At 41.1% G+C, this 124,971-nt stretch overlaps 7 protein-coding genes across 7 annotated transcripts; 1 reads left to right on the top strand and 6 right to left on the bottom strand.

Moving 5' to 3' along the window:
• Window positions 1-256: 256 nt before the first annotated feature.
• LOC128711332 (uncharacterized) lies at window positions 257-1,092 on the bottom strand. Its single transcript, XM_053806201.1, has 2 exons — window positions 1,078-1,092; window positions 257-1,000 (listed from the first exon to the last, which is right to left on the bottom strand). Exons 1-2 carry the CDS (start codon window positions 1,090-1,092, stop codon window positions 257-259), a joined length of 759 nt encoding a protein of 252 aa, XP_053662176.1.
• A 2,503-nt stretch (window positions 1,093-3,595) lies between these two features.
• LOC128712711 (larval cuticle protein A2B-like) lies at window positions 3,596-4,024 on the bottom strand. The gene has a single exon (XM_053807596.1). The coding sequence runs from the start codon at window positions 4,022-4,024 to the stop codon at window positions 3,596-3,598; it is 429 nt and encodes a 142-aa protein (XP_053663571.1).
• Window positions 4,025-10,426: 6,402 nt separating this feature from the next.
• Window positions 10,427-16,627, bottom strand: LOC128711334 (larval cuticle protein A2B-like). The gene is made up of 4 exons (XM_053806203.1): window positions 16,535-16,627; window positions 15,617-15,713; window positions 13,282-13,500; window positions 10,427-10,533 (listed from the first exon to the last, which is right to left on the bottom strand). Exons 1-4 carry the CDS (start codon window positions 16,625-16,627, stop codon window positions 10,427-10,429), a joined length of 516 nt encoding a protein of 171 aa, XP_053662178.1.
• A 13,905-nt stretch (window positions 16,628-30,532) lies between these two features.
• On the bottom strand, window positions 30,533-32,468 carry LOC128712710 (larval cuticle protein A2B-like). Its single transcript, XM_053807595.1, has 3 exons — window positions 32,454-32,468; window positions 32,229-32,309; window positions 30,533-31,072 (listed from the first exon to the last, which is right to left on the bottom strand). Exons 1-3 carry the CDS (start codon window positions 32,466-32,468, stop codon window positions 30,533-30,535), a joined length of 636 nt encoding a protein of 211 aa, XP_053663570.1.
• Window positions 32,469-53,529: 21,061 nt separating this feature from the next.
• On the bottom strand, window positions 53,530-55,971 carry LOC128711336 (cuticle protein 19-like). Its single transcript, XM_053806205.1, has 3 exons — window positions 55,960-55,971; window positions 53,841-54,020; window positions 53,530-53,757 (listed from the first exon to the last, which is right to left on the bottom strand). Exons 1-3 carry the CDS (start codon window positions 55,969-55,971, stop codon window positions 53,530-53,532), a joined length of 420 nt encoding a protein of 139 aa, XP_053662180.1.
• Window positions 55,972-70,362: 14,391 nt separating this feature from the next.
• On the top strand, window positions 70,363-74,449 carry LOC128713318 (integrin alpha-PS3-like). The gene is made up of 6 exons (XM_053808178.1): window positions 70,363-70,520; window positions 70,925-71,307; window positions 71,376-72,074; window positions 72,145-73,264; window positions 73,353-74,295; window positions 74,387-74,449. The coding sequence occupies exons 1-6, from the start codon at window positions 70,363-70,365 to the stop codon at window positions 74,447-74,449; spliced, it is 3,366 nt and encodes a 1,121-aa protein (XP_053664153.1).
• A 2,414-nt stretch (window positions 74,450-76,863) lies between these two features.
• On the bottom strand, window positions 76,864-110,152 carry LOC128712132 (transient receptor potential cation channel trpm). Its single transcript, XM_053807027.1, has 23 exons — window positions 109,910-110,152; window positions 105,376-105,458; window positions 96,209-96,371; window positions 94,106-94,246; window positions 93,955-94,027; window positions 92,098-92,257; window positions 91,863-91,999; window positions 89,399-89,437; window positions 86,153-86,309; window positions 85,898-86,045; window positions 84,783-85,817; window positions 84,542-84,694; window positions 84,012-84,077; window positions 83,211-83,267; window positions 81,679-81,708; window positions 80,849-80,989; window positions 80,626-80,783; window positions 80,336-80,526; window positions 79,820-80,065; window positions 78,863-79,701; window positions 78,256-78,790; window positions 78,060-78,185; window positions 76,864-77,996 (listed from the first exon to the last, which is right to left on the bottom strand). The coding sequence occupies exons 1-23, from the start codon at window positions 110,150-110,152 to the stop codon at window positions 76,864-76,866; spliced, it is 6,054 nt and encodes a 2,017-aa protein (XP_053663002.1).
• Window positions 110,153-124,971: the final 14,819 nt, after the last annotated feature.

The raw sequence follows: 124,971 nt of genomic DNA, 5'->3' as shown, positions 1-124,971 counted from the left end.
ATTGAGCAAAAAAACCTGTAAGTATGATTCCTACCCCGATAAGAATAATACGTGTGATAATATTTGTGCACTGATTACTGAAAAACTATAAATTTACTTCATGCTTTCGTTTTCTAAATTTTTATTTCAAAAATTATTATTTTAATGGCATTTGGAACATAACGAATGATAAATATACGATGAACGATACACGATGAAACAGGAACTACTTATCTAAATATTCAAACACTGATGGGTTTTCTCGTGCTATTCTCTTCTAAATTTGACCCGTCTTGAGTTTCAGCTTGCCCGCCTCATCTTCACCCTCCTTCTGCTTGTCACCTTCGTCACTTTCGGCCTCCTGTTCCATCTCAGTAATCTCCCCACTCTGTCCACGTTTAACACCACCGTTCAACACATACTGTTGGCCTTCCTCGGTGTCTAAATCGATCAATCGCAAATTACCGCCCGCTTCCTCGATTAGTAACAGGTTACGGACCCGCTGCACCACTTCCGATCCTTCTTCACTACCTCCCACCCCTTCGATGGTGTCTTCAATTTCGTTCTCCTCCGGTGTGGTCTGTTCGGACAGCTGGTCCAGCCGAGCACGGTTGACACGCTCACGTTCACGCTGGGGCAGTCTTCCCACTCGTCGTGCCTCCATATCCTGGCGACGAGCCTCCTTGAGGGCTTCGGCATCTTGCACAGCTTCCTGACGTCGCAGCTCGAATTCGCGACGACGTTCGCTCAAGCTGTCCAGCGTTCGCAGGATCTGCTCCCGTCGCTCTTGAGTTCTTTGGAGAGTTCGCTCCCGCCGTTCGGTACGGCGACGTTCGATTTCTGATCGGATCGCGTTTAGAACACGGCTGGCGTTAAACCGCTCCGTAGTAAGCTCACTTTCCGTAACGGTGGGCATTTCGGTAACGTTGTCCTTCGCCGCCGAGCCATCTTTCGTAGAACTAGTCTGAGCTACCGACCCACTAAGCCCAAACAGCATCACAACACCGATCAGCAGAATAACCTATAGGAACACGTGTTAAATAGCACATCACGTCACTAACGATACCCAGGCATTTCATAGCCGTGCGTCATGCTCACCTTTGCGCTGGACATTTTTCTCAGGTCGGTGTTTTTTTGTGCAAATCTACCCCAAGAAACTCTTTAATATACGGCTGTAAGCAATTAGAACTAGCTCAGCGACTCACACGGTTTAGTAAAACAACACAGCTACGATTTAAGCGGTACGATCGACGGTAAGGAACTGATACAGCAACTGGGGGTTGCGCAAACTTTTATAGTGACTAGATCGAAATGTGCTAGCTACGATCAGCTACGATGCACCCGCACTCGTCTGCCAGACGAATGAACAATGTTCGACCGGTCAAATTTGACCAACGGTTTTCGGCCTAGATTCACTTCCGACATGCTCCGCATGTTTCATCGGCATCCCCATGCTGCATCGTTTCGCTTTCCTCTTGTTTGACCACCACTAGGCGAGAGTTTCATATTGCGTACCGACGCCACCATCAGTGCCGTCTCAACGTCCACCTTCCTCCCACCATTCTAAGGCACCTAGCGTTCTAAGACATATTAGTAGGAACATAGCGTATAAACACCCCCGCTTTGTGGAGGCTTGTTCTCGGCTATGGTTGATCGAGCGCCGGCTGAATCTGGGGCGACTTTGTGCGCCGAAGGATTAATCGAGTGTGATCAACACTTTCGATGTGTTTTGTGCGTTTTTGGTCAGTTTTAAACCCTGAGCCTTCGGAGCCGGTGCCGGGTCGAGCGATTCGTTTTCGTGGCAGATCGGGTGCTGTCGTACGGTTCGATGGTGCGATCGTTTAATAGTGGGTTGAGCATGAGTGGTTCACATGCTTTAAAAAGTGAAAACGAACACATTTAGGAAACTTGTTTGCTGGTGAAGTGTTTTTAAGATCAGATAATTAACAACTTTATTTTTAGATTGGTTTCCTGCTACTGTTGCTGCAGTCAATTAAAAATAGTAAAAATACGTTTGCTGCTATTTAAAACTGCAATAGAATTAATAATCGTTGCAAACTATGTGTGTATTAAATCAAGCACATAGATTTGTGTATGTTGTTACATTTAACATATTGAACAACTTTAAAAAACGCAATTTTACAAATTCCGATCCGGCCAGAAGGTTTAATTTGCATCGGCACTGGTCGTCACACATCAGGACTTGTCCAAAAACCCCATCCCTAAGCTACGGATAAATCAAATTAAAGAGAGTCAGAAATGTCAAGCCTAAACTTCTTGTAGTTGCTGTACCAATAAAAAAGAAGAAGAATAGTTGTTTTCTTATTAAACAAATAATGTTCGGTCTAGTACACCCGGAACAAGGTGCCCTTTTACTGTTCGTAGAAAGAAATGCCTCCAATCTAATGTGAATTGTACTTTAGATTAAGATTCCAACAGATTTAAGCAATACAATTCTTCTTGAATAAATCAAAAGTAAAATAAGTCTTTACAAAGTAGGTAAATTGATCTCATACCATACGCTACACATCCTTCGCTTACGTAACTGTGTCCCTGTAAGGTGTTTGAAATAGTTTTCATTTATTTAGTCATCACCACGAAGACTAGCGTTAATTATTCACCATGCACCATGCACTGCTATAGTTCCATTTCCAATAGAAAAAAAATCACCTACCCGATACGCAAACTCGAACGGGAGTCAGAAATATGTGGAATTTACCTTTTGCAGGGAAACCCCTTTTTAAGACGCTGATCCCTACACCTCGCCAAGCTACGGGCGACTACGGACCGCGAGACGGGAAAAGACACTTTCTTGCATGTCTGATAGTGCCGAGCAGCAGTCTTTGGATAATTAAGTAAACACGATGATTCGTGCCGGTTGAATCCAGTGGCACAAAGCTGAAGTGGCACGAAAGGCAACAGAATACACCCAGGAATGACGCTCACGGACGCGGTACAATTTCCAAACCTTTTCCAAGCTGAAGAACCTTTGCCATTTGGCGGTGCCTCGTTTGATTCGATATGTGACACCCTGCAACAGTTGAAGTGGGCTCTGATGAGGTTGCCTAGTTCTGCAAACCCCGAACCGTACAGCTTACCCTAATGAGGTGTAACCGTTGCGAAAAAAATAATGATTGCAGCTTCAGGTGGGCCTGGAAGCGGCACAAGAGTTTCATATTTATTTTGCAGTGAGGCTCCACTGCAACAAGCGGGTGCATTCATTGAAGAATGTCCGCGGTAATCAGGCACACGCACTGATGTGTACTGGAAAGACGCAAATTCGACGCAACTTCTTCTCCGCTAATGATTGGCTTGTGCTGTGGTTAGCCGATTTTAAGAAGCATTGAATTGGAGGCTTTATTATGCTCAACATATGCAGCTGTATTATTTCTCGATAGGACGTTCGGCAATGGTTCCATATAGGCAAACTAATCTCAAACGACGCATTACGCAGCAGGACGTTAATTGATTCATCGATCGGTTGGATCGATTCATCGGCATTTATTTGTCACTAATTGAGTTTATTCGTTCGATCCAATTTGAGTCTATGATGTGATCGGGAAGATGTATTACCCGATTGTAAAGGCCATTCCTGGAGCTTCTCTCAAGACCGTCCCTAACTTGAAGTGTGCAAAAGCATATTGTAGCTGTGTGCGATCGGTTCGTGCTGCGTCTGGGTGCCCTTGGGCAGCTCAACGATGGTGACGATCGCCCGGAAGCCTTGCACGTCGTCTGCCTCGTACTCCACGATGCGCTGTGTCCCGTCGGCTTCCTCCAGCATGTACACACCCCGCACCCGGTCCCCGTCTCGCTTTTCCCACTGATCTTTGTGATCGCCCGTAATTGGGTCCTTCACGCCGTAAGCGAACTCGTACCGGGGTGTGTGAGCTAGCGTTTTCCCTTCGTTCGATCGGTGTTGATTGATGTTGGTGATGGTGTTCGAATCGGGACGCATCGATATGGCGGGTAGGGCTGCAACGATCGACAGTAGTACAAGCATCGGAATCAAACGCTGCAGGACACTTGCTTGTACGTGGGCTGGCATGCTGTTAGTTCTATTTATCTTCTAGAATAGGAATTGCAACCGGACGGACTGCACTGCACAGTGCGAAACCAATCAACTGAACCGACATAGTAAGTTTCGTATGGTTTATAAGTATGTTTTACCCGGTACGAGCTTTCGGAAAACCTTCTAATCCGTTTCGTTTCATGCCCCATTCGCTCCGTTGATCGATTATAATTAACGAATCGGTCAGCTGTAAATCATATGCAAATGGTACACACGTCCATTAAGGTGGTTGGATGAGAAGGATGTACTTATAACGCAGTGTTTACAGTAAACGGAGGGTCTTGTGAACCTTTGCATGCTCAATGAAAAGTTAGTTATTAAAAGAAGCATGGCCCAGTTTATCACCCCAACAAGCCTCGTTAAAGGAAGAATTGAGCTGGCAAAATGTTTTAATGCTTAGATTACTAATAAGCTGCAATGTATTGCTGCACTGTTATAGTAGAATAAAAGAAAACTTAAACAACGTTGGTAAACATAATTCAGATGCCTGCATAAAATTAGAAACTTTCAAAAACTTGAAGAAAACTGTATTAAAATTGTTGAGATTTTAGTCGCATTCTATCACTTCAGATTAATGTGATTAGTCTATCAGACCGGTACATGATTGCTTCTATACCAATGTATTTCGAGCAGGTTTGGCTAGATCAAATTGCAAATTAATATTAATTTCTGTACTCTTTTCAAATTGAACTGGAATGCGTAAAGGTGGATGTAGAATATTTCCCACTGTTTCATCCCACTGTAGAAAGTGGGATGGATTTCGAATCTATTTTAACACATTCTAGTTTAACTTGAAAACGATCCAGTAACGTCTAAAATTGTGCCACCTAATTTTCATTTCTAATTTCTCATTTCTGATTTCTTCTCAACTCGATCTAGAATTCATAGAGGTATAAATGGAATCTTTCGATTTTTCATAATCTTGCCGAAATAGAAGCTTTTTCTGGATAAATTCTTCTCAAGTGGCTCATAGAAAGCTTTCAATCCAAATATAAAATATAAAAAATATTTTTTTTTTTATTATAAAATATTGTTTGGAGTCGACGAACTCCAATCTACTCTTAATTATAGTAATTATGAAAACGTGTCCTGAACACAATCCGATCTTTCCTTTTCTTCTCATTTCGAAACGTTTGCAAAAGTCTCGATGCTGTTTTATGTAGTTGTAGTTGTAGAAACTAGTGTAAATGTTTGGGTCCTGTTTTTCTCGCTTAGTTTTCACATTATTATTTTTATGTTCTGCTTAAAATGTGTGGAAAATGGAAACAATATTCTTGGTGTAAATATTCGCCCTATTCTTGGTTTTTCGATTTTGTGGTCTAATTCTCTTGAAAACTTCTAGCTTGTTGAGTTAAGTTTGATCGCATTGATAATTCGTATTGTTTCTTATCTTTACACGACAGCGCGTTAGCCTATGTATATACGTTTTGTCCGCGTGCGCCCAAGTTGGATATTTCCTGATATTTAGTTCAGTGCAATTACTTCCATTAGCTGATAAAGCATACCAAAGAAAAACATTTTTTGTATGACGTATTATGGGATCAATCAACTTATTTCCACGTTCCGAAGCACATTCGAAATCGATAGTTTTACGTTTATTTTGAGAGTTGAGTAACATTTTATTAAAGCTTAAATTCAAAATAATTAAATGTAAAAGTGGAGCAGATATGTTAGACCTTTTATATTTGAACAACCCTTTGGTCGTCAAATATTTTCTCCAGTTGAAATTACGCCAAGTATTGAATCAAATTAATGCGTCAATTTTGCGCACAGTTTAGAAACAATGATTTTCGCATTGAAACACTGCACTGTTAATTGAATGTGATTCATTTTCATTTTTTTCACTTATGCACCTTTCAAATGCAATCAAATCTACAAAATCCCAGGACGGATGCTATTTCGCACATCCATAAACTCCTCCCAACTCTCACTCCGAAAGGTTACTTCGAACATTTTTTCCCACGCCGAACGTAGCCACACTCAATTATTTTGCACTCCAAATTTGATTCATTTTCTCGCCCCGAAACAAAAACAAGCCTGGCATGACATCCGTGGCCATTAAGTTTAGTAACCACGTACCACACCGTACCTCTAAAACAATTTTCCTCACGTGCGTTCGGCCGTTTTGTTTCTGCTTGTGTTGTGTTTTGCCAGTGCATAATCACGCCCGTTGTCGAAAAGTGCAAGTGGTCTACACCCATCGCGATGGTCACCGAATCGAGACGAATTGTATGAGACTACTGATTAGAGTTTGCCTTTTGTCCGCCGCGGCGCACTCCAGCTAAGCAGGCCAATCGTTTGATGAACAATTTTTTATGTCTTTTTCGCACATAATTTCGCATCCAGTGCGATGCAACGCACAGTGTGACCTCTACGCACCATCAAATCCGCTGATCGTACGGTGCTGGAGATTCGATGTTAGCATCGGCGTCATGGGAAACAAAGAGAAAAAAAATAACACGAGCTAGCATGGTTTATTGCCAAAAATGTTGGTCTCCCCACCGAGCCGAGTAAAATTAGTTTCAAATAAACATTTCAACACGTCACTGGCATGCCACTTGCTGGCGCGAGATTTCTGAAGGGACCATTTTCCGAAACGATCCGTCAAGCTGTAGCGTGCGACGTGTGAGAATGTCATCCAAGCCAAGCAGTGATGGCTTTAGTTTGGGAGCCGGCTTCCATCTGTACGACGTTTCCGAGCCGAATGCCGACGTTCTTATGAAATTGATTCATTGCATCGTATCGAGCTGTTGGAAAGGAAGGGCAAAAGGGCTTCTCGCGCGGAGAAGAGAGCAAAATTGCACAGCCCCTTTAGCGGGGTGGAGTTTCCGAACGGGGGTTTGAAGTCAGCAGCTCAGCGTGAACGATCTGCGCGTCATATGATCGATCGACAGACAGTCCAATCAATCTTCCAGCACTGCACGATCGATTAGGATCGAGATCATCGATGGGAGTTCATTCCTTCTATTTGGATTCACCGCAAAGCAATTGGTTTTGGGCGTGTGTGCCTTTTCCCATCGAATGACCACGTTGCGGCATTTAGCGAGCATTTCAACGGATTGCATCAAATGTTTCTCAGTCGAAAGGTTGACTCCTAGGGTCGGGGACCTCAAACCAGCCGGTGACATGACCGACCACGTGCCCTCCTGTGCGTGTACGATCCGGATTGCTAAAACATATTTAAACCGAGCGCAGATAATAACAGTAATGATTCAACATCAACCATGAATCACGTCAAATCAACGTTAAGAGGTCATCGGCGGCACGGGACGACGGTCTGTTTAGCGATGATAGTTTCTAAATCTTTAAACGGAACTGCCCAAAGGGTCGGCAGCCCTTTTTGAAAGAACACAGCATATTTAGTGATTGTTTTTTATCCCACCATTTCTAATCGGCTCGGCGGAATGATTGTACGTATTTAGCAGAAATAAAACGGTATTTAGCTCGCCGTAGGGTGGCTCTCGTTACACGGATTGCTCGGTTTGTCGGTATGGCGCTGACCGGACATCGGTGACGTTCGCACGCAAGATCACGCTCCAATCCAATTGGTCGCGATTTGCAGCAAATTGGTTTGAGCCTTTTTAAGAGCCATCGCCCTGAGGCTGCTACTAGAGCGTATGGTAGGAAATTGAGCTGACATGTGTTTTTGTTGTTGTGGCTCCACTCCTCTACGGGGACGCAAGGTTTGATGAAATTCATCTCACGGCAGTTGCAAACCACCTTTATGGAAGGTAAACGCTGTTTTCTCACCCGAGCTTTGGCTTAGGATTTGGCTTGGACGACAAACGTTTCGCACAGTATTTTCACGCATCTTATTGACCAGTTTTGGAAGAGGTTTGGCTACCTTTCCGAGACATTTTAGTACTTTATGTCAAATGATGTACGTTTCGTACGGATCATTTACGAATTCAATTACTGTAGAATGCATCATATCTAAATGGTCATGAACTAAATAAAAATTGTCTTTCTCAGAGCTAATGTATTATGAAATGGTTTCATAGATTTGAAATAAGCATTAGATCCTCTAAACAAATCACCATTAAATGTGGACTATGAATTGACAATTATCAGACACGTTAGTACCATCGTGTACTAATGATTTTTCTGAACGAACGATCAACCCGGCAAGTCGGCCAGCACCATTTAAGTAATTCAAACTTTGAAAAGATATTTAAACATCACGAATTCAGCACCATTTTACAATCCAAATAATACGGTTGATTAAACGTTAATTTGAATATATTTCTTCGAAAGACAATATCGTCAATAAATATCGTTGAAAATACCCCACAAATCACACTAAAATAATCAACTTTAAGAAATGTCGTTCAATTGATGCGCTTGAGAGATATTCCCAATGAATTTATTGTGCTCTATACTTTTTAGTACAAATTGCATACAACGGAGGTAGTGCAATACTTAAATTGTCTACATTTAGGCGTTTTAACGAATGGATCATTATCCGCCAATATGCTGCACTTGTGTATCGTTAATCAATTGATTTTTATTAAGCACTAAATTTTGGTATTTACACAATAGATAGTTATGTCCTGTACGTCTTGCCGAACCCTGCGTTACACTGGTGTGCGTGCGATGGATGCTGACACGACGGCCTGATCTGTAATCGGGCTCGCAAACGAAATTAGATCGGTATCAGCACCCACCCGAGCATAACCTCGACAATAAAGCTGTGGTTCCAAAACCTGTGGTTAGATATTATTTCATTCATAGAAATTTCTTTTTTTTAATGTTGTATGACCCAATGTACTAATTGTACACAAGTTATGAATACTGTGTATAATTTGAAAACGATAATTCGCTACGACTAGCACACTTTTTGAGTACACCTTAAACTCAATGTTCGTGGGTTCTCTTCAAACTTAAAAAGCTTTACTACTATATTAGCTATGGCTTATTTCCGCGTGTTTACCCACGGATAGTGGGTCATACATCATCAACGTAATTTATCAAGATATTAAAATATCATCTTTTCGTGTGAGAATCAAATGCAGACCTTCTCGTCTTATAAGTCAATACTCAAATAATCCATCAATAATCCAAAAATAATTTATATTGCATCATCAGTTCAAAAGGAATGGAGACCACATGACGAAAATGTTTTTCTTCAAGTAGCTGTGTTTATTTTTGCAATAAATACATAGTACATTGCCTACTGAACTAAAACTGTATGAACTCCATAAAACAAAATGTAACGCTGTTGATCCAAAATAAATTGCAGAACATTTCTTTTCAATCAATTTTACGATGTGATGAAGATAGATATTTAATTTAATCGGCAAATCAATCAATTAATGAATCAAATTTTAGTACATAAAAACGCTGCTCTCCGTAGAATAAAAATTAGTCAAATGAATCAAATAATTCCACACGAAAAACAAATTATTCAAAAACAACAAAATGTTTTACAACTACATGGTTTATTTAGCGGATTTGGATTTTATTTGATATCTGCAATTCAAATGTAGCGAAATCGTAACCAAAACCATAACCCTGAACAGCGGCATCCAAAACCTATGGCATCGAGGTTTTCCCAGTTAAGCAGGTACAGTCGTTCAATTAACAGAAAAGCTGCATTGAACATTCACTGAACGGTAGGATTATGTACCGAAAGATGAATGGTGCCGAGCCGAGGGTAATCATTTGATTAACGAACACACTAATTATTCCTCATCGTTATCGTGATTATTAGCAGCTTACTCCAGCACGAAAAGGGTACATCATTGAGTAAATTAACATAGCGCAGACGAAAGAGGGCCAACACGAAATCCATATTAGTTGGTAATTGCTTCTTTCTTGACTTTATTTCTTCATTGTTTACCTCTTTCTGTGCACCTGTCTTTGAGTACTGTTTTCTCACCAGCACTAGGTGCTGATAAAACAAAAATTTCTGCTAACATAACATACCACAACATAATTTATTCGAATTCCATTCGTCCGTGGAGAAATAAAGCAAACATTTCCATAGCTAGGAAAAACACAACAACACAGAAGACTAGTTTCGGAATCAAACAATAAGAAATTGAAGAAATGATATGGACATGTTTAAGAGGCAGATATCAACAGCATCTTCATTGTTATTATTTACATGCGGCGGTTTCTTCTTACACTTCCCGTTCTCCTGCCGATTGACTTACGCAGCTAATGATACAAACTAATGCAATTATGCAATACTGGTTGTGAGGGTGTAAATGTGAAAGGTGTTAGATGAGTGTCGTAGCAAAAGCATCGTTTTTGTTGAGGCACAGCAGCACAATCGGGAAAAGCACCATATCGATTTACTGTTGCTGATATTCTTTCCCCCGATGCTGATGCTGTCCCGTAACAAAAACGCCGACGACTCATTCCTGTATGAGATTTTTAGTAGTAGTGGCTATCATCGTAGTGGCCATAGTATCCATCATGGTAGTCACCGTAGTGTACAGCCGGTGCGTGTTCGGTGTAGTGGGCGGTCTTCGCAACATGAACTGTAAAGAAAGGGTAGACAAATGATGATTGTATTAGCAGGGGAAGTAAGACATTATGGAAAATGATCTGGAAATAAGCAAAACAGGAAAAAAAATCACTAATTGGAATGATACATATTCCACCCAAGGACTCCCTACTCTGAATTGACATTTAAACAACAAACACTATTGAACCAGTTCAACACCGTCTAGATGGCCGATCGTGTTGCCTGACCGCTTGAAGAAGAGTCACGTTCGTGATCTAGATCGACAGCAGCCACGGGTAGTAGTAACCTGACTCCCGCCGTCAACAGGTAGCCGAAAGCAACAGAACATTATACCATCCGACAGCAAAATCGTGCTGTCACGGATCCACACGCTTCAAGCAAATCGATCTCGCTGGGCCGATCGAAACATGCCAAAGCAGATGTCCGAAGCCGTGCGTTCACTCACGCGTCCCATTCAAACTCCGGAGGTGCAAGAAGTTGTGGAAACGGCTAAACAAACTCGTTTGTCACAAAGGTAAACAAAATGTCAGTCAGTGCCATTCAATTCAAATTCAATTGTGCGGTCGATCGGTTCGACACGACCACCGCTGGAAGCGAAGCGATAATCCGCGCTTCTTGAATTCGCTCGTAATTATATCGTTATGCAAAGCAACATAATCACTTTCTTAAGCCATCTTGTATTTGTTTAGTATGGAAGGATGGAAGATGGCGAAGAAGAAATATATCACGAGAAACGGTCTGATGTAAAATTAATGGGTTCGTCGCTTAAAATTGACATTTGTGAAGTCTTTTGATTGTCTGTTGATATTTCCGTAACGTCTGTTTTCGATATTGTTTTTGTTACGGTAAGAATTATCACATATTTATTGCAAATCGAAATTTCTATGTGACCTCGTCTTCACTACCATTCCATCCACTAAAAGATACGGCCAGCAAGCGATCCTCACATTTACAGCATGGAGTGCATGTAGTGGCTCTTGAGGCGATCACGACAACCTCTCCCGCACTTGTCCGGTGTGGCCCCACAAACACTCCTCCACCAGACGTTTAAACAAATCTCATTATATGTTCGTCTACGCCGCTCGATACGAGTGGCGGTAGGTAGAGTGTGTAATTAACCTTTAGCAGCAAAATCATCCGGCCTGTTTACAAGCGGTTACATGCAAATTAAGAGAACTCTTCGCACCGGCCAATAGTGACAGTGAGCACTGGCCGCTAAAGAATATGGGGCTTCGGTGTAGGAGCGTTTTGAGCACAATGTTGCATTGTTTCCGCTGCCATTCGGATTCCGCCGAGCTTCGATTCGAATCTCAAGAACAGATGGTAGCGTTTGTTTTTCCGCCCGGTACGTCTGTGCGAAAACCTCACACGGTGCGTTTGTCGCATCCGTAGACCGGGGGTGTTGTTGGGCGCTTAACCTTGACCTGATTATTGCGAATCTATTACTTTCGGCAGGGGGAACGGCACCCTGCACTAATGACGTCCGTTGCGTGAGGTGCGTCCCGTACGACGCACCGAGGTATTCAAATTATAGTGCTCTGTTTCGTTTGCATCGGATGTGCAATCCGATGTTGCTGCTGGAACGATGGAGGCAATTCGGCAGAACAACAGATTTATGATAGGACGAATTGCTTGCCTAACCTTGCGATGGTTTATGCTGGGTAATCCAAATGGGAGGAACCATACAGTCTTTTAATGATGCATTGTTAACAGAAAGGTTGGTTAAAATGCTTCTGTGGATTAATCTTACTAGTTTTAAGCGAACTCCCATTAGTTTTTGAGATTAGATTTACTGGACAATCCCTAACTAGCTAGGTAAGAAAACTTTAATAGTAAGGCTTCATCATTAAAACACTATCATCCCTTTATGCTACTCGCCTAAGTTGAGCTACTCTTTAAAAGTTTTACTCACTCGCATTATTCAATGGTTTCATCTCCTATTTTATGTATTTTAACTTTCGCTTTCTTCGACCATCTATTTCCTCCAGCAGTAAAGGAAATCCGGAAATATCGTGATAGTGAAAGGACTTGCGACAATCGATTGGCCAACTTATATCACGCGACTTATCGAATTTGTTCGATATCCGCACGCCGCGAAATAAAGACACAACAACACTTCACCGTTTCGTTTGCTTGTCAGAAACTGCCAAAACCAGTCTAACTGGACGTACAACATATCGTAGTCCCAAAGAGCAGCGCAACTTACAACAAACACATCGCTCGCAGCAGTCCGGAACGAAGCGCACCGGGTCCGGAAGGCTTTTTTGCCGAATATCTCCTGCACAATTAACAAATGAGATCGAGTTGTAAAAGTTTCGATACAGGCATCCCGAACCGGTTCGGTACATACGGCAGGCGGGTTACATAAAGTTGTGAGGTTTTCAAATAAAGGACTTCTGCGTCATCGGCAAACACATCACACAGCTTCGGCCATTGCGCCAGTTATGAGTGGTGTGTGGAAAAGTAGCTTTTTACAATTGGCTACAACTCCATTGAACGCGGCGCTTCATTATGCGGTGTTTATTGTATGGCCTAGTTTCGAACACGTGGATGCGCCGTGGCATTCCAGCTGTGAAGCTTTTCTGTAGCAAACTATTGAATGTCACTTGAGGTAACCGTTTTTCGATGACCATGTTCGACTGGTGAAGAAGACTTCAATGCGAGTACATATGGGAATGGTTCCGTGCGTTCTCGCCGTTTAAAGTGCACGGAGCTTTGAAGATTTTTTTTTCTATTGCTAAGCAAGTGGAATTCTACTTACGGAGTGGCTCGTGAGCATAGACGACCTTCTGTAGAACGGGAGCGGCTGGTACGTGGTGGTGGACGGCCTTCACTGCCGGGACAACGTGCTTGACGACGGGAGCATGAGCGTGGACGAGTGGGGCCGTCTTTGACACTACCGCGTTGAATCCGTTGATCGGATCGGCGGTGTAGTCCACGGTACGCACGGAACCGTCCGGCTCGACGAGGGAGTATTGTCCTGGAAGGTAAAAAGAAAACAAAATCATTAGAAATAAAATAATAGTATTAATTTTAAAATTAGTCAAAATAATTTGTTAACTACTAGATTCAACAATTATATTTAGATTAAATTTATTTGTTCAAGCAATACGGCTTGGCCGTCCTTGTTGAATAAAAACAAAAATTATTTGTTCATGGATCCAACTATAATTTGAAGGATGAGTATACAAAAAATCAAGAATGCCACGCGAAATCTAATCTTTAAAGCACAAGACAGATGAGAAATAATTTGTGATTTGCTTAATTATTTGCTGATTATTTGCTTAAGTATTGTTATAAGTGCGTTCTACATCGATTAACACGTCTTTTATAACTCCTTTACAAAGATTGTGGCTCGTGATGCATCAATACCATATTTTAACCTTTTTTCATTTAATGCTCACTCTAAACGAATGAAATTCTTTTAATACCAATCTCGTACTATTTTAATAGTTTCATTAATCGAAAATAAATCGTAATTCAAAACATCCTGCTGATCGCATCAAATACAAAGCATGTTTTTTGTGACATAGCAATGCGATCTACCGTCTTTACATTTAATGTCAATTTATATTCTGTCCAAAAAATATGTTCCAATAGCAAATTGATTTTACTGGGGAATCCCTCAAATATCATGAAGCAAAATAATTGACAAATGAAATATTTCTATTAAGAACTTATCACATGAGATCGGAATTTCTTCACTGTAATGTAACTGTGGCGTCAAATTTATAAAATGCACAAATCTAATTTGTAGACCTAGTATCAACAAAAAGTAACACGAATATCGAAAGATGGCAAACAACAATATAACCGATCCAAGATGCGTAAGAAATGCGATAATATCAACCAATCTTCCTCAGCTCAATGGGCGGTGTATCTTAATCTTCCATCTTCGAAGAGATCGCACCTCTTCAGATAACTACCGAAGACGGGGCACCAATCGCTCACTTGGTGGCCATCATAACGAAGCGGCTAATTTTGCATACGCACGCCACATTATGCTGCATCTTTGTATCACACACAGGTGAGACCAATTTGCCCGCACGTGCCCCACCCGTGCAGCCTAGCGGGGTACGTTTCTATCCAAAGCGATTTGCAAATTAATTTCCAGTATTGTGTTCCACACCTGTTTCCTCCGCATGAGAAGAGGAGCAGTACCCGGTCGCGAACGATCTCCCCCGTTTCGCCTTGTTACGATCCAGAGTGAACAATTATTGTGTAATGGGCTCACCCGTTTTTCGTGCGTTTCATAGGGCAATTGAGCGGTTTTGCGCTTCATTTGCACAATTTCTCACTTTCGCGCTGCTTCTGTTTGCGTTACTAAAAGATGAAATTATGGTTCATTACCGTGCAAAAACGGTGTGAACGTTGGGAAAATTTACTCCTAATTTGTGATGCAGTTCTATTGCTGCCCCTTCTTCTGGACCAATCTAATCTGAATGATCGCCAAAAAGTCGAAACCACTTAACTAACCGAGGACACCGTGGTTTGAAAAATGCAACCGCGTTGCAATACGCAATGAATGAATGTATGAAACGTTTGCATGAATGAACAATCTCTACACCGACGAGAGAAGGTGCATCAATCGGCCGTCTGTGTGAGGCTGTTTGTTTGCTTTTACGGTTTATTTGCCCTCTGGTTGGTTTATCCGTACGTACACACAATCTCTCCTTTTCTCGCTCTCCTTGTAAAACAAAACTCTGTAAAATGGTGCAATCGTGCGAAAACTGCAACTATTATGCGAAGGAAACCTACGGTCACATAATGAACTCGCTTCATTGGTGACGGAATGTGTGAAATATGGAACTGGAACACAGCGTGAACCTGAATGCATGCTGAGATCTTTTGTTTAAGGTGGCTTTTCTAGCCATCGGTACAAGTTGTCACTGATACGGGGCCGGATGGTGTAACCCGTGTTTCAACGAGATACGTATCGAAAATGCATACACTCAATTGTTTTATGTGTGATTATGTCTGTTTTCGGTGCAGTCTGGGTAAAAAGAAGGGATCTGTTTGTTCATTCTGCTGCCATTCAACTGCTCTCGTTCTGTCGTAATGCGAACGGTTCTGGAGTGACTTATGGTGGCACTTACCCTTTACAACGTCTCCGTCACGAGTTTCGTGTTGCGACTTCACATCACCGGTACTGTGGTCGGCGACACCGTAGTTGAAAGCGTACTTGGGATGATCCTGCAACGAAAACAACGAATTGTGTGTTAACCGTTGTTCTAGCACTGTACTTAAGCATAAGCGATGCCTTTTATTCCATTTTTTTTTACTGCAGCGTGATCTTGAAAGCAATAAATGTGTTTTGTTTGACATTTTTTCAATAGCATATGTGACGTTGAATTAAAAATTGTTTACACAGTAGAAACAAATCCATGTGTCTGGATTTTATGTATTTTTAACATAGGAAGAAATAAAAGGAGTTTGAGGGCGAAAGCAACATATTAACGGAATCATTTTTATCATATAGAAGACGATTTGAACATTCAAATATTTCAGTGTTTTGGATGTGTTTTTAACATTTCTGAAGAGTTCGATAAAATTTAAGCATTTTTTGGGGCTTTCACTATTACATAGATAGTTAAAAGTCGTGCTTCAAGTACGATACAGTTGACAACCCCAGAAAATTTGAATTTTAGAAGCAAATGGATGATTTCCTCTGCGTATCTTTAATTTTTGGTGGAATTGTTCGCAACGTTTCACTTGAACAGTGAATCTAAATTTGAACGAAGTAACGATTATTATCACTTGTTCGGTATCAACAAAACAATCGAACTATTATGCATTATTCAAAAGGTTTTGTTTGTAAATTCAACTGTTGGCAAAAGTGGTCACATCACATTCAGAGAGTCACATTATTTTTCACACCAAACAGCAACATTTCTCCACCATTACGGAACGTTGTTTCCATCACTTTTGTGGATATTGTCTACCTCGCGTACATTCTACCACATTTGTTCTGAAGCTCATAATACTTGCACAGTTGCAAAGGGTAGAATTCTCACATAATAATCAACAGCGTATCCGGGACGAGCCAGAGCACAGCTTCCGAACATGGCCAGGGCCAGCAGCAGTGTAGCACAGACGCGAGCGACCATTTTGAAACTTTAAAACGTTTCGAACTTTTGAGAACTTTTCACTGAGTTGAACAAATTGCGTTGCAATATCACTTGTTTTGCTGGGAAGCGATGAGCACGATCGAGAGCGGAGCGATGCTAACTTTCTGACCTACACGGAGCGTAGCTTGACGAGACACTGTACGCTGGGTGGTTGGTAATTTTGGTTTTATATAGTCTAGTGGTAACTGCAATCGATTCACGCCGGCAACGGTGGCCGCGACCGAGGGAACCCCTTCCAAACGGCATCCAGCAGCATGCCCACCACTCCTTCCATCAACTGCAGCCAACTATCGGTACATGTGGAATAGAGACGTGCGCGAACAAGCTACCAGTGGCATTGTATTCGGCGATGGTTCCGTCACGAGATGAAACACTCTCGAGCCCAACTGGACAAGGGATAAGGACGGATTTTTTGTATGTATCTGATTTTCTTGGGAGATGAAATGGTTGGCGCCAACAGACAATACTGTATTTGGTAGTTGACACATGTGGTGTTGGATGTACGGTGTAGCTCTATATTTTGGCAAAAGTAATGCACTTTTTTCTATGACACTAATCTTTCTAATCTATTTCACTAATCTAACATAACAGAATCATATAAATTTACATATGTTTTCCACATCATTTCATCCTAATTCTGTCGCTTGTGATTTTGGTCGGACACCATTTTGTCAACAATAAAATGACAAATCATAAATTGCGAAGAAATCATTTCGCCGTGGCACACTTTTCGATCTCACCACCCCGGAGAGATGCACACCATTCGGCAACCTTTGCCAATCCGGTGGCCGAATTACCGAAATGACTTACAATTTTTCGGCTCATCATATTGTCAGCTGAAAAGGCATCTGTCTAATCAAGTGCCCGATTGGGTAGGCGGCGCGAAACGTTACTTCAGGTTCAGGTCGCACCAGTCCCAGGCAGTGAAATCAGTGCCAGAAGACATTAGGTCACTCGCGCTGTTTCGGCGGTTCGAGATCGCTGCTCGTGATTAATTGCTGGCCCAGGCCCGGTATGAAATCGTGATGGATTTCTTACTCCCGGCGTTACATCGACAAGGGTCAATCGAGCAGTATGAATCTCGATCTTTAAAGAACCTCACGGAGTTGGCCTGCACCGAATGGGGGAAGCATGGATGGATGATTTACATTTTAAGTTCAAGACCATAACTAGCCCTATTTCGGTGTTGTAACAGCGTGTCGATTCGATTCGACAAACTGGTGAGAATTTTTCGTGCACCGTGTCCCAGTACAATCAGTGTCACATTTGCCTGCGATCACGTCACTTGGCTGACGTTTTGGCGAGGGATACCTAATCGGATCTAGTTCCCGGGGGTGGTTTGCTGTGAACGTGTTGTTAATCGGTGTGATTTCGGTGTTTCAGCTTCTTGCCACACGCAACAGAATGTTACCCGTGCTGGGGAGGTAACACGCCTAGTAGCACGGTGGGCGTTGAATTATTTTGAAACAATCAACAATCGCTCCCAAATTAGCGGTTGATGAAAATTGAATCATAAGGCAAAAGAGGTGTGTACCGGCCAACACCTTCTCGGACGCGGGTGCTCCAATGGCCCGTACGGTGATCTATCATTACGCTTGTGACCCAGTGATTTGCCCCATAATGATATGTCCGACCGGAGGCCTTCGCTGAATGGCACAGGGTGGAGATAACGATGACAATTTCGTGCTACTGTTTGCGTTAGGAATTTCAGATTTAATATCAATTTGTGGAGAAAGATCACAAAGAGAATGATCTCTGCGCGTTGTATGGAAAGGATCGAGTTCCTACGAAAATCCTTGGTGTTGTGCGGTTGCGTGCTGGAGTTGCATTGAAGGTTAAACCTTTCTATTCGTCACGCTTCTTTCACGAATCATTCATAACTCCTTATTCAAAATCTGCGCGATACATTCGATCTTCAGGCGGCAACACTCAAGAAGGTACTTTGCATGCGATAGCAACCAAAAACATCATACCCACCAACTTCATCTGAATACCGTTTCCCAGCTTTTTTGCAGTTGCTTTGACGCGAAAAAGATCGCATGGAAGCACGATCGGAAAACACAATGGAAACCCTCTGCGTAAACAAAACGCTGTTCTTCCTGCGCTTTTTTTACACTTTGTTTCCCAAAGCCGCACACCGAAGAGCTCGGCCGAAGATTGTTTGCTCTTTTCTCTGTGGGCTTCACTCGCAATGGTTAGTGCATGCTAATTAAACATCCAAAGACGAAGCCTTTCAAGGCAGCACCTTAACTTCAACGCCCTCCCGGTGCAGCACCCAGGTGGGTTGGGCTTTTCGAGCGAGTTTTCACAGCCACATCAACGACTAGACACCACCGCTCTGTTGTTGACTCCTAGCGCACAGCCGCACGATTTCGTGGTTGAGGTGGAAAATTAAATGGCCCCCAAAACGATCTGCGATGGGAGAATTTCGAGTGATATAAACCACCAGCCAACCGTGTGCAATTATCGTAAGCGCAGCGAAAGAAAGGAACAAACCGAGAACAACACCATGCGGTGTTGAAGCGTGGTAGGAAAATCCTTGGATTTCCGTCAACGATCCAACGCTGTCCGTGCCCATCCCACAAGGTTCTGGGAGCTTTCGTGAACGAGGGCTTTCGGTGGGTTTTTGTTCCGTTTCTTTTTTTCGTTTTGCATCGGAGCGGAAATGGTAATCAGCATGGTTAGATACAGTGAACAGCTCACTCGAGCACAATACGTACCACATCCGGATCGCAAGTCAGGGACGCAAGCCGGTGCGCGTTGTCATCGTGCGGCTGTCAGCATCATCGGTTAAAGGTTATTTGTAAGGGTAAATTTGGGCAATTTGTTTTAGATCACAGGCGCATAAAAATGGTTCAGAATTGAGCGCCCATTTTGCTGATTGTTTGATCAGATATGATCGAGTCCAATGTTGATTATTTTATGAGATTCTTTTTGATTAATTTGAAGGTAAATTGTTTTGTGAGAGTATGACCAGGAAACAGTAATTTGTGCTCAAACAGTGTAATCACAAGCTTCTCCTTCTTGTTATTATGGTTGTGTTCTCATAATTAGTATTTCTAGTATTAAATTAAGCTAAATTTCATTATTGATATTCCAAAGGCATAAAGTAACACATCTGTCGTAGTACACGGAGTAAATTTGACTTGTTTGCTTTTTTGATGTTTGTTTAACTTATTATTCATGGATTGACAGAACAATGTTTGAGGAATGGTGAAAATCAGTACAAGTGAACATGAACAAAATGAAAAAATAAGTTCTATTCAAAATATCCCCCAGCTTCTATGTTGCCTCGGACCCTAGAACAATTGGATAAAAAAGTTTTCCTGAGAAAGACCGCAAAAGCTGATTTGATTTTTTTTACTAACTGGGCTTTGGTGTTGTTGGAAGATCTATTAGTATCCTTTGCAAATGCGCCTCACATAAACTAGTCCTGCTAGAGGGTTTCAGGTCCGGAGAGTATGATAGCAAAAAATGTGGACTACACGTCTTAAAAATTCCCTGATAATCATTTATGTGGTTTTCCAAAGACGAACAAATCGGCCCAATCTTGCAGCAACACGCGATACGTTATCCAAAGCGTAACTGTGGTGTTGGCCCGAAGTCACTCTTTGAAAAAATTCGGAGATGTCACATCACCTTGCGAGAATATACATCCGAAAACCACCATCTTATGAAGAAATCTGGTCCTTTGGCAATGCTTTGGCAGAATGTTTGCCACATTCTCGTAGTCATCAAGTTCCTTATGGTTTTTACCGTATTCAACGAGCTGGGTTGCGGTGATTGGGCAGCACTCGTTAACTCCTTATTTTGATGATCGGCGCGAATCATTACAATACTAGTGATCTTTTCCAATATTTCTTGGGGGTTTCGCTCGTCTAAACTCTTTTATATCTTCAATTCGATGTATGTACACACAATTTTTAAAATAGTGCACATTGATACCACTAACCGGTTGCCAAACGTAAGTAAAAATGCCAAATTGAGCCCGAACACTTTGTAATATGCCCCCATATAGATGTGTTGGACTGAACGCACAAAACATATAAACCTTTATTGGCATCTTTTTTAATTGCTGCTCATGCCCAAAAATAGTATAAAATCATGATAAATACTTATTCATAAGATGATTTATTTTTATCCTCGATTGATTTCAAATCCGGGTCACAATCACTCCCTTTACCTAGGTTCATCTCATCATTAAAACGGTCGTGTACGATGCCCCGTAACGGCAAATGCACCCGATAGACACATCACATCACTGACTGATCGATCGAACTCGGACGAATTGGGCACCAATCACCGAAACTGAGATTCCTGGGATTGAAAATGACTCAGATGGATTGTCATAACGAGCAATAAACGAGGTAAGGTCGGAGCAATTATGTTTATAGCACGCCCTGCTCACCAAACGATGCACATTTCGAAAATGCACTAGCCCGTTTCACAGTATCACAGTGTGCCACAAGACTGCCCAATAAGGAAAAGACGAAGGAAAGGGCGCTTGTGGAATGCTTCAAGCTGGTGATGTGCTCCGTGAACTGTTACCCGTCGCCGAACCCGTGTCACTCAAACAAAGACAACCCATTGTTATCAAATCGATTGCAACGAATGCAGTTTTCCGACATTACTCATAATTCCCGTGGCATTGACAAATGCCATTGCCCGCACATGTACGGCAGAGTGGTTGTGCTCTACTTTGCCGTCCTGGCCAAGTGTCTGGGGACCCCGGTTAATCATGCTCCCACACAGTGACCGATATTTAGACGGTGCATCAGTTGTAGGAGTCACTTGTCGGCCGGGGTCGGTCGCGTCAGTTGCTCAACCGCGCTGTCGACTACCGTACCGAAAAAGCAACAGACACCGCAACCCAGGTAAAGTGCAGAAAGCTTCACGTCATGGTACCAATTAAACAAAAAACGCCGTGGTGCCTCAATTCCTCCCACAACGGCCTGATGCTGGGGTAATGAGAGGGAAAATTTTTACGACACGACACTGCTTCGACGACACTCTAACGCTTGTCTGTTGACTAGCGTTGAAGAAAAAATTATGCAATGGCAGCTGCAACAGCAACACCGCATCGACACCGGTGGCAGTGTCCGGTCGAATTGGGTCGTAAAAAAGGACCACTTAATTTCAAGAGCAACTATCCGCCACCGACCTACGATTGGACGGTAAACGGTTTTTGAGCGAATTGGGTCGATCGGCAAAAATGGTTCAACCTTCCTACGGGCCTTCGCGTTAGTTTGCGGGCCGGATGTGGCGTTTAGTTGATCGTTTGTTTGACACGTGATTAAGCTGTTATCTTGAACCCACCATCCGTGTTAAAACCGCGTTCAAACGGTAAGTAATTAAATTTTGAATGATGAATTTTTAGTTTGTTTTTATTGCTTGCAATCTGTTTTTCTACATCTAATGCAATGCGATGGATGCTTCTTCGGCACCAGATGGTTGGCTTCATTTAAATTATGAACAGTCCAGAAACATTTGATATTATTTTGATCGCTACACATTAGACCATGTAAATGTGATGGTTTTTAGGCACAATGCAACAATATTCAGTAAATAAAAAAGAAATCTGCTGGATATCTTCATATCAATCATTTGTTTGTTGAGTACTTTTATGTCCAATTTTCTGTATCACTCAAAGAATGTTTGATGTTCAAACAAAAGCAACTATTTTAATGAGTTTAACTCAAAATTATTGCGACGTGCCAAAGGTCTGTCTTTAATCTCGCAATTAGCCATCAGTAGCACTGCCACACCATTACTATTATTACTGCTTCATTTAATGTGAGAACGGAACAAACGAGTGTCTGAGCAAAAGGATGAAGGTAAGTACCGTTGACACCCGACAACAGACAAAAAACAACACCACCACGAGCTCGCTCGAAAGGCTCGGCTAATTCCTTCCAATGCCATCGCTTCGCTTTCGAGTGATTATTGCTCCAGTAACATTTTGTTTCGTCCGATGCTACACCAGTTCTACCACGAGTCTCAGGCATAACCAACTCACGGTATGCCCGCGTGTACTTGCTCCCTTCGTCAAGGTTTTGGTCGGTTGTTTCGGAGTGCACTGGCGGTTGAGATTTGAAACATGCAGAGAATTCGTTTCGGCATGAATTTGGAGCAGCTGGTGGGAGTTCAAAGTTCATGACCACGTGCAGCTTCTCCATGTTCATGCGGATGGTTTCGCTTGAAAGGCGCATTTTTTGCGACACATCCTCTCGGGTTTTCGGAGCTCGGAATGTCACGCATCCATTTCATGATGTACCGAACGTCTGCCTTTTGCTAGTAATTGCTGCACTGAAAATTTGCTTTATGGTAGCCAGTGTTAGAGGCTCATCTGCATCTGACCCATTCTGGAAGGGAAAGTTTATTGTCCGAACTCGACGTCTCTCGGGTTATTCAAGTCCGTACAGGAGGATGACATGACATGGGGCGAAAACGTTAATGGTCCCAGATGATGCACCTTCTCGGCTAGTGGAACAATTACATGCTTTGCGCAATCGATCTCGGTTGGAAAGTGGGTAACACTTTCGGCAGAAGAAGTCATCTTCGCATGTGAGCTGAACGTACCAGAAATGGTGTCAACCGAAGAATGTCTTTCTTCAAGACACGCTCATGAATAAAACCAGTAAAACCAAAGTTATTACAAAAAAAATAATCATTCCGTTGACTTTTTTACTATTTTCATATCTAAACCATGTTAGCTGATTTCGGTTTAAATTGCATAATTCAAATTATCTAGCCCAGATTGATATATTATTTCGTGCTAATTGATATTATCCATCGTCAAGCACAAAACGTTTGAGCGAAGCTCTCTTCGGTTGTAGCATTACCAATTCAGCTAATTGTGACTATTTTTTTTTGCTTCAACCTCGTGATGCCTGGATTACGCAAGCATTGAACAGCCTCGCATAAAACTTCCCTGCGCACGCATGTTGTACCGGCAATTCAATTAATGCCCTCCAATTGTAGATACACCTATGCTTCAAGTTTACCATGACGAACCGGCGACACGAAAAACACTCTACGATTGTCTACGAATTCATGATCGAATGGGGGGAAAAACACGTATAACCGCACATGGGTTAGACTAGAAGCTTAGTCTCGTCTAGAGTCCGGAGCTTTCCTTGACTGCGGTCCCATTGGCTCGCGTTGACAAAACTTGCACCGAAGAGTTTTTCGGATTTGGATTTGCAACATGTTAATTATGAGGTTGCGCAGCGACCCGCTACCTTGCGTTACGTTTGACGATGGCTTATTCTTTCGATCGGTTTGAAGGTCTTTAGCAAAGATTGTTTGTTGAGGAATTAGATGTGTATTTTCTTGCAATGGAATCGATGTCCATTGCTAATGGACGCTTTGCATTTGCGTGGGACTTGATATGTTGTCGCCATCTTAAGATTTTTTACAAAGTTAATAAACTGCATTGAAATGTGTATATACGTCATGGGACATTAAAATTAGTTCATTAAAATGAGAAATATTATTGTGAAGCAATTTAAAGTTACTGCATAAAACATTTTTTAAAGAATAACAATGCTGTTTCCTCTTTTTTGTACTAAAATTTTAAGTAAAGATTGTACGAATTTTATTTAAATATAAAAAAATAAGAAATAATTGGGCCTAATAAATCATTTTCATCTGTTTCCGCTGTCACCGATTCATAGATGGCGACTGATGCTTTTGTTACATTTACTAATTTAATTTTAGCATTATTTGTTAGCAAAACCTTAAAAAACCCCACTTCTTCGCTCAAAATTCATTAAATTAAACTCACGAACTAAACTAAATACTCAACCTAACTTTTTTTTCTTCTCTTCTTACAGCTTTAATAGTGTTCACGCTTATTTTCGTATTATCTAATTATTTAAAAATAAATAAATTCCACAATCAAAATTATTATTAGTAATTGATCGACCCAATGCCGAAATGGAGAACATTATGACCAATTTACATCTCTAGCGCATTACGTATTGGTTCGCCTAACTAAAGCTCTATCGACCAACCAGTTGCAGCGCGATTTGTTCCTGTAACATAGTCACCCACTGCCCCAATGCAAAAGAAAAACGACCGCACCGGTGCAAACGAAGAAAGCAAATGAAGTGGAAGACGTATCATCAAGTGTGCCGTGTGCCAACGAGTGACATACAGGGTTTTACACTTTAGTTTTGACTGGCAGCACACATTTTTTGACGCGCCGCACTCAATTTCTTGTCGCCGGCGCATATTTTTGATTACAAGCACCGAATTTTTGAACGGGAGCATTTAATTTTATCAGCCCGATTCTTGAAAGCTTTTAGGCCGCATGTTTATAACCCCCTTGTGAAAGATTGGTTTGAGTTTGAAGCACTTGTTTATATGCAATATTGTTTGTTTTTTTTTGGTTACTTGATAATTTTTTGGGCAAAATATATTTAATAAATTATGAGAAAATTTATAAAACATATATTGGGTTACGTATTTGAAGTATTATGCCCAAATCCCTCAAATTGTATGTATGCAACAGATTTGTTTAAATGTGCAGTGGTGGATCCTTGGAGATAAACCTATGTCAATGGGATTGGTTCAACCTAGCTGCCAAATTGTGCTAACCGACAGAATCGCGGCAGATTTGAAATCTTCTCGAGAGTTATTCACGGACAACGGTGTAAAAACTTCGCAAAACTGAATATATTCGCACATAATACTGCTGCTGCTAACAATAGTGTTGTGTGTAATTAGACAGGTACGTAATTGTTCGTTCGAAACTTAGAGAATCTGTTCACCCACGATCTTGTTTACAGGTATCACACAGGTATCAAAACGTGTTACACTTTTGCAACACATGAAGCTACGCATTCAAAAGAGGTACTTTATATTTTATCCTTGCAATACAACAAGGAAATAATTCTGTTTACATGATAATCCTACAGCAAACATGGATACATCGGAGGCTGTACCTCGACGGCGTAACAAAACTACGTCTGACGTAGATAGAAACCGTGTTGTTACAGCGTACGAGAATGGTGCATCTGGCAAAGAAATAGCAGAAATGCTCAATATTAATCGAGGAATAGTGTACCATATTATAAAGAAGTACCAAAAGACTTGGGAGGTTGCGGCTGCAAAACGTGGAGGTAAACGTCCTAAGCTCTTGCCAGATGATGCAGTAAATAGCATTCGCTTGTGGATAGATAACGACTGCACATTAACATTGAAAGTGTTGGCGGACATGGTGTTTAACCAATACGGCGTGCGTGTCAGTACGACAACAATTGCACGACAAATTAAAGGATTATATTGTATCCATCCATGTATATTATATGTATATCCATGTTTGCTGTAGGATTATCATGTAAACAGAATTATTTCCTTGTTGTATTGCAAGGATAAAATATACAGTACCTCTTTTGAATGCGTAGCTTCATGTGTTGCAAAAGTGTAACACGTTTTGATACCTGTGTGATACCTGTAAACAAGATCGTGGGTGAACAGATTCTCTAAGTTTCGAACGAACAATTACGTACCTGTCTAATTACACACAACACTATTGTTAGCAGCAACAGTATTATGTGCGAATATATTCAGTTTTGCGAAGTTTTTACACCGTTGTCCGTGAATAACTCTCGAGAAGATTTCAAATCTGCCGCGATTCTGTCGGTTAGCACAATTTGGCAGCTAGGTTGAACCAATCCCATTGACATAGGTTTATCTCCAAGGATCCACCACTGCACATTTAAACAAATCTGTTGCATACATACAATTTGAGGGATTTGGGCATAATACTTCAAATACGTAACCCAATATATGTTTTATAAATTTTCTCATAATTTATTAAATATATTTTGCCCAAAAAATTATCAAGTAACCAAAAAAAAACAAACAATATTGCATATAAACAAGTGCTTCAAACTCAAACCAATCTTTCACAAGGGGGTTATAAACATGCGGCCTAAAAGCTTTCAAGAATCGGGCTGATAAAATTAAATGCTCCCGTTCAAAAATTCGGTGCTTGTAATCAAAAATATGTGCCGGCGACAAGAAATTGAGTGCGGCGCGTCAAAAAATGTGTGCTGCCAGTCAAAACTAAAGTGTAAAACCCTGTAAGGCAGGTTCCAGCTTAAACCAACGATGGTGCACGGCACGAGCGCATAATCCATTTATCGACGGCTAGGACTACTTCTTGCGCTTAACAATCTTCACCGATCGATTGCAGCTTCTTGTTTCTGGTATGTTTTTTGTTGTTGTTGTGTTCGATTTGTTCCCGTATCTGCCTTTCGACACCTTCGGCCGTACCAAGCTGCTTCACCTATTTTCCACCTGCTCCGGTGTGACTTTGAATGGTTTCTTAATCGTAATAGATCCATCAACCCAATTCCAAAGTCAGGAACCCGTACAAACCGCGCGATGAAAAGCCGGGCAATCCGATCTTGCCATTTTGATGGTGTGGTGCTTTACCAGTCCGGTCGAAAGATGAGCTGATGCTCGGTTCCAGTTATTATTTAATCACCTACCTTTCATACACACCAGTCCGGCTGTCCGGCTGTACAGTGAATATGGGGCCGATAGTCTTTGGGTGGGTTCTCTTTTTGGTTTTGCAAAGATAAACACAAACCTTTCCTTGGGGTGGGAAAATTTGCATTACCCTGCCACCTGCCGACATGCAACGAGTGGTTGACTGTCTTGCATGCTTAGGTTGGGCTCAGTTGTCGTCTCCCTGGCTGAGTGTGAAAAACAATCCCGCCCAAAAAAACTGTGTTCCATAATAGTCGTTACAAGCGTCATTCAACAGGGGAGCTACCTAGCATTCGGCCACCAAGTGCCCAGGGTGTGATAGTATAAGCTCACTTTACGGTCACTTTAGCAAATGAAGACGATCAATTAGAGAGACGCAACGTCACCACGACGGTACCGAGTAAAACATGTTTTCATTTGCACCTCGTTCAAAACGCATAAATCTAGTCCAGAGATGCGTCGCACCGCAGAAATGGTGCTTTCGAGAGTACCATTTGTTGCGTGAACTCCACGCTTGGAATCGATTGTGGTGCAGCTTTGATAATGATCGTCCCCGGTGCTACTTAAAAAGATAAAATCGTTTAGATGCTAAAACGACCAGCTCGAGCACCTACAACTACTACTGTCTTGTTTTGCCACGAGCAACAATAGTCAACCGATGAAGCAAGAAAACGATATTATTTAAGCCACTTAGGTTAAGCTAAGCCGTGTCGTTGTGAGTTGGCTTTTTTGCAGAACCCTCCCTTGCAAATCAACCTACGGTGGGATGAGAACCAACAAAAAAGCCACTTGTCAAGATAAGCTTCAGCAAACATGGCAAGCGGAGAAGCTTTACTTGCGCAAAATGTTCAATCTAGCAATCGCTTAACTGATGTGAATTATTCGCAGCACTGAGCGGCCATGCGACCGAAGCGGAAGACGACAACGTCCAATGATGAATCTTTTGTTTTGTTGACTAGGGAAAGACAACGCCAAAATCTTAAGCAAACCACCGAACGACCTTCCCTTTCTCAGAGAACGAAGAACGCGCAACGTAATTAAAACGTTGCAATAAAGTTTTATCAACTACCATTTGTATGGTCGGTTGACTTGCAATCAATATTTGCGGCAGTTAGTGACGGTCGCGGGACTTTTCCAACCAGAACCCAAGCCGAATGTAACTCAGTTACTGATTCAATCAAGCGAAACGAAAGTGATGGGAAATGGGCGTTTGCCAATGGTCAATGTTTCAGTAGCGTTACTTTTTGCGAAAGCACATTTTTGTTTTGTTCCGCAGGCAACGAATCGATATGCAGAATCGCCTGCATCATTGATTCGCCTACGAGACGTTTCCAAAAAAAAAAAAAATACTTCAGTCGTGTTAGAATGTAAACGACGAAAATCGCTTATCATATAAATGGAACGGAATTTCAAGGAACAAAGCTGCAATATTATTCTATTTATTTTTTGTGGTGAAGTCGAATTTCCTACAAATGAATGATTTGCTTCTTTGAATTTATGTTTGAATTTTATTAAATGTGCGTGAAATTTCACGCGACAGGTCATTTGATTTGTGCGCCCAAATGTATGCAAAACGTAGTTCATTTTAAAGCGTTTCTGCCACATTTGAAGCGTTTACTCCAAACAACGTGCAAAAAAAAAATCGAATTTCTCGATCGATCGATGCTCACAAATGGCAATGGAAATACAATAAATTGTGAAGGCCTAATTTACTTCCTAATCGCTTTTGTGTAAGAAAGGATAATAATACAGCATTGTTTTTTTGCATCATGTACAGCAAAGTCATAAAGTAACTAAAAATTTGGGTCAGTCTAAAGAAAAAGGGAAATTGAATTGTATACTAAAATAAACGTTGACACAGCCAAAGTTCAATGCAATGGATTGTAAAAACAAAGCCTTTTAGGCTAATCAAAAATCATTGGCGAGTTAATATCGTAATAAGTGTATACATCTCCGATTAGTCTTTTATTGCACAATACTACAGTAACATTTCAGGATTTCCGCGTTTTTAAGGTGACTCATCATTACTCTAAGTAGATATTACATCCCAGTCGCTGTTATTTCTATGCTATATTTAGTTAGCAGTCATTTGTTACAGATAGTTAGTTACACCTTGTTTACAAGCCATAAAGCAAGGTGCAAGGTGTATTTGCTACACATTGTTTATAAGCATTTCAGCAAGCAAGGTGTCTTTGCGTTTGAAATATTGAATTCGAAACGTTATGCATTACGAAATAAATAATTATCTGCATTAATAATTCTTAATGAGCAGGATATTATCTGTTTGGTTTATTTTTCATGCCTATTCAGTGCTATTAATAAAGTCATTATTCAAATATAAATAACTAAAAGATTTTATACTCTGACATTACAAGAACAGAAAAATTAGAAAAATTATACCAATAATCAAACGCCATTGGTTTATTAGTAATGGCTAGGATTCCATACTACAACATTGGACAGAATACGAAGGATTTCTAATATCAAGCTTCAAATAGATAAAACCAACGGATGAAACAAATTTTAGTCCAATACCATCCAGGTTTGAAAGGAAACTTTGAATATAATAAGAATAATGTTGTATTCTTTAAGAAATATGACACAAAAACAAGCCATTTCATCGTACATTTGAGTTTTATTCTTCATTTTAAATTAATATCATCATCGGTATTCATTCCATTCTGTACAAGTAGACTGTCCTCCTCAAGCCGACGGTACTACCATAAGCAGCAATCCGAGGACCGAGAAGGAAAGTCCTGATGAAGTAAAGCCGGAACATTCTACTCGTTCGTTGTGTTTCGAAGTACATATTGAGTATTACGATCGTGGACTCATGCGTACAGCACTGCGATGGTTTGATTCGAAGGCAGCGCAAAGAGCAAAGATGCAAAGCAAAGGTTACAATCGAAATGAATCCGATTCAATTCTAGAAATCTTTCATTCTGGTGTTCGAGAAAGGCGGAACTAGTTCATAGACCAAATCGCAACACTTCCCCAAATCCCAGTTGAAAAAACGATCAGCAGTTCACTCAAATCTACTCTCACTGTTCGCTCGCTCTACCAACACGTCAAACGGACGATGCTGTGGCACAAGGGTCATGATCACGAACTATATACAGGGCAAAGAACGACGGAGTGAAGTTTCGAGCGATGCTCCCATTAGCAGTGGCCATTGGTAAAGAGAAGGTGATGTTGGATCGATAAAGCTGCTTCCCGTAGGCGGGCACGAGGAGGGACGTTCCAGAGCGGGGATGATAGAGCTAGGGAGATGAAATAAATATCCACACTTTTGGCAGTGAAGTCAGGCAGGGGGAATCGGACCGCAGCAGTGTCCTCCGGGAGTGGGCAGCTTTAGAGCGTGGTGACTTGCATCGGAAGCGCTTAGTGGTAGTAAGCCAGCGGAGCGGCAGCCTTGCCATGGTACTCTACGGTTCCGTGAGCTGGAGCATAGGCGTGCGAGGCGTACACAGCCGGGGCAGCATGGGTGGCGTACACGGCCGGGGCAGCGTGCGAGACGACAGTCTTGGCAACGACGGCTGGGGCAGCATGGGCATAGACGGCCGGGGCATGGGAAGCGTAGACAGCCGGGGCATGGGAAGCGTAGACAGCCGGGGCCGAGTGCGAAGCATAGACCGGGGCGTGGTGCGAGGCATACACGGCCGGGGCGGCATGGGCAACGACGGCTGGGGCGGCGTGGGCAACAACGGTCTTGGCGTGGACGGACGGGGCCGACTTGCTGACGACGGCGTTGAATCCGTTCACATCATCGGCGGTGTAGTCGACGGTGCGCACGGAACCGTCTGGCTCGACGAGGGAGTACTGGCCCTTCACGACATCACCGTCGCGGCTCTCAACCTGCGACTTGACATCTCCGGTCAAACTATCGTGAACACCATAGTTGTAGGAGTATTTAGGGTGAGCCTGCAACGAACAAACGCAACCGGAAGCGAACGGTTAGCGATCATCAAACGTGACCTTGAGCAACCAAACTACAAAACTGTATTCGCTACCAATGGAACACAGTTTCCGCTGGAGCAGTTTAAATTATTCCACTTTATATGCAGCTACCGACGAGGAAGGTGTGGCTAACATATTCCTTCATTATCATATTATCTGTTTCGGTGAATTATAGATGAGATTGTTCTGTGATCGAATTTCAGTAGCATTTTCCATTAATTTTAATGACCCTACCTTTTAACAGCAATTTTAAGATACATTTCAACAAACTATTAAAAAGCGATCGTGTGTCGATCGATCGTAATAACGTGTTCGCTTTACGCATTTATCCGAAAAAAAAACAAACGTCTCAACACAGATGCATTACTCTGGTTGCACATCGTGTCAGTTTTCACTCACCTTCGCAAGTGCATCGATTAAATGGAATGATCAACTGTTTAGAAAACGCGATCAAGGGCAGGTTACGCATTGGTGCTTGAGTTGAAATAAATGCAGCTACAATTGGATGTTTCGCGACGCGTCACCAAAAGTGGTAGATGATCGCCCTCAAACCGTGTTGCCACTAATGAGGTTTCGTCTTTAAAAGGTTTTGTTTATTTCGCCACAGTACGGGCGGAGTTGTGATGTGGGAATATGTATATATCTTGCATTTTTGATTCGAGCACAACAATACTGTTAGGCAGTGGCGATATTCTCACGTTTTTGCATAAACAATTAGAATTATTTCAAGTACAAGGAAGTCTTTCAAGTTCTTAATCAGGCATCCAATGAAAACTGGATTACTGGATGCTTCTAGAGCAAATTAATCATGGAAATGCAACAAAAGATTTCAAGCGACGAACCTCACAATAATGATTTTTACATGGTTTCGACTTCATTGTGCTAATTTATCGGGCTATTGGCTATAATGCTGTACAATTTTCTAAATCCAATCATTGAATTACATCTTATTATTTAATAATAATTTTAACTTTTCGATCAAACATCAACTTTAATCGTAGATAATACACATTCAAAAACAAAACTTGAATCCTTGTTAATCTAATCATAATCACTTCAACAATTTCGCTACAATTTTGAGTAAGGAACGCTGATCCTTTTCTAAGGACTCTTTACTTACGTAGTAGTCTCCCTGGTATTCATGGGCGAGCGGGACCACAGCAGCGGCGGCAACTCCGATAACAGCCAGGCACACAAGCGACTGCGAAGAAAACGATCGGAAGATTGAGAAGAAATTAGAACACACTTGCACACACACACACTACAATAAATCAGCTTCTGGTAAGGTAGCTTCCGATAACCAGAACCTCCAACAAGGCGTAAACTAACACAAAACGGAACTCACTTTGATGAAAGCCATTTTAATTGGTTTTGGGGGGTTTTAGGTTGTGTTTAGCAAACTTTGCTTTGCACTAGGACGAGTTCTGAACTGCGAATGATATCTAACTGATTTGTGCTGACCGCTTTTATAGTCAACTCCACCCGTGCGTTTGCCACTGCCGGTGTCCGTGGGGCTTCGGCTAGTGGATTTTGTTGTTCCTCGGGTCTCCTTTGCCCATCGTCTACCTTCGCCCATACCCACCCGGCAGTTCGTTCCCTTTCACTCTCAACGGTTCGCTAGCGCCGTTTCATTCGCCTTCTAAATCTCAAGTCACCGTTCGAAACCGAGACCAAGCTCTCCAAGCTGTTCTTGTGGCCGTAAACGTACGACACAGTTGATCTTAGTAAGAGACTGAACGTGGAGATGGGGAGAGCGAGAGCGTCTTTTACACAAAACGTCACACGCCAAGGAAGACGGAGCAAGCAGAATGAGCAAGAGAGCCTCTTGCCTAGTAATCGTAATAGTGTCCAGCATGCCAAGATGCTGCAAAGTGTGACCCACGAAGGGGGAAGCAAAACCGAAACACTACCGCGTATGCATTTGGTGGAGTACATTACAGAAGGGAGGTCGCAACGGCCAGAGTGTCATGCGAGATACCGTTGATGAGTGACGTCAGGACTGGCTGGAGGCCGTAGCGCCGTACGGGCGGAGAGGGGGCCCATTATTTTACCACTCAATCGATCATTACACGACCGATCTCGTAGAAACGAGAACGATACGAACGATGTTGGAATATAGGGGGTTAACGGTTGGAGGCTGGACAATTTTACAACACCCTGCACGATGGCTTTGGACGTAGTGCCGGATGCGTTTTGTGGCGTGCGTTCGCAAGATCCAATATACAAACGAGAGTAAACTGAAAAAAAAAACCTTTATTAAACATCACGCACCAACAAAGCATTCTTGTGAACGAACCATGAAATGAGATGGAAACCTCACAGGTCCGGTTATTGGTCCTGTGTGGTCGTGAACCGAAAGCCCTAAAAACCGATCCATATCCTCATTTGTCCGATGGGAGTGATTTGGTTTTTATGAACCCCTCCCTATCGTGCTTTCCTCCCGGAGGCCACCGTCTTTCGGCAGAACCGAGCGGATTGGTCAAGAGTGAAGGTCAATCTGTGGTCCAGGTGCGAATAAGAATTTTCTTGCCGATTCCACAAGCGTCGGGTACAAGCTTACACGTTCGAGCATATCGGTGGGACAAACAAAGAATGCTTTCATGATTTGCCATTGAAGGGCTGTTGAAAAAGGGCAATAGCTAAACGTGCCATGCGTCACATCCGGCTGACGGGCTGGTTCGGTGCCGTGGGTTTGATTGAATTTTTGAATGAAAATTGCACACCATCAATTTTGATTCCGGGAGTGTACAGAGCTGTTAATCTTTAGTAACTTCCTCTTCGCCATATTGGGTATGATTTGATGGCAATGTTATTCCAAACTAAAAATAAATGGTATGATCATATGATTAACTAATTCTATTATAATTTATATGTCCTTGGCATAAACTACCGATAAATAATCATTTAAACTAATTCAACATCATTTAGAGAAGTAGATTACATTTCGACCCAACTCTCTTGTCGTAAATCATGAAATTTAAATCTTTTGTAAAAATTAGTGTCAAATTCTTTAACTGGTTCAATATTAACTCCCATAAGTGGATAATAATGATTTGTTAGTTTTGAATGATTAATTGTTCATTGATTAATTTTCATTTGGAAATTATTAGTAGATACCCAAATGCACCAACATTGATGTAACAGTGCGGAATTCACATACTTCCTCACATTTTTTTTACTTCTTATTTATTTGGTATTTGGTATTTGACACTTTATTAGTTCTTGAAATTCCGAACAGTATTGATATAAGTTCATGTTTAATAATTCCAACATCACCATCAAAACATACACTCAACCGCTTTCATACCGTTATAATTATTAAGTAAGTTGTCATTGTGTGGTGGCATTTGTGTAGCAACCAGTCCTGTCATTGTGTGGTAAGCTTAATGCGTTTTTAAACCTTCCACATAAAATTTCGGAATCTTTGCGATGTCTGTTCCAAAACCAGCGGACACAAAAGACGCACGCCCCAAAACCTACCACCCACGGAACAACTGTGCAAGGGTGAATGGTGAAGGCGCGCACTGGATACAACAACAAAAAATAAATAAAACCGCAACCATCAGCTCGTTCAGCTTCACTTCCCGAATCTTCGGGTGGCATGCGAGCGACTCCACTTAGTAGCAACAGTCAACATTTAGCTGTCAAATGGTCGAATACAACCGAATGAATAAATGCTCCAAAGACAAATGATGCCGGTAGAGAGGACGCCCAAGTCACACACCCCGAGGGCAAAGAAACATGAAAGATCGCGTTCCACGAACGGTCTGGGCCGTATGTGCTGGGCGCAGGAGACCCCCGTATCACTAGCCGTATGCTGCATGGGCTTGGAAGCATTAAGCACCGCGCATATCGTGTCGAAATGTTCGGTGGTGTTCCGACCACTATTTCGCACCGTGAAGGAGAAAGGTTGTGGGGCGATGGTGACGAAAGAGCGGTCGTACCTTTGGCGTTTTATTTTTCGCGCGCAGAGTTCAATGTCAATGGTAAAGTTCTTGGGCTGGGTATAAAATTCACTCCTTAAGACACCGCCGCGGCTGCGCTATGCGCTTGCGTATTATTTTCGCAACCAACGATGCTGCTCTCGGTTACTGCGAACGTTGATCCGCGCGATTGGGCCGACTTCGAAACGGTAACACGGCTCCAAACCAATGTCAATGTCACGCAGCCTCCGCGACCAGAGCCTGGGGGTCAACAGTCGGCGAAGTGCCCGTTAATCCATTTCTTTGCTTACCTCGGGCTGACTGATTTGCAAAGTGGTGCTTCAATTAATGCGCATCGCTGCAACGGTGTAATGGCAAGCAAACGATTCGAGCCCTTCAAGGAAAATCAATTGTAACTGGGGCTGCGGGTCTTCAATTGATGCACTGAGTCAGTGGTGAATAAACCTTTTGTTTAATTCACTTTTTTATATTTGATATAATACTGACTAGAATACATGAAAATGTACTTAAAACTAAATAGTAGTATAGTTTTACGTCTAATATTCAATTATTCTTACAATATAAATCAAACTTAAACAATTTTAGATCAGAAATTGGTACATGACCAATAAACATCGTGAATGGGAAACTTGCGTTTCACTGGCCAACATCATCGTACGAAGTTTTCTTTGCTTCATTCGCCACTTTGCAACCCACCTTTACTCCGCAATTACTGATTTATAATGACAGAATCGGTCCAACATCGTCGATATTCAATTGAAGCTATAAACAAACAACACAAGCGCGATAGCCCGTTGCGGAGAGAAGTAAAATTATGACCAGAAACCGAACCTGGTGAAAGGATTGCATATCACAGCGCATATTGTATGGTACTGTTATCTTTCGCTGTCTTTATGAAAGCTAAGAGTACAGTAGAGATATAGAAAACAAACACGCTTTATGCAGTTATTCTAACGTTCCGTGGCAATTTGATTTATTTTACATTGGTGCTGAAGATGTAATCAATTCATGTTCAATCTCTTCTTCTCGGCCGAATAAAAATAAGACTCCCTACAATATGCTCAAAAGTGGTTTTTTTGTGGTGGGGAAAATTTCATACAAAACCGCAACGTTGCGTATCCTACCAACTGACAGGAAAGTATAAAGTAACATGAATAAATGTGCAACCAGCAGGGTACCATTCCCGGGATTAAACACCAGGGGAACATCTGAAGACTCACCCTCCCTTGTTCATTCCTTCCCATCCGTACAGAAGTTACCTGAGAAGCAAGTAACGCTTGAACTTTGGGCATAAGCTACCGTAAGCCCCCGCGAAGAGACAAACGTATAAGCCGAACCGTCACTAACCTGCATACTGTGTGCGAACATGGACGGACAAGAAATTAATCCCACTGCAAGGCAGTGCAGTACACGCTGGTAAGAATGAGTTGGATGCTGCCCAAAAAAGGACCCCACACGTAATGAGTCAGCGTTCGAGTGCGAAGTGCAAGTAACTGCGTAGAAACGTATCTAACTTTACCGCTGATCATGCTGCTGATCATTCCACACAGAAGTTGCTGCGAACTTAAATCAACCATTTGGGAAAGCAATTTTAGGTGATTGATACCCATTTCTGTTTCCTGCTTCAGAAGAAATAAATAAACCTATTCTGTTGAGAAAAAAACGCAAAATACCACAAAGAATTAATCAACCTACGCATAAGTCCGAGCAAGTCAGGAATAAACTGATCCGATTTTGCTTATTTAGATCACTTTTACGTGCACAATCACTCTACCACAAGGTTCCATTCTTCTGCGGGGCATCCAAAAAAGGGGAGCGTCTACAAGATAGCGGTACGCTCACGTTTGGTTGGTCAGTTGTCAAATTGGCTTGCCGCACCAAACCGAACCGAAGCGATCCAGCAATTGAGATTATTCTCATTGTGGATGTTCAATGACCCGGATCCCAGGAGTGACTACCAAGGCTAGAGACATCGTACGATCGCTTCACTACAATCGATCCTTTTCCTACGCTAGCGACTGTAAAATACCCCAAAAAGTGACCTTTTTTCGCTTTCAGCACCCAAATTAAGGGTTTTATACGTTGAGCTTGAATTATTGCTCCGCAAGCCTGTTTCATAAGCGAAAATGTCATGAGCGAATATTTAGCATTCAGCATGGTTCTAGTTCAGGTTTTATCTTTCACCAAGCGGGGCTTATTGAGGTGACATTTGGGATTGTTGTTTTATAATTCAACTTATCTTTGAAACGCATTGGTCGACTTCAATTATTGTGCGTTGCTTTATTATATTGTTCTGCATTTTGGCGAATCAAACACATCGAATGATCGCTTAGAGTGGAACAGTAGTAAGGAAACAATCTATCAAACGTGATCACATTTAATGTTACTACGCATTCTTAATGAGGTATTTGATGCGTAATTTTTGGTATCTCAGTTTTCAACCTTTTTTCCGCTTGCCAGGCAATACGGTTAAGCACTTTCCAACAAATCAAGCTTTAGTAGATCATGATAATCATTTCTTCGCTTTGTAAAAAAGGATTCATACGATATTCATAGCGCTATTTATTAGACTATGAAAACGATTTCATGCAAATACAAGGAAATAAAAATAATTCTTTTCTTAAATACTTCGTTTCAAAAATAGATTTATTTATTAATCATCATTAAACATAAATGCGAACAATTATTGCCTCCGAATGTACGGGAGTTTTTGGCAAACAAACAAAAATCACATTTGTTCGCTCCTATTGTTTAGACACAGGATCCGTAAGCGTGTCATAAATAACAAACGATAAAGTTTAATGCACCTTCCAAATAGGAAAAAGCAACTGCTCTCAGCCATTTGCCTACCACAACCCTGTAGGCCCAAATCATCAACTCACGGGGGCACAGACACTGCGGCTTACGGGGGCGACCGAACTTGGAACGCTCGAAGCCATCTGGACCGACCATTTTGCGCTCCCAAACCGAACGGGACTTGGTGTGAACTTTTACGCCACACTCAACTACCCGCACTACGAAAACAAAATGCGTTCATTAGCATACACAACCGAACGGAGATCATTATTTTGCAATCGATTCTGATCGCCCACGGTGCTTACTGACTCATCGAAACTGGGTAACATTAGATAGAAATCTGCTTCCCACCTGCCTACTACAGAGCCCCCAAGTCCTTGATCTTACTTGCCGCTTGTTGTACTCGTGCGATAGTACCGGTTGGTTGTGGTCTCTGCTTCCCCGAAGGAACGGACTTCCAATCGATTCGACTCTGGGCGGTTTGTTCTATTTTAAAGGTTGCCATTTGCAATGGGTGGATTGTGTAATATGTTCTAGTTTTCATCTTGGTTCTAGATGCCTTAGAACAGTGTGCCCTATGAGAGCAAATAATTAAACTTTAATTGTTCTATTTGTTCTGCTACAGGCAGCGGAGTGATTAATGTACAGACATTACTGGATCTTGTTGAAGTATTGTGCATTATTGTCGTTGTGAAACCTCCTTTATGGTTGATACGTATTTTATTTTCACACAACTCAAGTATTTTATCTTCAAATGATTAATGACTCAAATATAAACCTTGTCCTAAGGAACAATCACAGCATGAACCAAGCCAATCGTACAAAGTTCAGCGACAGCGTTTAAGTGTTTTTTGACCGGAGTATGCATGTTCGATCCCGGACACCTTCGGGGCGTAGGATTGACCGGAACGCCTCTAAAGGTAACTTGAATTTCTTATTAAAATGTCAATAACCAACGTTCTGAACGTATCCTACGGGCGCTACCAGGAACAACGCCCAATGCGTCCCGAGCGGTTCAGTGAAGTTTTTACGACTCCATCAGAACAAGATGGAGCTCATGATAGCCGGCTGGTTCATAACATGCTACGTACAGCGATTTCTTTATTTCACACAACCAGCTGTGCCCATTCAAATAGCAAGCCAAACAAAATCCCTTTCGCGATTGATTTTCATGGCTCGATAATGGCTTTTTTACGAGCTGCTTAAATTATGAGGAACTGATAATTTCCACAGCCACCTAGATTGCCGCCCGAACTGCCCCCGGGTGGGCGGGCTAATCACTACGGAACATACACCCGGTGCGCACTCCGGAACGAGCTGGTCACGGTTTACTTTTCGCGAACGGTGAAGCCCAATACGTACGGATCTGGTTGCAAAATCTAACGGGGGTCCACCCAAAAGACCTTGCCGAGGTCGAGGGCTGTTTGGAATGGGAGATTGTACTGGGTATTTCCCAGGTCTCTTTCCTGCACGGACAAGACGGGTTCTAGCAAAATTACCTTTAAAGTCCGACCGTCACCAGGAGCCAACGACGTGATCGTGTCGGTCCAGCAAGACATCTGGAAAGAGCATAGGTGCTAGTCGTTTGACGGTGGTTTGATGTTTGATTAACTGCATTTTTCAAATTGGCATTCTGACCAACTCGGTAACGTTGTGAACAGTCTTGTCGCTATTCAACACAGTGTTAAAGCTAGATATTCGAGGTAAATAGTTATCTGCACACGCGTTCAATGGTGTGCCAATAGGTAATAGGATGAAAATTGAACTGTAATGGTTAATGGTGGCTCATGGATTGGTTCGTTTGTTGTGATATTTATGTATGATTTTATTTGTTTAAGCTAATTATTCTTTACTTTATAATGATTCTATGTTGTTGAAACGTATTTTTCAAGATATGCATGTCAATTACTTATAATACTTAAATCACATATTATAAATGACATCGCACAATTGTATGTCCAGGGTTTCGGCCAGCGCGATAATAATTATTGATGATATAATTATAGCAAATGTGAGGTAGCGGTCTTTATAGAAATAATGACTTCGACAAAATGGAATTCTTCCACGAATCTTTCGACAGTAACAGACTTATTTGTAGTTGTTCTAAATGTGGAAATGCCGTTCAAATTTAACAGTCGTATTTCTTTCACAGAAGCACACATCAACACTGAAATTATGTGGCCAGTAATTTTGTCTGAGACGCTTCATTTTAATCACATAAGTTTTTGAGGTGAAACAATTCATCGGTAATCAAAACATATCATTTACAAATTAATTCTGCAGAACGAACTCAAACAGATATTCAAACATAAAGCAGGCCTCCGAAATAAACTACAAAACGACCATAATAAATTGGCCATCATTTGTTGAAGTGATTTGTACTGAAATAGGAGATTTTTTATAACACATAAGAAAGAACAGAAATGCTTCGGACTTCCCCGAGCCTTAGGGTTCATTCAATTATTACGTAACGCTGTTAGGGGGGGGGGGGGGGGTTCCTTCTAACGTTACGGTTTGTTACATAGGGGGAGGGGGGGAGGTTCAACTTAATGTTACATAACATAGAATAAATTGTTCAGTTGGATTATTATTATTGGAATTATTGATGATTCTATTTTGCGTCATTCATCATTGCCACTACTGCATAGTTTCGACCTCACTGGTAGGGTCTTTCGCATCTTTATGTAATTTATGTATTCGCATCTTTATACAATATACATTAAGTATAAATTTCTCTTTAGATTTAGTCTCAGATTCTTCATTTTTTATCATTATTATTTATCTAATGAACTCATTTTCTTCCTTGAACATTTTTTTTTTCGTTAGAACGGCCTGGCCGTGTCGACTTATTTTACCACGTAGCCGGATAGTCAGTCCTTGCTACGGGGGATTGCCGACCATCATGGCACCAGGCCGCCCCAACATCTTTTTTTTACTCTTTCAGAAATATGATCCCTCCATCAAAGTTTAACAAACAACTAAAACTGTTCACTGCAATCTATAGCACCTCAGTATCTAGCATTTCAAGCAGGAAAAGGATGATCTTTGTTGTACAAAACATACATTACAAATGTGAAATATGAATCTGATTAAACCTCCCACTGTTCCTTTCTTTCAATGCTAGGCTCTTGTGAAAGACTGGGGAAACGACATACGAGATGCTTAATACATCAAGACAAAAGCTAACCACAGATGACAAATTATCTGGGCAACATTATCTCGGACTAAGCGGGCAAGGACTAGTAGCTTTTAAATGCAATGACAGCTCGGCTATGAATAGTTCTACATCCTCGATTTAAGTACACCGAGAACGCAACCGACCGGGTGATAATGGGTTGAATGATTCAATTACCTGCACGGTTCACACGCTTACTAAGCTCCGCTCACAGCCACAGCTGGTCACAACCGTTCGTTTACTTTGCTCGGAAGACACCAATCTTCGATACGATCTCCACTATCCTGCTACGTAGTATACGCCCATATCGACTCGTATAGTGGCTCGTACCTGATCGTTCTATCACGGTCTGTATGCCACCCAAACGGGGCAGGCACTTCTTATTGCCATTTAGCACTTCTCGATCCGATGAGAAAAACCGCCACAATACCTGTGCAACGTCGTAAATCGACATGTAGTTTGACAGAACGGCATCTAGGAAGCGAGTTCCATTCAGACAGCTTCATTTAGAGTCATTAGGGAAATGGGCGAATGGGTATTCATATTTCCAGCGCAAATCGATCAACAGTCGATGCGTGGATCAATCCAATGAAGGGAGAATCGATCAGTCAGTTTATTTCAAATGAAACCATTGTGGAATCTTTCATTTACGCTTACCCAGTTACAACGGGCAGGGGATTGTTTCCAAATAGATTTTTTACAAATTATAACAATTATTGTGGCCATAAATCTGACTCTCGAGTTCGATTAGGGTGACACACACGAAATCTTAACGTACACAAGCGATCCACTCAAGCAACGGTCTCCACCCGTGCCGATATTGATTGTACAATTTCCCACCTCTCGATCGTATATTGAGTAATGTCAAGGACGTTTGGCTCGTGATACAATTTATTGATCGTTATAAAATAACTACCTCCAATAGTGCTCCAATGGCGATCGTAGTATAACAATCGCCTCTCTTTCGCTCCTTCAGATACGCGTTCCATTAACGTTTGTCCCTCGAAACATGGTCAGGAGTTCTCGCCGCCCGAACCGAACGCCATGCGCTTTCTTGCCGGTCTTCGGATGAAATCGACTGAAACGAACATCACACGATGAGTTCGATTGGTTCGCCGAGGCAATCGTTAAAAATTAATTATCGATGAAATTTAACCCACCTCACGGAACGGGCTTTCCAAATGGGCGTCGAATGATCGTAAAATGCAGTTCCAACATAAATAACTCGTACATTATGGAAATTCTATTCGGACTGTGTTTTCCAACGCAATTATTAACATTCAGTGGTACATAATTTATTTTTAATTTCAACGATTTTTTTTCTACGAATCCGGAACCACCGCCAACACCATCGTAGCCCATAAACTAGGTTGGATTATTCAAATTGGATCAATCTAACGCGATCTCAATGCAACCCTCGTCCGATAAGTCTTCCGGTCATCCGACCGACCGGATTACGGCGGTGGTCTGGTTCAATGCATCCGACCGGACCGAGGATAACTATCTTGTCAACCGGTGAACCAAATTCCATCAATTCGTCAACATTTTACGAGCATGTAAAGCACGCCTCTACCCTCATCTTGGGGCGCCTCCATTACGACCGTGGTCGCACAATCCCGCCGAAACCATGTCATGCTGTAGCATGTGCAAAGGTATGTGAGGTTTCCATTTTGATAGATCGGTTTCGTTTGCTAGGTAGACATGTGGTTTCGTCGCTGTTTTAAAGTCTGTAAAGGTGTAAGATTTATCATTATGAGCTTTGGTTCCGGCGGGATTGTTACTGAATAAAAAGTCTTGTTTATTTGGGAATTATTTAAGCTCCTAATTAATTTACTTTGGTCAGTTTGGGATAAACATATATTTTCATGCAAATCTGCAGAATTTTATAAATACACAAAGTAATGAACATTAGCCGCTCACCCATTTGAGCTCTACAGCTCTTTATTTGACAAGAAATTATTTTAATCATGTCATATTTAGAATTATCAACTAGCACTTCTTATGAACATGTTACAAAACCAATTTGCTACCTCTTCATCTGCGATATACTTCAGTACAGTGTGCGATGTATAACAAGTCTATCAAAATATGTTAAAATATTTACTTATTATTTCTGCATAATAATCGTGCAGCAATTATTACCAGTTTATTCAAGAGCAATTTACGGGTAAAATAAGTTACAGTATGATCAAAACAGTTTTTGTGCTTTAATGATTAGCGCTTAATATTTGATTGAATATTCTATTAATATTACTTGGTCTTTTCCTTCCTCACACTTATAAATCTAATTTTCAAATGGTCCCACGAACAGAAAGTACGGAATTCAGAGGTTCGTGTGTCGCGCCAGCATAGCAGTCTTTCCAATCCGAGACCTTGGACGGCCTTGACGTCGTTGTAGTGCCACCCTCCCAAGCCAAGCATTCGCCCGCAACTCGTACTCGCTTCACCTTTGACGTCGCAAAGCAACGGTTGACCGGTTTGGACGTAATTTTTCAAAACTGTTGCCACCGTCCACTAGGCGCTACGATTCGTTGCGTTTCTACTATCGTCGTGTCGGGCACGGCTCATGTAAAACCAAATCACTTCCAGCACCAGCAACCTCCGTTCATTACGCCCGCCTGGAACTCGTTTTTCCTTCGCCCGGTGATGGTTATTTTTCGGGCTAAAAGTGCCCTCATCTGCGTCCTGCGACCCTTACCTCACATGCGGGGACAAAGGGCGAAAGGGCTGCCGTTCAAGTGGAACCAACTTTTTTTGTATGTTTCCACACATTTTTCGATAATGATAATGATACGAGTTGAATGAGCCTTACAGTTTATGTTACGAGAAAGAGATGAAGCAAAACGGCCCCAAACGGTTGCTAACAAGCCCCATCGCCAATCGGAAAAGGTTTCGCTTGTACTGCTACCTTATTGTTACGTATTAGGATAAGGTCAGTAGGTGAGTCTAGCAGCAGCCAGGTTGACACCGAGCGAGATTTGTGTTTGTGTTTTCTCACTTTTATTTTATTTCACAGCCATGATTACCGAATTGAAGTCATTCGGGCAGCCTTTCGGTTAGGTCGGTCGCTCGTGCACACAATGGGTACGGAGGTTCGGCGCAACTGCAACCTAATCGTTGCGCCAGCATCAAATAAACGGAATGGTAACCGAATCGCAACGCATTGACACCGCATCGAATGCAATTATGAGATGGTTCGTTCGGTGTGCTGCAAATGGGGGTGAAATCAAAGGCGAGTTGCTACTGGAACAGCAGACAGGATTGGGTTGATTCGGAGAATAGTTTCATCATCACATTGGCGTCACGTGTAGGGGCCGCCGAGCAGAATGCTGGTCCTTGATCGTAAGTGTCAAGTCAGTGTTGATCAAATTGTGATACAACACCTCTAGATGGCCGTCCAATTGTCAAAGATATGTGGGGCAATTTCGGCTGGAGGATGCATTGGTTGTGAGTTGTATTTTTAGGTGACAGTGATACGATATGTTGCTTGTTTTGTTTAACAAAAGGAATACGACTTACACAGAACTGGCACATCGTCAAGTTCCTGCTGATCTTTTCTTGAGATTAAAATACGTTATGGAAGTTATTCAATTGTCCGTAAAATTATAATTTGAAATGAATTTAAAAAAAACTTACAACATACCACAATCCAATCGTGCAGTAGTTTTTATTCTATTATTACTTTCGAATTTCCCAAAATTAAATCTATTTACGAAATTTAAGTTATTAAAAAGAATACTTTATGTGTTCTAGGGCATTTAAAAAGTATCATACTATTGAAATGTATATTCAAATTATCACTGCCATACACAAACTTGTATGGAAGCCAGTGAATACGATCCATAGATGATTTCTAAGCTACCTAAATAATATTACCTTAAGTCACGGGTAGTTAATTCGGTTGTATTAGAATAACTATTCATCTATTTGTTTCTTTCTGTCTAATTGTATGCACCTATCGCTTATTCAATTGCCACACCCGGATGATTGAGAAGGTTCCAAAGGCTCTTCTAAGAAGTATTTTTATTTATTAAGTATCGCAATTCGACTTTGGATTGTGGGGTATTTTTAACACCGCTTATGTTGAATTTTAATCAGTTAATAATAGGCATATTCAGCTTGCATTATATTTTTTTATAACGCTTCAAATATTTCACGTATGTCTCTGATGTATCATAACAATGTAAAAGTAAAATAGCTTAACTTCCATTTAAAGATCCCCTTCAATATCGTCTAATTAATCTAAACTTTGCCTTCCATTACCTCCTTTCTTCATCATTCTTTCCCCTCTCTTATTGCCCTGTCTAATGTTTTCTTGATTATCCTTCCATTGAGCATCGGCAAAACTGGTCGACCATTGCTCCCTGTACACAAACGAAGCTCAATATACTACAAATGCTTTTAAATGAACTACATTCAACTGGACTGGCCTCGCAAGTGGCGGTAATTTCCTTCTCAAAGAGCCCTCATGTACGTACCACCTCGACTCGCCAAGGACGTCGCCGTTAAAGACCACTGCAACACTCTACAAGACGCATCGGTTTACACAAGCTCCACGACCCGGCCCGAAAAAAACACCTCGTCCAATCACATGATCTAATCACACTCTGTTCGTAGACAATTTACATACCTTTTGGATTCGATTCCACCGATGTAAGGCTGTTATAATAAAATGCAACAGAGAGAAGAGAATTAAAAAAATAACAACAGCTCCGTTGAGACATTTTTCTCATGGTTCAGCGGTAAAGAGTGGCTTTGCACACGAAACGGTATAATTACATTAACCACACTAGCATGATGGTAGTGGACTGTCCGACGGCACGACACGTCACCAGAAGCGGTTTCGCTACCAGAAGCGGAATAAGGAACCGTGTTCGTAGACACCTCGCCAAGAACTCGTTCAATCGATGGGAGTTGTCGGTGTTGGATGAACGAGCACTGCAATTATCCAGCGCTTTAACAAATGCGGTGGTATGCGTGCGTTTGCGATCGAGCGTCGATCAGCGGCCGGTTGATCGATTTTTCTGTTCTGTGATGCCGTTTTTCCTCGTCGATGACTCAGGTAACGAGTGTAATAAGTATCAGCCATGTCTCACTCAGGGAAATTCGTGATCTGGAGCGCGGGTTTCGCACGAATCTCCGTGATCTTGTTCACTTGTTGGTGACCTTCTCGATCGGTATTACTACACAGTACGTAATGTGTTAACTGCGGGAATTGGGTTACGGTTGCCGACCGGGTCAGCTGGATCCGGTTTCACTTTCATTAGGCTAGTGGACAGTTGGGAATTCATTCAACTTCCCGATACCGCTCCACAGCGGGAGGCAATCATTAACCTATACTTCTTCAGAGTCGTGGGGAACCCTGTCCTGTGGGCGGTAGTATGAGAATCAGCTATGAATAATTGATCGGCTTTGCGTCGAACCTGCAGAGAAACGAGTACTTATGTCATAGGACCCCTTTGGGTAACGGTCATTCCACACGATGATTGAATGATATTCTAATACCAGAATGAAAACCGGCCTTTGATTAACATTTGTGATCGGCACGGGTAGGTCAGGTTCCCATTCCCGCTTGCTATACTTTTCCATTGAAGTACATTTGTTTTTATTTGCTTTTAATTAATTTATCTCTTCTTTATCGTACAGAATGAGCGCAAGCACCGTTGATGGTCATCGCAGTAGATTAAAATCCTCCAAATTACCCCACCTGCAATCTAACGAGCAAACAAAACATTAGCCAATAACGACTACCAGCGTGACAATAAACAAAGAGCCTCAAATTTTACGATCAATTAAGAACAAACGGAACAACGACTTGCTCGTCACCTGTTTCCCGCGAGTGCCTCGTGTTTTTCTGTGTTTTTTTTAGGCGAATTGTGGATACACTATATTTCGGCAATTAGTTAGCACCGCGAGCTTTTGAATATCACCGAATCGGTAGATCGGTAGTCGTACGATGTGGCGTAAAAATTAATTAAAATGCTTCTTCCGTCCTTTCGTCCTCCCTGCGTGCGATGGAGCGCCGATGAAGCTTAGACCGAAACTTATTCGGTTTCACATTCTCTTTCGAAACAGAGATTTGCTACCCCTCGTTTATAACGACCTTTGAAAACTATCCACCTTCCCCGAGCGGAAAGTTTAGCAAGAATTTTTTTGGCAAGGTTTGGTACCGGTCTGACACGCACTGAAGGGATTTGATTGGATACGGAGCGGGCGGAGAGTATTAGCAATTCCAAACTTCCGCCTCATGTCAACTCATGCGCCCAATACGATCAATCGTTACCATCGACAGGAATGGCAGCATGTTGATGGTGCTTGTTATGCCTCCGAATAGGTTCGTCGCTTGATTTTGCATTTAAATCATTCATTTAAGTCTAACATCAATCAAGGCTCAGCATTCGAGCATGATGCCATTCTTATTGTTCTAACACATCAACAGGTGGTCCCGACCGGTGAAGGGGCAACGTTAATCAGTAAAAGCGTCCGAAAGCAAAACACCACCAACCAACAATCGAGCTCATAAAAAATACCTTAAATCCATAATTTGGCATAAAATCATCATTTTCGAAATCGAAATTCTCTTTGCTGCCGCATTCTGCTGGCGGTGGTGTGCTTTGCCACTAAATCCGCTAATGGATTGAATTGCTTTGTTCATTCAATTCAATCCGCTCCGAAACCGTTGCCATATCGTGACCCGTTGCCATCCATCGGACGGAAGTGACGAAGCGTTCGTTCGCTGGTGCGACAACGACGTTGCCTAACCGCAGACGGAACCGGGCGTACTTTGTTGCCACATAGACCTATGCGAGCGCGACCTTGAATGTGAGGTGTGTCGTCCAATTTAACGGCGCCCACGAGGTAATGGCACTTACTGTTGTATTACTAGCGTCGGTAAGTTTTCAGCATCCGTTTGTCGTTTTGAAGCCGACGGGAAGAAAACTCATTCTCGTTACCGTAACTGTATCAGATCGAGTGGCACGCGGACTTAAAATATCGCGATGGCGTGATCTGATCATTCACGATCGCCATTATGTTTTTTTTATGCCGGGAACCTCTTGACATTACCACACAAAATCTTGTTAATAAACACACAAGTTAAAAATAACGTTTTTACACATCCTCTGTATTTTTTGTATTTGCTATTCTCTCAAATTATTTACAAAACTTATTTGTTTCTAAACTTATAATATACAGTCAAGCTGGAAAACAAAAACACTCGGATGGTATACCATTTATGTATCGCAACAAGTTTCAACCATTCTCTGGAAACGCAGCCATCACGAGCTGTTATTGGCAAACCCCAAAACATGGCTACCTTAGAGAAACATTGGTGTACAAACATCATGTGCAGCTTAGAAAAGTAAGGTTAGGAAGATTTTGCAGCTTTCGGAGACATAAAATGTATTAAAAATGAACTGTCTCTATAATGAACTGACTCTTAGGGAGACTTGCTATATTTGAGAGATACTACCTTAGAGAGATTTGATTGTATATATATTTTGCTATTTAACTGTTTTTATATTACATTGTATTATATTACAAATAAATGTTACATTTTATATTACCATACCATTGTACACTTACAATATTGAAAAGGGATGTTGTAATAATCAATAGATTATATTCTTTATAGCTTATGTATATTGTTTAGTTCTACCACGAAAACTCACAAAGCAAAACACTCCCGCATTATGTCCTTCCAACTAACGGCCTTTGATAGCAGGTTTTTACGAGTGCGATTAAATAAAACTCTTAGCTTTATTATTTATTATGCAATGTAGAGTAAATTTTTCACACCTGACCTCTAGTTTACCTTCACCCCGGTACACATCCCTGATCGCCCCTTTCAAGGCACAATCTTTCATCGCTCGCTCCCCAAAAGTGCGTGTTGGACTTTCACGCCTCATTTCAAGTGACGGAATAACACTAATATCCGCTTAAAATACGCCCCCGCAAATAAACGTGAGACAACCGAGAGTACACACAAACGAAACACGATAATCCGATCGCGGATAGCTGCTGACCATCGAGCCGCGTCCATTCAAGCCGTTGACGCATATTTGCACTATTACTCTCATTTCCTTGATCTGCTTTACCACGTCAATGGCAATTCGCGAACGTCGTCGTCGCATTCCACGGTGGACCAGAAACCGCGTACCACATACCGGCGAAGGTCGGCCACTAGCCAACATATGGCCACGTGGCACCGAAGGTCTGTAGCTCTAGTCTGCATCTCACGAGGAAAGCATACCGGCCCAACGTTCCGTGATGCTTTCGAGACGGAATGTTCTTCGCTTAGCATGTGCTCAAGGAAACACCGGTGCAGCTTGAGACCGACTAACGATATAAAGTTATTAATTAAGCGAAAATCCGTTCCCCCTTTGTGGTTGGTGCAGGGCCACCGAAGGTAAGGGCAAATTAGTTAAACCTAAACTAACGCATTGCACACCAGTCGGTGTGTTGCATCGAAGTGTTCGATGGTGCATTTGGTGCAGGATCAAGGCATTCCGCACTGATATGTACGACATTTAATTGACACACAACGAATGTGGTGAAAAATTAACAAATCTGGTGAGCATGATTAATGGCAGACTCATGATTGATAGGGGATCATTTGATAATTATTTAACTTGACACGTAGTGGTTTAATTGCGCTTATCTATTTGCTTGTTAATGTACTTATCGCAACACAAAATAAATTTAAATAACCGCTGAATAAACCAATAAACCATCAGAGGAGGTGCTCTTTCCTTATTTTTACCATGTAAACCGCACATTGACCTCTGCAATAGTTTTTGCTACAATTTTTACCTCTCCCTCGAACGTGTGAATGGAATGCACTTTATGGACAAGGCGTAAAATATGTCTACCGAAACATAAACGGTTTGAACATATTTTTCAAGCATGCGCCGCTCCATACAGTTTTCGGTTTGTGTGCACGTATCGGTTTCCACCGGGGAAACGATCTCGGTCACAGCCCATACCGTGAGCCACCGGCTAACCACAGCTGATCGGTGCCTGATGTTATGCGTTTTACTAACTGTGTCATTCGTGTACGAGCGTGTCGACGAGAGGGTCATCGGGACGGTGACCACTCGACATGACGGAATTGTATGCTAATAGGTGATTGCTACGGTTTTGAATGAACATATTACCGCTGCACCGGTTTTACCTGTGACGCGTTTTACCAGCCACTTACTTTCGTCGCTAGTCAATGCGTCGATCACGAAAATGAGCCACAGGTCCTTGGAAGCTTAGGACCATTGAAAAGGTGTAGGAGGAAAAGTGCATACTTCCCAATCGGATGACTGTTGAAAAGATCAACCACACTTCAACAAAACTAACGCCACACACATACAAATTCGAGATCGTCAAACGAGGTCATCCATAAGCGATATTGTCGTAGGTTCGTCGCTTATGGTATTTTTTCCTGGCATTCCCATTGCTATTGCAATAGTCCTTTGTTTTGCTGGCGGATTGAAATTAGTCGCAACCATTACTCAGTTTAGGGAAGGAACGGGTCGGTATGCCTATGAAACGGTACCAGCATTCGACAGTGCCAAAGGCGTAGCGGTTCACCGGTTATGGTAATAAAAACAATCTCACTAAACGGATGTACGGGCCTACGAGCGCAGCTGCAGCAACAAAACGGCCTTCGACGACCTTGCACGCGTTAGAAAATGAAACTACAAACTCTTATGCAATTGTACCAACTTGTACTGTTGAAAAGGAAACGGTTGGAATACATTTTATGAGGATAGCGTAATTATAATGAAGGAATAAAATGTTAAAGTACGCTATGTTCTTTCCTAAAATTCAATTAAAATATTAATTTTTTAATTTGATATTTTACTTAAAAGTTGAGGCAAATTTCAACATTTTTTTACTCAAAAATTTAATTGGAAAAATAATAACTGATTAGAATTTTTTTTATTAAAAAATAAACGAAATATATAATTAATTATTTAATTTAAGTTCAAAATCATAAGTTTTTCAAATTGCAAAATAAAACCAAATATTAAGATTCATTTGCTAATTAATGCATATACTAATACCACTTCAGTTCATTTGAAAATGAAACAAAAAAAAACTAAACAAAATTAAATGGCGTTCATTGGACGCGTTCAATGTACACAAAACAGTACTAGTTTATTTTTCAGGTGGTCACTGTAATTTGCTCGTGTCGAAATGCATGCATACATTTAGGCGTAATTAACACAAATGTTTATTTGAATGCTTACGTATTGCTTTACTGTGCTGTAATTCGTGTGGTTTTAACTACTATATATCTATACGTCAAATACGTAGGCACTCCAGCTCGATTATTATTATTCGAAACTTCGATTACTATTATTTAGCCATTGTAGACATGGTCAATCTGATTTCAGGACTTATCACGCACAATGCCACACATTTGGATCCTTTATGTTTAAGGGCCAGCAACGAATAAATCATTTTTAATTGTTCGTATCATGGATGCCGTTACATGCTTTCCAAAATACTGATAAAAACAAACTATTAACAGTATAGGCGGCCCAGTGCTGTATTAGTAGAGGTGTCGGTCTTCACACAACAGGACCGGTTCAAAATCTCATCCGGACCAATCCTTCGTAGGACTAACTATCCTGCTACGAATAAATTATGTCAAAGAAAGCCAGAAATGGCAGACCTATACCTCTTCAGGTTGTTGTGCTGGTAAAGGAGAAATAGGAGTATAGACCACCACACACTGTGTTATGAACTAGGGATTAAAAACGATCTATTGTAAAATAGTTCTTTACACCCTGTAATAGTTTAATGTAAACGCTACGGACAGGCTCGTGATCGTTGCTCCCGATCAGGTTCATAAAAACAGATTCTTAGATGGCAAGTTGCACAGATAACATTTGTTGCCTGATTTATATACGATTATTTACCATAAAGTTCTTTTTTATATAGCCCATGAGAGCACGTGAGCACCACGACTAACAACCGATATATCTTTTTTTTTTATCAAAACAAACATTGGCCGTATTGCTCTTTTAGTCCTAAAGTTCCTCAGTTTTAGGCCTAAAGTAAAGTTAGGCTTGAAATTACCTCCTATAAAACATTTTACATTTAATAACTATGAAACATTTTACGAAGAATCTTTGTTTTCGTTCGAAGAAAAGAGTATTTCGTTGAAGCATATACTTAAAAAAATGTGCATTGTTTGTCGTCATTTAAAGTCATATGAATACGGATATTTCTTTAAGATCGTTGTATGTATCTCATCATTTATTATTTGAATACATTTTTTATTCCTGCTTTATAAAAACCACCTTGGAGACAATGAAAGAATGTACTAAAAGTCGTTGCTTCCTTTTCTTACGATGTTATTTTTGAGTAGTAAATTTTAAAATTTCGCAGAATAGTGTTGAAAAATAAAAAGAGTCAACCCCAAAGTAAATAACTAAACTATCACTTTAACAAAAATCAACAACAACCAACCACTCGGATATACTAATTTAAGATGTGCTGAAAAAACTGATTTTGTTACATCTGTAGACTTATGTAACTAAGCGGCATTTGATTATTTATCATTGTTGAATACTCATGCAATCCCCATTCGGATGTTCGTTCGTTCCCATTTTCCCACGTTCAAATACAATACCGATACATTTTGACTTCCTCTTTATTCGCTTTGATAACAGATAACAAAACAAACATAATAATTACATAAATACAAGTCAACATGAGTCTCACGAGATGGGAATGGGGCGGAGTGCAGTGAAGTACTATGATGTACCGAAGCGTCGTTTGCAAACGAAACAGCTGACTATCGCGTGCCAATGTCGTCCAACTGGGATAGGGAGAGCATGTGTCGAACCGTGCACGTACACGAGCCGTGTAACACACACGCAAGAAGGGTCTTTTCATGGTTCCGCGATCCTCCCGGGTGAACGTGACCAGGGTGGCGATGGTTGGTTTGCGTAATCCAGGAAATGTACCGACCCCAGGAAGACAATCTTAGCGAACCGGTTCTTGAGCACCAAGCTGACTATCCGCTCAACGGTTGCATTACGTAAGCTATCCGGCACGTAGCTCCCGGGGAAACTCATTCGCGCACTTTTCCGCACCATCGATTAGAGGTTGAATTTTCATCTCAATTTGTTCCTTCTCCTTATCTTGGCTGGCCTATGGTCAGATGTTCACTGGCACGCGCAAGGTCACACCAGTGCATCATCTGACTTGCGTGGCGGAATTTGTTAATATCACAGTTGATTCGATGGATTTTGGATGGAAAAGGCTGCCTCGGACGCGAAGTCCGTGAATGTTTTCCCCGCGAGCGTTTCACACAGATGTTGGTCACTCCGCCGCCGTTTGGCAAAAGAGTTCTCGTGGAAGATCCTAAGTCGTTGCTGAAGTTCAGTGGAGCGAGACGGAAGTGAGAACGTGAGAAGACTACTGGGCTATACATTGGTCCTAGGCACTAAGAAGCCCTGAACGGGCTGGGGCAGTTCGCGTTCCCTTGCAAAGGGGAGCCTTTAGTAGTGACCACCCTGATGGTGGCTGACCGGGGCCGTCTTGTGTACCACCGCGTTGAAACCCGAATGCTTGTCGGCGGTGTAGTCGACGGTGCGCACAGAACCGTCCGGTTCCACGAGCGAGTACTGACCCTTGACGACATCACCATCGCGCGTTTCGTGCTGCGACTTCACGTCACCAGTGTGGAAGTCGTTGACTCCGTACTTGAAGGCGTACTTCGGTGGGGCCTGTTGGTGAGATGAAACGAACGGGTTAGAGAAAGTGGTTCCGGAGGATCTTGGTTGCCGTTGAACTACGTCCAGTCACTTACGTAGTAGTCGACGTGCTCATCCTCATGGTACTCATGGTGTCCATGGCCATCGCCGAGCGAAATGCGCGCCACCTGTCCATACTGATGACCGCCCTCCAGCTGATGCTCCGCACCATAGTAGTCTCCGTATCCACCGGGGAAGGCCGCGGCAAAGGCAAGCAGCGATGCAAATACTACAAACTGCCGGGGAGAAAGTGAAGGAAAATCATCAGATCGAAGCTGCGGAAAATTCGTTATCGCATCAACCCGGTGGGTCAGTTACGCAAGACTTATAGGGGGCAGCGATAGGGGGTCACTCGACGACGGTAATCGATGGGTAATCATGCCTTATTTAGTGCCCCTGAGAAATCCAACCAGGCGCTAAACGCTGGAGGATCGTAAACGCTTGCCTATCTATCGCTTCACCTCTTCCGGACAATCAACCCGCACACACCCGTCGTGGGTCACCGACCTTGCACCCACTGCGCTTCGAGAAAAAACTAGCCCCATTTCTACCATCCCATCCAGGCGGTGAGGATAGATGGATGCAACCATTCCGCCAATGCGGGAGAAAGGTTGTGCAGAACGTGTCACTCTCCCATGTCAGCGGTACATTGCACCGGGGCTCGTGTCGCGTGTTATGCATTATGCAGACCTGAGCTGCTTTTCCCGCGAAACCAGTAATTATGAAACGCGAAGAAGCCAACGGCCGGAACTGGTTCCAATTGACGCCTCGTTAGCGCAACCAGGAAAGGCGTATGTGCTGGGGCAAAGGAACCAAAGCGGGGACGGATACGCAATCGCACCCGTTGGTGACATCTTGGTGACGGTTTAGACAAGCTGTCGGATGTTTTTATTGCCGTGGTTAATGAGTGGATTTGAAAATACCACATGAACAACGTGCATAATTGGCGACGATTGATCCTAATTGAAGGAGTGTGTCCGATAATTATTCGTTCACACGATATGAATGTAAAGCAAAAGTATAGTCAATCAACGGTTTTTCTTCTTCTGTTAGATATTATTGCGAATATCCAATAAGATGGTTGATCTGTATGTTTCAACATTGAGTTCAATGATTTTACAATCACAACAAATCTATCAACTTATCTTTTCCGATTTAAGAATATTGTTATAAGTTAAGCCTAAGCTTAAATAATGTAGAAATAAATACAAATTGAAATCTTATTATTTTTTGGAAATCCAATGTGAATAAATACATAGTAACTAGAAATCAACCAGCCCATTTTCGTAGATCCGTAGTTCTACATAAATAAACTAAATATTCAAATGATTTAAAAATATCTATCATGAGGCATATAATCTAATGCATTTCGTAACTGGTCGCTTGAATAAGCTGAATCTGTTGAAAAAACCGAAAGTTGCTTAAATATCCAAAATGGCATTATAAAATGTAACATTTCAGATGTCAACTGTCAAATGTAAATTTAAATGTCACAACTAAACTAAATCAGTAATTAAAAAAATACTATCATACATATATCCGATTTCGGTTTCGATTACCCTTCAAGATTACTAAGAGTAAACAATTTTCCAACACTTTACATGGACTTATGACGCATAGATCATTACTGAATCCATCCAAATTGATTTCCATAACTTCATTAGTGAAAGAATTTGTCTATACGTTTTTCTCCCTCAGTTTAAACTACTATTACAGTGGTTGACAACGCACGGCGTGCGAGCCGCATGCGTCACTTTCATTGTGAATCCTTGTCGAAAATGATCCATTCCATGCAAAGCTTACTAAAATTTTACCTCAAATTTGAGGTGATTACTAATTTGATGGAAATCTTTAAATGAAATGTATAATTTACTCTGAATTTTCGCCTCACAAAATTGACAAAAAGGAATATCCAAACTTCAGCTTTTGACTGCTTATGCTTTGTTTTATTCTATGTGGACCATTACTCCGAAAAATTGGCTAACCACTGCACTAGGATTATAGCACTAAGCGCACTTAAGAGCACTACTAATCAGTTCACCCACTATTACGTTGTCGTTATTCGTTACGTTATTATTATTACTGTCACTCAGTAATACCAGCTCACAGAAGATCCCCGGAAACATTCCCACGAATTTGTTTTTTCTTCCACACAAAAAGAACTTGCTTGTTTACCTTGAAGGCCATTTTGATGCGTAAATTTGTACGAATGTACGAGCACTGAACTTTTCGTATCGGAACTGGCGAAACGATAGCACACTTTGGCTAGGATGAGTTTTTCTCTTGGTATCGTTCAACTGTACCGCACTGCACAACGAACGCTGGCTGACTGATGTTTGAACCATAAAATTTCACCCCCTTTATATAGCCCGAACCGGCAGTATAACCGGCCGCCGCGGTACGGTAAAGAAAGCGAAAACTGTTCGGCGCGGAGTTTTCCACCCCGGCCACCCCACGAACACGCACTGCACGCGATCTCATGGGCGCATGGCTCGAGAGGATGGGGGTGATCTTCGGGAAGAGATGGCAGCTTGGAAATCACTGAAAGCACCACTGCCGTGGTCTTTTTCGTAGTGTTTTCTACCTTCTTCTGCTTTGCTTAGTGTCATCGTAACATTGGTGCTAGATGTAACGGGTTGCTGGCGGGTCGGTATGAAGGAAATCGGGTTCACTCGCTGCTGTTGATTGCACGTGTGCAGGGAAATGAAGTGGAAGCTTCGATGCACAGGTGCACTTCGATCATGCTGCATCTGCATTAGATTCACGCGCCTACGAATAGATTTGCAAGCGTACGTAGAGAGCTGCTTGTGGGTGTGCTGTTTAGCATACGAATGGAAATTGGATGATTTGTAGCATAAATTTAAATAGTACACCTGTATGAATATCCTATATATACACCTGTATCTTACAAAATATCTTTTCACTTATAATAACTCTATCTTTACGTCAATAATTGAGCGATTCATTTTTTTATAAATCAATAAGCACTTGTAAAAGGTTCTTTAGTGCATATGAAGTAGCATATCAATTAGCATTTAATACTGGATCAATCGTGTAAAAATACTCCCTAGCTTCCTCTTATTCACTGATTGCCACAATTTAAGGACATTTTTAATCTTAATCTTCCAAAAGGAAAGGAATAGGATCGATGATCTAAACAATCTAGGAAGTCGTCGTAAAATATTGGGTCTTGGTGTAAGTTTTTAACACTCAAGTTTGAAGATCTCCGATACATTACGAGCAGTATTGTCTTTTCTCATAGGAGCGGCACGGTGGTATATTACTCCCGAGTTGTCAAATCATCAATTTGAAAAGCTAGCGACTCAGTTAATTTGGAAGGTACTGTGCAATGATTGGCATAGTGAACACAACCCATACAAATGTCGGGATAAATTTAGGATATCAGGAATTCTTCATAGTCTCGTTCGCAACATGGTTTTCTTTTATTTTTTTGTCTTTTTTATCGCATTCTGCCATCCTAGTCTTGAGAAAGTCTAATTTCGTGGTGGTTTGTCTCTCGCAATTCGTTATGCTTAGGACAAATATCATCTACGATCAATTCTGTAACTTTTGAAGTTGGAGAAAGTCATCTTGTTCTACTTCAACTTGGATGCTACTTTCCCAACTAATTATTTTACATCCTGTATTACAAAGAACAATCCAAAAGTACAAAAAAATATAATTTTCTGCTTCTTAGAGAACCAAAACTGAACAATTTTTAATAAAGCGGTTAATCTTTATATCAACATTAATTAAATTTCAATGCAAGACCTGTTTTGGAAAGGATGGTAAATAAACTTTCAGAAACAGTGGCAATCTTTGAAATCGCAGCTGTTCTCAAAAATATATCACTGTTCGTACTTGTTCTTCTCTTGTATAATAAAATGGGCTTGGAAACATTTATTTTTCTTCTGATTTGTTGCTCTGGACGTACCAAGTTTAAACACCTCATTTTTTGCTTTCTTGGAGTATACGTATCTACTTTAATGCATGGAAACTTTAACATTTAATGGAACTTAATTGCAAGATTTATATTCACTACGAAACCACTACAATCCAAATCCATCACATTTCCACAGAAATAGTTATATGTAATTGATTTACTTGACCTTGCAACCAAACGCCATCCATCACATCTTCATTCCCCAAACAATTATCATTTGAAAACGGCGAAACGACTACACATTGAAATGCCACACCGAAATGCGACCGAATCATAACGAGTGGTTCCGTTTCCATCTAAGCCCAGCCTCAAATTGCCCATTTGCATTCGAAACGGGCGTCTCGCGAGGAACGAAAATTACTATCGGTACACTAATGTCAGAAAATGTGTAAAAGCAGCAACAACAAAAACAACCCCCGGTGACACCTAGGCAAACGTGCTAGTACGCGAATTATTATCTCATCTTGGGCACGATCAAATGACACCGTACACTTACTTGTGAGGTCATTTTCAGGGATAAGGTCAGCTGATTACTGGCCGGGTGGTACAGCCTCTAACTGTGGCTGACGTGTCTTAAAACTTGCAAAACACCAGATCGTTTGCCATTGAAAATAATCTGAAAATTGCACCACATCTGATGCTGAGCTAGCGATCGAACGCTTATTTTTCGTCAACGATTTATGCAATTCACGGCTTACTCCCACAACTCGACGGTGGGATGGTGAAGCACACGATTTAGCAAGGATCGTTTTTGGTACCGAAATATTCGCCAGCTGGTGGCTACCTTATTTAATTTGCAGCACTGTTACATTCGTCGACCGGGGCAACCGTGACCGTGCGAGCTCTAATCATTAGCATCGGGGTTTTGGATATGCTTCGTTGGGAATCAAATGAACGACCGGTTTTTTGGGGGAGGAAAATTCGTCAAAAAACAACCTCCTCCAAACCACCAAGAGATCGATGCCACGAATTGTACCGGCAATGGACGATTCTGTTTTTCGTTTCTAGCTCACACTTCGCTCGTTCGAATGCAAATGGTTAGCTCAGTGTCTATAATTTTATGCTCCACATTCGAACCGACTGTGCAGTTTTTCACATTTGCAATCGTGCAACGAAGAAAAACGCCCATTAACGTTACAGTCGGTATGTTTGAAATCGAAAGCCTACGGTGTAGCATTGCCCTTGCCGATTGGAGTTATAATTAATTCATATTAATTCATTCCGTCGGTGTATTGTCCTCTCTGCATGCAATCGTTTCTTGGTATGAAATTTATTATGTCTTAATCATGTTGTAGGCAGACAAAATAACATTTTAAAAGAGATCATGAACAATTTTCAAGAAATTCAATCGATTTTAATTTTTTAGAAAATTCACGATTTAAACTAATCGCCAAAGATAAAATACATACTATGCATGTTGCAGAGAAGTGTAAGCCTCGTTTAACAAACTTATTATTAATATGCTATTTTTCACACTATCATTTCTACTGCTGCTTTACAATATCTCATATACATTCTGAAATCCCTTATCCTGTTTTGGAGGAATCTGTAACAGCTACTTTAAACATTTGTTTACACTTTTACCACTCCTGACCATCATATCATCAATTCTAATCTCATTAGAGATCACAACAATTGCGTTTATTATGGATCAGAAAAATCCAACAACTGCTTGAAGTTGAAGCAAACCTTATTGGATAGCACCTATCGTTCGATCATCATCGATTGGATACCTTAAAACAATCCACACTGTCTGACATGAATTCGCTCATTTTGCTGGACTAAAAAGTATCAACCTGATTGGATCTGACAAAAAAATACAACAATAACACACCTAGAGTACGCAAACGCAGTGCACTTCTCCAGCGCGTACAAAGTGCAGAAGTGCAGCAGTCGCTACTTATTACTTCGAGCCATACCGTCTGTTTTCACCTACTCGTCTCAGCGGCACCAGCGCTCGGTAATCGATTATGCAATGTTGTAATTGTGTGCAGCTTCACTGTGCGGGAGCGAAAGAAAAGCGAACTGATCGGGCAACGATTATGACAAGAACCGCCGTGCAACGTGAAGCTGAAGGAAGAAATAGGCAACACACCGGTGAAGGAGAACACACTCTCCCAGAGGAGCAATCCATTCGAAGTAGGCCACCGCTAGTGCGAGGGATCATATTAGGCATCAGATCGTTCAAGCTGCCGTAAGGGAGAATAGATGATCTATACGGCAGCGCCAGCATCAACAGCACCATAACATGACACGACACGGTGTAATGAGACTTTTCTCGCTTTTTGTTGTTTTTACCCATTCTCCCACTGTCCGAGACAGTGGCACACATTCCGTTCCGTACAGTGGGTCACTAACCGTACGGTCTTTAGGGACAGTAGTCGTCCTTTTACCACCGAACAGCCGTAACCATGAAAGCCTTAAATTTTTTTTGATGATTGACAAGCGGCAGTTTACTTCGCCTTGATCTGAGCGAAAAAGAATACAGGCGCTTCACAACGAATAAAGAAAAACAGCATAATTTCACCCAGGTGCCCGCTTTTCACCCACTGCGAGGCGATCACAAACGTTACATTAAATCCGCCCCGCATGGGGCTTATTTTACATAAACGGTTTCCCGGCAACACACAGATTCTATCACCTGGCTCCCACTCGCGATCAACGATTACTCATAGACGAAGCGTGTAATTTTGCCACTTTTTTGCAGCGATCGAGACTGAAAGTGAATCCTTTCTCAGTTGATTATTGGCAGCTAAATTGCCACTTTATGCCCGGTGCCGGCGTTAACGCCAACGGTTTTTGGAGGCGTAGTGGAAAGTAAAAATGCGGGGCGTATGGAGATGCCAGAATTAATAGGCTATCCGGTGGGTTTGAGCTTGAGATGGTTTTCAAGTGTGTACTTTACGTTACACACGTTGTCTGGCCGTGTGATTGAATGGATGATTGATTTTGAGGCGTGCAAGCGTTGTGTATTGTTTTATCTTTCGCAAAATTTAACTCCCGCCATCAGATGTGAGCGTAATTATCATTTTAAAACGGCCGATGAACGAAATAATTTATCGGTCAGCTAGATCGTGCAGTTTACGTTAATGTTAATTTTCTTATTTTTTAACCCGTTTTCAACACGTTCTTGGAATCACGTTTCTGCTCAACTTTCCTTTCATTCATCGTAAAGTGTTTTTCTCAGCAAATCTCCAGACCGCAAACAACGATTACACCATGCGCAAGCAGCAATCCTACCCCAAGGCTCCCACATAAATAACCAGAAACAGCATAAAACAGTGCCCGTTAAGCTAATAAACACAGCTCAACACGCTTCCAGCCCAAAAACTCCGGCCGCAAAAGGAAACAGTAAATTTGGTAGCACTCTCTGCGGTCGTCACCACGGATCATGTCGGTTGCGTCAGCGCTTGTGATGGTACGGATGGCGGAACGTGAAGGGTGAGACCGAATGTTTAATGCATGCAGACGCGCCTGATGCGATTTAGGACCAATTAACGAATTCCGCTCAACACCACAGCGCGTCGGGATCCAACTGGCAGTGCAAATCAACCAAGGGTAAATCAAATACCCAAACTACTCAATCTGGAACCCGAGCACAAACGGTGCTAAAAGTAAAGCCTGTGCCGAAGTAATGACAACTTGATTAAAACATGCATTCACTGCTATATGTGCCGAAATAGAAGAAAAAAAAAACAAACAAATGCATCAATGTGCAACGATCCAAATGAAGACGTTCGAACTTTCGGTAATGAAATTTCATGGTTCGTTGGGTTTTTGTTCCGTCAATCTGTTGATTTTTATGAGCGATGTTTTAGTGCGATAAAGATATCAAATGCCATATACTCTGCACAACTCCGGCCACTAAACCTTGCGGCGATGCCATTCCTTCAGTACGGCTAATTCAATAATCGCTCGTCTATTAAAAGTGGCATCAGATTTCCTCACCTTTCCGGAGCAGTTTCACAAGCTATTTTATCGACGATCACTGATAACCGTTTTGAAAGAGGAAGCACATGCATTTCTTAATGTTTGGTTTCCTTTTGACAAAATAAAAAAGACTATGTTTTTGGACCGGATGAAAACAGGTGGAGTATAAAAGTGATTTTATTTTGTTCACATTTGATGAAGAAGTTAAAGACAATAGTAATGGCTCTTTAAGAATTGATCAAATTTTCAGAGGTATTTTTACAATGTATACCTTCATTGTTACAACTGAAGGAAGAATCGAAATATTTTACAAAAAAAAATTCCATCATCCATCAAGAAAATTTTGTTTCGAACAAAAATGAGAGTAGTTTGCGAAGAAATGGATGGAAGTCCTCTGATTTCAACTAATGTTACTTAAAACAAACTAAAGAAAAAGCATAAGTATTGTCAGGTATGATCACTACATTTCCTCCTACAATCTAAATATGTTATAACTCTTGGAAGAGCAAAGAGGAGGAAAGGGAATTTCTCCTTTGCATTGGCAGTCCGAGTTAGATCTTGAAATTCATGAAACAAGCGTAATGTTGACCCCTGGTCTGACGAAATTTGTATACTGTTGACTTTTTTTCCAGACCTATTGTCAGGTTAAGATTTGTGAAGCGACGGCTTCCTTTGCCTTCGGTAGTCTGTGAAACCGTTTCAAGGGTTTTTGGAGAGATGCTGGTTTGTGTCGTAAAGAAAGTATGTAGGATCACCGTGATGACGTACGAATTTGATGTAGAAACTGAACTAGTATTAGAAAGATTCCAGATTCCTATGACCTATTATGATTTAGCTCAGACAGCCGATTTGAGAAGATGGTCCTGAGGCAGATCTGCACTAGCCTTAACATTTAAGAAATTTTAATAATGACGTAGAATTATTTAACTTTTTCAATCTGTAATTACTACGAAAATCGGAAAAGAAAACGCTATGAAACAAACGTTTTACATTCTCGTTTCAAGTCAGCACACTAATACTCCACCAATACCAGAAGGTAAAAGCCAACCGGCCAGACGGGTGTTAATAGAAAGCGGAAATCCTACGCGACACTTCGCTGGCGATCAAATTGCGCAACGGTGTGGCCTCGTGCCTGGCTGTGTCGCACGCAACATTATGGCTACGCATGTTGCCCAAGGGGGACATCCCATGATCGCCGAGGCTAATCAGCGCAGAGGTAAACTAGCCATCCAGTCTGCTGCCGTTAACGGTGATAGTTTTCTTACTCCACCGAGTAACCCATTACGAGACGCCGATCGGATGTACTGACGGCTGACGGGCAAGGATGTCGAAGGAAGGTGTGCGAATTAGACTGCCGTTGGTGCTGCTAAATGATGTAAAGCGTCGGAACCACACCGCTGGTGCAGATGAAAGCGCAAATCCGTCTGCCTTCGTGTATTGTGGTATCCAGCCCCAGCCAAGTGTGCATGTGATGCGTCAACGAAACCTTACCAGAAATGGGGTGCGTTTTCTGCAACACCCTGTTGGAAGAAACTTTTATAGTTTCATTACATAAATTGTTTTCCAAAACGAAGTTCATGCAGTTACATGTGTCGTGCCGTCGCATTAGATAAGCCATATGCAACAATTCCAGCAAATCAAACAAACAATTGCAATCAAACAATAAGTTGTGTCTTGCTGAAACAAATCATTTTTTACCACCTCTGCGGTGCACGAACCTGTCCCATTTTTCCGCTTCTCGTTAGATATGCTACGCTGGCGCTACGGTGACATCGGAAAGCGTACTCTAAAGCGGCTCTCCCCACTGTACAGCTTCACACAATCACAAACGCCTATCTGTCTGTCTTTTTTTCGAAGTGATTTCGTAAAATAAAATTAGCGTCAAACTTACTTGGCACGACATCTTTCATCGCATGGTTGCACCAGTGTGCCATTTTCCTTTCCAAATGTCCCCGGAGAAGTCACAGATGGCGCCGATCTTGATTTACAAAAGAGACTGGTAAATATTTAATCTACCGCATCGGCATTGTTCTTTGCAACACGCAACATAATCAGTGATTTGGTTAGTTAATATTTTTGTTTTTGATTTTTGGGCTTCTAATTTAATAATCAGTTGTTGATTTTCCGTTGAATGCTCTTTCATGGTGGAATTGTGCAAAATTGCATAGTTACGATATTTAACCAAGGTGGACTACCGAAAAATGACCGATGTTATCGTAATTTACATGTTTAGTCATTTTAATCTACGCTGACAAAATTTACTAATCGAATAAATATGTTTCCAAATTTAATATTCTTTTAAAATTTATTGTAAAATACGTGAACTAGCAACCATTTATGAACAGAAATACTAAATATTATATTGTTACTTAATAACTTATGATAAATATTATAACTTAATAAATTTTATAATAATTTAAGGACAAACAAGGTAACAATTAAATCATTCATGATGTAGTAAACTCGACAGTAACATTAAATTAAGATCAAATTTAAAGAAAAAAAATAAAAACAAAAACCATTCCAACGATTCATTTGATCTTAAAACAAGCTGGTTCCCCAGATCGTTTTCCTAATCCATTATGATCCTTACATAATTCTTCACAAACTTCTAGGCCGGTACATTTGATCCCCTTTCAACTACACTTTGTGCGAAAATTGTATGCTGTACCGTGTAGTTCCACACAAGCTGCTCCGTTGATTTATGGTCGTGCTCTAGTGCCAAAGTGGGAGGTCTTCTCAAAGCGTCCCGACACGACGAAACTCGCGCCGCAAGTTCGGTTGAGGCACCCAATGGAATGAAAGCAACAAACCGCATGTCTTTAGCAGTGATGCAGAAATTAGTTGACCAAACAAACGGTAACCCATCCAGAAGGCTTCCCACCGTGGTTTGGCGATCGGCGGCACTACCGTTGAAATCAGATCACTCTTCTTAAATATATCCCTATCCCCCACATAACCGGGGGTGGATGTAGCGAAAGGAGTCGTATGTAAAGCGATGTTCAACATTATGCACTTTTAATGAATAATTGACAGTGACAAGTGCTTGCACGTGCATCAGCGACACTGGAGCGGTTATGCAAGGAATAGCAATGGTTGTTTTGCTCTAATGGCAGTATTTTGTTGCAACGATATGTTAAAATTATTTGAGAGATGGTAATGTAATCATCAACAGCCAGTTTCACTTCCCTTACTTTAAAATACATAGTGAAGAAAACGACCGCTTCATGCAATGTGTTTGCAAATTTGATTATGCGAGTTATTGTTACTTCAGAAGCATTTTCTCATCAGCTTAATTTGATTTAAACGTAATGAAGCTGGGAGCGAAAGCTGATAGGAGCGATATTTTGAAACGAAGGTAATTATAATAAAACAATTAATCCGAAAATAAATCCAACGCCACTTTATGAAAACGAACTAGCAGCGGAGCAACATCGGACGAAAAGCTGGTGAAAACAGAAAAGTGGTACTCGAAAGCGAACTGGGAAACGATTCCAACTCCGACAACCGGTACCGATATCGTTACCCAATTCCATTCGACCGGTGGCCCGATTTGCATGACAATATTATGTCCAATCGTCCACCAGCCAGGAAGCGAATACGCTTGCAATCACACTCGATTGCAGTCCCAAAAGTCGATTTTATGTCATCATTAAAGTACAATCACTAGCGCTAACGTTAGCAAGCGGCTGGTTCGTACGCTACCACCACCGAAATGATTAACGATCCTTCAACGTAGCAAATGTGGAGCCGTTTAAATACGTGTAATCTATCGCGTTTTCGATAATCACCCCATGTCTCCGGGAGGCCATTTGTTTGTTGCGCCCGTTTAAACCGTTCCCCGCCTTACCGGGTGCTTAAATCTTTCGATCCGATTAGCGAACGCAATCAGGCTGGCTAATCGTTCGCGTTACAATGCAGTTGATGCTTGTTGGCTGCGTTACTACTGCACGCTTTTACAGGAAGGAAAGCACTGCTATTTCAACACTGTTTGATTATGGCGGCAAAGGACAGTAGCTGATTACTGGAGGTTTATTCTCCTGATAGGCTGTTACCTTTTTTCCAGCATGAGATGGGATGTGGGGCAAGTGGTAGAAAAAATAATTATAAACATGACAGGAACCGCCAAAGGTTATGCAATTTTATCACTAGAGGAAGCTTCACGAGTAGAAGAAAGGAAACGACTATAAATCAATTTAAAGAGTACAGGAAACGGGAAGGGGAATGCAGGGGAATAAAAGTTCAAAACTTTGTTTTATCGGTTCGTATAACGCATTATCATGCTGCAATGCACTTCCATGTTCATGATCAAATAAAAATTTAACATTTTCAACTACCTTTAGGAAATCTACAGTAAAATATATAACTATAACGCAAATTTAATTTGTTTGTGATAATTATATTCAGATCTTTAAATACCTTTTTCAACCCTTTCAAAACATGTGTGAACTGATCAGTCTCTAAACGTTAGGTTAACGCCAACCTAATTAATTTCTTAGGAAATGTCTTATTTTTTTAAGTTACGTTCATCGCTTCAGTTTGTGCACTAACTACGCAAAGATACATTAACACATAAGTTAGGATTGTGTCGTAACACAACCTTTTTCCTAGCCAATTCCAAACGAAAGGGAATTTACTCCCGTTCAGTCAACGTGGAGAAGATATAATTGGGTTCAGGTTTTGTGGAAAATTTTAACCCATCCCCCACCATGCAGCAGCTGTCACGCAACCACCCACATCGCACCAATATGCAACGTTCGCATGGCATGCATGGCCAGGACTAATTAGCAGCCTCGTAAACTGTGCGCACTTTTCGGGGCCTCAAACAGCAATGACGAGTGCACGCATGCACAACGAATCGTGCCCCGGGTAACCGATCCGATCCGTCGCTTTGCCAGCGCCGCTGCATTTCGGATGCATTACAATCGATGCCGTTTGGCCGGCGCGATCACAAGCGTGTACGATTATGTGGATCACCGTGTGCATCGTGGCACATAATCGTTTCATGTCCTCATCGCCCGCGTAAAGAGAGTGTACAAAGGGTTCAATGATTCAAATGTTACTGCCGTGTCATTTTTTCTCGACCATTCTGGCAATCCTACTCAAACCATCAAGCAGAACAAGTTAGCAAACAAGAGACCAAAATTAAAGAGAACCTTAAATGAATGTTATGTTGCTAGAAATATCTCTGATAATATCACGAAATCAATTAAACAACATATGTGTTATACGATGATGCAATAAAGCTACTACTAGCACAAAATAGCGAAATATATGAAATGATGATTTAACATAAACACACTGCATTGTCACAATAGCATCGAGTAACTCATTATGTTTGACCTCATTCGTGAGGGTTGCATTTGCAGCATTTTGGAATACAAGTGTGTTAGGTTTAATACACACAAATAGTGTATTCCACATTTAATCAACTATCAAATTTTTAAAGAAATGATTTTTTTCAACCCCCTTTAACTTTAACTTTTTAAATTACTTCCCCGAACCTTTCACTTCGGGGTAGTAATTTTATTTAAGAGAAATTTAAAAAATCTTTTTTCATTCGAAGGAATAAAGTCCTGTCAAAGTCCTACATAAAAGTCCTGTTTTAAGAATAACATTAAGAAATATTCTTCTAACTCAATGTCATTTAAACACGATTGTCAATGTTGACCCTGACCTGTTTTCCCTTCTGTAGCCGGTTGCTAGGGAATGCGTCTATCAAAGTCAAACATTTCATTAACAAAACTCATGCACAAAACTTAACTTACCTCAAACATCCCCATCCTTTGTTATTTGTTCTATTGACCTTGTAAATGAATGTTTTTTGTAGTACCATCTGTATCTTTTTGTTATATGTTTTAGTGCAGTCCAAGCCCGATGCACGTGCGACAAGATCGCAGTCGGAACCATACCTTCACCGGGAAGCAATAGGACAATCAAGGAAATCACATCGCAATAAGTACAACAATAGAACCAACTCCAAAAAAGGAAAGAAGTTGATAACATCTATAATAACTACATCTTCACCAGCAATTTCAACTACAACACATCACACAATCACAACCGAGAATGCCCGGGATAAAGGGATAAGACATGGAGGAAATGCCTTGAGAAATTAGTACTCTCCTCAGTCAATGTATGACTGATAATAAGGCAAAGAGCCGTTATAAATGTAATAAAATGAATAATTTAAATAAAACAAACTTCAAAATTATTTTACTCAAAACTGTACATTAATCCACATTAAACTTAAACCGGTACATTGTGCCACGATAATGAAATTTTCATTCATGTTTGTCCTATTTACTTTCCAGTTAAACGAATGGGTAATAAGTGTACTAGCTAGCAACAGTGCCATATGTGGCTAAGAACTCAACTCAGATCGACTTTTTCATTCATCGTTTCTTTACTCGATCCAATAGCTCGCTTCCCTTATCCACGCGGATGTGCAGGTCGGAGTGCATCGCACGACACATATCTTGTAATTTTCAATCTCCCTTTCATCCAAAGTTTAGCCTCATCAGACTGCAATGCGGAACGCATTACACTGCCGCATCTAGCGTTTATGCACCTCCGAAACTTCGCGTCTCATTTGTCGGTTACTCGGTGCTTGCGAGAAACAATAGCTCCCAGGGCTGTAATGAGCAAACCATAACACACATGCAAAAATGTACTTCGTGTTCGACTGCATCAGAAAGCAAAAGGTTGAAAGCTGCTGCAATTGATATTCATCCGATGATGCAACTTCCATCACTCTCTCGGTAGCCATCCGAACCGTAATGTAAGGAAGGAACTACAGCAGAGAGCGATGGCGAGCGAACGAAGAAAGTGCAACTCTGAAAGTGGGTCCATCGTCCGGCCCACACGTTCCATGTGTGGCCGAGAAGTCATTAGATAGGCAAGGTGCATAACACTCGAGCTTTACTGTATTGTGTGTCCAACATTCCCAGTGTCTTGATTTTCCTCTTCACTTGTTACTTCGGTGATCTTTCTAACTTTGTTGTAATGTTTACTCTCCACATTCTCCTCACTGTGTCCTCTTTATTAAATAAAGACATGATTTGTGGGACATCGATCAACTGGTCACTGATCAAGTGATTGAGGGAACCGACGTTCTGCATCCGTTGAGGGAAAGAGCGATAGCTAGCGTTGGTAAGGAAATTCACTCACAGTGCAGGATTTATTGCTCTTCTCATTTACATAACATTGCGTATGCGTGAAGATGTGAGAAAATAGGAAGTAAGCAGTAGCCGGTTCGTGCTGTGCATACTTGTCGTACCGCAAAACTGATAGGCTTTAGTTTGGTTTGGCAAAACTAAAACATGAGCATGAACTACTATGAAAACTTGCTTATATTCTTCGTAGATATGCTGGTAGTTCAGCAATTTTTTCTTCATTACATAGTCAATTATTTTTTAGGTATGTGGACTCTCAAAAATAAATTACAATTGAAGTAAATTGTAGACAATTACTGTAATAGAGCCATGTTGGCAACTAAACGCATCACTATATCTAGTGTCCAATTCTAATATTTATGCCAGAAGATAGATTTTAGAGCACAAGGTCTAGTTTACGTCCAGATTTTTTCTTTTCCTCCTAGCTTTACAAGACACTTGCATAAAATTGCGTTACGAAGTGCTCCAATGCTCCAGCTTCTATTTCCGCCAACACCCTATAATAGTGGATATAGTTTACATCTTTATACATTACTCGTAGTTTAAATGGATTTAGACCTTGAAGAATAAACGATATGATCGTACATTAGACAAACAATCAAGACCTCAGATAATAACGTGAGAAATTTATCCCATCATTGTCTAACGTCAGAGCAAAGAAAAACTTTGGGCGGACATCGCATAAAATTTTCCATGTTAATTTACACAGTTTTTTTTTAAATTGGTTTAGTCTTGGTTCTAGTATTAAATCTTAAGTGTTAAAGTATTAAAGTAAGCAAATTAAAATTCTTTAAAATTTAAATTAAATTCCTTCGTCATATGAATGTTCATTGAATATCCAGAAGGCGCCAGTGCATGAAGCTGTTATATTAAGCAGGATTCAAAAATATGTTTTATGCAATACACATTTTAAATCAAATCATACAAACCTATTTAAAACAGTAAAACAATGCTGTATGATTAAAAAAATAGTTAAAACCATGCTGTTTCACCATCCGCATTACAAAGACACCTAAAATCGCGGAATGTAATATAACAGAACTTCAAATGTATATAATTAGGCGTGAGGCTAAAATCAGTTGTACATCTCCTTCTTGAGTAAATGATCAGATTGTATTATTTGTTTGGTAAACGGTTAATTATGATTCACCTACTCCTTATGTATGTTGTACATGTATTGTAGTGATACATTTTGAACAGCTTGCTTGCAACCCGTGAAAGTGTGACTCAAACCGTACAAGATCACATTTGCTCAGCTGATCTTGTGTGTGGCAAAAACTTCTTCAACCATGTGTTTGATAAACACGCTGCTGTTATCAATACTGTCTACCGAGACGGGCAAGAGCGTTAGTTCTGTTGGCAGATTCACCGACGAAAGACGTCTTTGCGATGTGAAGAAGAATTTGGATTTCGTGGAAGTTATGTGATAAAGAACGCTGTGTAGAGTGGCTGTTGACTTTATTGATATCACATCTAATTTATATGCAGTGTAGTTTTCATAACGCACAACAATTTCCATATTATTAAAAAATGAACGCATTAGTGATCTTAGCGTGTGTTTGGACTGTGGAGGGGTTTAATTTATCGCCCACCGCCAATTATGTATTCAATCACCCAGTTCTTAAAACGTTTATAACACCGACACGAAGTTCTCACTTTGGATTCTCTGTCAACCTGCGGACGAGCGGGTACGTTGGTTATTCATCTCTACAATTACAGCGCCTATGAGTAACTTTGTCTTCCCGGAAACGGAACAGCGTGCGTGATAAAAAAAAAGCCGTTTGTATCATTAAACCAGTCGTTGCGCCTTCCACTGCGAAATGTAACGATAAATTCTCTGTCGCCTCGACAGTTCTTGTTTTGAAGCTATGCACAAGATGAGTAACTGTCTGTAGAACAATGAGCAGATGTCTATTTTTGTCCAGCAAGCATCAGTACTAGTTTGATAAAATATTCATCATTATGGTCGGCATGGTGGCAGTTACTTTCACTGATAATTTCAATTTGTGGTGTAGATCTTATTCCATACACCAAAAAGAATGTATGTAAGTAGTTAACGAGCTGGTTAAAACTTACGGTTATCCCCTTTCAGCGTGCTAGTCGGAGCACCACGAGCACAGTCGGACTTAGAATACCAGAGAAACATTAATGAAACGGGAGCTATTTACAAGTGCAGCTTCGCGAACTCTTCCACCTGTGTGCCGTTCCGCCTTGACCGGCAGGGCGACACCAATTATGAGGACTACTACACTAACCATGCCGAGATTCGATCGGAGAAAAAAGAACACCAGATGCTGGGAGCAAGCGTGGACGGACTCGGTTCCGATGGCGCTTGGTTTGTCGCTTGTGCTCCACAGCTTAAAGGCAACGTCGAGATAGCGTACCTTCTACACGGGATTTGCTACCTCACCGAGGGTGTTATCACGACCGATGAACTAAACAATTTGTACAAAATAAAGCCACTTCGTGTGAAAGGTAAGAACCACAATTTGCTGCAAAACTGCAACAGTGCATCTTACTTTCAATGACTGTTTTAAATTAAGCACAACAGCGGAAGCATGGCAAGTACAACTATATGTACGCTGAACAAGGCTTCAGCCTGCATGTAACAGACGACGGGGATGAGATACTTATCGGAGCACCCGGTGTTATGGATTGGCGAGGCACTGTTCTTCGCTACCGCCAACGGACAACAAGAACTAGCAACGAAGCGATGCCAAGAAGCAACGTGTACCTAGATTTCAATAGGAGACGTCGTTTAACGCATGAAAGCGTTGTGCCAAATCCGATGTATGCAAACATTCCGCAAAACTCCTACTTCGGTTATGCTGTCAGTTCGGGCCGGTTTCTCGGAACTCAAAAAGTCTTGTACGTAGCAAGTGCTCCACAGGCACGTGAACAAAACGGAGAAGTGATCATTTTCGACTACACAGACAATCGCACCATCTTTGAGACGGTGATCGTTCGATATCGAACATTCACAGGGCAACAATTTGGCGAGTATTTCGGATACTCTCTGTTGACGGAGGACTTTAACAGTGACGGGTTTCCGGATCTTGCGATCGGCGCCCCGATGCACAGTCGCGCGATGGATCACGATCATGGTGCAGTGTACGTACTGCTCAACCTGGGCGAAATGAACTTCGATCTTCAGACCAAACTGATGAGTTCGTATGACCTGGGCGGGAGGTTCGGAACGAGTTTGGGCAAAATTGGGGATATCAACAGAGATGGATATGGCGGTAAGGGATTTATTCGCATCCAGGCTCATTGTAGCCATCAATAACATACATTTCCCTTAATGCTTTCCAGATATTGCGATTGGTGCACCATTTGAGGATGATGGTACCGTGTACATCTTTCTCGGTTCTGCAAATGGAATTCAAACGCGACCAAGCCAAAGATTGGTTCCATCCCTAACACAATTACATGCACCATCGGGGCAGCCACACATGTTTGGTCACGCACTTTCTCGCGGTGTTGACATCGACGGTAATGGTTACACGGATCTGGCCGTTGGAGCACCGAATGGAGAGACCGTATACGTATTCCGCTCTTATCCAATTGTTCGGGTCGAAGCTAGAATTAATTCCACAAAGCGAGAGCTACCCGCTGAAGGTGGAGTCTTTCAAATAGGTATATGCTGGTCCACAGATTACCCTGCAGGTGTACCATTCCCCGTTGCACTACAGTACACGTTGGACATTGATTACCAGATGGGACGTGCATCGGTCAACAATCGAAATAATACTTCCGAGCATCATGACCGGGTAACAATAGGAAGAGACCCTTTATGTTTGGAGTATAACGTCGTGGTTAACGCATCACCAACCACACTCTACAAACCCATCGCAATCGATGTCGAGTTCGGTATATCCCCAACTGCTACGCCTCCCAAGAATGGCAATCATTTTTGTGAGCACTGTGCAATTCTTGATCCACTGCATACTAATCGCGTCCAGGAGCGCATCCCGTTCAAAACCGGCTGCAGGAAAGAAATATGTGTAACGGATTTAAAAATTACTCACATTCGTTGGGTTGATATAGTGTCGCCGTATGTAGTTGGTAGTTCGAAAACAGCGACCCTAGAAGTGGACATTGAAAATGCGGGTGAAAATGCATATCTTCCACAACTGAACGTTACCACGTCCTCATTGCTTCGATTGAGTAACCCTTCATCAGAATGCCTGCAGTCACCGATCGGACGAGATCAGATCAACGTTTTATGTAGCTTAAATGGTGGCCTACCGTTGAAAACCTTGGCACGGATTAAATACACACTCACATTTGATGTAACACAACTGCAGGCTTCTGTTGGATATGTCAACATTCATGTTCTAGTTTTAACCACCAGCAAAGAACAATGGCCTCGTGACAACGAAATGGAGGAAAGACTAGCTTTGCTAGAGTTTAGCCACATAGACATCGTAAGGTAAGATGTCCTGATAATCTCTCTTACTTCTATCACTCATTTTATCACTATTTTACCATTTTATTTTATTATTTTTTTTTTTTTGCAGTAAAACATTACCACAAGAAGCAAGTCTAGGCAAGCAAACAGGCTTACTGAATGTTACTCAGCTTATAAAATTGCACAATAACGGACCAAGTGCATTGAACGGTGCCTTGTTGTTGGTAGACATACCTCTTAGCTATACGCCATCCCATTTTGGTGGAAAGAAAAGTTGTCAAATTATAAGGCTTACAGATGTAAGCGTAAGAAGCAGCCATAATGATACTCCGTTGGAAGTTGACTGGATTCAACCGAGCTCTGGGAAGGAACTACTTAAGCAAACGTTTGGTTTTTACATGAAAAAACAACCTTTAGTTCCTAGACAGGAGACCGATGAAGTTGATGGTCCAAGTAACATCGAAAATTTCATGAATTCTAACCCAGAGAATAGCGTGTCATCTGATTTTCTATATGAAGAGCATCCATTTGGGCACGGTTTGGTTGCAGACGGTGCTCGCCAGAAACGTTCCAATCTTTGGCTGCAACCTATACGACAAAGTTTGAGCGCTGTTCAGCTGGACGATTTACCACCACTGCGAACTGTTTATTTTAATTGCGCACAGAACCTTTCTGTCGTACACTGCCTGCAGCTTCAAATGTGGCTGCCTCATTTTCCTGCAGTAAACAAACCCGTCTTTCTGGAGTTGCAGTACAAGCTGAACCTGAACGCAATCGACGCATGTCTGCAGGAGCAGCAAGACATTTTGGTGGTACAGATACTAAGTGACTTGGAAAAGCCGTCGGATAAGGAAAAGAATACGTTCCGAATTGCACGTAACAACCCGTACACGGTCGTGTATCGGGATGCAAGCGTTAGTACACCGATCTGGATTTATGTGTCGTCGTCGTTCGGGGGGCTGATATTGTTAGCCGTCATAACCTATGCAATGCACCGGATGGGATTCTTCGAGCGTCACATTAAGCGTGAGATGAAAAAAAATAATCGTGAGGTAAGTGCGGAATACTGTTACAGAACTTGAAATATTTTGCTGTACTTAGTAAAAATTACAATTGTTTTTTTTTTTGTTTCTTATGGTATAGAGCGAAATTTCAGACAGTCCAACTGATAAGGAATGCGAAGATCTAGAAGTTTCTGAAATATAATGTAATTTTAATATTAAATATTTATTGAAATAAACAAGTTGAATAAGGTTTTGTTCTATTCAACGTCGTTTATCTGTTGAAAAAAAAGGTAATCAAAGTTCTTTTCGGATTGAATTTATTTAAGGAACGTGTGAAGCAGTGGCACTAGTAGTTAAGCTGTACAGTTTAGCAAAATCACAACTTGGTCGAACGGGTCATACGTCTTACAGTTGGTGACGTCGTAAAGTCGGCATGAACGGAACCACTCTCATTCATCCTTTCATTCTGAAATGGGTCTGATGTCCCGTCAAAACTACTGTGTGGTGCTTAGTCATCCAAAAACACAAATCTGACAAGAGGGTCTCCGACTTAGTAGCGTCTGTTAACCATAAACAAAGGATTTTTTCGTGACAAAATTAATTTCTCAAAATAATAGCAGCAGTAAAATCTGTAGACATTGTTCATTCACATTATTTCCATGTAACTTTCAGTTTATTTCCGAAAACATTGCAGTATCTGTGATTTCTTCTTTCAAAGAAACATTCTTTTGATCTAAACATTTGTTTTAATTACTATAACTTAAGGAATACATCTTCCTGACTCCTACCGCAACCATTCAACAGCCTTTGGGGGAATCTGAAGGCTGAAACAACGCAACAATACCATTGTCTGCAATAAAAAAAAAATAATTTTCTTATAACAGCGGTACATATACCTTCCTTACATGGAAAGCGTATCCATTGTAAATGTTTTCACTCCTATCCAGTACAACCCATTTATTGTGTTAACAACTTACTGTGTTTACATTTCATACTGCTTCTGCTGCGTCGATCTATAATAGTCATTTTTACTTCACCCTCGCTATGCATTATCAACAACCTCTAAACGATCGTGTCACTTTCTACCTTTGCCCTCATTAACGCATACACTATTTTACGGCTTTATTGTTGCAGCGCACCACTCACACTGTCTATTGGTTGCTGTGATACTGATTCGGTCATGTCCATGGTCATGCTAGTCCGCATCATACTCTCTTCCTCTGTATGTCATACTGATTCAATTCAATAATATTGTCATATTTTAGTACAACACATGTGAAGGATCGAGGATAGCAACCTTAACCGTGTTTCATCGAATTAGCATCCATGGGTTTAATTTTGAAGCTCATACTTTTATTCCGTCGTGATCTTCATTTTGCCATTTCGGGCATCGTAAATTGTGCTTCATAAGCTATACGATTTGTGTGTAATTGTTCACCTCAATTAAACCATAATCTATTGTTTATTTACAAAAGAAAAGAGGATTGTTTTGTAAAACATATTACTGTAACTAATTCAAAAGTTTAAAAATAATTACGTGCAAGAATTACAAAATATGACTAAAATTAATTAAAAGCATTCAACTGCTTTTCGTGACCATAGCACGGACTGACTGGTCGTTCAAACGAAAAAAAATTGCTTTTCATTATCGTACGCTTGCTCGCATGTGTAAAAATGATTGTAACGCTGGTTGATAAAAATAAACATTTTCACAATGGTACAGTTTATTCCTCTGACGACAGTTGCACAGAGCATTGCAATAAGCACCAATAAGTTTGTAAAAACCAAATGAAAATAATTTACAACCGTTCCTATTAAGCACTATGTTTTGTGGCAGTTCCGTGTTGGCGTGTTTCACGCCTTCCGTTCGGGTTATGCACCATGCTGCAGATAATTCGTTTCACCAGTGCAACATGTCGTGCCGAATTCACACAGCTATCAAACGCATTTTTGCGCACAACATTGTCTTATTGTATTCTCACCTCTATCTGTGCTGTTTTGATTGCATGTGAACTTCATGAGAGGGAGGAATTTAAAATAGTTCCTACTCTATGCTAAGATTGTGCTCCATTTTGTAATGTAGCTTTATAGCGCATGAGCAAAACAACTCCTGTTTAGACCATTAATTAAACACAGCACATTGGATTACTCGAATCAACATTTCATTTCATAAAAATGTTTAACTTTTGGGACAAATGTACATGAAAGATGGGGCACAGCGTTGAGGAAATGTTATCGGTAGGAAAGTTCAAATGTTTGATATGCATCTGCATCAGATAATAGGGGCTTGCGTTTTTGAATGAAATGCTATGATGAAATATGGGAACCTTCAATAAGCTCTTACAATTTCCATCGATTTTACAGACCGATTTGCTGAGCTTCATCATGGAAAGGAAAAACTTCAACTTTGCATACGTACGATGTATAGACGCTCTTGAATCATTAAGTACTTGCGTACTTGTAATAAGTATCTCCTTCTAACAATCGCATAGGGAACATACCCCATCACACCAGTAGTATCAAGCGTATTCGGAACATATCATTCCATTCCTCCTGGCGTCACACACTTTCCTCGTCTAAGCTAACATTAACCTCTGTCGGAGGGTACAACTAAAATCAGCACATAGTTTCATTTAACGGAGGCTCGCTATCCTCATCCGTGCTGCTCTTAATGTTCGACGATAGCTTCGCAATTTCGTCCTGTACCAGGTTCGTGCTGATACATGGTATCGGCGCACTCGTGTCCCGTTGCGGAACCTCTTCCGTGCTGGTGGAGCTACTTTCCTTCAGCCGGCTCAGTATACTCTTTGGCCCCAGAACGCTCAAGCTATCGGTGAAGCGGGCCGACCGTGGTGGTTTATTCGGAACCATCACCGAACCGGACGGGGCCGAACTACCCAGGACGGTCCGTTCCAAGCCCTCCGGGATAGAGCCACCACCACCGTCCTTATTTCCCTTATCTTTGCTACATTTCAACAATCCCGGGCGCATCTCGGCTGCGGTTGAGCTGCTACCTAGTGATGAGGTGCGTTTGGTCTGGAAACCGCCACGTTCACTGTCCGATGCTGCGGCGGCGGCCACCGCTGCTGCCGCTGCTATCGACGGTGCTGAAACCATTTCGATGACGGTTGAGTTGAGGCTCGTTTCGCCATCGATCGACAGATCGTTTGTGATCGACGAATTGTCAATGTTGAACGAGCTGTTCGTCTCGTTCGAGCTTTGCTTGATGAATCGGTACGGCTGCAACGAATACTCCGTGTCGGTGCTGGAATTTTTCTGCAAGCTCTCACACGACTTCTTGTACAAACGACTGGCACCGTCACACACGGTGGGATTAAGGAACGAGGATTGCATGTACTGCGAGTTGCGCGGTGAGTTCTGGCTGGATAGTGAGAGCGGCGAGTTTTTCGAATCACGCAACGAATTTCGGTTCGACGCTGGTTGCCGTTCGTTTTTCAGAGCGAAATCCTCATGACCCATACTGCTATCTGCCAGCGAGACGATATTCGATTTGGACGGCGTTACCGGCAATTCGATTGCCGTCTCACGGCGTAACATTTTCCGAGGTCCGTGCTCTTCCGGCTCGGTATCGTCGAAGTACTCGTCACTGTCGTCAAGCGAACATCGTGTTTGAAACAATTTTTCCATCATCATATAATCAACGTCCTCACACTCTTTTAGATGCTGCTTCTCGATCAGGGCGGCGAATTCGGGGTTTGTTAGTTCGTTTACATTCTTTGTACGATCTTCTGTGAAGGAGATTTACAGCAGCGTTAGAAAGAGTAACAAGAACAACTGCGTACACTACTTACCCCTTAACGAACTGGTGGGTGATGCTATCATGTGACAAACGCTCTCCAGTTCATCCGTAATAGAGGTGTATTCTGTGTGTATCTGCAACAAAAGATGTCGTCCCTTTGGAACTGTCCGTTGTACAGCTGGAAACCAAAAAAAAACAACACTTTTTTATTTAAACTCTGTAGAAACTCTGTATTTTAGACAACTTACGTTGATCATTGCCACTATCCGGTTCTGATTGTGTGATGCTGTGCTGTCGCTTGGAGAAGCCTATCTGATAAAGACTGGTCTGAGATTTATTAATATCAAAGCCACCTCCGGACGCACTTTCGGAATTCCTCCGTCCCCCTATTCCACCGATTGTACCGCCCGCTACTGCTGGACCGGTCGATTGGACACCAGCAGCTCCATTCGGTGGAGCACTACTGCCAGGTCCACACATTGACGAGTTTCGGCGTCTTCCGGCCCTGTGTCGTAAGCCTTCGTAGTTCGGCTCGACCATATCGTCCAATGTTTCATCTCCGACCAGCGTTCTATCATCCGCTCCTTCCAACGGTGTTAGTGTGTCCTTGCTTTCGGTACTAGCAGTGTCCTGTCGAATGTTCAGAAATGGAGGTGGTGGCGAAGGTTTGATCGTTGGCATATCTACTGGCGAGAGTGCCTTGGGAACGCTACCCACCGGGAACATTTCCGAGTCTTCGGAGCGGATGGAAAATTTGCGATCCCGCTCATGTTGTTGAGAGACCTAAAATGTATTGCAAATTGAAACAGCATTAGAATAAAGCTAATTCTTGTGTGAATTATGTTATTACTCTACCTGATCTGGGGATCGTTCTGCTTCACTTTCCTCCAGAACCGTACGCACCTCCAGATGCTTTCCATCATCAAAGATGTACGCATCCGGACGCACCTCCGTCAACGATCGATTAAACTTTTTGCGTTGCGTCGTGGGCGGTGGCAAAATGTAGCTATCACTCTCCGAGATTGTGCGTGTCCGATGATCCATAATCATCCCTGCCGCCATACCTCCGGGAGGTGCATTCCCGCTCACATTGCCCGTCGAACCCTGCGTATCGTTCATGAGCGTGTGTGCTGACATGAACCGATGTATCACATCCAAGTGATTCAGAATCTGTTCGGCCGACTCTTCCACCTTGCGCAAACGAAACTCAATGTTCTGCACGGCCGCACTTTGAATGTTCTCCTTCTGGTTGATATCCTCTATCTTCTGCGCCATATGGTCCACCCTTTCGTCCGTATTTTTAATGCGCTCCTCTGTCGACTGCTGCAGCAGTATTTCCTGCTCGCGGAAGTAGCCCTCGACGCACTCCTCCTCGAAATCATACAATCGCTCCATGTCTTCCTTTTCGAGAAACAGCTTCAACCCATTATCGCGCGATTCCTGCAACCCTTTAGCTTTTCGGATTGCGTACCGGAGAAGCGAATAGAAATGGCAGAGCGCTATCAACGGTGGTGGCAGGACCGGTTTCTGCTGGTACTCCATCACCACCGTGAATCGCTGGAACATCCACACCTGGTGCGACACGGCGTTCACCTCGATGAAGATGTTGTTGAACACGGCAATCAGCAGATTGATTAGCAAAATGTTCGCAATCAACAGATACATCGACATTGCTATTGGTGTCACCCAGTGGCCTGAAAACGGACAAAAGATAAAACGTTACCGTTCATCCCGTGTTGCGAAGGATGATGGTGCTGGTTGCTTGTTTAGTAGGCAGTTGCGTTGCAATGCCACAGATGCCGTCACGCTTACCCGTCACGCATGGTGGTTGTGATGGGTCTTCACCGCACGGCGGATCAATATCGTCGGCAAACACTTCTCCGTACAACATGAAGTACGGTTGATAGTACACGTCCCGTACCAATCGCCAGCTAGCATCGTTGTTCGGAAATAGGATCGCCTGTCGGCTTACACCGAAGCTCATCAACACCACCAGCAACAGCACCACGAAGTAAATCATGTTTTTCACCATCTTGCCCATCATCGTCACCAGTGGTCCTGCGAAACAACCGTACATACAAAACATGTTGGACACATCAGTAAACGTAAATTAAGCACGATGCTTTGCGAAGCGAAGCGAAGTAACTACGATACTTGTAGCTAGTTAGCATATAAACAATTTACTTGTAAATGGATTGAAACAGGATAATTATTAACTATTTCATTTACACTTGGGTGTGGGCAAACATTTACGAATATTCCTTCATGGGGCATCAAACACAAGGAAAAAGCAATGAGAAAAGCACTTCGACGGGACGATTTACCTACCCAAATATTTGTTTACACCTAGAATGTTTAATATCCGCAAATACCAGTAGATGCTATCCACGCAATATATCACCCGACCGATGTCCATCGTGTACGGTCGTACCCGCAATCCAAACCCTATAAAGAAAAATATGATTGCGGCTGCATCGCACGGGTTCCACATGTTCCATGCCCACACGGAAAACTTGTGCCTAGAGAGAAAGAGGAACAGAAAGGACGTAACACGCTTTGATTAATAGTCGAATACGTTGAACCCGATGCGTCGGTTCATATGTATGCGAGGTCCTTACGATATTGCCACCGGTTCCGATGATACGATTTCCCGTATCTTCTCACAGCCCAGCGTGGCGATATAGGAAATGGCATAACACTCCTGCCAGCTCGGTGTTTCCTCCATTCGCACCAGCACGGTGTACGTGAACAGCACGAGAAAAAACACATAAGCCATCTGGAATGGGATAATCGAAATGTAAATTTGGCACGAGAAAGGACATTATCCCACCAAACGCTTACCGAATCCGCCCAAAACTTGGTGATGGGTGCAGTGTAGAATTCGTAGAATTTTTTCTTCAACTTAAGGGGCCGCTGTTGGCGTCCGTCACTGTCAAACAGGTAGTCCTTGTACTGTGTGTTTTCCGAGTCCGTTAGAGAAACCTTGGAAGTGAATATAAAACAAGAAAGATGTTTATTTTTGTTTTAGACATCGTACCCCAACGTGCGAACTGGTGAACACCGTGCAATAATTGAATTGCTATTAGTAACCAAAATATCGGCCAATAATCTTTGTTAAACGTAGCAATGCCAACAAGTATTCAAACATGTGTTAAATAACACACAATTTGGATCCAGCGAATAAGTTTTACAAAAGTACATCAAACCGTTATCTTAAATATTGCAGTGCGATGTACGAACAATACATTACATCAAATTAAAGCCATAATACAAGTATATACAAATTAAATTCATTTATTTATTGTTGTAAATTTTCTCACGGGTAACTCAAAATAATTGTGTAATTACTAATATATTACATTTTATAAACCCAACACACTACTATCGATGCAATTTCTAATTAAAGTTATTACTATTTGTGATATGGATATGGAACAAGCAACCAATGGAAAAAAAACCTGTACCAAAAGCAACTCTCTATGCTAGTACTATTTAGCTAGTCTAATCATCGATGTGGACATTGGGTAGGTGCAATTTAAAAGTGGAAGCTACACATGAACGATGCACACAAAAACAAGGTTCAACCAAAAATCAAGCGATATTTTATTTTGCAATAGAAACCAATAACATTTAAAATTATTCTGATGGAAGGTAAAGTGATGCGGACTAACTTTTGAGCTCAAGCATCCGGTCAGACCTACCTAAAGGAAATCAAAACAAAAACCGGGTGTTAGGTTCAAAAATAAAACGTTTTCCAAGTGTTAATAAAGTGTTTTTCTTTTTCTTGCTGGAACTTTGCAACGCTTAGATCCATTGAATGGCCAGAAATTGTGTAGCGTGCTTGTTGTGGTGTGTGAAATGTACTAAATTTACTCCAAATAATAAAACCATGTTTGTATTGCAAAACTGCACCGATGCTATCTATTGCTAGCTTATTGCTGATTATGTGAGCCGAGTGTTAATGGAATAAAAAGGGAATTATAAATAAAAACTGTACGAATTTGTCTGCCCTAGATCGTTGCAATGGCGTGGGAGCAATAAAATTTAACGATAACATTGCAACACTACTTTGTGGCAACGATCCGAAGTATTTAAAATTAATTCCATACATTCAATTCAAACGACTGATTCGGAACTTTGTGGTGACCGTTCTGCTTATTCATCTATTCATCCCTTTGGACACATTAAATAAGCCCGAATTGGTTAGTCGTAACGGAAGCTCGTATTTACAACGGTATAAACTTTACAGTGTCCGGGTTGGTGGTTGGTCGTGAAGGGTATGCTCATTAAAAATCATCTTACACATCTACCGAATGGAGAGGATGACATTGAACGACGACTTTTGTATCGGTTTAGTACTGCATTTACATAAGCAAAGACACATCATTTACCAAACCCAGCATGGGACAGTAAGGTGATAGTGAACAAAGCGAACACGAACAGAGTTTTGGCCAGTTATTACAAGAGCGGAAGATGTACAGTTTGAAGGATCGCAGCAAGGGGACAGATAAAGCAAAAGTATCTGGGAATAGAAACAGGAAACAATTTATTCACACGGATACGGATACGGAAACACAGACAATTTCGATGTCTTTTTAAAACAACTTGTTTAAAAAACAACGTTCAATAGCGTAAATATATTTTCTCGAAAGAAATACCACAAACAGTACAAATCGTAAACTCGTTGAAATGCTAACAAAGATGCAGTGTGAGGAAAAATAAAAGAACACATGTTAAAAAAACACAAAATTGCAGAGCACTAATGACTGTGTGTTAACCTGTTTAACTTTGCTGCTGTTAAAATTGCTAGTGTAGTGATCACGGAATGATTTTGGTAAAAAAGAATAAACGTATTTGCACTACTTTAATTAATTATTTCATCAATTTTGAAATTTTTCACTGTGCTGCTGAACGTGTGCTGCATGTTGGTGTGCTCTAGTGGTTAGTGTGAGCGGACGATTGTGAGAGTAGATAATGTCATAAAATCAAGATAAAAACTTCTTCAATCATTGGTTTCATCTTTCCAAATCCCACCCGACAACCAAAAAAAACGAGTTAGGAACACAAAAACAACGTCTTTTATTAGCACTCGGTGGGATTCTGTGTCGTTTGCTATTAGGAAGATTAAAACCAGAGAAAACAAAACACTACACAGTCGACAAGTATACTTAGTGGTGCGCTCGCGGGCACTGGGCACACTTACTTTTCCATTTTCCTGCACTTTGGTATCTTTCATTGAGTACGTATCGGACAGAAGCGCCTAGGATGAGAATACAGCAGCATGAAAGGACATTCGGTTCGGTACAAAATTCGGACGTAATGTAACAAAACAATACCCAGACGTATTTTCCACCACCCCGCCCGGGGTTTGGCTTGGGGGTGGAAATGTACAAAGAAAGACATACATTTTAGAACACACTAACAGTAGGACTACGTGGAGTACAGAGAGAGTTTGTGAGGATAAAAAAACAGGGTACGAACGATACAATTGGACGAAAGGTGGGCGTGAAAAGAGTGTAAACGGGAACGAGGGGCTACGTAGGCTTTATACACGTAATTAATAGTAGGAAGAATTGGGGATGGTGCACTTGGTGGTACGAGGAGTTCATGTAATGAGCATAAGCGTCGATCGAATTATTTTAAACGGAATAAAGGCTTATCCATTTTTGCCGAATATTATTCCACATGGATCCTTTAGAACGACTTATTAACTCTGTTCTATATAATAACATAGCTCCAATACCAATTTTACGGGCCAAATGTTTGTCAATACTGGAATATAAAACTGCCCATTTAGCTGCCAACAAACATACAATTTCCATTCACCAATTACCGGTTTTACTCATTTTACTTCTCTTTCGACACAGATTAGTGCATAGAGGGGTTTTTAGTTTTGGCATAGTGGGATGATAAATCGGTAGAAGATACTGGTGATAGAAGGAAACTAGTGGGAAGTTAAAACGTTCTACATAGCGGAAAGTAATATGGTTGCTACAGTTAATACCTGCGGTGTTGGCGCTGCACTTTCGCCAGCGGGTTTGGTGGTTTGAGTGGAGTTAGCAATAGCTTTCTACAAGGAAGTGAAACACAACACCACAAATTGGATTTGTTTTTTTTTCTCGACACACAGGGGAATTAAGTGGGAAGAAACATATCGGTAGATCATCGTTTCCCGACAGTGTTAGTTTTTTTGTTAGTTGTGTTCCGAACATTTGCACCCGCAGCACATCACCGACGAAGGAATAGTGGCGTATGGCGAAATGTAAGGCAATTAAGGTGAGGTGAGTTAGGTATCAACCGTACACGGGATCACGCACAGGAGAAAAGAGAAAGAGAGAAAGAGAAAGATAGATAAAATTCAGTGAAAAAATACGTGATCCTTCGCGGGGAGCAATGGCCCATAGATGGAAATCAAGGGTTACGTATGGTATACGGTATACTGAGATAGAGCGAGAGCGAGAGAGATAGAAAGATGTTAAAGGCTTATACATAAAACCAACCACGATGTAGCGTGCGACTTGTAAACGGACATACCTCTGCATCCGTATCCTTTTTATCGCGATCCTCGAAATCGAGGTATTGATTCTCCAGATGCTCCTCTTCGGTTTGAGGCATCTGCTGCAGCTCTTCCTTCGATTTAAAGTCTAGCTTCCTTATAAAGAATGGACATAACAGTCCACAGATAACCTTTTCGCAGATAAGGATTCGTTTAAAAGAGGATGAAGATAAACATTACACGATTTAAATGGTTTCCTTTCTCTACCAGCACACTTACCTTAAGATTGGTGTTTTTTCTCGTACGCAACCCGCCCATCCAAAGATCCGCCAGTATTATCTGGCTGCAGGGATGTGCCAGGATCGCACGATGATTCGCTGCCACGGCCAGCGACAGACAGCTCTGGCTGGACCAGGACTGCAGCTCGCACGTTAACAGCCGCTGGGCCCGTTCTGCATCCTGTCGGTAGCAGAAATCCAGCAGCTTCAGTCCTTTACTCTCGAATTCCTTCGCATAACTGCGCAGCTCTTCGTAGATCTCGGTGTCGAGATCATCGTCCGCTGCCTCATGTGCCATCGCCTTGTAGAGCTTGCAGGCGACGAGCGACTTTGCAAGCGCTTCCTCCCCATGTGTCCACATGAGCAGTGCCATCTGCTGTCGTTTGGTCAGTACGGCCCAGATTAACAGCTCGTTGAACGGTAACTCGAACAGTGCCATATCGGACGTCACAGGCAGCAGCCCGGTGACGAGACTCATCGAGTTGATACCGGCCGATCGCTGAAAAGTCGATGGTTTCCGGTGCGTATTGACGTAGCTGTTCATCACTTTCGCGTAGATCGGACGAAATTTGCGCCGTGTGTAGTACGATCGGTATGCACCACCCATCAGCTTATTGATGACGAGCCCGATGTCATGCAGTGTGTAGACGTATCCCTTCGGTATGTGTGGCCGAACATCACGCAGGATGTATCCGAGCGTGTTGGCCGGTCCGTGCTTGGTGTTGTACAGCTCTTCCAGTCGTGGTATGGTGAGGAACTTGCGCATTGACACACCATTCTCCAGCAGAAGTTTGACAAAATCGATACGGTCATGCTCCAGTGCCTGCATCATCGCTTCGTCCAATGCACCGTGGGGCCACTCCTGACCGTACACAAATATCTCCGATCGTGCGATATCGACCCGATTCCAGGTGAGTGCCAGACTGAGCTGCTCCGGTGGACTAAGGTGCTGTGATTTAAAAAGTGCAGTTAAAATCGTTTGGTCCAATTCCTGAGTATTGCCCTCCGGTCGGTCCTGTATACGGAACACCGTAATCTGTGGAATGAGGAAGACGGAAGCAGATGAAAAATATATTGGCTCATGCGGGCGTTTCGTCCCATATGCGATACACTTACGAGATTTTTATTTTTAGTGCATTGCAGCAACTCCTGAAACAGTTGCTCCGCCTGCTCCGAGCTGACCTCGAATGTTTTCTGTATGATACCCAACACGTAGTCGTGCATCGATTCCAGCACCGTCTGTTCTCCATTATCCGTTGCATACCTGGAAAAAAACCCCGGAACCAGATAGACACGCGGTACGGTTGTTAATATCCTGTTCAGGACGCGTTCAACCGCGCATTGATACGAATGTAGGTAAAGGTGCATTACTTATGTACAAACGCTATTAAGTCTGCTGCCCGGCCTGACCCATCACACACTACTACCGGAACCGGTGGGTTATCGGTGACGTATTCTAGCACAGCTCTGATTGTGTTTGTACCACCTTCAATTACCAAGCATACTACGGGGGTGCTCGAGTGGGTAACTAGGAAAGAAGAATAAGAAAAAGAAGATCAAGAAGAGAACTCTGTGTCGAGTAAAGATACGAATGCAGAACGGATGAGCATAGTAGATAGGGAGGTAGAGAGACAGAGACAGATAAAAGGAAGATCGATAGTGTGATTGAAGTTTGGAAAGGGATGATGCTGTTGCACAGCAAACCGAACCCAGAGATGATGTGAGATGATCCGGGATGCGGAGCTACAACTAGTACATCGATACACTATTCTTCACGAGGTTACAACAACCAAGCTCAATACGAGAAAAAAACGATGCCCTGCACTAAGCAACATACACAACACGATTACGATCAACATGTAAGGGAGGATGCAGTCAGTAGAAGTGGTTTGAAAATAGCACATTAAAAAGCTACAGAGTAGAGACAGACCATTCTGGAATGCTATAACTGCGTCCTTTCAAAGAACACTAATCAAAGCTACAGTGCGGAACCAAAGAAGAAGTTTGGGGCAGTTTTAGTTTTCTTCCACCGTTGACGAACATCCGATGATGGCCGAAAGTCAATGCACAAATCATTAAACAAACAACGGCTCAATCGCCTACGTAGTGTTGAGCGGGTATGTGAGAAGAAATCTGCCCTGTTATGTTACTTCGCATGAAAAAATGTATTTTTCTTAATGAATTAAATTAGTACACGGCCAAACAGCTTGCAGCAAACTGGACCAATGCTACGGACAACGGGATCTGTTGCTAACGAGTAACTTAATTAATCACCCACATGAAGCCAATCGGGATAGACAGAGATGGACTTCTCGAACGGCACTAGCAATTTTATTGCAAAGCTGAAACTTATGAAAAAACCTATCCTACACAATTTATCGTTTCAAACGATGCGGTACTGTAACAACCGTGGATGGAAAATTATATCCACTCAAGCAAGAATCGTTCGCTGCATTCATCATCGTTAGCGAATAACGCGGTTGGACACACCAGTGCTGGACATTTGGCCAGATTTCCATCGAACCAATTCATCATTACCAGAAGGCTTGCTAGTGAAACTGTCTAATCAATCTCCTGCAGCTGCGGAAACAGGGACGTTCGGATCTCCTCATTGAATCCTTGCCATTCTGTTAGATCCAATTAACCTCTCATTACCGGATAACAAACTGTCCCTTGTAATTAGTGGGAAATGTTCGGTTTTGCCTGTCTGGGATGCAACAGAGTTACGCCAGGTACAGCACACCGATGGCTCAGATTCGAATCAAGTCGGGCCTTTCCAACCTTTAAAGCCTTATCTCCTCGGAAGCAAGCAAACCATTGAACCAAGGCAATCCCGGTGTGAACAATATAATGCGCAATATTTCAATTTTCTATCAACAAACTCCACACCGCCTCTGCATCGTTTATGGCTTGCCTTTTTGTTCTTACTTTCTTGCCACGTGATTTCACCAAGACCAACGCTGGTGGGGTTCTATAAGCTACGATAGCACCAGCCTCCAAATACGCCCTGCTCGGAAGGATACACTTATCCTGCTGACTTAATGAGCGGATTATCGGGTAACCTTTTGCAGAAGAATAATAAAGTAGCGAAACATTGAAGTGAAGGAAGAACGAGAGAGAAAAAAGCAGCTCAACCAAATATCCTTAAATGAGGCAGATTTTTTGCTTCTTGCTCCAAACCATTCCATTTCATATTCAACAGAACAGGCGCGAAAACACGATACATTGTGTTTAGTTCACATCTATTTTAAAATCAACCTTCCGTAAGCCCAGTACAACCCTCTCCTGTAAGGATAAGGAGCCTAAATCCTGAATGAAGTAACGCTCTTGTTTAGACGAGCCCTTACGGTGGTTTTGACGCACCTGGAAGGGCGATTGTGCGAGAAAAGGAATGCTACATATAAAACCACTTAAGCGGATGGATGAAACGGGTGCAAGAGGTTAATGAATTCAGTCCAATATCTCACCATGGCAACTTCACGTTTACCTTACATTTAAAGACGGATATCTCCAGTATTTGGAGAAACACTCGGTTGGGTTAGTTCCAGCACTCGTCGGTTTCTTTATAATCTACCCTCAGTAATTGGTGTGTCGTTAAAGTTAATTCTCCAGCGTCCACAGGGCCTCAACCCTGTCCAATCTGGCATTCTAGCCCAAGGTGTACAGACCGGACCTTGGGTGCGTTCCTGACATCTTCCAACCTGAACCGTAACGCAAACGATTGTAATAAATCCATCGTCTAACGATGCTGCGACATGGCAACAGGTGCTTTTAGTGCTTTTGTTTTATAGCTTTGCTTACGAACCCGTCCACCTGTTTGTTCCGTTCGTAGGGTCTGCTTGTAATGAGCGGGACATTTGATACATTTTTCGCACTGTGCTATGGTGCTGCAGCACAAGAATGTCTAATGTTATTTGGACAAGCGATTTCACTAATCGTGCAGAATTTATGTGGAACACAGCATGGCCAACCTAACCTAACCTAACCTTCGACCGAATCCTAATACGTCTAGCATAACAGCAAAGGTAGCATTGTAAAATAATTCCATCGTTTTTACCGCACCAGCGCTGGGCGTAGAAACTCGCTTTGAATGTTGCCTATTTTATTTACGCTGTTTCGGCTTACTTCGCAATGCCGGTGGGAAATGAATTTCCATTTCCATTCATCATACCCGGCAGTTCATTAAAAACTTTCACCCAAGGCACGATACGCTACATTACACACGCTATGTTCTATCTGAGCAACAGCAAAGGCCCCCATGGTAAGGGTAATTATAACTTGCACAACGATTTAGGATTTACTACAGTTAAAGGAACGGGAAAAGGTATCAAGCGTGGATTGGAAAACATGCACTGAAGAATGTTGTTGCCTCACTGCTGCGCTCAGCTAACGGACAGGAATATTCTACACCCATTCTAACAACCATAGAGCAGCGTGCCGTGCATTCTCAATTCCCAGTATAAACATATAAACAATCGAGCAACCTGTTTGCTGGACGCTTCTCTTTCCATCCCATGCAACCCACTAATTGAAAGCTTTCCCCCGTCCAATAGCAGGAAAGCACCCCTATCGGTGCACTCTACATTGAACCGGCGCCATAACTGTTGCTTTATTTACCTTTGTAGTGAAAATTCATTAGAGATGACAGCATCTTGTCTGTAACGTGTCAGTTGGGCAGTGGAAAGCATGAGTTGTAGGGGTGTAGTGGTGGCCCAGATACGAAAGAAAGTAGATATAATAAATGTGAAAAATTTTACCACCTTCAAACGGACCACAGTCCGATAACAATAGAACGTGGGACGTTTAAGGTGATTTGTTGTGTTTAAGAAGATGCCGAAAAGGAAAATTTGAAAATTAAAATCAATTACATGACATCATGGTTGTGTTTTAACATTTCTTTATCGTTGTTATGATTCAAGCTTCCATACACGGCAGAAAAGCACACCGGTAACAATAAAGCTCAAATGTATGGCCACCTGTCGCAATGTGGTAAAAGTTTCGAAGCTGTTTGGACATTTTTCTCATGCGCCTACCGTAGTAGGCAGTAATATCCTGCCTGGGTACCCTAAGGCCGCTAGCCAATTTATTGCAAAGCGCTTACAATTCCGATCAATAGAAGCATTGAGAACAATTTATTGCTCTTTTTAAAAGTTTGAGCACTTGGCAAGCGGTTCAAACTTATGCTACAAACCACTTTAGTGAAGAGAGGCGTTCGTTCATTCTTACCCACCTCGAATTGATGAGTGTGTGTGTATTTTTGTGTGAGAGTACAGCAACTTTAGAACTTTTTCTGGCTGGTGGTTTCATAAAAAGAAGAGAGTTTAAGTCGAATTTTGTTCAGGAATATCAAATTAACGTCTGAGATTTATAAATATCATTTCACGGCGATTGGAATTTATCACTTTACTTAGAATTGATTGCCTCAAGTGAATCAGCGCTCACTTTATTTCTAGGAAAGTGTTTTACTATTTTCTTTTCCTTGTACATAAACTAAGTAATCTTAAATAGTTTTCAGGAGATTGAAATATTATGGAGCATAATAACGGCACTTCATTTTTTGTTAAAAATCGAGTTTTCCCCAATAGCACATTACATCCCAGGGGTATGAGATCTTCATTTAAATGCCATGAAATTTTGTAGTCCTTCCAGAAATAACCTCAATCTGGGGGCAAGAACAATATTTCCATTACGTCATCTTCAGAATTCGAAGTATATACGGCTTTACCTTAGAGTATTTTTGAGTATACTACATACGCTGGGATGTAGTCGGTTAAGAACTAAATATGATAATTTTATTATAATTTTCAAAATTGGGGAGCAAAAATGGGTACATATGATAAACATTTCATGGCACATGATGCTTTTTGAATCATCACCACATCCTTGCACCATATTCATTAAAGATGTAAAAGAACTATTGAGCTATTAATTTACACCAATTGCATTACCAAACGGTTGATGACACTAGATACTAGTTGAGGATAAATTTACTTCATGGCCAGTTTGAGGGCACCGTACCACATTATGAGCTTCATCCGTAGCTTAACCACGCAGAGGCAAAAATTACATCATAAGAATGTGGCGCTATTACCATAAAAAAACGACAGTTCCTTCTGAAGCAACCCGGAAAGTTAAAAAGTCAAACGATCCAAGCGATTGTACGCGTCTGCGGTACCATTTGTGGAGGCTAATGGAAAATGAGTCCGCGGTATGAAACCGCCGCACGAAACGCATCGGGACGGTGGTTAACCGTGCCGACAAGGAAGGCTTCCGTACCGAGACCACCGACAACATTTTCCAGCATCTACCCTTTGCAAAACGGAAACCACGACGAAGGACGTTTACGACAGCTACTATTCGACCAACCCCTGCGTTCGGTCTACACAAGCTTCTATGGAAGTCGTGGCGTCAACACGCGCCAAACCACATGCACATAGTACAGCGGTTCCTAGCGGGTTGCACGCACGTACTACACACAATGCTGGTGGATTTGAAGGTGAATGAAAATTGATCGCCATGAATACGATTACCATTTATTAGCGCATTCCCGTCGCTGGCAAACGGGACGCTTTTATATTGCGCCCCCAGAAGGACTGGAAGGATACTAACCCTCCGCCGTTATGCACGGTTCCCGCTTGACAATACTGCAAGTATGAAAAATTGATCATGATAATGATACGCTCGTAAAGCATGATTTTTCCTGCTCAGTTGCTCTCGACACGGGTAGAATGTATGCCATACAAAGTAGCTGGAAGTGTCGCAAAGCGTTGCCAACGTTACGGAAATGTCGACAACAGCATCGCTCCTTACACCAGAACACAACACCACAACTGCCTTACGAAGTTTGTCTAGTTGCATTCTCTGAACAGAATATCATCTTACGACCATGACCATCGAGCCGTCTCATAAACCTATTAGAAGTGCCAAGGCTTACTCGCTTTGGCTTCCGTAAATGATTCACATTACATTCGCACGCTAGCAACTTGCGGGCCGTTTTCTGGAAGAGCACCGCACTGCTCAGTAGAACCACAAACACACGTCACACGGTGTCCGGGGCTAGAAAGGAATGGAAACCACTTACAGGGTTGCAGCTTCTGGTTCGATATGTATTTCTCCAGCTTTCTCCGCAGAATTAGTTCCGCTCCGTACCGTCCCTGGGTACCGTTGTCGACGAGCAGGAAGTAAGCGTGTCGGTTGTTCAGTACGGCTAACTTCGATCTGCATGGTGTGCGTGGCGAAAAGAGGCGGCATTGGGGTGAAAATTAACATAAGCTGCTGGCGTTATCCGAGACAGCTGCACCACGGGGATACGTTACCTAGGCGAGCTGATGCTGTGGCACGGTACGTCCCGGTTGTGTCCGAGTAGTTCGTGGTTACGCTCCACGATGCCCCAGGGTGCGATGCCGATGCTTACCACTCGCCCGGACCGTTGCTGACCCTCGAGCAAAAGCGCATCGCCGACCTGCTTCGTTACACCTGCGGGAAAGGAAGAGATGGAAAATCTGGCTAAAATGGTTGTATCGCTTCAACGAAACTACTGGCTTGGTATTTGAACGTGCTGACGATACAGCGTGCTGATTCTCTGGAACCTCAGGCGCTGGGATTATTGTAGAACTTGTGAAGGTATAGGCTCATCAACTGTCAAACACCATCCTTGTAAACCGTGGGACAGGCGTTCACATATTATTTGACAAACCATCCAATAGGTGTCATCCTGTTTACCGCTTCCGCTTCAATCCCACACAAATATCCACAATTACACAGGGAAAGTGTTGTCGCTTGTCTAACCAAACGACATTTTAAATAATGAGACCATGCCTACCATTTGTCTCAGAGTATTGTGGTTTGTGCTGTGCGTTCCGTACTGTGATTCATCAAGCATATACCATGGATGGAGTTTTAAGACCAGTTTTTCAGATACTCTTCAAACGAACCTTCAACGGTAATGCTATTAACAGATTTTTGCTGCTTTGTGGTTTCCCATTATTACTTTTTACGAGATTTTACATTGCGACTCTAGCGCACATCTTGATGAGATTAGTAACTTTACAAAGCCTAATTTGGAACAGGCAAGAGCTCATTCCTTGAAACTTGAATTCCTTCTCGTTGTGCTATGATGTGTGTGGGAAAACTGCCAACAGTGATGTTAAAGTATGCATGGCTTATTATAAATTATCTCAACATATTTGCTTAGTACAAATTGTGTGATTGTCATTCGCTATTAACAAACGGTGTGACAATAGTGAGTAAAGCAAAAAAAATCTTTCTGAAAAAAAGAGAAGATAAATTATGCATGTTGAAAAATGACAGTTCAAAATGTGGGCCAATCCGCTCCACAGTTGTCTGATTGGGTCTGCTATAGAAATTTAAATACTGCATTTGCAAAGTTCCTTCGGTGTGGTGTTGGTAAACGGATGAGATTAAATTAGTCGGTCACGAAATTCGTTTTAACCGAAGATTAAAACTCTGTTCACAACGTTAAAATTGTTTTGATAAAAAGGTTTGAACATACTCTTTGGTAACGTACTATTTCCATCTGTATTTACTAGATGAATTAAACAATTGCTGATCATAATTTTTTCTTTTCATATTTCATTAAGTATGGCCAGATCTTATGCCCGGGTTAAAGAAGCTGACGAGAAAAATGCCTTAGACATGTTGTAAAGTCCATAAGTGACTTACAATACGGCGAAGATCCGTGATTCTCAATAAATAAATAAATACGGCACATCAGTATTAGTAACTCTTTCTCGGCTAAATTAAATTTAACTCTTTAACTCTTTAAAAATATGCATAATTTCATATTTGTAGCATTATACATCTCGCTTCATAATATGTTGTGCAAATATGTACAAATATTCTGTGGATCGTTTTCCATTAATACACACCACAAGGTGTGGCGCAAGGCCAAAAGTATACAAACAAGTATCAGATTACACTGTAAACAGTTCATCGAAGCCTTTTGTCCGATGTCCACTAAAACCAATTTAAAGCTGTTCCAAACAACCTTCATAAACATTCCTTGAGGCATAAAAGAAGATATTAGCTTTTCCAACTAAAAGCATTTTTACGCGACATTCCAAAGCTAGCATTATGGCTAGCTGTCGGTGTTGTTTGTCTACCTTCCACCTGCCAGATTCGGAAAATGTTTTCCATCAATCACGCTTACTCACCCGTGTTGGTGCCACCGGTAAATATCCATGCTCCGGTAGTTTTGGCCGCCTTCAATAGACCTTTCCGAAGCACCTGGTAAAGAGGGAGCAGAGGAAGATAACCGTATGCCATCGATGCAAGAACGTTATTTCCGGCTCGCAGAACACTTACCTTTTTCAACTTTGGCTGCAGCTCGAAGTTTGCCTTTCCGCCTTGCACCGTGATGAGCAGCTTTGGCAGCTCGAGATTCCATTCGCGGGTAAACAGCTGCACCAACAGCTCCGGCCGAGTGTCGTACGACAAGCGCACGTACTGCAAGTCGAAGTGGAAAATGGAAATCGCTAGCATAAGTTGTATGTGCAAACGCCCGGCATCATCATAACAAATCGATCACCACCATCGTGAACGGCTACGCAAGGGCGTACTTTTACAGTCTGCTTCGATCGATTCTCATTCCCTCCCTCGTGACAGCGAATTAAAGTGACGACCCAGATCTGAACTGTAAACTACCGTCATGAATCTTGACTATGCGTTTAATTACATGGGGGAGCAGCATTTGTCAGCACCAACGACAAACAGGCAGGCTAAACTACTACTGAATGACAAAGAGGGATTGAAAGTGATGACTCTCCTCACTGTGTGGCAACGTTCGGGATAAAACTTTCATCATTAACATCATCTAATACCACAACAAGAAAAAAAAACACTTTTACAAATTGAGCTGTGGGATCTTGCTTGCAAACGACGATGCAGTACTGAAGTGTCATGGGAAAAGTTTGTGTGCCACACTTGTTCATTATGGAAATCGGATTTATTGGTACGCCCGCATAAATGAACCTCAAACAAATCAAGAAGATGTTGACAGTATGCGGAATTTACGTCAGCGCTTGGTGGCAAGACTGACGAATGAACAGCTTGGCTGCGCTTTAATGGATCGAATGAATTGAATTTACGAGTTGAAATCAACAATTAGGAGGGTTGCTCTGGAAGCAAAACGCTCCGATATGTGTAAAATTGTGAAGCAATCACATCATTTTACCGCTGTAGACAAACCACGATTTACAAAACAATATTTGTTCAATGTACACAAAAATAGTTTATCATTATATGTTTGTATAAACATTTTATGTTTAAGTCCTAAACATGAAATTAGAATACTATTAACTTATTTTAACTTACTACTGCATGAAATTAATAATACAACAGTTTAAACGATGCCAATTAATCATCGTTTCAGCCAATTTAAACAAACCTGAATGTTAACACTTTTTAAACATGATATCTTTAATAAAAACCAGATGGAATGTTGTGTTTGTGCTTAAATACTTTTGGCAATGAATATTATGCGCAATCCATTAGTGAGATACATTAAACAGTAGTTTTAATATAATAAATGCTGAATCGTTGCCCAATGATTTCAAATGCGTCATTCTGCTTTTTGGTATTAGCCATTAGTGAGATACATTAAACAGTATTTTTTATACAATAAATGCCGAATCTTTGCTCAATGATTTCAAATGAGATATTTTGCTTTTTGGGAAGATCACTAGATCCTCTATGGTGATCCTGAATTAAGAACGACTAACTTCCACCACTTAAAGCTAATTGAACCGAAAAAAGGGGCTAGAACACAGTAGATTGCCCTAACACGAGGCTCCTGTATTCCACCTCAACTCTGCGAGCAAAAGGGTTGAGCTACATCGGTTGAGCTACATCAGACGGATTTAAAATGGTTGTCCAAGTCTAAAATCCCAATGATTACCTCCAATGCTGGTGTTGAGTCTGTTTCACTTATTATTCGTTTTTTCTCTACCGGTGAGAGCAAAAAGGGTCTAGGAGCTGGTTTCATCTCTTTGCAATATAAACCCCTATAGCCGTCAGGAACATTTTAGTTTCAGGGTAATTGTTCCTCCACTGCCTGGCACATTATTTCTCAGTAATGAAAGGACGAAAGGGTCGTACGATGCGAAAGGGTTCCGAAGGGACAAGCGGATTCCCGTCCGTTTGATCCCGGCTGAAGAATGCTTTCCTAACCTCCGGGACAAAGGTCTTTACTTGTGACAAGGCGTCGTGGGTTAAACTCTTTCGAAACAAACCATCCCGGGGATCCCCGGCGAATAAAATGGAATGAAATGAACTAAGGAAAAAGGAAACACAGTCACAATCGCTAACACAATTGAAAACTAAACGCACACTACAAGACCACCGTCTCGAAAGGCTCGAGACTGCCATTGAAAGTTGCCGCTACGCCTTTTCTTACCAGCCCACACTTACCTGTGCTTTCGTCGGGTGAGCACCACCCTGGAACTCGATCGTGCCGTACGCATCGGTTGGCTGGGCTCGGGTATTTTTCGATGCCTGCCAAGTATCGCCCGGAACGCCCGTTTCGTACCCCGCCGCAAACTGGTGAGTGCGCCGTTCCTGACCACAGCAGCATCTGCAATGGGTGAAGCGATCGGTTAGTTATGAACAGACAAAACTCGGAATTCAATTATTGACCTCCGTACTTGGGGCCTATTCCTGCTACTCCTCACCCGTAACGTAATTAGCAAGTCAATTTGTTCTTGAGCGAAAACGGTACCGTTCGCCATGAGCGTGAACAATATCCGGTGAAATTGGGTAATTATTAATGAAAGGGAACCAACTTTAAAAATCAAATTTTATGAAACATTAAACAGCTTTCATACGGCCCGGATATTGAAAACATATTGAACAGTACCCTTCCTGTTGCACCATTTTTGGCTAATTTGTTTAACTGCCTTCTAGAATCCTGCAATTCGATTTTATGTCAGTATTTCTCTTGAAGTGCTCTGCAATTATTGGAGCCAGGCAATGCGAGTTTTTGCTCTATGTAAGGGAGAAAGTGATAATATCCTCTAATGGATCTAATTGCTTTACGTATTCTTGTAATTTTGCAGGAAAGTTAGTAAACTACATGAATTTCATTTTATAAACACCTTAACATCTTTGTTCAATATAAACCATTACGTTCTTCGTCTTCTTCTTTATCGACTACAACAACATGGAGAGGTCTAGTCAACCAGTCAAACAAAAGATTCTCAAATCGACACGCATTCAACTCCTGCACGAAGAAGGCATAAACAATTCTCTACATTTTCGGTGTAAGCAAAACTGGGCGCCTCCATTTTGCCACCGAATGGGTCGACAGTATTGAGCAATACGCACACCCATGCAAACATGAATAATACACAGGAAAAGGAAATTTATTTCCCACTGTCATTTCGATTCACACATCATAAAAAGAGGAATGTTCCTTCCATTCTTGCAAACCGCTCTGCCTCACTACTTTTATTTTTGTTCATATTTCTTTACTTTCTTTTTCCAATTCCCGTACTCACAGACAGGCTGGCAGTACCAGAACGTCCGGGTACTGCTAACATCCACATCCGGACGGAGCGTGTGGTGAGCTATTACTCCATTTCCCAGAGGCCCTTGGGCGACGCGGCCGGCACCGGTTACATCGTATCGTTTCAATTAAGGTTGCTATTTCGAGGGATTTTTTCTATTATTTCACGACCGCATTTCGTTCCGCATCCGGGTTGTGCTTTCCTTGACCAACATACTAATCTATTACACGTAATACGAACACCATATTTCCGGAAACGTTCAATACTATTTTTATGGCAATGAACCCAACTCAAATACTTTCGGTCACATCATCCGAACCCCGCTTGCCCGGAGAGAATGTGGAAAATGCCGGAAAAACATGCTGACCGCATCAGACGTGGCACTTTTATGAGACACCTTGGGGGAAGGTATGGAGCGTATGATGAAAAATATGCCATCGATCAATCGATTCTGAACGAATGGAAACGAACCCCAAAACAACAACCAAAAAAACTGCCATTATTACCGAACCATGAAGTTACGTTCTCTTACCTTTGGTGGGAAAATCATGTATTTTTCATTTCCCCCAGGTGCAGGAGTTTGCTTCACTGAATGCTTCATAAACGGCTCATCAAACCGTAATATAATCACGACAATGTCAATGGTGTCGAAAAATGAGCCTCATTTACTGACGCGAGCATTCCTAACGGAATTAAAGTTTTAATAGCTTCTTGTAACCAAAAACAAACCGGTGTCTCCTTTTTACGTCCCCCGTTTTTATCTAAATTGCTACGAAAGCACCTTTGGCCAAATCGCTCTCGCGCTGGAACGGAATGTCTAAGCCATGTACTAGCTTTATCAATGTGTGTGGAGTTCAGACAGTTTTATTGCACACATTTATAACGAGCAGGAGAAAGACAGATAAAGAGGTTGCAGGGAGTGTGGTGACAAAATCCTTCCGCATATCGACTCAAATAGCCTTACACAACTGGGCAAAGCTTCCCCCGAAATCTTCCAAGAATCCCGGGGAAGTCTTATTGATTGCTTTCTTGACCTTCCCCGATGAAGGTGACGATACAATGGAAAGCTTTTTCATACGCGGCCCAAAAAGAGAAGCGACGAACCACCTACTTTCTGTCTTTTTATCCCCTTGCTAAGCCGACGATTGCTTTAGTACAGGCAATTGAACGAGATGATGAAAAGTCACGATGGAAGCTAATGTACATTCATTTATGTTTCGGCTGCACAAAAAAAACACGCACACCCACAGCATTACGTCGAAAAGTAAAAAAGAACAGGATGTGGGATTAAAGGAAATGTTTCGCAAGAGGCAAAAAACAGTGGCTGCAACTTATCTACTGCATCGACCGGGGATAGAAAGCTTTTATATTCGTCCCGTACGATCTTCGACAATCAGTTAGACACTGAGTAAGCGGCGACAAAGAGGAGTGAATGAAAAAATAGAAAGCGAGAGAGTGAGAAGTTATAAAAAACCATGCATCTGCTACATAAGGATACAACATAGAAAAACACGTTCAAAGAGTAAAAAAGTTGAAAAAACTGAAAAAAGAGTAGGTGGTTGGTGTCGGCTAACTTTTTTATTGGCATCCCTCGCATTAACTTCCGTGTCTTTCCGAGGTTCCGTTTTTCTAACCTGCAAGCGTTTCGTTTCGAGCTTTAACTCATGGTGAGTTGCAGCGAAATGTGTTAGCATTTTTATGGGGGAAATTTTTAATGAATTTTAATGGCACCATGCCTCTAGACACCATGGGATTGCTGGCGAATCGCTGCATAGTTGCAACATAAAGTTTATCTTAAACGATATTAACTGAGTCTGCAAAAAAATCAAGGCTACACAAATGTGATAATAGCATAAAATATGACTCAATTTCTGTTATAACAGCGTAAGCCTTAACCTTTCATCGTATTGTATGCCTGTTTCTACTATCCACGAAGATTAACCACGTGTGAGCCATTACGATCATCTTTCCACTCGAATAAGAGAACCTCTACTCGTGAGGACTCAAGAGGGCTAAAAGAGAAATATAAGAGTGTTTGAAGGACGCTCTTGTACTTAAAACCTACATATGCTACTCATCTGTGGAACTAACATGCATGACAATCAACTTAACCCGAGAAGACACTTTACAACAGCGGTTTCAAAATGATAATAGCTTGCTGTGTCAACTCTTGGAGAATCACACACTAAGGCGAGTGAAAATGAAATCCTTTAAGCGGCTTGTCTTATTTAAAGCACATGCTTCTTTAAAAAGAATGTCAAAACCAACACTTTCTATGCGCGTAACGTCACTGCGATGCATTATTCGTTTCTTATTTGTAAACCACTGAAAGAAAGACAGCATCTTGATGCTGCTTAATGTGAAGGTGCATCTGTTGAATGAAGAGTATTTTCTTGTACCTTTGGCTTTATTGTTTGCTTACCCGTACGGTTCGCAAAGTAGTGAGTGTTGTAAAGCTAAAAAATCCATCCTGCTTTACCAAGCAGTCTTTGTGTCGACAAATGTTTTCCACACTCCTTTGAAGCACCAGCCGGATCCAATTGTCCCAAATCCCTTCGAGCTTAGGAACTACCGTCCACACTCATCTGCTGTGAAAATGGTCCACCATGTGACACTCAGCACTCAACACCACCAAACACAGTCTGGAAAACTGATAATCACACCATCCCGTAGGTATCGCGAACATTCTAGAAAACGCTCCGTTATTACCGTACCGCACACGCTAACTGGTGGTGGAGTAACTAAGCAACGAGCAAGCTGCCATACTATGCCACCGAGTGACACATCCAGTTGACAGCAGTCAGAACAGCCAACCTGTCCGCAACTCGGACAACTATAATTACTCCACCAAAGTACACGCGCGCTACACAACCACGCGCTCGGTGAGGAAAAATGTCGAGAAAATCGCATGGCAAAAGGTGCACCAGAATAGGGAGTCAAGAATATGTTGGCCCTCAACACCTGCTGACGTGAGAATAATGGCAAGATGTTGAAAACATGCCAGTGTACCATTTTGCTTTCAAGTCAACACCGAGAATGTGAACCATTTACGACGCACAGCTTGGGCAATATTAAGGCTAACAAACGGTTGTAGGTACAAACATACCACCGTAGGGTAAGAAACACTTAAAACCAACGCGTTAGATAATTGAGAGACGAATATTACGTTAGCGAGAAACAAGCGCCTGAGCTTCATCAACACACAATTGTTCTGTATCCTTCTCCCACGATGGCCCTTCCAGGCGGGCGGAATGTTGATACATTAATTATTGTGACAATTAGTGCAGTTGCACTGCGGCTAGCTGCACTCACCGCACAGGCAAACAGTCTTTAATTGTAATAGTTGAGATGTAATTGAAAGTGGTGAGGTTGGTCGAAAAGTTGAACCAGAAAATTGAACTCGTTGCGCTGTTGAAAATCAATTATTCCAGTTCGACTCTGACGACAGGTTAGGCGACAATTTTATCAACGTTAGATTGTTTACTCGTTACAGGAACATACAACAATACAACCACTATAATTACTGTTAAAAGATGTTTAAATCATTAAATTAAATAAAAAAGTTATGAATAAATTTAACAAATTACATAGTCCTCAAGTCTAGACTAGTATGCCATATTTTCTAATAACATGCCATAAAACCCACTGATCACGAAACTCGTCGCAAAACCAAATTCACTTTATCCACCTTCCCTGTAACAGCTGGAACAATACTGCGCTTGTGAAGCATACAACTCATATGGATTTTCCAAAACAAATTTATTCTTCCTGTTACTCCTGCCTACTTGCGATGTATAAAAACGGAACGAAAATCCTCCACCATAATCCGTAAAAACGCGATATAAAGTGAAAATATTTTCCCTCAGTTTACTTCTCGCTGCAGCAAAAACATGCTTCTGTTTTGTTTTTACCACTGTTCGTCAACATGACAGCCAAGCACGCTATCGGAGTCGGATGCCCTGCCCACCGAACCAAACCCAAAATGATCAACAAATAAAATGCTGTAAAGTTCGAGCACTCCGAAGAACAAGAATTTGGTAAAAAAAAAAACAAAATCTTACCCCAAATCAACAATATAACTCCCTTCCAAGTGAGGCAGCGTGTTTTGGTGGGTAAGTTTGTATATTGCTCCCTGAGACGCGTTTTAAGAAGGTGAAATCTTTTCCATTCAAATCTCGTCCAGATTAAAAGTCCAATGGTATGAGTATGCCCTAAAGATTAACTGTTCTGCCATCTCAACTGTTCGCGAATATTCCACTTTAGTCGAATGGCAAACGAACACCCGCAAACGCTCTTGCGGGGCGCCTTTTACGCATGTAACATTATCACATGCATGGCATGCTACGGCATCACGTGTGACTCACACTTAATTGCTTTCCGTTTACAGTGAACCTAGCTAAAACTTACATTCGCTTAAGCCTAACTGCCAACTTTTGCACAGCGCTTGATCTCTACTCACCCAGTGGGCTAACACTTGCTGACAGTTACAAGTTAAACACAGCTCAAACGAATATGCAATCAAAACAATGGTACAGACACTATCAAACACACAAATCCTCTGCCCCTGCCGGCAATGCTCGCAGCACCACAACATTGCCTGAAAGCTTTCTCAAGAGTTCCGTGGAATCTTTTGCCAACTCGGGGAAGCGAAAAAAAAGGAACACTTTTCCTTCCTCATTCCATACTTTCCTTTCGCGCACTAGTTACTTTTTTCCCGGAAATCCTGTTGATCTTTTCCCTGACGTTAGAATTGTGCTCGCTAGACAACTTTGTTCTCGCTGTCATTTGTTTCACTTTTTATTTGCTGGTTTTGTTTCATGTGTTCTTGAGCATTTTCAAACCATAACGAGTGGTGTATTTTTTTCTTCAAACAGTCAAGAATTTGGTTAAACATTCATTTCTTTCGCTGATTCTCGATGTCTGAGCTGTCCTTTTGTTTGCCACTGTGGCAACCGTATTTCCCGGAAGTGTTTTCCGGTGTGCAAGGTTCCGTATCATTTTGCAAAGGTGTCACGCACATGACAAACGAGTTGCAAGGAGCGAAGGGTTTGTCGGTGACGGTGGATTGACTTGTTGGTTGAATGGGAATTGGCCATGTTATTCTTGATTTATAAATGAATCCCGTGCGAACTGCTATTTTCTTAAAAAAAGGTAACCAGTTATTTAAATGAACACAGTAAATCTTTCGCAACCACAAGAACAATTCTTCATCTTTTAAAAACCAATAAGTGCAAAGATTAACTTTTTTCACATTTATTTGGCAGAGTAAAAAATGGAAACTATGCAACTACCATTCTCAACTTAATAAAATTTGATTTAATCACTTCAAATATTAACAAATTCAAAGATGTTGAACTCAGTTCAACCATTTGTTCCTATTGCATCCATCGTGCAACATTCCTCATACCTGTTGCTTGCCAGCATTCATTTCGATGATAATGAAGCAAAATGCAATTACTATCGCTGATTTTCCACTCAATGCGCATTTAAATATTATTGCTACGCAGCCACTCTTCTCACACCACACACCAATGGAAATCAGTGAAATTGTATAAACCAATTCAATCCCGCACAGTACAATGATAATACAAAACCGTACTTCAATCGCATGCTGTCTAATTTCAATCCACACAGCAGCTTTCCTCGCCAGCAGCATGCCGCTTTCAGTACAGCATTTGAACGAATTAAAATAGTCATCCAAATGGAATGGAAATTAAGCAGCGCTTTTCACCGCAACACACTACCACCGGCGAAGGGAGCAAAGCATGGGAGAAAACCATTACATCCGAAAATAGTTGCCTCAAGCGTTGCTTGTTACCCATTTCGCACAGAAGACAAAGCCTTTAAAATTTATCCATTTACCTGATCCATTAATTGACGTACCTTTACATAACATACCGGAAGAAATTTTCCATTCCAACTAGCATCTTCATCGGCAGCGCAATTGAAATCGATGTTCAACCCCCAAGTGGAAGGATTGGAACGCAGTTGAAACCCGACATGACGTCTGCCAAGCTCAGGCATCTTAATGAATAATGGAATGTTCATTAGTCAAATTGAACAGCTACTCGCTGATGTAAAAAGTTCAAATTGGTAGATATTTGGCCAAAAGCCAACGAGAAACATTTGTACGGGTAACGCAACTTCTTGCGAAATCAAACATTCGAGGAACAGTTCTCAAGATTGCAAGTTTCACTTCGCTTGCTTTTTTTATTATTCGTGAAGAACGACCATGCAGTATTGCTACTTTGTTTGCTTTTATTTTCTTTTAATTAAGTTCAAGAAGTCCATGAAATGCTTGATGCTTTTTCCGCTTTACACGAAATTAACATTTTTTACCAGCACCATCTCCCATCCACCAGGCGTCTCCATTATCCTTGTCGTTTTGAAACAACCATTGCAGTGATGTGTATGTTTCTATCAGTCTATCAGTATTACATCTCAATTTTCAATGGTCTAAAAGATGCTAAAATTAAAATCGTCACGTAAAAGGCAAAAGCTCAGCCGAGATAATTTTCCCAAGGGAAGTTTTCAATATTGGGACCTTCCGAAACGGTCGAAGAAATTTTCATCGACTTTACTGATGCTGCTGCTGCAATGTTCCAGCGTACAAAATCATCCATCAATTTCTCAACGGCTCATGCCTCTCGCCGGGCCCTGTCTGGGATGGACACAGACGTACACTTTCGTACATCGAAAAGAAAAAAAATCTAGCTTTACAGTTTGGAACCGGGACGTGAACCTTTTAAGCGGCTGAGGTCAACTTTTTTCAACCACGCCTTGAACGTATTGTACCTTTCTGACCTGACTAATGGGCAATCATTGAAGCCAGTACATATTTTCTCCGGGGAGCTATTTTTCATGCCATTTATTACCGATGATAATCGTGCTGATTCAATTCGGCGAGAAAGGTAGAATAGCACATAAGTCAACCAATGGCGAATGGTTTGAGGAGAAATGATTACTCGAGGGAAATAACCTTTAATTTATTTTGTTTTTTTATTCTCTTGAATGGTGCTACCGAACTGTAATGTGTAAATAATGAAACAGTTTGAGACGACAAAAAACATTGAAAAAAAATCTTCGAATACATCCAGACGAAAAATTCGCATGATCGTAAAAACAGCATCACGTAAATATGCAATCTTATTCTTTTCCAGTAAGCAGTACTAAACCCAATCAGTTTTCGATTTTTATGAAGCATAAACCGAACCATAATTAAAACATTAAAATTACTGCTCCTCTTCACTCCCAAGCATACAACCGATCAGAACAAATCCCCTAAATGCACTTACTACTACTGCTGCTTCTACTATCTGCTGACAGTGGCGTACACAACCCGGAGGCCCGTTGGTTCGCAGTGGGTGGTTTTTCCTGGCAAAAATTATCGATTTTGCAATAACCGACCTTGCTGGGGCAGGTAGAGTCAGCAGTTCAGTACACACCGAGGTCACGCTAGCTCTGGGTCACCCACGGCCCAGGCAAACGCCAAACGTTGCTCGAAACCGTAAGTAGGTCAAACTCATAAAAAAATCCTGCCGCATTACTCGCTAGCACTGGTGCCAGCATTCGTGCACTTGACTTCAACCGCTGGTTAGAATGTTTTTAGAACGTACTATTTGCCAAGCACGTTAGATGAAGCAGTTTGGCAAACACTTTCTATCTTTCGTGGTTTTCTCGCTCGAACTGATCGGTAAAATTTAATGATTGTATTTTATAAACTTTAAATATGTATCGCCAAAATAAGCGATGATCGCTTAATTATTTTTTTTCTACAATACTTTTTATTCATTAATTTTCCGCAAAATAAAACAATATTTTAGTGAGAAATATTCAATTAATTATTCCAAAGTTTCATTAGTTTCAAGAGGACTCACATTTTCATGATAGTTATAAAACACGAAATAATTATGTACATGCTTTCAGGGCAATTATACTTTTTTTACCGGTTCAACAACCGGTACAGAGGTCGTAAACCTGGCATAAAGTAAGCCAGAATACTTTGAATATGTCTCTATCATAATCAACCTTAAAAATTATCTAACAGGGCACCTTTAATTTCAATATACTTACATATCCTCTGTCCTAGGACTCGGTACAAATTTGATGCATTCCCGTTTTTGAAAATTTGCCTCAATCCAGCTGCGAGCGGTGCGCTGTTTCATACGTCATCAATCCACAGAGAAACAGCCGAAGAATAGAAAGAGAAATAAAACAAGAGGAATAAACATTGTTATTAGACATAAGAAATAAACTTGCTTTTAATCACCCGTACATCCTCTGGAAGATCCAAACAGCTTAAATTGAATGTCAACAGCGATCACTGCAGAAATAAATATGCCATTCATATTATAGTACAGTTTTACGATACTATACGTTTGAATTGTAATATGATAAGTATACTTTTTTTGAATTTATTACGGTCAAGCTTAATTATTACTGCAATAGTTAGCACTCTTGAAAATACCTTGAGGAAGACAACTTTTCCAATTTATAAAACGTGTTACGCCAATAGAATCGAAATGAATAATTTAAATTTTAGCATGTTAAATGGCCTTTTAACATATTCTAGTGAATCATTGCACTTTGCAATCGGTTTCATTTTGTTGTCTTTATATTTCAAACTTTCGTTCTGTACTTCTATTATTATACTACTCCTAGGGCAGCTAGCGCAAGGACAGGGCGCCAAATTGAATCTGTTCTACAATTACTGCATGCTGCGATTTACGTAGCAACCGTTTATCATCAGGGTGCAGCTGTTTCTGGAACGTGCTTATTTACACACACATACACACACGCACTCATATATACACTTAACCACACACTCGCAAAACAAGCTATTCTGCTCCCACATCCTACAGTGCGCACTTGTTAGCGACGGTAAGCAGTTGTGAGATGCTGTTCGGCATTCGGCACGTGCACTTTTCAGGAATCTGCATGGTATACACGACGCCGGGCACGATCCACCACCGGACATCAGGTGATACCTGCATGCGCAATCACACGTTTGATTCGTTTTGATGAAACTTATTCAATTACAGCATAACCAGCACAACTGCCGCGAGCTTGCATACCGATCTGCGCATCGAATGAACGAATGCTTCCGTGTAGAATGCATGTGATCTGTTGCACCAGAACCCGAGTGATTTAAAAATGCGTATGTGCAACTGCTTCTTTACAATTCTACTGTGCTGCGTTGCACCTACAGGCACGTGATCTGGAATGTACTAGAAGCTCGTGATCCTTTCTGGTAGTGGTTAAGTGCAGTGCATAATATATGGCTTTTATGTAGCCGTACTCTTTTCGTTAACTACCGTTGCTGTGCGCCAACAAGTAGAAGTGCACAAAGGCTCGGCCCCGACCAACCACCGGTTGTCGATATTTCGTAGCAACGTTGCAAAACCGGAAGCACACTCGTGAAAAACCAACAACACATAAACCATAACGCTAGATGTGTGACTGCCAGGACGTGCCTCAAAAAGCTTCGTGAATACTAGCATTTTACCAAGCATGTTTCTGCTGTTTTGTTACTTTTTCTCTCTGACGTCTGACATATGCTGATGAAGATTTGTATATAAATATATCATATTTGATTTATGATATTTCAGCATAATGCATCATTATGCTCGGTGTGTACGTTTGGAAAGCAAGGAAGATCGAGTGCACTTTTACTAGCATTGCTTGATCTCTCGTTTTAAAATACAGCAAAACATACAAGATTTATCAAACAATCGTTTCCCTGTTGATATCATTCTTGTTTTTATTACAATTTGTGTACAGCATTCAAACATTTATCTTTATATCTAAAGTTTTACAGTAATTGCTATTTTTACAGTCGTTAGCTTTTTTCGGCTACCACCACACTAAAATCAAATTTTCATTTACTGGAGGGAATATTCAGATTTGTACATGTAACTAACTATTGAATTTACCTGTTTACTGATATAGCCAAGCCAACTTACGTTTCAGTGCCAATTCGTGTGTGGAATGTTACGTTTGTAAGCCAATAGTGATGAAAAGACCGAAGGACAGATAGTACAAAACACAGTGCATCATGGGGGTTTTACGTGAAAAATCTACTTGGAAAACAGTGAATAATATACATTTAAACCATGCGAGGGATTTTCAACATTGTTTACAACATACAAGCAAAATTTTAGACAGCAAAAATGTAAATAATTCTTAATGATAGATAATTGTCTAAGCCTGATAGGCATTGACTTAAGTTTATGTAATCTACGCTACGGTCCATCAAATGTTCTTTTGTTTAACGAAAATCGTTTCCGCACTATGTTTACTGATTTTCTGTGTCTGTTCATGGGTAATGTTAGCACGAATAACAAGGCGCAACACATTAAATGGCAATCTTTGCCATTTATTATATCGTAGTCAATTATGGAAAAGTGCCATTGATTCATTTTCATTTCAAGATCATGTGATTTACCAGCTATCGATTATTTCGTATAAGGCATCATAAAGTGCTGGTTTATGCTGATATTCCAACGTTATAAAGGCTATCATAGTTTTTGTTATTCGAGTCATATCTCCAGCTGTGTTTGAAATACAATAGCAAAAATGGGCGATCAGAGTGTTGCAACATTTTTAATTGAATACCTTGTAAAATTAAATTTTGCAAATGTAACTTTTGAATAAAACCAATCTTTTGTTTTCACAGCACTTGCCGCCAAATGTTATCTCCTACGCAGGCATTTAATCACCTAGTTTTAACAGCGTGCATGATCAATTGATTTGTCAAAATTAAAAACAAAACCAAAAATTAAATTGAAATTTAAAAAAATTATAGATTTTATACCCCGTTTAAATCAATAACAAATTCTTGATTATTTTGTTCTTAATACACATAAAATTTGAATAAACTTTAATTGATAAACTTGTTTTCATGTAGAGCCCACATTCGTGAATAAACGGAACTAATATTAAATTTAGAAGAGGAAATCGTTGGAACGACTGTAATGAAATGTGTTGTATATTTTTTATGATTTCAAGTTCTGTTTTATTTAATAAACACCCTTTAATACTTTTGAAATAATTCGTACGTATGACGAGCGTGTGACAATTAAAAAACTAACAATAAAAACTTACTTGTTACTTGTCCCTGAGCTACAATCGCTTTTTCCGTAAGCTGGTTTCAATCAAATGTTTATTTCCCAAAAGTCAAATACAACGTAGCACACCACGCCAGAAACAACTTTATGAGGAAACCTACAGTATGAAAACATTGTGTTTACCACGATATTCACAAATCATGCAAAATAGCGCTAACAGCAACGATCAAACCATATTAGAGGATTATGTTTTCTGAATTGCCTTTACACACCACAGGCGCAGCACACTAACGCTATTCGACAAACAGAATCCCTTAAAAAGAGCCATGTCATAACTGGGAAGCATACTTCCAAACTTCCTTCCGCGGACATATCCCAAGAATTCGGTCGATATAAAACGAAACGAAATTAAGTTGCCACCAGAGTGTATTTATCGTTGATTGAATCACTGCCAACAGAGGGATGGGATCATCCACTTCTACCTGTCGTTCAAAATGCCATTCAAATTTTGCCACACATCGGACAGTTAAAAACGAAAACTCCACAACGCAAACGATCACAGACAGGAGGGTCGTTTGCATTACTCTCTTTTTCTATCATCAAACAGCTCTCTACAGCAGTACATAACATCTACAATAACAATAATGGTACAATGGCGAGCCATCCTGCTGGGTTACATCGTTTGGAGGTACCTGTGCCAGGAAATGGTGAAACTGTTGACTAAAAATAGCACGTGAAAGTAAAAATAAGGACAACATGGAATGTGTTGATCCTTTGCCTTGGTTGACACTTTGAATGCTTCCCTTTTTAATCAACTTTCAATGTTCATCAAATCGACACCTGTAATCATGTGACAATTTAAGAAGGTGGTTGCTGTCATTCAAATAGAGTAAGACACATTTACACAGCACTTTCTGCTGTTTTGTTGGATTACTGCTCAAAATTCTTAAAGCAATTTTCGAGAATCCAATTTCTAGAGATTTCAATTTTTCTAGTCCAATTTTCTAGAATTATTAAAAAATTATGTCAGAAAAATTCTCAGTATTCAATCAAACCTGGACTTTATTATGACCACCTAAGCCGGGCTAACTATTCAACAATATCTATAGGTCATCGATAACAAACCACTAACCAAGACCAGCCACCAATGTGCAGTGAAGTAAGAACAACATTTGGAAATAGTCAGAGAATATTTGCCGTTGATTACCTTGAAGTCGCAATATCAAGCGAGCGCTGAAAATTTCTTTTTCTGTTAGTACTTTTCAGGTGGCACCAACTATTTATTTCATTCGGCTAAGCCAACTCGCATACCAGCACGAAAAAGTTTTACTGCTGGAATGCCAAAAGCACACAAATATGCAAACAGTTAATGAAAGTTAAAGTGAATATTGAATGAAATCATCTTTGCAAGCTACCCAAAATATTCACTTATATCAACCAGTCGTCCTTTTCGGTTCGAAACGGTACCGTCTGTACTGTCATTTGTTACAGCTTTTCCCCCCTCATTTTCATCCCATTTATTGCCACCCCCAAATCTTTACCTTGACGTGGAAAACCTGGTACAGCGAGGCCACGTTCAGATCGAATGGTTCCACAATCGACGAACGCGACGAGATGGACGAGCTTTCGAAGTAGAGCGAAGGTGGCGGTGGAGATGGCGACAGTGGTGGTGTTGCCGCAGGATCCGATGATTGCAATGTGCGAAGCTTTTCGCGCAACACTGGCAACAGAGCCGCATGTTTCGGATCGTCCGCGAGGTAGCTTTGCTTCAATTTTCCTTCCATTTCTTTTTCACTTTTCGCCACGCGTACCGTGCTGTGGTGTGAAAAGAATAGAGCACTTTCACAAAATTGTAACCGCACGAATTGCAATCACGGCACAGTTACACACAAAGCACACAGCCACACACACACAACACACACACATACTCACACACAAACGCAAAACCCGGCTCATTCAATGTCTGTCCTTGGCCGCATTTTGTGCTTTCGGACAGAGCATTTGCCGTAAATGTCCTAACGCTGAGAAAAGCGCTTTCCCTTGTCTGGCGTGTTGCGGTTGCTTTCCGTCTGCAGCTAAGCGGGACGGCAAAAGCACTTTCCCATTTTACCCGGCACCGTGACCAAACGCGATACCAATTTAGATAGGACCCGATTTACGGACCGAAAAAGACATCCACCGGGACGTTCAGGCCTAATCTGTTATCGCCAAAGATACGGAACCGAACGGTCGGATGTGTTTAACATTACCCAGTAATTACGACTTCATTAAGCGCACGGGTGTACGGAAAATTTATCCTAATTTAGGCCAGCCAAAGGACATTCTTCACCATTGAGCAGGGTATAAAGAAAAGAAAAAAAATACCCATGATGTACATGAATGACCCCGGCAACGCACAACGGGTGACAAGTTAGTATCGTAAACCAGAGACCGATGATTCGCTAGGAAAAATGATTTGTGAACGCTAGTAAGCAGATGAATCAAACGCGTTTTGAACATATTCACTAAAGATTCCCAACGTAATCAGCGATAAATTGATTTTGCATTTTTAGCATTATGCTCGACGTTCCTTTCGTCATCAAGCTTATCCCATTTGATAGGAATAATTTTTGTCATCAATTTTCGTCGTTTTCGTCATCTCGCCGCACGGAGTTTGACATTCCTGACATACAGTAGTAGGCGAAATAAAGGGCCTACCTCATTATTTTTTAAACTACGCTCACTTGGTGGATCACATTGGAATAATAACAGTGTAATATTTTTTCATAATATTTTGTAGTAATAAAAATGTATTTTACTACAAATTTGTAGATCAAAGCGGTTGCTCGGAGCAAATAAAATCAATATCGTATCAACATTAATCAATATCATCAAAAAAAAAACAGTGACGAAATAGAATACTTCCAATTTCCCCAGCAAACAATGCTGATTTAGTAAACCAGTTTTATTTTTCAATAGCTTATATAAATCCCTTTGGCCTTCTCTCTCGTTTAAAAATACTTCAGCATGCTCTCCACCAGGTTATTCACATACCGAGGAACCAATTCTTCTCAGGCGTTCTCCGGGACTTGATTAGGTTATTTCAAAAATGTTGAATCAGTATTGTTTTCCCTGCAATTGCGATTACACATAAGTTTTCCTTTGAGATTTGAGATTGACACAGGAGAACCACAGTATTTGCCTGATGGGTAGATAGGAATCATATTCTAAGCTAGTTTTTTAATTGCGTTTTGACGTTTCCAGGCTAATCCGTTTTCAGCTCCCTGTACAAACGGTAAGCCAAATAAAGCCTAGAAAAACAGTGGGGTAGATCATCCCAAAAGTTAGAAAGCTTAAGCTTTAAGCCTGTATCTGTCAAATAATCCAGGTACCGGGCTGTATCATTCTGTACAGATTCGTAAAGGACATAGCATTTTGACATAAAGAATGACCCCTTGTCCATATGACCATAGAATGATCCCTTGTGATCATTTTTGTGAAACTAAAATTTGAGAAAAATCAATTTAAGTTTAGTAATTTGATTTTAATTTCAATGTATTTGAAATAATATACAAGTCTGATTATCAAAATAATCCTTTTTCAGTTCTTTTCGTTAAAAAAAATTTGTTTACCTTTTTCGCATACGGGAAACTTGGCCTAACCTGGCTCAGGCCAGCTAGCAAAATTCTTTGTTTTGACATTTGTCGAGTTTGGGTTTTGGGTACTTGGGTACTTTCATTGAAAAACCAATCTAATCCTTCTTTCCTAGGCTTAACTTGGCTTGCCATTTGTATGGCGAGCTGTAAGCGGATAAGCCTGGAAACGTCAAAACGCATACAAAAAAACTGGCTTAGACCGTGATCTACCCCAGTATTAGATTGTTTTCAAAATGTCAGCTCCTCGACAAATGTCAAGACGGGACTGAACCAGGTTAGGTTTCCCATACACTAAAAATGTAATGAAAAATTTATAACGAGAAGATAACACAAACAATCAATAAAAGTATAACAATAAAAGGAATATTTTAATAATCAGATACAAATATTGTTTTCAATGCGTTGAATTTAAAGTTAAAATTCTATTTTTCTTAAATTATGATTTCGCCAATTCCTAACTATTCCTTCATACGCTCTAAGAATATGGTGTTCGATTCGAAGAATATGGTATTTTCGATGAACAAATCACTTTGATGTTTATTATTGTGTTATTATAACTTAAATAATGTAAAAAATAATAAAATTATGCAGAGTGTTTACTTTAATATGATCCCCACAGTTGAGCGAAGTTTAAACAAATATGAGATGTACACTTTATTTTGTTTATCACTGTAGGGCAACTTTTCCAAGCTTTACCTAGATGACAAGGTTTTGTGTAAGCTACCGGACTTTTAAAAGCGTTTTGGATGTTTTCAATAACAAATAACAAATAAAATTACTGTAATTGTAAATCCAAAACTATTTCCATAAACTATTGCTGCCATTTGAATTGCCGATAGCCTTTTGAGTAGCTAACAGTACTGCCAAAGCCATTTTGTTGCATGGTTTCCATTACCACCCACGCGTTTGATACAAATCTACCCATATCCATTTACTTTCTATTTTCGCTTGTAAAATGTTACGCTGTAACTCACTAATGATTTAAGCAGAAGCACCACGAGTAGAAGAATAGTTCAATCAGAGTAAGAAGAAAAACAATTTGCTGAGATGGCACGTGCGCGATGATTACTGAGATAATTTATCATCAGTCGCAACGCTCGGAACCTTAGAGGCCGCTGTACGTCGGAAAAGCTTGGTGACGCCAAGCGAAACCGGAGCGCAGCGTTTACTAGCTATAATTGGGCTCTTTCTTCTTCCCATCCGGGTCTGCATCCGAGCACCATTGGTTCGGTGAAACGTAACTAGTAAGCTACACTTGCCACCCACGAACTGCCCCACGCGAAACCCCTGAAGGGTTGACACGAACATTTCTTCGTTGGCTCAACTTCAGTCCTAAATACATGACACAGAGTAGGTGCGCGGCTAGGTTACTCGGGATCGGTAATGAACATAATTCTAGCAGAATTCATCCACTGTATTTGCACCCCTTTGCTTATCATGCCTTCACGTCATATTATCAACCGGTGTGGACACATTTTAGCCTGCGTCTAAGTCTGCGACATGATGCTTCTCGGTTTTTGTGACCTTTCCATCCATCATGCGTGCTCGAGTTATTTTTGTTGGCTACTAGATTATTTGCACTTGAACGATATCTTCAGGCAATTCGAAAGGACGAAGCAAGCGAAAGTGTAAGAAGTCAGTAGCTGGTAAATAAACGACGAACCGGCAGTGTCCATTCGACCATGTTGCCGGGTCGAGCAAAAGTTTTCCCCACTACCACAACCATGGTACTATCGTGTAGCAAATGCTTGTGGCATTACTTTTTGATGAAATTTCCCAGCCGATGTGAACGAGATCTCGTAACGACACTGCAATCAAGTGCATGCTGCTTTTTATCTCTGCACTCGTTAGCAGGTTAATCAGGTTGGAAGCTTTGACATGATCCGAACAGTGACGGCAACTGAAGTTGGAGAACGGGACGAATAAATACATTATCCCTCCACCTCATTGTATGATAACAAAGTAGCTCGATCGAATACATCAGTCTCATTATACCAATACGTGCTACTTGGAATATTTCTCTTTCTTATGGAAACTATTCTTTCCTACGTTTGCCTTATTCATCGAAAGATTATATTATAAACTTCAACGCACACTCTTCTCTTCTTGCAGAGACAACACCCAATCGTAGCTTACAGCAACACATTCATTCTAAAGCTAGAATCATTCTACTGGTGAATCACATTCAATAAACTATTCAATGGTACGGACTGTGAACAGTTACGACACAAACTCAAAGGCACAACTTTGTACGGGTTTTTACACGCATCGTCAACTTCTAGGCAATGGTGCACGTCTCATTAGAAAGGCTACACTCCAACACTGAACACGTTTTTAGCAGAATGGAGATATTGCTTGCTCGCTACACAATTTGTTATCACTCGTCTAATACTGGCGTCACCCTGACAAATATTTTCTCCAGATAAAAATATAACCTCGTACAGGTAAGTTGCGCTCAGCTATGACATGTGTGAATATGTTTGGGATGCACGTACCCAACCGGTGAATGTGCTACATGTCTCACTTACACCATTCCATTGAGCAGAGCAGTCAAACTTCACATGTAAACCAATAGACAAACTGTATGCAGTATTATCTTGATAAGCACCTAAACAGTTATTGAAGAACTAGTTCTACAGAATGGTATGGGCTTAGAAGTTAATGTTTAAAAACCAAATTACCTTAACTAGAAATATAGATCGTAATTCAACCATACTTTAGCATCCGCAATATCCAATGCCATAGCAAACACATGAAAATGTTGGTTATATTCTTGAAATCATCTCCAAGGTTTGTCTACAATCAGACAAAAGCTAATTGAATTAATAATTGAAAATTATTTCTCACTACATTTCACTCACTAAACTATCGTGTGGTAAAACTATTACTATTCGTTGCTTCCATTCCTCGTTGCATTCATTATTACGACACTTTGGCAAAATGCAAATCAATACTGTTTTGCCATTTGCCATTAATTCACAGCTTAATTCTTGCACATAAACTGAACGTTTGCATAGCAAATAAATGACCGAAAACAAACTCTCCCGAGGCAACGCTTATTGAACACTTTTCCACGACAGCACTTCGACGTCGACAACATCACCATTGGCATAACAAACAAAAAAGATCTATCGATATGGTACAGACCGTGCCGGGGAGAAAGTCACATTTCAGTGTGACTAACACCAACAAACGAAATGTAACAGCTGCTTCGATGATAATCGTTACAATAGATTAGAAATTGTAATAGATACGTTGCGCTGGTAGTAGTAAGCTTTTGACTGCAGTGTGTACGAACACTATCTCTCCCGAACGAAAATGCACGTGGCGTGAAGTAAGCGATCAGTGAGTGAGTAAATAAACCACTCTCCAATGTTTACATTATTGGAACAATGAAATCACTGTTGTGCAATTAGCTAGAGGGCTGCATCTTGAACTTCTACATTTCAATTTAACTTCAGAAATATTATTCTCATAAATTAAACAACGACAGTTTGATAATTCTATCAAACAATTAAACTCCACATACTCTATTTGTTGTAGTTATACGAAAATCACACTTCAATTGTACCCCGCTGTACGGTTTGGCTTAAACGATTTTCACTACGAAATTTGCAATATTTCCTCTTAAAGCTTTGCGCTTCATACTTCTTTACTGCCCGATCATACACACCATACCGATTGATCATGCCTAAACAACCACCCTCAACGAACTTAACCACAGTTGACCGCCGATAACTACTCCACCCCAAGTCCGACCATTCACGCATCACTACAACTTCGGGTGACATTGAGCTAGATGTACGAAACAAAAAACACATACCACCACTCAGAGACCACGCTATGCTTAATGATTACGCACAGTATTGGTAGTGGTGTCTATCGTTAATGATTGTTCGATGATGGGCTCTCAACAACAATTGTTATTCGATGTGTGGTGGTGCACTCGATCGGCTCTTGACTGTACGCTTGAATCGCTCTTCACTGTACGATACTCAAAAACACAACCAAACCGCTTCCAAACAGCGGCCAACGACATCTTGGGCACGCGGTCTTTTTGGAGTAGATATAAACAAACCTATTCATAGTGGATCGTGCGCGTGACGTAAACAATTAACATCACTTATTGGCGTCAATTGTATCACCATCGATACATTGATCGCGGACTATGCCTAAAAAGCACGTACAGGGTGTGGCAGGAAAAAGTACGAAAATGGTGAACCTCCATTATTAGATCAACCTATGTCAATGTCAATAATGTCTTATTTTGGGGTGACTACTAGTTTGTTTATGTTTAGTTATAAATACTGTTTAAGAATATCCTATTTGTTTTATTGCAATAAGCCAAAAAAAGGGGTATAAGTGATCGAAGCTGATTGCTGAGCGTGTGGAATGTAATTTGTTCGCAATTTATCGGGCAAAAAGTATTTGAAAACCCGAAATATATATTAGATTAATTTATATGTATTTTAAACCCGAAAATAAAATTCCGGTACCATTGATCGCTTAATATGATCAAATCGATGTATATAACGATTACACGCCACCTGGTATATTTCATCAGAAAACTTGCCCACGAAACCAACTTTTCTTGACTTCTTTGACTGTTTTGATGACTAACAGAATGGAGCACAATGGTACACTTCAAATGATAGAAACATACACTTAAGGCCGATAGTTGTTGGTGACCTAGCAGATCCGACCACTCTAGCAGGTCAAATATAATATTTGAAGATAATTTGAAGACTCTGAATTTTATTATGCTTGTATTTCTTTATACGCATATAACAACAATTTGTCATGAAAACGAATATTCGATTATTTTCCTGATGCATCCTGTTGTAATACATGATACAATATTGATAGGTAAGTTAAGCGTTTTTCACAATAAAGCCTCAAATGTTAAGAAAATTATTCAAAAATTACATTTACATGTAATTTTTTGGAACTGATTTAGAATGACTTAAGTTGCATGAAACGCATTGCATTGTATGGAAAAACATCTGACAATCTTTTTTTGCGTTAGCTATTGCAATCATTATCTGTTTTGATTATTCATGTATTCATTAATAGCCTTACAGTATTTTTATTTTTTATTTAGTGTTTCACATCTTGCAACTTGGACTTTCAGCATTAACATGTAAAAAATATAAATTATTCACATTGCACTTGTTTAGTTGCGTAAAGTTGTGGTTACCATTCACCAAAACCCTCAACCAACTACTCATCCGACTAGCAATGCATGTACTGTTTCGGCATCTAACGTTTCCCCAGACTACTCAATAACACTGACAGCCCTCGTAGTAGTTCGCTGCATGTGTGGAAGTTCACAATTTATTCATATTCTCCCGTGCGCCATCTTCTTAGCGTTCAGGTTCATTTGAAACCTCCAAAAACTTGTCCCGTCCTTATAGGCGAAATGGTGGATGTGTTTACCACACGACACTGCTACATAAATTTGTTGTTAATCTCAGACCGTTCTGCTCTTTCCAGTTGCTGTCAAATATTCCAGGGAATTTTGTCATTAGCTCTGGGAATCTACAACCCACAGGGCCTGTCGTTGGGACCACCCGGTGTCAGAGTGAAACTAACGGGGAGGACGAGAGACAAAAAATAATATCATGCTCACTGAAACTGAATGCCATCAACAAGGATGCTCTCTGTTAACAGCTTCTCGCACACTCTCACCAACGTTTCCCATCTGACTGCTCAAACCCACCGCAAGCGGACGTTGATTTTGCATAATTAATTTTCATCCCAATGTCCCAACCATGTCCCGGTTTGGATGTTTTTATAACATCTAGTACAATCTCGACCGAGAATGGGACGACTACGAAAAAATGTCGTTCGTCATCTTCATTAAATTGTTTGTTATTTAAATTTAGTATGAACATAAAGTGTGGACCAAATAGAATCACCATTCCTCGCTGTTCGTTGAATCAATACCACAGGGAAAATCAAAACCATTCGTAAAGGTGGTGGTAAGGCAATGGCGTCCATTGTCGCATCATTCTCGTGTTATATATGCTGGCAATATTCAAGCATCGTTCCACCGCGTTTATGGCACCAGATTTCAGCAATAATGACGTACCGCTTGTAAAATATCGCTAGTATGTTACATTTATTACTTTACTATAACTTAATACCACTCATATGTTCATGGATTTTTGATAGTAACTATCAACCACAACAAAAGTGTGTGAGTAATAGTTGACATTGTTTCGAAAGACCAATAAGTTAGAATAAAGCTTTAAACATATAACTATTGCCAACAATACCAAGGCATGCTGGAAAATATGTGAAAAATTTAAAACTTTTTATTAAATTAATAAAAGATTCGAGCATGAACTGTTCAGCAAAATATTTGTTGCACTTGTAAAAAAAAAATTAAACAGCCAAATATAACCAACTTTTAAAGCGTATTTAAACAATCAATTTAGCATACCATTAAATTTAACATAAATACTAAAAAAAAACAATAAACAATTAGATCGTAAGACTTACCCTTGGTACGGTGATATTTATCAATCCTAAGCAGATCTTCCGTAAGCCCCATCCTAGCTTTCGTTGTGTCTGATGAGGTAGTATGGTTGTGTTTTTGTGTGTTTGTTTTCATTTGTATTTATGTGGGTTTCGTTGTTTAAACGACGGTATCAATGATGTTTTATTTTTTATAATTTTTTATTGTTTAAAAGTGGTAGTTCAGTGTTGAATCGTGTTTTGCAAGTTTACCCCGATTACATTTGCCAGGTGTATGGCAATTCATATGTAATTATCCGTTAGCACAATGTGTTGTTTAGTTGGGCAGTTTTATGACAAAAAGTATTTTAATATAAAGCGAAACGATTTTTTTTATTTTCATTTGTTCATTATTCCTCGTCATGATATAAAATACAATATTGAACAATAGGAGTGTATGAAAGCAAAACGATCAACACATTATAAAAAAACGTACAGAGCACAAAAGGGAACAATAGGGGGTGAATAGAGGTAAGACAAACACGTAGACATACATTATTGGAACAGGGTTTGTAAAATTGTGATTCATGTATAAATGGTAGAGGCCGGTTTTTTATTTGAAGATAGCGTGACAGCATAGAAGAAGTTAGTAGGAAAAACAGCAAGAAAGGAGAAAGAGATAGGAAAAAAGTGGTTAGAAATGGTATCTAAAATAAAAGCAAATGTGACGGTGAAACAAAGTAACGGTGCCAGCTAACTAAATCTGTGCCATTGTTGTGAAAAATCGCTAGCAAAATGGCAAGTGAAATGTGCAATGCATTCGTCGCTCGCATAAAATAATGGGTGATCATTAGAGTTTTATGTGTAAAAGTGCGAAAGTATACTCTACGCGTAAACTGTTCGAAACGACTGCAACGGCACTAATTGTGAGAGCACAGCGGCAGCACTAATCGAAAACCATTCTTACCAGCAGTCAGCATGCTACAACAATCCCGCATATCAAAACTTTCACCCTGGAACGTACTGCACGAGAACGATGTCAATTTAAGAGCTGCACCCCAAAACCACCAGGCGTCCGCACGCGTTCGAGCGCTATTAGCGAGTGACAAAACTTTTGTCCGATCATCATCAGTGTCCCAAAGTTTCGTGCAATCGACAGCTTGCATGGAACAAACTTTGACGTATTAGTTTCTCCCCCAAGGGTTTGATAGGACATGCAATTTCCTCTTATTATTACAAAAATTATAGAACAAAGACAATCTAGCCCTTATTCATATAAATCAAAAGCAAAGTATAGTCATACCAACTAGAATGGAGGTTTTTGCTACTACTCCTATTTCGTTATGCATATTTATATATGCATAATTTATATACTGAGTCTTACCTTCCTTCAACACTAATGATCGCTTTAAATAATTGATTTTCTTTCTGGCAAATATTCAACACCCACCCGATTCAAAACAACCCCAGAAAAGCTTCACACAAGCATCTGCAACCAGAGCGAAAGAAAAAGCTTTTAATTATACTTTTTGACTCCATGACCATGCAGCAGTAATTAAAACATACCCAGAAGGATTACAAACGATTTTCCATTTTCTCGCCTCCGCAAAAGCAACCACCAATGGAAGTTACGCTCAAAAGTGCTGCTACGCATTCACCACAACGTTTGATGTGTAGGTAAGACAAAAAAAATAACAGAAAAACACCCCGCTTGGTGGTCGATTCTTAGAACCGATCCAAAACAAAGTCTGTATGTATTGTTATTTTAGCCACAATTCCGCATCGCCTTCTTGCCAAACGGGTCATTTTGTTGATGCCTAGCCGCCGAACCGATAATGGCATAGAAGACCTATCAATATTCCACGATGTCCATTTCTTTCGGTCAAACAGGTGGTTGGTGGAAAGAAATAAAAACCACAGGCATGCTTTTATTTTCAGTGCTGTTATGTATGATTCCAATGCGCACCATAGCTTACACACATTACTATGGATTGTCACTTTAACAATCTTTGTGTTTGAAAATGCTTCAACGAAAACAAAGGGTAGGTAGAACTATTTTTATAAGCGGAAAAATTAGACCTTTAACTCATGTTCACAATCGATCGATACCGAACCATTCAACGAAAATGCTAAAAGAGCGCAACAGATCGCGGAAATGGTGACCAACGATCCATATCGACACTTCAACCAAGGGAAGTTTCCCACAAACTCTCCGTACGAATGGTTGGTAGGGAAAAGCTTCTAGGCCGTTGTTTGTCTTTAAGCTTCTGGAAGCAAATCCCACCGGGTGCGGTTCTTACTTGTGTCGTGAATAATTCATTAAGTCGTAAGACAAAGAGAACAGTCAACTGTTTCTTTTTTTATTGTGCAATATTTTGTTGACGATGAGACTGGGTAAAATAGGGTTCTGAATAATGTAACTAGCTTTCCCACGGGACGTGTCGATTTCGAATCGATATCGATTGATTGCAATCCCTTTGTGGTAATGTTATCGATATGGTTTGTTGGACCAAATGCAACAGGACGAGATAAAATACACACAACATTATTTGCACAACGAACGATATTAATGCATTAATGATGACAACAAAATTCTAGTCCTTCAAACAACGCAAATTAATCGATCATATCGATTTTTGTGGCTTTGCAATTCCATGCAACAAACCAATGATAAGTAATCGGCAGCATCATTAAAGAACCACTGGTTACATAGCATAGATACAGACAAGTGCACAGATGCATTTGATTAATGAAATAAAACCACCTCTGGAACAAACCAAAAGCCTCAAATAAATCACTAATCGATTAAAGTTCATGTGGACACCAACGAAATATGGTAAATAACCAAATCATCAATCATAAATCATAGCGTAGCATTCAAAGGATACCCAACGATTCTATAATTTTTCTTGCAGGCCCTCATGAACTTCATTGCAGGCTCCTCTGTTAAGCAAGAGTGTTCCTTGACATCAAATTGATGTCGGAGATAAAGGCCATATGCATGGAGCAGTTTGTCCCAAAAGTTGGCAGACCATTACCCAATTATTGACACTCAAAGCCCACTTTGGTGGGCAATAGGGAATTGGATTGTAGGGGTAAGTGTGGGCAATTGAACGAAAGTGTTCCTATCGAAAGTTACTCCATATCAACTAGTACTTTACAATAGTTGTTAAAACTTATATCACTGTTTGAATATCTCAAAAATGGTTTTGTGTTTAGATATAAGGTTTCTTCATTACCTTCAGAATGTTTATCCAGTAAATTCAACAAATATTGCAAATGAAAGTACTAGTTTATTATATTATCCTAAAACACAAATCTGTATTTGAGTTTATCCCGTTTGAACAATACCTACAGGCTGTTATTTTATAAACAATAAGCAGAAATTATAAATGTGCGCGTTTGCACAGTACGACAGCAAATAAATTGCATTTTCCGTTGAATACCTAGCAATGAATAAACACGTCGTACCGTTCGCACGTGTTTGAAATTAAAATAAACATTTCACTGACATGTCTCGGTACTAATGGACAGGAACTTTGAGCTATGAACGCATTTCCAATGGAGACGCCTGGTGGTGTGTAGCAGCTGGTTACAAGAGCCGAACAATCAGCACAGTTTTTTACCAACAATTATGTCCAGAATAATAAACAACACCTCAACACACAACGTGGTTTAATGGAATACCCAAAAAAGATGGTCAGTGATCTGTTAATCCAATACCATGAAAAATCTTACGCATTAATGAAATGCATTTTCGCATAAATATGACATGTGATGGAATGTGCGGTAGGGCAAGGTTGTTACGTGTGCACTGTGCAATGTGAAATACTACAAGTATGGTGTTATAGAAACTATGAGAGGAAATCGTTACGTCCTCGCATCAACACCAACCGCGACATTAACGTTACAACAACCCAATGATGAGAGCTGTTGAAAACACTTGGCAGATGTTGGTGGCCGTACGTAGCAGAATCCTCATATTCATTTCCTTTTTCGCTACTGCATGCTGATGCCTAAAGGATGTGGATTTGTTAGAGTAGCTAAACACGCTATGAATCACGAAGGTACGTGCAACAATGTGAAATGAAGAGGATATGAGGCTACACAACGAGACAAACTCTACTCTACTTTTTTCCACTACAAACGAAGGAAAACGAGAAAAGTAACGAAAGCACAAGTGAGATAATGTGGGGCGGGGGGTTTCAACGTACCGGTTTTGCATTCCTCTTATGTTTAAGCATTTTGCCCAGTACGGTTGCAGACTAAGCTAGGCCAAAGTTGGGATGCAGAGTATTAATGACTAGAAATGGTCGCTGGGTACAACAAATGCTTGCTGGATGATGATGTGGACGCTAAGGGCACTCAGAGCTGTGGATCCTTTTGTTGGCAATAATGCTGTGGTTGGTGCATTATTCGCAAAAAGGTCCCAGCAAACAACTTTCGAAAGGATGTGGCACTCGCTGGAACGGATGGATGGCTTCTAATCGGATTGCGAAGGATTCGACTATCACTGCTTACAACTGTTTCGCCAGTCCGCGATTTACGACATGATGCTTTGCTAATATGATTTCGAGCTCCGAAAGGAACCGTAATGATACATGGAGACGATTGTGTTACTTGGATGAGTATTTGCAAACTAGCAGGTTGATTGGGCAAGTAGTTGCCAAGCACCGAAACCTTTGATAGGTTTTTTTTTAAGCAGGAAGTTCATCTGGCACCCTTCCCACCATACAGCCCATTGATGAATGTTAAATGGCGGGAAAACTGTGGCGATATTTACAGATGATGATTTTCGTGCGTCATCGTGCGGATATGAGAAGGATAAGTAAAGTGGCGCACTTTTCTACCCTGCCGATAGTCGGACGATGCCGGCATCTTGCTTGGTCGAACACGATTCCACCTTTCATACACGCAGGCAACACTACACACTCGCGAATGCACTCAACTTATGCACTTTGCACGTGCCCGGAAATAGATTTTTTCCATGTGAGTTTCATTTCACTGCAGATGCCACACAAAGAGAACACTTCTTATTCAAACAAGAAATTTTACTTGCGTCAACCCGATTGTTTCACTATCGGTTTGAGCACTTGTACACCAACACGTGCTTATGACCCACTTATAGGCAAATATTTTATTGAAGAATTAATTGCAATTTATTTTCTTTCGCGCATTAATCCATTTCAGTCAACACATACCGATCGCATTGACAATTCCCCTGAACTGACAGATCTGACGCAAAGCGTTTAGACGTTAACGCGGTTGCGGTATCATCGTTGGTTTCGGTACATAAATAACACGATATTCGGTCGACACTCAATGCCGACGGCCAACGGCACACGTACATCTAAAGCTGCTCAGCTGTAATACTACTACGTTGAAATCTCTGAAAATCGCCAGCCAAATATATAGCAATGTAAACATATTTCGTATGGAAATATGTAAACAAACATGCAGTTCAATCGATCGACTACGGTGGGTATTAGTTGCACGGTGCGCGTATCCCAACATCCATCATCAATCAAGTTTTGCTAGATCGACACGCACGTCCGAAGTGTTTTAAACTATTTTGCCTATTTCTTCGTTCACGTCGATATAACCAATACACACACCAAGGCTGGAACTGATTCGTGCGTATTGCTGCGTTGAGTTTCACACGATCAAAGCACGATCGCTCGGCACGGCACGACGCGAGAGACAACCAGTAGCGCACGATCTAAAATTTTAGGGTGAGCCAATGCCTCCCCAGACGACCGCCAAAATAGCGCACGAGCTAAGATAAGCATGAAACACCACACAACATTCAACACACATTCACATCGAGCGGCGGCACATCAAAATAACATTCAAACACACAGTGCCACAGTGGTGGCGTTGTTCCGTGATCCGTTCAACAACCTAGCGACAACAAACGACGATATATGGTTGCTGATTCGTTGTCCCTCACATACACACACACACACTGAGTGACATATACATAGTACGGTCCCCTGCACATGTGGCACACGTGTGCGTCTGCCCTGTTATGCGATTGAAACACTTAAAAACATTCAGACGCATAGCATAGAACATATTTAGATCTGTGAAAAAAGAGAAAAAAGAGAAAAAGAAAAAAAACACCGGACGCACAGGAGAAAAAAGAAAACAAATCAATTGATCGATCCCAGCACAATCAGTACAAACAATCAACCTTGTTTTTTCATCAACAATACAACATTAAATTCAAGCGATACATTCATCAAACACTCTAAATAAAAGAAGACAAGCAATGAAACTGTTGATTTGAAACATAAATTAGCTAAATATGTGCTCAAGCATAAATTGAGGGACAATGGAAAGGTAGTTTGGGTTTACATTCAACACTTAGCAAAATTAATAAAACAATGTATAAACCAAATGAAAACACAGACGTGTACAAAAACACACAGCTTCACAAAATTTACAATATACAATTAAAATAATTTTCATATAATGCTGTCTTTTAAGCGCTCTAACCACCTATACCT

The sequence above is a fragment of the Anopheles marshallii genome, chromosome 3 (assembly GCF_943734725.1).
Source record: "Anopheles marshallii chromosome 3, idAnoMarsDA_429_01, whole genome shotgun sequence".
Classification (NCBI taxonomy): Eukaryota; Metazoa; Arthropoda; class Insecta; order Diptera; family Culicidae; genus Anopheles; species Anopheles marshallii.
This window is presented reverse-complemented; position numbering and strand designations above follow the sequence as displayed.

Excerpts from the sequence above, each read along its gene's own strand:
- LOC128712132 (XM_053807027.1), bottom strand. The coding sequence starts at position 110,152 with ATGGAAGGAAAATTGAAGCAAAGCTACCTCGCGGACGATCCGAAACAT. Across the intron at positions 86,046-86,152 it reads TTAATAGCGTTTGTACATAA|GTATGCAACGGATAATGGAG; the intron begins GTAATGCACCTT and ends GTTTTTTTCCAG. Across the intron at positions 80,066-80,335 it reads AGGTGTAAACAAATATTTGG|GACCACTGGTGACGATGATG; the intron begins GTAGGTAAATCG and ends GTTGTTTCGCAG.
- LOC128711334 (XM_053806203.1), bottom strand. The coding sequence starts at position 16,627 with ATGGTCGCTCGCGTCTGTGCTACACTGCTGCTGGCCCTGGCCATGTTC. Across the intron at positions 13,501-15,616 it reads TGACGGAGACGTTGTAAAGG|GACAATACTCCCTCGTCGAG; the intron begins GTAAGTGCCACC and ends TTTACCTTCCAG. Across the intron at positions 10,534-13,281 it reads CTATGCTCACGAGCCACTCC|TTCATGTTGCGAAGACCGCC; the intron begins GTAAGTAGAATT and ends CTTTCTTTACAG.
- LOC128712710 (XM_053807595.1), bottom strand. Across the intron at positions 31,073-32,228 it reads AATACCAGGGAGACTACTAC|GCTCACCCTAAATACTCCTA; the intron begins GTAAGTAAAGAG and ends TGTTCGTTGCAG.
- LOC128712711 (XM_053807596.1), bottom strand. The coding sequence starts at position 4,024 with ATGCCAGCCCACGTACAAGCAAGTGTCCTGCAGCGTTTGATTCCGATG.
- LOC128713318 (XM_053808178.1), top strand. The coding sequence starts at position 70,363 with ATGAACGCATTAGTGATCTTAGCGTGTGTTTGGACTGTGGAGGGGTTT. Across the intron at positions 73,265-73,352 it reads AGCCACATAGACATCGTAAG|TAAAACATTACCACAAGAAG; the intron begins GTAAGATGTCCT and ends TTTTTTTTGCAG. Across the intron at positions 74,296-74,386 it reads TGAAAAAAAATAATCGTGAG|AGCGAAATTTCAGACAGTCC; the intron begins GTAAGTGCGGAA and ends CTTATGGTATAG.
- LOC128711336 (XM_053806205.1), bottom strand. Across the intron at positions 53,758-53,840 it reads ATGAGCACGTCGACTACTAC|GCCCCACCGAAGTACGCCTT; the intron begins GTAAGTGACTGG and ends TCTCACCAACAG.